The sequence below is a fragment of the Boleophthalmus pectinirostris genome, unplaced genomic scaffold, assembly GCF_026225935.1.
Source record: "Boleophthalmus pectinirostris isolate CB_2022bp ecotype Guang Dong unplaced genomic scaffold, ASM2622593v1 HiC_scaffold_17, whole genome shotgun sequence".
Taxonomy (NCBI): domain Eukaryota; kingdom Metazoa; phylum Chordata; class Actinopteri; order Gobiiformes; family Gobiidae; genus Boleophthalmus; species Boleophthalmus pectinirostris.
In genome coordinates this window covers 28,132,794-28,250,950 of record NW_026571115.1, presented here as the reverse complement: position 1 = coordinate 28,250,950, position 118,157 = coordinate 28,132,794, and the positions used below count along the sequence as shown (strand labels likewise).

The 118,157-nt window shown below is 37.8% G+C and overlaps 9 protein-coding genes and 1 long non-coding RNA gene across 13 annotated transcripts; 5 read left to right on the top strand and 5 right to left on the bottom strand.

The window, feature by feature from the left end:
• The first annotated feature begins 793 nt into the window (after positions 1 to 793).
• On the top strand, positions 794 to 32,389 carry slc17a7a (solute carrier family 17 member 7a). Its single transcript, XM_020922670.1, has 13 exons — positions 794 to 855; positions 23,559 to 23,811; positions 24,579 to 24,697; positions 25,070 to 25,184; positions 26,036 to 26,123; positions 26,229 to 26,315; positions 26,393 to 26,535; positions 26,634 to 26,783; positions 27,944 to 28,076; positions 28,199 to 28,309; positions 30,769 to 30,896; positions 30,979 to 31,048; positions 32,094 to 32,389. The coding sequence occupies exons 1-13, from the start codon at positions 794 to 796 to the stop codon at positions 32,387 to 32,389; spliced, it is 1,755 nt and encodes a 584-aa protein (XP_020778329.1).
• Positions 32,390 to 38,207: 5,818 nt separating this feature from the next.
• zgc:55558 (GTPase KRas) lies at positions 38,208 to 41,172 on the top strand. 2 transcript variants are annotated; one of them, XM_020922642.2, is made up of 5 exons: positions 38,208 to 38,513; positions 38,720 to 38,832; positions 39,437 to 39,615; positions 40,156 to 40,315; positions 40,395 to 41,172. In XM_020922642.2, exons 2-5 carry the CDS (start codon positions 38,722 to 38,724, stop codon positions 40,506 to 40,508), a joined length of 564 nt encoding a protein of 187 aa, XP_020778301.1. In that variant the 5' UTR covers positions 38,208 to 38,513; positions 38,720 to 38,721; the 3' UTR covers positions 40,509 to 41,172. The 2 variants fall into 2 exon arrangements, with proteins under 2 accessions (XP_020778301.1, XP_020778300.1); XM_020922641.2 differs by having other exon boundaries at positions 38,209 to 38,513; positions 38,714 to 38,832.
• A 33-nt stretch (positions 41,173 to 41,205) lies between these two features.
• pold1 (polymerase (DNA directed), delta 1, catalytic subunit) lies at positions 41,206 to 58,183 on the bottom strand. Its single transcript, XM_020922661.2, has 27 exons — positions 58,013 to 58,183; positions 56,697 to 56,882; positions 55,511 to 55,624; positions 55,292 to 55,432; positions 54,347 to 54,472; positions 54,106 to 54,274; positions 53,443 to 53,554; positions 53,226 to 53,355; positions 51,716 to 51,882; positions 51,530 to 51,634; positions 51,306 to 51,446; positions 50,050 to 50,160; positions 49,781 to 49,972; positions 49,609 to 49,697; positions 48,794 to 48,910; positions 48,116 to 48,229; positions 47,880 to 48,027; positions 46,619 to 46,714; positions 46,389 to 46,526; positions 44,976 to 45,151; positions 43,929 to 44,081; positions 43,305 to 43,407; positions 43,085 to 43,217; positions 42,210 to 42,323; positions 42,062 to 42,114; positions 41,539 to 41,636; positions 41,206 to 41,440 (listed from the first exon to the last, which is right to left on the bottom strand). The coding sequence occupies exons 2-27, from the start codon at positions 56,878 to 56,880 to the stop codon at positions 41,353 to 41,355; spliced, it is 3,312 nt and encodes a 1,103-aa protein (XP_020778320.1). The 5' UTR covers positions 56,881 to 56,882; positions 58,013 to 58,183; the 3' UTR covers positions 41,206 to 41,352.
• Positions 58,184 to 58,809: 626 nt separating this feature from the next.
• On the top strand, positions 58,810 to 71,773 carry gys1 (glycogen synthase 1 (muscle)). Of its 3 annotated transcripts, XM_055152651.1 has the most exons (17): positions 58,810 to 58,961; positions 60,271 to 60,389; positions 60,457 to 60,638; positions 62,308 to 62,499; positions 62,581 to 62,766; positions 63,404 to 63,548; positions 63,636 to 63,753; positions 63,843 to 63,963; positions 64,045 to 64,151; positions 64,240 to 64,299; positions 64,442 to 64,634; positions 65,706 to 65,832; positions 65,910 to 66,005; positions 66,863 to 67,026; positions 67,413 to 67,493; positions 67,753 to 67,848; positions 69,323 to 69,457. In XM_055152651.1, the coding sequence occupies exons 2-16, from the start codon at positions 60,272 to 60,274 to the stop codon at positions 67,825 to 67,827; spliced, it is 1,965 nt and encodes a 654-aa protein (XP_055008626.1). In that variant the 5' UTR covers positions 58,810 to 58,961; position 60,271; the 3' UTR covers positions 67,828 to 67,848; positions 69,323 to 69,457. The 3 variants fall into 3 exon arrangements, with proteins under 3 accessions (XP_055008626.1, XP_020778309.1, XP_020778310.1); XM_020922650.2 differs by lacking the exon at positions 67,753 to 67,848 and having other exon boundaries at positions 69,323 to 71,773; XM_020922651.2 differs by lacking the exons at positions 58,810 to 58,961; positions 67,753 to 67,848 and adding an exon at positions 59,045 to 59,199 and having other exon boundaries at positions 69,323 to 71,773.
• Positions 71,774 to 71,786: 13 nt separating this feature from the next.
• aspdh (aspartate dehydrogenase domain containing) lies at positions 71,787 to 79,168 on the bottom strand. The gene is made up of 8 exons (XM_020922665.2): positions 78,785 to 79,168; positions 78,653 to 78,710; positions 76,638 to 76,782; positions 75,254 to 75,338; positions 75,031 to 75,180; positions 73,231 to 73,454; positions 72,774 to 72,913; positions 71,787 to 71,905 (listed from the first exon to the last, which is right to left on the bottom strand). The coding sequence occupies exons 1-8, from the start codon at positions 78,785 to 78,787 to the stop codon at positions 71,868 to 71,870; spliced, it is 843 nt and encodes a 280-aa protein (XP_020778324.2). The 5' UTR covers positions 78,788 to 79,168; the 3' UTR covers positions 71,787 to 71,867.
• Positions 79,169 to 79,837: 669 nt separating this feature from the next.
• tmem86b (transmembrane protein 86B) lies at positions 79,838 to 83,286 on the top strand. The gene is made up of 3 exons (XM_020922699.2): positions 79,838 to 79,922; positions 80,014 to 80,260; positions 82,838 to 83,286. Exons 1-3 carry the CDS (start codon positions 79,872 to 79,874, stop codon positions 83,284 to 83,286), a joined length of 747 nt encoding a protein of 248 aa, XP_020778358.1. The 5' UTR covers positions 79,838 to 79,871.
• A 105-nt stretch (positions 83,287 to 83,391) lies between these two features.
• Positions 83,392 to 88,911, bottom strand: hspbp1 (HSPA (heat shock 70kDa) binding protein, cytoplasmic cochaperone 1). Its single transcript, XM_020922694.2, has 8 exons — positions 88,771 to 88,911; positions 88,506 to 88,633; positions 88,228 to 88,429; positions 86,140 to 86,364; positions 85,221 to 85,376; positions 84,968 to 85,064; positions 84,696 to 84,807; positions 83,392 to 83,777 (listed from the first exon to the last, which is right to left on the bottom strand). The coding sequence occupies exons 2-8, from the start codon at positions 88,629 to 88,631 to the stop codon at positions 83,697 to 83,699; spliced, it is 999 nt and encodes a 332-aa protein (XP_020778353.2). The 5' UTR covers positions 88,632 to 88,633; positions 88,771 to 88,911; the 3' UTR covers positions 83,392 to 83,696.
• LOC129408688 (uncharacterized) lies at positions 86,804 to 88,221 on the bottom strand. The gene is made up of 2 exons (XR_008632078.1): positions 87,979 to 88,221; positions 86,804 to 87,942 (listed from the first exon to the last, which is right to left on the bottom strand). It is a non-coding gene; the product is annotated as an uncharacterized LOC129408688 (long non-coding RNA).
• Positions 88,912 to 89,748: 837 nt separating the features above from the next.
• Positions 89,749 to 97,799, top strand: tufm (Tu translation elongation factor, mitochondrial). Its single transcript, XM_020922677.2, has 10 exons — positions 89,749 to 89,874; positions 90,321 to 90,367; positions 90,460 to 90,598; positions 90,696 to 90,862; positions 91,835 to 92,104; positions 93,019 to 93,151; positions 93,245 to 93,349; positions 94,293 to 94,444; positions 94,952 to 95,071; positions 96,185 to 97,799. Exons 1-10 carry the CDS (start codon positions 89,838 to 89,840, stop codon positions 96,353 to 96,355), a joined length of 1,341 nt encoding a protein of 446 aa, XP_020778336.1. The 5' UTR covers positions 89,749 to 89,837; the 3' UTR covers positions 96,356 to 97,799.
• A 10,293-nt stretch (positions 97,800 to 108,092) lies between these two features.
• Positions 108,093 to 111,790, bottom strand: kcnj12b (potassium inwardly rectifying channel subfamily J member 12b). The gene is made up of 2 exons (XM_020922669.2): positions 111,474 to 111,790; positions 108,093 to 109,475 (listed from the first exon to the last, which is right to left on the bottom strand). The coding sequence occupies exon 2, from the start codon at positions 109,353 to 109,355 to the stop codon at positions 108,093 to 108,095; it is 1,263 nt and encodes a 420-aa protein (XP_020778328.1). The 5' UTR covers positions 109,356 to 109,475; positions 111,474 to 111,790.
• Between the last annotated feature and the right edge of the window lie 6,367 nt (positions 111,791 to 118,157).

Genomic DNA, 118,157 nt, shown 5'->3' with positions numbered 1-118,157 from the left:
AACAGGTTTGTCTCAAGGACAAACAACCCCACTTGACCCCATTGTACACCTAAACCAATTAAAGGTGTACTCTGTAACTTCTCTATTGTCTATTGTCACCATGTAGATTGCTTTTTCTCCAGTGTCCCACAATATGAATCTATCATGCATTTATTTAATTAGGCCTATGATTTTGAATTGTTAACTGCCTTTAAAAACATATATTTTTACTGCTCTTACATGCATTAGCTGGCTTGCCTCTCCACAGATCTGATCTGTAATTCAGTGTTACTTGTTTAAATAAAAATATATACGTTTTAAGCCATATTATGGAAAATTACAGGCAGCAGTATTACTACACCTCCATGGAGCCAAACAAAAGACCCTCCAGCAGAGTTACAGTTATAGCATTGTTATAAAGTAGGTTACCTTTATGCAATGACACTAATATTTATTTTTGAAATTGTGTCATTTATTTAAAATGTTAAACATTTTTACTTTTACTTCACAAGACCTCAACGAACTGAATGAAAGGTTTGGCCGGGAGAAGATGAAAAAGGCGTAAAAAGGCGCTTTTACGCGTCATGGCGTCTCTGGTACTGCACATTTTTCTACATACTACTTTGACGCAGAAAATAAGCCATTCTCATTTAATAATTGATACCTTTAGCGGTGTGAGTAGTCTAGTGGTCCATGTGGTGATGCTGGGCCTGGGAGGGACGAGGGGAGGCGTGAGGAGGGGGCAGCCGGAGGAGAGAGAGGGAGAGCGGGCGGCACAGAGCGGAGCGCAGCGGTCGGGCCAGGAGCTGCAGCGATGGAGATCCGACCGGACAGGTTCAAGGCTTCCGCAGCCAAAACTCTGGGCAAAATTCACAGGTAAGCACTTTTAACACGCACTTTTCATCACAAGACTTACTTTGATGTGAATTTGGACACGTCTGACCCGCCGGCAGTTTTTGTGGCGCTCGTCTTCCCTCCAAAATCCGAATCCAAACCAAGTTCACTTTTAAATTTTACTTTCAATGGCGGGCATGTCTTGTCCAACATTTTGCATGGAAACAATTATAAATCTAGTGGCTTTTGGATGCGCGGAGTGATATGAGTAGTGCATGTGATTAAAAAATGTTTCTGCTGATTAAAAAAAATTGCAAAATCTGCACTAGAATTCACAGTTTTTAAATTGTACAATTTCGTGTGGTTGTTTTTTTTCTTTTTCTGGTCGTTTTTGGCAGTTATTGGAGTGGGTTTTGGAGACGCGTGAGACCATAGTGCCATTACATAATATTGATGTGAGATGTTGGCACTGCTTTCGTACAGGAGCAGCTTGGGCTCGTGTGGGCAGCAGGCTTAGATCTTTTTTCAGGAACGAGTTATCGAGTCAAAGTTGTGGTTTTGTATTTTATAAGACATTTTTCAGCTTCGAGTAAAAAATGATTTAAAATGTACAGAATTAATAGAGAAATAATATTCAGTTTTGACAATCTCTTTTTAATCAACCAACTTCACTCAGTTTCAGCTGTCTTTTTTCCTGTTTAAAAGATGTAATAGTTTTTTATTTAAATTTTTAATAATCTATGGCAATGGTCCTGATTTTTATTTATTTTTATTATTCTAAAGATCGACTACAAAATATGCCATATAGCTTATAATACTTAGTTTCTTGGACACCTTATTTAAATATAATCTACACTAACTACACAACAAAACAGTCTTAAATGCAGATATGATGCACATTTACTAAAATCAACTTTTATTTTATTTATTTCTCAAATCAGAGATAATATTCTTGACAGAGCCTTGTCTGATACCGCCCTCTTTAAGCTTTCTCTCAGGATTTGAGGTAGAAACGAACGTTATAAATCCCGTCCTGAAATAGCCTGTTTTTCAGTCCAGCTGTCAGCCATGCAAATCCCCACTCTGTCTCCGCCCCCTTGGTCCACCCCAGCGCAGGGACTTCCTCCGGTCCCTCCACCCTGCACCCTCCACCCTCCACCCTGCCCATAGGTGCCCGTGCCCGCCTCCTGAGTAAGATTAACAGCACATCAGGAGAATCTAGTCCTAAGTATGGATGGTCCGATATGGATTGTACAGTCAATATTAGGGCTGCAGCTAACGATTATTTTAATAGTCACCAAGGCAGCAATAATTTTTTCCATTTGTCTACAAGTCAAATGATTATTTGTATTTTTAAATAGATTTTAAGTAAATAAAGATTGAAATATGGTGTCTAAAGGCTACAAATGTGTATTATCGATAAAAAATAAAATGATTTTATTGGGCAAAATAGCTCAGTTGATAGAACGTTTTGTGATACTGTTGTTGTGTCTTCGGGCAAGACACTTAACCCACCATTCCCCTTTTCTTTCTGCGTATACTGGTGTATGAATGTGCGTGTGAATGAGTGAGTTCGTGGATGTAAAGTGCTTTGAGTGCCTTGAAAGTGGAAAAGCGTTTTATTAAAATGTCAGTATTTCCCATTATTAATTTTTGATATTTTGATCATTTCTTATTGATGCACCTGTCCATTTGCATGTGTTTTAGAGTTGGTTTAGTGGAGTTAAAAATTGTGATCAAAATATGATTATTCAGATGTAGCCAGAGCCATTACTGATACAATATTTGTTTGGCTGTTGTGGCTGATATCCAATATTTTCCAGTGTTGATACAAATACTTTAAAATCTCTTCAAGAGGAAATCAGTGGCTAGACATTAGAGAAGAAATATATTCCATGGAGTGACTGACTTTTTCTGCGACTCAAAGGATATTTCTTGGACAAAATGGTTGAAATATAAACAAAAAGAGACTTGATTGACCATTCAGCATCCTTATTGCAGTGAAACAGTGCCCCAAGCTTTGTATTGGTTGTATTTTTTTTTGTTTTTTTGTTTGTTCTTTATTACACAAAACTTGAAAAACTGAATAAATAAAAAGCCTTTTTTGTTTAAATCTCTTCAAGCAAGGCTCACAAATTGTAGTCAAATTCATACAAATACATTCTTTTGTCAATTTCAGAAAAAAAAATTGCAAAGTTTATTCATCGCAGTATAATATCAGAAGTTGTGTTTTGTAATGATGATTGTGTTAACATATACAGCCACCTATACTATTTCCATTGTAAGCCTCTGGTCCGATGAAAAAGTCAAATGGAGAACGACACAAGGGCAAAAAGACTAATATCAATTCTTAATATTACGGAATTTAACCGATACGATACATGAAAAATCCCACATGTCAGTTTATATCAATATTGGTACCGATTACGCTTGCCAAGAGTAATGAAAATCAGATACTAATCCATTCTGAAACTAGTATCGAAAGCAGGTATTGATACTAGAACAAAAAAATTGATCAAATCTGACTTACCTTGAGTTTTACCAAAATTAAGGCCGCTTGGTATAACAAACAAATACTATTACTAAGTTATTATTAAAGTTTATAAAAATGAGTTTATTCTTTAGTATTGAAATCGAGTTTGAAATATATACTACATATTTTACACCATATGTCAGGTTATGGTTCGGTCAGATTTCATGGATTTTTTTATATTTCTTCACCTTACTTTCTCCTGTCTTCCAGATGTATCAGATGTACTACAGTCTGGAGTAGAAAGGGCATCCCTGCGTGGTGTGAATGCGTTAGCGTGCGCAGCCTCTCTCGCGCAGACAAACTGTGATCCCCCGCGACGAGAGCAGCCAAGAGCTTATTTATTATTTAGGCATTTCTCCATCAGAATGCATGCCCTCCTGTTTCTAATTTCAACCTCTCAAAGTAAGCACAAACTTCTGCGCCGCAAGGTTCAACTGGCTCCTGCCCCTTTTTGAACTTTTTAACATCGGTACATCTGCAGTGTGGACAATCAATCAGGACAAATCAATCTTTAAACGTAGCTGGGATGAAAATTTTGGTACTTTTAGATACTGCAGTTGAGCCAGTACCTCCTATTTTCTGTTTGAATGTCAAAAGGAATATATAATTTATTTTTATCTTTGACTATTCAGAAATCTGTGCTCTGTTCAAGTTTTCCTTCTATTTACTCCAAAGCCGCCATGTTTGTTTTGACACCAGCAGAGCCTGTGTTTATCTGATTGGTTAATCCACTTGTCAATCATGTCCATCTGAATTTGCAAAGACACCACTTAGACTATCTTCAGTTGGAGTAATGAGCATTTACTGATGGATAGAGACATGCACATCCAACAAAAATTGCGACTGCGTGCTGGTTCCAAAGACAAAAATAGTGCAAAAAAGAGAGAAGGAGATCCGCACTGCAGTTCTTTGAAGCTCCCAAATCTTTATTTCCTTCTTCAGACATGTCAATAATCAAACTGAAGAAGTTCATTATCAAACTGGGAGTGTCATGCTTTAGTTTAGAGTAGTAGTGACAAAAAGAGGTCTTCAATATAAATTTTTTGATAATTGTCTAAAGTATCAATGCTCAGATAAGAACTGATAATAAAACTAATATTGAAAGTCAATACTGGGGGAAAAAATTGAAAAAGAACTAGACCGGACCTTTCCTTAGTAGTTTTAATATGGTCCTAATCTATGTCGAATCACATGGAAATATTAAGGAAACGATTTTTATTTTACACATGTCTGAAGAAGGGTTTGGCCCGAAACTTCATATTGTGGTGTCGATAAATAAAAATTTGGGAGCTTGAAAGAACTGCAGTGCGGATCTCTTTCTTTCCTTTTTTTTTTGTAATGAGCATTTAACAATTTCAAAGCAATATGTGATATCTTATAAATGGTAAAAAGTTCTCAAAATGGCACCTGTAAACAAAAAGGAAGCTGTAATCCATGAATGAGATTGTTAAGTGTGACGTCATCACAGCTACTTGCTTTAGTGTTTTTATTTTAGACTCATATTGTGGAAAAAATAATTAGATCATTTTTGCTAAAGATTCATTATCAATTGTCAAAACATGTCAAAACAGCTTTGATAGACACAGATGTTGATACCACAATAGTAATTACCGACACAAAATAATAGTCGTTTCTTTAATATTTTCATGTGATTCGACATAGATTAGGACCAGTTTAGTCCTTTTTCCATTTTTTTTTTCTCAGTGTCTGTACTTACGATGTTAGTTTTATTATCAATTCGTATCTGAGCATCGATACTTTTGCGAATTATCACAAAATGAATATTGAGACCACTTTTTGTCACTAGTATTTATCTAAACTAAAGCATGACACTCCCAGTTTGAGAGTGAACCATAGAATTAACAAAACACTCAATAAATAGAAGAATGAAACACTATCTGTAGTTAGTTCCTAGTCATGGATGTTAATTATTCACCAAAAAAATAAGAAAAAGATCACACAAAAAAATCTATTGTGACAGCTGATAGTTCCTACTGATCGTGAATGACTTGAATTGATATTGCGTCTGTTGTGTGAAGGTCGCATGTGTGCACGGGACAGGGCCAGAGCGAGCTTCGTGACTGGATGGGGAGGTGGGGGTCTCCCTGGGTGACACCGTCCCACAGAGACCCAATCTGTTCACTTCAGGGAGAGGACAGAGGAGAGGGGAGAGGGGAGGAGAGAGGCTGGAGGAAGGGGAATCACCGCTGCACAGACCATTGTGTTACGATGATAAAAACGCCTGCTTTGCTGTTGTGTACGGTGAATAATTTGGTAAATAGTGAAATTAAAGAAAGAAAAACTGGAGTTGGAATGGATTTATGTAAGAGTTTTGTTTACAGCGCACACTTGAAGCATGTCCAGGAGCTTTCTATTGTGTTATTGAATATTAGATTGAGAGAAGACAAGAATATTGACTGCTAAACCTACTGTATGTAAAGACATTTTTGAGCATGTACGTGTACAGCATGTACAGTTCTAAACTGGAAGCAGGAGATATTATTACCTAAATATTTACAGTTATTAAAATAATGTCCATTAAATTTGCTATTCAGTTTTAAATGTTTCTCAGCAGGAAAATTGTGTAATTGTAGGGCCAAAACATGAATTCATAATGTTTTTTTCAACACCATATTTGACTTTGTGGCTAGAGTCATCTAAAATCAATACCAAGATACTAATTGATAGTAAAATTATGTTATTCTTTTTCAGAATTAGTACTGGCAATGGCAAATATCAAGGTATTTTAAAAGCAAAAAAGTGTCCCATCTACAATTATATTAGTCTCTTCAAAAATTGATGTAAACATTGTACCGTGAGATGCATATCGTGATAATATCCTACCGTGAGATTTGGATATTGTTACATCCCTAAGAGGCTCTATTCACGCTTACATCACAAACCAGGAAGATGTTAGGAAAGATGCAATTACAACTTCCGCCCGGCTCTGTTTGCAGTAGTAAGTCTAGTAAAATCTAGGAAAAATTAGAAAATGGCCCAGTTTTCTTCATCTACATGTCATTGTAGCATTCTGTTATGTTTGGCTAATCAACAATTTCAACCATACTTCAGTTTTCATCATTTCCCCACTGACGCACAACTCCGAGCGCAGTAGGTACATACGATTAGAAGAGACGAGGCGCCAAATTCAATGCCAAACACCACATACGTATGCAGTCTTACCGCTGATCACGTTTACTTCATTGAGCTTTATCACTGTTGGTCAGCGAGCCCAGTGTCGGTAACTACACACAAAGTCGTCATCGCATCTTTCCAAACATCTCCCTGGTTTGTGATGTAAGCGTGAATATAGGCTATTAGGGACGATATCAAACTCTCACAGTACAATATTATGACAATGCATCTCACAGTATGATATTTATTGCAATATTTTGAACAGACTGATATAATTGTAGATGGGACACTTTTTTTGCTTTTAAAATACCTTGATAAGATTTTGGTGTGAATTATTTTCATCATAATCCCAAGAATTCAAGTAAAAAGCATATATCTTTATGTTTTCTGCTCTGAAAGAAATCATGGGAAATGTAGTTCCCGATGTTTATAAGCTGTTGCTGTTATAAAACCATGCATTCGAGCAAAGGAACTTGTAATATGATGAATTGTGACAGCCCACGATATTGTTATGAGACTTTTGACGATACGATATCACAATTTATGTCGGTTATTGTTATATCCCTAGAGCCTTTTGTATAAAAGTATGATTATTTTAATTTGGGGATGATAAAGGATATAAAAGTTCACATATAGGAGTTGCATCTTATGGTCAAACGTGCGCTATTAAACGTTTCTGGTGGAGGGTAAGCCGCCTTCTTGTCTCCATGGAGGTTCTTAGAATGCTCCACAGTATGGCATTACGCTTGACTTTCTTGTACTTAATAAATTACAAGTGTTTTTATTGCTGAAAATTCCCTTTAAAATGCATTCTTACTATGAGCGAGGCTGCTTTTCCACAGATCTGACCTGCAACCTGACCTGGTAATCCCCGCTTGTCTCCATGGGGACAGATAAGTTTAGTGCCATACTGTTCAACATGCCACGCAATGCAGTAACATCCATGGTGTCAAGCCGGTGGCAGACCTTACACGAAAAAAGTTACACCATGCACCTTTGTTATCATGGTTTCAGAATAGATATCCATCATCAGACTTTTTTTCCCCCTTAATATAGTAGAAATAGAAAGTCTTGAAATCTCAGCATCATGACAATGCTTACCACACAAACCTGTTTATTCCATGTAAGACTGTAAACAATGAAATGAATATAAATGTCTTGTACTGACCAGTGCGTCTGTGGTTACGTAATACCTGAGCGACCCCGGCCTCCATACACTGTCTCTCCATCATCCTCTTATGAGCGGATTAGACCAGCGCACGATGAATTGGTAAATTTAATATAGCGTGCGAGCTAACAGTTCCAGGTCAGCATAGACAGGACAGGTGCGAAAAGGGACCGGACACCATTTTAAAATACTGTTAAAAGTGTTGGGATGTAACAATAACTAAAATATCGTGATATTGTATCGTCAAAAGTCTCACAATAATACCTTGGGCTGTCACAATATATCGAATTACAAAATCCTTTGCTTAAATGCATGGTTTTATAGTACCAATAGCTAAAGAACATTGGAAACTACATATCCCATGAATCATTTTAGCACAGACAACAAGAAGAAATATGTTTTTACTAGAACTGTTGGGATTATGATGGTAATATTTCACATCAAAATCTTCTCAGGGTAATTTAAAAGCAAAAAAGTGTCATATCCTCAATTATATTCGTCAAATTCTTCAAAATAAATGTTCACAGTATAGCATTCAATTTATCTCCATGGTGACTAGTTCAATCAGTTCAAGTTACAGGTCAGATCTGTGGAGATTTGTTAATAAAATAAGGATTGAATAAATGCAATATAGACAGTTAAAGAGATGGTAGTGCATTTCTGTCAGGTATTAAGTGCTAACACATATTTAGATACATGTTACTTTGTTTTGAAAATACAATGTTCATACATATTAAATAAGTTTCATTTTGCCCCTTTGCTCCCTGCACTGCTACTCCCCCTTCAGAGCACTATCACGACACAGTCAGCATGCATCCTGCTAATGACACAACTGTATTTCTATAGCACATTTTACAAACAAAGCAGTTTTCAAAGTGTTGCACAGTGATTGATTAAACGAAGACAACAAAAAGATACATTATTAAAATTTGGTCATACCGGTCCTAAAATCAGTAAAAATCAAATAAAAGCAAAACCATAAAAATCATAAAATTGCAGTAAGTAAGTAAAATAAATTAAAATAAATAAAAGACACAGAGGACCACACAACACAGGCGGTGTTAAAAGACAGAGAATAAAAGTAGGTTTTAAGACGAGACTTAAAACACCCCTCTGTGGGGGCTGTTCAAACGTGGGGGGGGCACAGCATTACAGAGTTTGGGGTCAGCCACAGAGAAGGTCCCGTCTTCCCTGGTTTTAAGTCTCGTTGTAGACACCCTGAGCTGGAGCTGGCCCTCCGACCTCAAAGTGCGTGTGGGGGAGTAAATTTGGATGATGTCCGAGACGTACTGTGGGGTCAGTCCATTCAAAGCTTTAAAAAAAACAATAAAATCTTAAAATCAGCTTTAAAACAAACGGGAAGCCGATGTAACAACGCTAAAATCAGGGTAATGTGCTCATGTTTTATGGTTCCAATTAAAAGGCGCGCAGCAGAATTGTGGACCAACTGTAAGTGAGAAAGTGCATTACAGTCATCTAAATGAGAGAAGGTAAAAGCGTGTGTGACCTGTTCAGATGATTTAAAAGATAAAAAAGGTTTAGTTTTAGATAAAACCCACAGATGATAAAAGCACAGATTTTACAACTGCATTCACATCGCATCAGATCTGTGAAGCTGCATTGTATTGTTTTTTATCATGCTTTTGTAAAATTATGGAAAATTGCAGGAGCATGGGTGACTTGGGTAGGCATGAGTAGGCTTGTGGGCTGAGCATTGGACCACATTATACAGCTAATCATATGGATGGTTCGCATAAGGCCCAGGAGAGATCGCTAGATTACTTAAACATGCATGGATGAAGTATTAAACCTTTTCAGGCATGTTTTGATGAGAACAATGTTATATATGTTAAATATAACATAGTAGAAAGCTCCTTTAATAGCCAGGCTGGCCACCACTCAATTTCATTTCTCTCCAGCGACTAGGTCAGGAATTAGAATACACTAGACGGTTTGCAAGAACCCCAGAAGTGTGAGTTCGGGCACCAGCCAATCTGCAAAGAGACATACATTCTGTGTTGGCAACGATTCCCAAGGTCAAGGATTTAAAGCCGGAACAAAGAAAATGTTTGGTGAATTTTATCAAGGGGAAAGACGTTATTGCCCTTCTTCCTACGGGATTTGGGAAAAGCTTAATATACCAGTTAGCCCCATTACATATGTCACGACCAAATAGCAGCGACTGCTTAAATTAAAAAAGTACCCGCCTACTGTCGAGCGAACGAATTCTAATGCTGCGAGGTCAGATGCTTTCCACGAAGTGAAACCAGCTGATGAATCAGGCTAACGCTTTAATGTTGAATATTTCGGGCAAAGCAACACATCACCTTGGAGATAAGCAGGTAGCCTACCTTCCACCAGAAATGTTACACAGTGCACCTTTAAAGTAATCAAAGAAATTAAGCTTATTGAAATGTGGGTAAATAAAATTATATCATTAATACATAGATTTTTATTTAGTAAAGGTACTAATAGAAGCGTAACATTTCACTATCATAAATTATCCAACTTAAAAAGAAAAATAGAATACTGAAATACCAGCTCTTACTGCCCTTCCAAGACAGTTGAATTATCATATTCTACAAACTGACAACAACCATCCAAATAATTCATTGCTTCTAAATTATTCAGTTCAAGTTGTTGTAAGATATTTCGTATTTCAATATCACAATGTCACTGTTGCTACATGAACAGTAAACAACCAGTGATTTGCGTGAACATTTTCTAGTATTCTGCTGTGTGTGTTTTAATAATACATGTTGTGAGTGGGAGGGAGGTGGAGCCATGCATAAATGTACAGATGCCTCATGTGGTGGTCATAGAAGTCTAAGCTGTGAGTCATATGAGTTCTCAGTTTTATGACTTAAGTTATCAGCTATAGCCTGTTACTTTATAGATTCTTGTGTGAAATTTGTACTCTACATTTGACCCATGCTGCTGGAACAAATGGTCAGGAGCGTTGGGAGGAAAGAAATATTGTAAATAAATACTTTGTAGTATAAAGTAAAAATAAAAGGATATAAAATTAGCACTTTCAGAAACTTACAGTGTCTTTTATAATGGGCTAAAGTGATATTTCTGTAGTTAATCAAGTTATTAAAGGAACTGTACAGTCTCCTTTCCATAGAACCGATACAGGACAAAACGGCACGGAGCCGGAGTGTTTCCACTGTGTACCACCCCCTTTTACGGACCTCTGGAAATACTACCTTCCAAAGCGGTCTGGAACGGTTGGGACCTGGGACCGGCTCACGGGGGGCGGGGCTAGTCACCAAGTTTCCTACAGTCATGGAAACCCTGGAAAAGTCATGGAAATTGAAAATGTAATTTTCCAGGGATGAAAAGTCATGAAATTTTGTAAATTCAATGAAAGTTTTGGAAAAGTCATGGAATTTTAGTATCACTTTCATGTAACTACAGTGTTCTGTTAAGCTATCATTAGGCTATTATGATTATTTCCAAACGTATGCACCTTTTGTTTAAAAGAGACGACAGTAAATGCACTGACAGGATTTTGAATGTTAAAAAACTATAATACCAAACCATAAAGTGAGTGGAAAGGATTAACATTTCATATTTAGCCCTAAAAGTATGATGAATTCTACACATGTCGGGTGCTGTGAAGTCATGGAAAATTCACTTTAGGTCATGAAAGAATTTTGAAATGTTGTCTGTGAAAAAGATTGGGAACCCTGACCCCCGTGCAGTCATTGGATGATAGTGCATAGTCCAATAGTGCACATGTGGCAACATAGTAGTAAATAGTGCGAACCATGTAACTTTTAATTAACAATGGCACAGATGCTCACATACCGGTAAAACAAAAGAGTTGAAGTAACAGCGTGCAGTGTGAAACTTATATCCACCCAAAAACACAAAAGTGTTGTGCATAATAATAAATCCACATCAGTATAGAGCCTGTGCTCTTACAGTTTTAAAATGGGTTTTTGCCATCACAACTGAAACTGGGACACATACAAGATTTTCTCATTCTCAGTATATGGGCTGGCCTCGTGAAAACTCAGAACCTCCAAAATTCCCTCACTGAGCTGCAGAGGCTGCACTAGCACTGATTCATGATGGCTGCAGATGCTGGAGTTTAGGTAGTGACTGTTCCGATCAGACAGAGGGATTTCAGGTTTAAAACTGGATTTCAGCACTGAAACTGGCAACCCAAATGTGAGGTCGCCATGGAGACAAGCAAAATCTTGCATACAGTTTCCTTTAAGCTATTTACAGACACATTGTAGTTTAGTTCTGACGGATTACCATAGGTTGCTTTCATTTTCAGATTTGAATTTGTTAAAATGTCAGATTGAGGGTATAGGCCTGTTTAGCTCTATGGGAGAAAATTTGTTTTTGTTTCATGTGGATAGGCTCAGTAATTACATATATTTACCTTAAACCAGTGACCAAATCTACACTCTGATAGTAAATTCCATCATAAAATTCAGATTCGAGAATGTTGTGGTCACGTGAATACGACCTATTTCCTGAATATTATTTTTGAGATTATCCAGAAAACAGAGATGCTGACGAGACTGTCAATGTGGCTAGAATTTCTGGAGGACTTTGCCTTTATTGTGCATGTTTGAGGTTGATTTATGACAAAGCTGGTGTCACCGCGCTCGACATTCTCTCCTCATTATTGACTGCTGCCATCTGAGGCCAATCAGGAGAGATGAGAGCGTTCAGAGCTTCACACAGAGCAGCCGACTGTCCTAGGACCGCACACTGCACAGCCAGACCCCATGGACAAGGGCACATAGTTAGCAATATTTTAAACTTTGTAGGCACAGATGTACTTTTTCAGTTGACTTTGCGGTGATATCATGCTATGGGTGTTCTATATGTTTCTCTATGGGCAGAATATTCGGTAGTTACCATGGTGACACAATGCACATATTTGCAAACACTGTCAAATCAATTTTAAGATAGATAGAGAGATAGAAAATGCGAGGTCGTTCACATTTGCAATTAAATGCGACTTGTATGTGATCTCCAGTGTGATCTTTGAATGCCCCAAAAGTGTCCCGCATCCGCATTGGAGGACACAACGACACACACAACAAGCGTGCTCAGTGTTTACAGAAGTAGCTTAAACACTGGGGTTGTCTCCCAAAGTACGGTCCAGTTCTTCGTGAAATGAGACATTTCAAAAACCACCCAGTTCCGATAAGACCCCTCCAATTTGGTCTGAATACAGCGATCCTCCCAAATATTAATTAACTCACTAACCTCGCTTTCCCTTCCTTGACTAAGACATGTCAAAAATTCGGATATGTATCGGTTTTAGGAGCACATATCCAAGTGGCCTGGGTCGCATTAGAAAAAATCAGATCTGTGTCTTTCAGACTGTCATTAAAAGCTCAGATACAGGTCGCATAGGGGCCAAAAAATCGGATTTGGGTCACTTCAGGCTGCAAGCTGAACATACGAACCTAAGTGAAATCTGTTGAATAATGTTATCTTATGTGTGAGAAACTTGTTTAACAGCACAAATCAGATCACCTGTTGTAGTTCAATGCTTCATGGTCAGATTGCGTTAAAACAAAGCTCAGATTAAAGCCTCAGACAAAACAGTGCCTACAGTTAGCATCATCAGGGAGTGTTGATGATCCCAGCTGCAAAGTATCAATAGACTTGTTTGAAAGTATCATTCTAACACAAATGAAAAAAGTGCATTTCTTTATTAGTCAAATTGTATTAAAATGTACAATGGCAAAAACTGGGTCCATAACAACCCTAGAAATTATCTTAGTATGTACCTTATGTACCGGACTATGTAACCTTATTGGACACTACTTGCTTGTCTCATGTTCTGGTTTTGTCTGCAGTGTCCTACAGTACGGCATTAAACTTGTCTATTTTGCGTTTATTGAATTACACATGTTTCTATAGGTCAAATATGAAATAATTATTACTGTGAACGCGGTCACATCTCTAGAGATCTGACCTTTAACTTAGCCTGCATGTCTCTGTGAAACTAGAGATGTTTAATGCTATATTGTGGAACATACCAGGCAATAACATTTAGACAAGCAGGTGGACGTACCCTCCACCAGAAAAGTAACATGGTGCCTCTTTAAAGGTCCTATATTACACAAAAATTGATTCATGCGAGTTTTAAGACTTGTCGTAATGTTGTTACCTTCTCAAAAACATACCTGGGTGTTTTGTTTTAATCACACATGTTTGAGCAAACCTTTATTACATCTCCAAAGCTCAAAACGCTCTGTTCCAACTTGTGATGTCATGTAGTGGTAGTTTTCAAGTTAACAACAAATTTTTACCTTTTGTTCAGTTGAGGATTGGCATTTGTAGGGCTGAAATTTTATAAAAGATTCTAGTGAAGGTGCACACAGTTCAAAAACACAGTAGACCAGTTCTTGTATTACCATGACATCACAAGGTTGAACAGAGGTTTTTCTTTTAAAGAGAAAAACTAAAGTAAATATGCAGGTTTTGTGTGTTAATTTAACAAAACACAACTCCGAGCATGTTTGTGATTAGGAAACATAGATATAACATAGATCAGAAAATGGCGTAAAACTAGTGTCCCCTGTCTCTGCAGATTTATCCAAAACCATTGATTTGTTCTAGTTGTATGTAAGGAATATCCCAGGTGTTGGGGTGGGGACTTGCAAGTTGTAACTTGGACTTGAGTCACTATTTTTAGGACTTGAGACTTGGCTTGATAAAATGGATTAAGACTTGGGACTCAACTTGGACTTGAAGATCAGTGACTTGGGACTTGACTCAGACTTGAGGCCTGTGACTTGAGAAGACTTGAGAAGCACTTTTAAATCAGAATTCTTTCTATTCTGACTGCAATGATTCACACTAAGATCTTGTCAAGACATTTAAAAAGTATAAATTAACTATATTCATTTCTAAAACTCTTGTATACTTTATAAATACTCATATATAAATATACCATTACTTTTTTTAAAGTACAATTTAGTTTAAAATTCATATAAATTTGGTTTAAAGACTTGATATGACTTGAAACTCAAGGCAGATGACTTGGACTTGACTTGGATTTATGGGCCAGTGACTCGAGACTGGACTTGGACTTGTATTTGACTTGGGACTGGACTCGGATTTGAGGTCAAAGACTTGAAACTTACTTGAGACATGCAAAACAAAGACTTGGTCCCACCTCTGCCCAGGTGACCCTATTTTTGACCAGTTTGATCCCTGCCCTGTATTTTTAGATAAAATACAAAAGAATCTGCTTAAAAATGGCCAAAACGCAAAGAAAATGTGACTGTACTGACTCACATGTTAGTTATGAATGGTATCTGCGTAACAATTTTCCTTAATTACACACTTGTTTCACATTTTTATTACCACCACCCACCAAAAAACTTGAAAAAAATGTCCCAGTTTTTTATTTTGAAATTCTGGTGACTCTAAAGCATTCAGTCGATAGTAGGTTTTGAATAGCCCATTTAAGAGCTTTATGTAAAAATAATTAAATAAACAAAACAAGAAAAGTCTTCAAAACCTTCTTATACTTCTGATATGTTTTTAAAAGAGTGTTAAGAAAGAGATTTCTTCATGACTTGTCCGTTTTGCTTTGGGCTAGCCTCGTTAGCTGCTAGCATATGTGTAGGTGTCAGGCTGCAATCTGTTTCCAGGCCTAATGAGGATCCTGCGGCTTTTTGTGCTCGCGACCACTTGTGCTCGCCCATTTAGCATCACGACTCAGCACGTTCATCACAGAGGAGAAAAAAATTGCGAAATGGAAAAAAAAGACACAAAATCATAGAAATGAAATGATTTGTGGGGCTAAAATGTGTCGTGCCACGCCCTTCCATATTCATTTCCGGAAGTAAATCATTTTTGTAATCCTAATCTGAGTGTTGTGACAGATTAAGAGAGCGAGGGAGAGATGTGCTTCAGCCTCTAATCTCCGGCAAACGTCAGACCATGGCTTTGTAAAGTCCTTCCTCTGCTTGGTTTGACATTATAACTACAGACACTTTTGATGTTACATTTGATTATAAGTGGACAATACGGTCGCACTATATTTACCTTTCACTTAATCAATAAAACTACTGTATTTGGCTATTCTTATGATCCAATTTAGTTCTTTTGTACCTTAAAATGAAATGTATGACTATGTTAAAATGAAAATGCATGTATTACTATAGTGGTTTGGTTAGGGTGACCAGAATTTCAAAATAAAAAACTGGGACATCCCCGTTTTTTTGGTTGGTTATAATAAAATTGTGAAACAAGTTATGCAAAAAGCACTCATGACCAGCATGTTAGTCCATATAGTCACATTTTCTTTGTGTTTTGGTCATTTTTTAAGCAGTTTTATCTGCATTTTACCTAAACAAATTCCAATTTATGCCTCTTTTTACTGTTGGCAGGGGTCAAATTGGTCAAAATTTCAAAAACAGGGACACCAGGGACATTTCTTGTATAAAACGGGGACAAATCAATGGTATTGGATAAATCTGCTGGGCCAGGGGACACAGAGATCAAAACTGGGACTGTCCCGAGTAAATAGGGATGTCTGGTCATCCTAGGTTTGGTCATAATTAGGCATTATAAAAATTATTTCTACTGCTATCCACTACAAATAATTAGGCTATACTATACTACTATTTAGGGATGGGACAAGATCTCGTGCCAAAAGATCTTGCAAGACAAATTTTCCACAAATTCATGCACACATGAGTAAAACTATCTCGTGAGATTGTTTTTCCCCCTGAATTTACCTTTACCGTAGACAAAAAAAGAGTTACGAGCTGGTGAGTTATTCAATACAAAGTAGTACTTCAATGACCGCTAAAGTATTACATAAAATAAGTAACATAGTGAAGACAAAACTGTGATATGTACTGCAACACTTATTTATTACAAATTATGTAAAAATCTCATCTTGTCCTGTTCTCATGGACCTAATCTCGTGATGTGTCTTGTCTTGTGAAAATTGTGTCTCGTTCCACCCCTACTACCATTCTATACTATACTGCTATACTTCTACTTCCACTACTGCTACTACTACTTTAAAGCTCTATTCAGTACCACAAAAGCATTCTTTTGAACACAAAATAAAAGAATTTTTTTGTCCTTAAAGGTCCTATATTACACAAGATTGACTCCTGAGATTTAAGCCATGTTATGTTAAAATTATGTTACCTCCTCAAAAACAGACCTGGAGTTGTTTTGTTTTGTTTCATTCACACATGTTTGAGTAATCCTTTATTATTAGTTTGTCTACATCTCCAAAGCTCAAAAAGTTCTGTTACTCCCTGTGATGTCATGAAGTGGTAGTTTTCAAGTTAATAGCTCCTTTTCCCTTTCGTTCAGAAGAGATTGGCAATTCCAGGACTGAAATTATCTGAATTATTAAATGATTCAAGTGAAGGTGTATGGAGGTTAAAAACATATTGGAGCTCTTCCTGTATTACCACATGACATCACAAGGTGGAACAGAGTGTTTTCTTTTTGAGAGAAGAACCTAAATATGCAGGATTTGTGTGTTAAACATGTGTGAATGAAACAAAACACAACTCCAGGTATGCTTGTGATGAGGAAACAACATTATAACATAGATCAGAAAATAGCAAAATATCAAGTTCTCTGGTTTTAATACCAGTTTTAGTATTTACATTTATTTTTATTATGTGGGTAATTCTGAACTCAGTCTTGAACTGTGCGAAAATGTGTCACAAATGAATTATTATTGTGATATTCAACATAGAGTTCACCTAACAGATACCTTTTTTCATTATGTTTTGCACCATAAAAGTCAACTGAATCATTTTATTCTCTGTGATTCAGCTGTACAGTCCCGGGGTTGGTACAGCACGAATAGCAGCCTTTAAGACCAACGCATATATAGACAGTGACACAATATAGCGCAAAAGCTAGTGTAAATAATTCATTTTCACCCAAAAACGCATCAATAATAGACCAGTGTCAGCCTCTCTCGTGCTAGAATGCATGAGGAAGGTCTTAAGGCCAGAAAGCCGAAGAAAAACAAAATTTGGCAGTTTGCTCGCAGACTTGTGTTGTCCGGAGCTTTGAAAAATCCACCCCGAGTATGCGAGTATGCCTGTAATTCTCCAGCTCACTGAGCAACTGGATCACAACAGAGCGGCCCACTGACACGCACATAGGCTATAGGAACGCTAACACAAGTCACTGGAAAGAAACATACCTGGAAAATCTGTTATTGTCAATAAATACGTAATGATATAGAATAGGGCTGCTCGATTATGGCAAAAATCATTATCACGATTATTTTTGGTCAATATTTAAATCATGATTATTTTTTAGTTACATGATGCATTTATTCAGCATTTCTCTCAGAAAAAAAACCCTGTTATTAATAATTTACGCAAAACTTTTAAATTTAAAATAAATATAGGCTACAAATATGTACCTTAGAGCAGTTTTGTGATGTATAAAAGATAAAATGAATACAATATTTACTTTGAACATGAAATAAGGCATAAAAAAAACATAAACGTATCCAAAATAAACTATATATCTAGCTGTTCTACAATCTTTATATTAAAAAAAAAATTATAAAATAAATATACTTATTTATATTTAAAAAATATCCCAAAACTCCATGTTTGGAAATTGTTTGACACGCAAATCAAAATTGCGGTCAAAATTAAATTAATTGCACAGCCTTCATATAGAATAGGGTTGTTAAAAGTATTGAAAATCAGATACTAATCTTAGACTTAGACTTTTAATTGATCCACAACTGAAATTATTTGGTAGCTCACACATCACGTAACAAACAGCAAGAATATAAATGGTAATAATGCATTCAAAATAAGTAGCAAAAAGAGCAAGAGTCTGGTGTCAAATAAGGCATAGTTATATACAGTCCTTGACAAAAGTCTTGTCGCTTATCCATTTTGTAGAAACAAAAGCTTATAACCTGACTTTAAATTAATCGATTGGTTTTAGAAATGTCTTATATGAAAGCTAAAACCCTCCCAAATTATGCTCAATATATTAAAATAAATTTGCTTCACTGAGAAAGATTGATCATTTAATGAACACAGAAAGGTCAGATTTTGGCAAGACAAAAGTTTTGTCGCCTACAGAAAATTGAACAAATAATTTACTTCAAATACAAAAATATGTTGCATAACGTCAGTGAATTAAGTAGTGGTGCTGTGAGATCCATATTTAATATCTTGTATGACTTCCATGAGCTTGAAGGACTGCATCCATGCGGTTCAACAATGATTCATACAATTTGTTGATGAAGTCATCAGGAATAGCAAAGAAAGTGTCTTACATGCCTCCCAGAGTTCATCAAGATTCTTTGGTTTTGCCTTCCATGCTTCCTCTTTCATTCTACCCCAGACATGATCAATGATGTTCATGTCTGGTGACTGGGCTGGCCAGTCCTGGAGCACCTTGATCTTCTTTGCCTTGAGAAACTTTGATGTAGAGATAGAAGTATGCGATGGAACACTATCCTGCTGCAAAATTTGACCCCTTTTATGGTTGGGAATGTAAGAGGTAGCTAATACTTCTTGATATTTTAGGTTATTGATATTGCCTTCCACCCTGCAAATGTCTCGCACACCCCCATACTGGATGTAACCCCAGACCATGATTTTTCCACCACCAAACTTAACTGTTTTCTGGGTGAATCTTGGATCCATGCGGGCTCCAGTAGGTCTCCTGCAATATTTGCGGTGGCTGTGATGTAATTCAACCGAGGATTCATCTGAGAAATCCACCTTCTGCCACTTTTCCAGTGTCCATCCTTTTAGCAGGCTGTGGGCCTTGGCAAATTCCACACGGTTTTTAATTGCCTTTTGTTTAGTGCTGGTTTCTGTGCACTGATTCGACCATGGAGGCCATTTCGAGACAGAATTCTACAAACTGTTGTGGTTGACACAGGGACTTGAGGTGACCAGGCCTGGTGGAGTCTGCTGCAGTGGAAAAGGGGCTGGCCTTGGATTTTCGAATCAGCAAACGGTCCTCCTGAGCAGTTGTCTTGGGGGGTCTGCCGGACCTGGGCTTGTCAAAAACATCTCCAGTCATTTCAGATCTTTTTCTTATTCTTTGTACTTGACGCTGAGACACATTGAAGGTGTCAGCCACCTCAGCAGTGGATCTGGTCTTCAGCCTCTTGATAATTAACGCTTTGGTCTCAGGGTGGATCTTAGGCATGTTGTCAGAGGTCAAGTTGCAGTTGATGTGAAGGTCTGGTGTGCTGGGGTTCTTTTTATACACACCCACTAATTGATCGATCAGTAACTGATCACAGATGAGGCTGTAATCTAGGATTGGGTGCATCATATGACAAGGCGACAAGACTTTTGTCTTGCCAAAATCTGACCTTTCTGTGTTCATTAAATGATCAATCTTTCTTCAGTGAAGCAAATTTATTTTAGTATATTGAACATAATTTGGGAGGGTTTTAGCTTTCATATGAGACATTTCTAAAACCAATCGATTAATTTAAAGTCAGGTTATAAGATTTTGTTTCTACAAAATGAATAAGCAACAAGACTTTTGTCAGGGACTGTAAATGTACTGTATGTAGGAGGACAAATAAAATATAAAAATATAGTAATGCAAATATATCTCAGCTATATACACGAGGTTGTAAGGACAAACTGTGCAAAGATGGTCTAATGATTGACAGCACATAGGGTTTTTTATTATTAATGCTAAAAAGCAATACTAAAACTAAATACTCGTTTGAGCAGGTATCAGTATTAAAAAGATACGTTCACGGGACAGAAATTAACTTTCCTAAATATATTAGAATGATCTTGAGATGCATCAGACCACATTCCCATGGACCACTGCTGAAGCAACCTAGACGACTGAGGGGATTACACACATAAGATTACATTTAAAAGAATTAAAATATACAGTGTTGAAAATTACGTTCAATTACCTTAATAAAGAGTGTTGTTTTTTTTAGTATCATCGTGGTATCAGAATCAAGTCTATTCCTTAGTATTGCAATTGAGTTTTAAATTTTAGTATCATGACAACACTAATATGTAAATGTCACACAATATGGCAAAATGTATTAAGAATTTCAAATCAGTAGTGAATTCTGACTGCACTGAAAAGGAGCAAAGCATCATGGTCTATGTAGTTTTCTCTGCGTTCATCGTGAAGCTGTAACAGACCATTGCCTTTTTTTTTAAGTCCACATTTTTTCCACATTTATCTCATTGCCTTGTTGCTACATTTACTTAGTGGCCACAATTGACAAAAATTTTTTAGTTTAAACCTTAAAAGTGCACCATGTAACGTTACTGATGGAGGGTCCGTCACCTGCTTGTTACCATGGAGATGCTGTTTGCCTGATATGTTCCACTGTATGGGATTAAACTTTTGCCCTTTTTATAATTATTAAGGATGTTTTTATTGCTCAAAAATAGCTTGTCGCAGATCTGACTTGTATTTTACTTCTCTGACCTCTCACCAGAAAAGTTACATAGCCTACCTTTAAATAAATGTGGTTAATTAATGACTATAGGGGCTGCCATACTTAATTATTGTCAAAGAATAACATATAAGCCTGAACCGCCAGGTCTATGTTTCAAATTCTATTATTATTATTATTTTTTTTTATATGCAGGTATTTCTCATAATAATGTGTAAATCATTGTTGCTTTTATAACATTTTTAACCAATAAGCTTCATTCTTAAAATACTAAAACACCATCCTATTTGTTTCTGATACAAGGGTACTTAATATTTCATAGCTGTACGACTGTATGTAGTATGACTAGTATTTACTGATGCCTGCGTATTGTGCAGTGTGCTGAGGGTGCTATTTTCAGCCATAACACACAGATGGCTGCTCCTCCGACTTCACTGTTGGGCTCCTGTGGAAAAAGTGACTCCAAATCACTCTCTGCCCATTAAACAACATGAATACGCTAATATTTAGGTCAGAAAAGCTATTTTAATACTCTGCTATTTTTAATTGTCTTTTATCTTTTTTGTCTTTGTTCAAATGACGCTTAAAAGTCAATGTTACAAATCTCTAGGGAGCACTGAAAGATCGGGAATATTGGAAATCTACAGCAGGATAAGTGAAAAACATTGCAAGAGTCTATTGTGTGTCTACCATTAGAGACTGACCCATTTTGTATTTTTTTTCATGGCCGAGATATTTGGATTATTTTCCCCAAATTGTATAATTTTTATTTACTACAAACTATTCCACAAACCGGTTTTACTTCAAAGTGGATAAGAAAGCCGTGTAGTCAGATTTTTCTGTGCACTAAATAAAGCTTAATGCATATATTTAGGCAGATGGTCAACCCAATCCAAATGTTGGCCTCTTGCCTATTTTTTTTTTCCTTCAAATTTTGTAAAACTGATTTAAAACACCCATGCTTGACTAATTTCTGATCTATGTTATAATATTGTTTCCTTATCACAAACATACCCGGAGTTGTGTTTTGTTTCGTTCACACATGTTTAACACACAAATCCTGCATATTTAGGGTGAGTTCTTCTGTCAAACAGAAAACACTCTGTTCCACCACCTTGATGTCATGTGGTAATACAGGAAGTGCGCCACTGTTTTTGAACTCCATACACCTTCACTAGATTAATTTGATTTCAACCGTGGAATTTCCATTTTCTACTTAACAAAAGGTAAGAGGTCACTGTTAACTTGAAAACTAACTCCTCACACTTGAGTTTTGGAGATGTAATTAGACTAATAATAAAGGGTTATTCAAACATGAGAATGAAACAAAACACAACTCCAGGTCTGTTTTGCCTAATATAGGACCTTTAACGCAGCAGATGTGACATATATCGGGGTAATTCCATAACTGTTACAATTTGTGTACCTCCAGAAATGTTAACTAGTAGCCAGGCTGGTGCCACCTAGTACCTCCGCTCAATTTCATTTCTCTCCAGCGAATACACCAGACAGTTCGCAAAAACCCCGAAAATGTGAGTTCGGGCACCAGCCAATCAGCAAAGTGCCATATATTCTGTGTTGGCAACGATTCCCGAGATCGAGGATTTAAAGCTGGAATGACGAGAATGTTTGGTGAATTTTAGCGGCACATTTCATACATCACGACCAAATAGCAGCAATTGGTTAAATGAAAAAAGTACCTGCCTACTGTCGAGCAAACAAATCCTAATGCTGCGAGGTCAGACGGTTTCTACTAAGTTAGGCTAGTTAACTAGAGCCAAACTTGTCTAAATTACACAATAGTTAAGACTAGACTAATAAAAATTATAACACCTTTACTCTGTTAAATGAAAGTTTAAACTCTTGTCTTCTTTGTGTGTAAATAGTTCCTGTATATAGGATGGAATTTTTTGCGTTGATGACATATTTAAAGTGATTCTGTTTGTACTTTTTTGTACCATTTTTCTACTTTTCTCTATTTTCTTCCCATAAACTGCCACTTAACTGATGCAAAACTAGGATAAATATTGACCACAGGTGCTATCCCACCAAACCAAGTCATAAATAGAAAAACATCAAAATCGTATGTACTTTAAAGCTGGACTATATAACTTTTTGGTTTAGGGCCATTCACCTGCTTATTTCTATGGATATGTCATTGCTCTGCCTGGAATGTTCCACAGTATGACATTAAACAGCTCTACTTTACATTTATTCAATTATAGGTGGTTTTATAGCTCAAAAATACCTAGAAAAACAAACAATCTGACTGTGAGTGGGGTTACCTGTCCACAGATCTGACCTGTAGCTTGGTCTGGTTTGGTCTCCATGAAGATAGAAAAGCTTAATACCATACTGTGAAACATTCCAGATGAGGCGAAAACATCTCCATGAAGAAAAGCATGTGACAAACCCTGATTAAAAAAAGTGTATAGAAAGCAAAAACTATAGCTCATAATATTTGTATCATGTATTGTAATGTTTTGTTTTACCCTCAGAATAATCGAGAAGAGGCAGCCCAATGGAGAGACGATCGAGCTGTCCGCAGAGGGCCGCCCGGAGCTGGTGGAGGAGAAGGAGATGCCCGTCGTGGACTGTACGTGCTTCGGTCTCCCGCGGCGTTACATCATCGCCATCCTGTCCGGCCTGGGCTTCTGCATCTCCTTTGGGATCCGCTGTAACCTCGGGGTGGCCATCGTCAGCATGGTGAACGATCACACCGTCTACAAAGGCAACAAGGAAGTGCTCGTGGTGAGTTTGTTTGAGCACCAGTTTGCACTAGATGTGAGAAAACAGGCTCTACTTTGTTTTGTTTAGCATTTGTCTTAAAGGGTTTTCATTCTGCGCTCGTCGCTTTTAAAGGCCCCATATTATATCTTTTATGTTGTTGCTTCATCAAAATCTTACTAAGAGTTGTGTTTTGTTTCATTCGCACATGTCAAACACACAAACTCTGCATATTTACTGAGCTCTTCTCTAAAACAAAAAACGCCGTGTTCAACCTGGTGATGTCATGTGATAATATAGGAAGTGCTCCACTGTGTTTTTAAACTCCATACACCTTCACTAGAATTGTTTGGAAATTTCAGTCACGGAATTGTCAGCCTCTGCTAAACAAAATATAAAATGTAGCTGTTGACTTGAAAACTGCAGCTTCATGACATCACAAGGTGCAACAGAGCATTTGAAGCTTTGGTAGATGTAGACAGACTAATAATAAAGAGTTACTCTGACATGTGTGAATGAAGCAAAACACAACTCCAGGTCTGTTTTGATGAGAGAACAACATTAAAACATGGCTTAAAGCAAAGCTCATCAGAATCCATTTTGTGTAATATTTTATCTTAATAACATCTTTAAAAACAAGAACATGAATCTGCAGTGACAGAAGTAAATGTACCTGTTACTATTACTACACTCTTTTGGAACAATATTGCAGTTCACTATGAAAATAATGAAATACTAAAAATCTAACATAGTAGCTTCTCTAATGTCCAATTGTTGTTGCCTTGTTCCAGGCTGCACAGTTCACATGGGACCCGGAGACAGTGGGAATGATTCACGGCTCCTTCTTCTGGGGCTACATCGTCACACAGATCCCAGGAGGTTTTATATGTCAGAAATTTGCAGCCAACAGGTAAACAGTTGTTTTGATATTTTGATACAGTAAAAACCTGGTTAAAATCCAAAATATAAGAAAGACTGAACAGGGACAAAGATCAGGCTAAATCAGGACTAAATCGATAATGACAAAGTATATGTATTTAAAATCATATAAATGTCGAGTTAAGGTTCTTGAGACATTAGCATAATTTTGTGTGGGTGTGTGTTAGCAAATACTGTGGTTTTGAGATATACTGTATTGTGTCTAATGTTGTACTGTAAATCAAATTGTTGTTTCTTAAAATTGAAAATACCAGACTGTACTTGCACATGACAAAGTTGATGGTAACTATTGCGTGATAAAATAATGTTTGCTCTAACTTATTTCCTGCGTCTTGTTCTTCAGAGTGTTTGGGTTTGCAATCGTGGCCACATCAGTGCTCAACATGCTGATCCCCAGTGCTGCTCGCTGCCATTACAGCTGTGTCATCCTGGTCAGGATATGTCAGGGGCTGGTGGAGGTAAGACACATCTTATTCTCACATCAGCGATAGAAGAGCCAAGTCTCTCTGTGGGTATTACTATTATACTGTATTTATTGACATTATGTTCCAGTTTGATGTCATATTAGCAAGGTCTATACTGATACCAAGCCTATAATAGCAGTACCAAGAAATCTACATTCAGTCACAACAACCATTTTATTATCAGTGTGTTGCATTTTACATAATGTAACTTGATAGTTTGTTCACATTGTTTGCAGGGTAGTCACGGGGTCTTAAAAGTCTTAAATTTCATGTTCCTAAAGCCTAAACTTCCTAAGGCCTTAAAAAGTCTTAAATTATGTTGTTCAAGTATTATTTTTTTGACTTAAATTTTATTAGCCTATTTTTTGTATACTCAACCAGTCTGCAGTGCGATGTGAAACAGAGGGAGGAAAAAAAACAACAACATGAAATCATGTGAATGTACGTCTAATGTGGAGTAAGTGCAAACAATACTTTCATTTCTGGCGCCAGCGGCAATGAGTAAACAATCAGTACAGTGGAGGAAGACATTGGATGGATCATGGGGAAGTGCAGGTGGCTCTTAAATTTTAGATATAGTAGTTGGTTGGTCATTATTAAAACTGGATCTGATGTTTTTCACCTGCATAATGGGTACAATGTTGGTCTTAATTTTCATTTAAGTGGTGTTAAAAAGGTCTTAGAAAAGTCTTAAATTTGGGGTAGTCAAACCTGGGGAAACCCTGTGTTTGACCAAGTAGAACTAGAATTAAAAGATTCGTATATACTAGAATTACATGTACTTACATCTAAAGCATCAATTTGCATTTCAATTTATAAATTAAACTCCTTTCTGTTCTGCTTAGGGTGTCTCATACCCAGCCTGCCATGGCATCTGGGCAAAGTGGGCACCTCCACTGGAGAGAAGTCGATTAGCCACAACTGCCTTTTGTGGTAAGTGAAAAGTATTTAGTGATCAAGCACAAATGCTAAGTTATTTTTGAATCAGCACTGTAATAATTATAATTGTGTAACGTGGACATATTTGATGCCTCCTAGGGTCCTATGCAGGAGCGGTAGTCGCCATGCCTTTAGCTGGAATACTGGTCCAATACAGTGGCTGGCCCTCTGTCTTCTATGTTTATGGTCAGTGTGTTTAAAATGTAGCATACAATACAGTTCATCTTTTTACTTTGAATGCCTAGAATTTTTGGATTCTACAGGCAGTTTTGGTATCTTCTGGTACTTGTTTTGGATTCTGGTCTCATATGAGAGTCCTGCAGCCCACCCCACCATCACCCCAGAGGAACGCAAGTACATTGAAGACGCTATTGGAGAATCTGCATCATTTCTCAATCCTCTTCAAGTATGTCTCTACATCAAAATCTTTTGTGTTTGGATATTTAAACAACAAAGAGACATTGGGCCTGTGTTTCTAAAATGCCTCATGTGTTATTATGACAGAAATTCAAAACCCCTTGGAGACATTTTTTCACCTCTATGCCAGTCTATGCCATCATTGTGGCAAACTTCTGCAGGAGCTGGACCTTCTACCTGCTGCTCATCAGCCAGCCGGCCTACTTTGAGGAAGTGTTTGGGTTCGAGATCAGCAAGGTAAACTTTTTTATGTTGCAATTCTCTATTAGAAGTTTAAATTATTATTAAGTAATACACTGTATTTAGGCTCACACACTAAAGTGAAGGATGGTGCTGCTCTTCAAGACACTTCACTCATCTTTACCGTGTGAATGTAGTACAGTAGGCTCTATTCACACTTACGTCACAAACCAGGAAAATATTTGGAAACATGCGATTATGACTTCCGGTGTAGCGGATTTAGCAGCAGCGGTCTTCACAGCGTGCCAAAGCTTTCCATGGAGGGCGTGACTTTTTTATTAGATAAATTATAATACACAGATTAATAGGCAATTTATAAAAGGAAAAAAATAAAGAATACAATGACAAAGAAAGAAAACTGGGCCATTTTCTAAATTTTCCTAGATTTGTCAGACTTACTACCACAAACAGAGCCCACCGGAAGTCATCTTTGCATCTTTCTAAACGCCTTCCTGGTTTGTGATGTAAGCATGAATAGAGCCTATTGTTTCCTGAACATAAACAAAAATATTAATCCGCCAAATAAGACATTTCTGGGGAGCTTTTTTCCGCCATGTTACAACATTGTTCTCTTATCAGAAACACACCTGAAGAGATTTTATATGTCATCCATTCATGTTTGAGTAATCTTGCGATCTCTCCCTAGTCCTATTTGAACCCTCCTTGCTGCCCCGATTCTGTCCAAAGCTCAGCATACAAGCCTAGGCCACCCATGCTCCTGTACAAGAATTTTCCATAAATATACAGGACACAAAAAAATACACTACAACTTTACAAACCTGATGCAATGTGCAGTAGTTTTCAGTAGTTTCAGATGCACACGTGGATATGTTGGAATACTAATCCGAAGGGAGGAGGGATTTTTGGACTTTTGAATACATTGTTTTCGGTAAATATAGCATTTTCAAAACAAAAAGGTGATCTAAATATGTTACGTGTTGACAGTGAATATGCCAGTGTAAGTGTAATACCCAGTCTTTAAATTATTGCCTGTCAATCTTGATTACATGAGTAAATACATAAATTAGCACCTCTATCATTCTGACAGTTGTATCTGAGATCGTCCATGCTGTCTCTTATTGTTGCATTGTACGAGTGACATAACCACCTCCTTTTGTTTGCCAAACTCCGTGCTGGCCTCTTTGCCTTCCCTTTAGGTGGGAATAGTGTCAGCTCTGCCCCATCTGGTCATGACCATCATCGTTCCACTCGGGGGCCAGCTGGCGGACTACCTGAGGACACACAACATCATGACAACCACCAACGTGCGGAAGCTCATGAACTGTGGAGGTCAGTGTCACAGGCAAATGGTACACAGATGAAGGCTTTGTCTCAGAAGTTTGACAAAGTGACTATTGTGCGCTCTTGTCGCTGTGTTTCTCACTCCTCCTTGTTTGATTTGGACGTGTTAGGTTTTGGGATGGAAGCCACACTCCTACTCGTGGTGGGATACTCGCACACCAAAGGCATCGCCATTTCTTTCTTGGTCCTCGCTGTGGGATTTAGTGGCTTTGCTATCTCAGGTAGGTGGTGCGAAGTCATTAAAGAACATATTTATTGTTAGGTACACTACCAGTTTACTACTACCTACTTTTTAAATACATACAGTAGATATCAAATATATGATGCAAGATATATGGAATTATGTAAAAAAGTTAATGAACTAAATATATTTATATTGTAGTTTCAAATTCCTCAATGTAGCCACCGTTTGCTTTGTCGACAGCACTGCAAAATCTTGGCCTTCTCTCAGTAAGCTTTATGATGAAGTCTCCTGAAATGTTTTTTACTTTTACTGTGCGTTGTTGGAGACAAGAAATGTCAAGGGTCCAAACCAGTGATCAAAGCAAAGGATGGCTTTTTTTTTTTTTATCTAAAACTAGTTTTGAATTATTTTGAGTTAATTTTTTTGTTTACTACTTTCCGTATGTTCATTCAAAGTATTGATATGAGAATCTACCATGTAAATAGTCAGGAAAATAAAGAAAAAAACTAAAGAAACAGTAGGGATGTACTGATACCAATACAGGAAAATTTGCTGGATCAGGTATCAGTTCCATGATATCAGTTCAGCCAATAACCTGGTTGGGTCTTTAACTGGATGTAATGAGACTAATGTAGGTCAAGGTTATCTCATAATGTTTAAACATTAATTCATGCAAAGCTGTTCTGTTCTGTTCTTGCAGGATAAATAAGTTACATAACAGAATTGGATCAAATGTATTAACTGTGTTTTGAGAGACAAAAATTCTATTTACAATACCAACAACAGTATCGCTTAAAGGTTGTATGGAGGATTTTTTTTTTGTTTTTTTTGTTTCAAATTGTCAATGATAGCATTATAGAGATGCAGTAGCCTTGTAATTATGATGACCAAAAAAAAGAGAATAAAAATTCATCAACTCTGGACGTGGTGGGGCCAGCTAAACATTTGCCAATAGATAACGACACTGCCTCGTTATCTGTTAGCTGACAGGCTGTCAATCAATCTCCCTACGTTTCTAGCGTAACTGACTTGCCTGCGCGCCGCCGGTACGTGGTTTACGTACGCCTGTCACGCAGTCCACAGACGCAAGCCGCACAGACGCTGTTTACTCCACCAACGCAACAGTTCTTAGCGGCTTTTTTTGACCTATATCTTCCTCGCAGTTAGCACAAAGTTTGTTGCAATGGCAGACAAGAATCCAGGAGCAGTTAGCCGCAAAAGAAAGTCAGTTTTTGAGATTGCTGAAAGAAGAAGACAAGGGGAAAAGCAGCGAAGCCAAACTAAGGTGATTCTTGAAGATTCATTCCAGCGATGGCGCAACTGAAGCAGACGCAGGGTCTAAAGACTGACGCATTGGTCGCCAAATTACTCCTGGACAGGTCACTTCTGCTTATTATGAAAACGTACTTTATTTCCAAGAGCTAGTCAAACGTTTTTCAGGACACGAAAGCGATATCCTATGTCTGAAAACGTAATTTTCAATGCAAAGAAAGAGTCCGCTTGCTGCTGCGTGTTGTAGCTAGTTCATTCGCACTGAATCTCCGCGCAACCTTCTCTGCACCCCTTTCCTGCTCCTCTCCCCGCTGCCCGATCCGCTCTTCCCCCTGCTCCTCACTTCTCCGGGCACGGAATCTCCGTGCACCGCTCCCCTCTCCTCTCTCCTCTCTCCTGCTCCCTGCTCCGCTCTTCTCCCTGCTCCTCACTTCTCGTCCGCGCACGAAATGTCCGCGCACCCCCGCTCCTCACTTCTCCGTCTTGCCTAACCAACACTGTAGTTAGTTGTTTACAAGTCATGTGCAGCGCACCGGCTGTAAACAAACCTGTTTCTGGCGTAAGGAGGAGGCGGGAGGAGGCGTTTCTACGTAGGGAGCTGTAGGGGAGGGGGGGTGGTTTCACACATGCGCAACATTTGAAAAAGGACAAACAGTCGCTGGATTTCTCGTTCCTTGGAAAATCCTCTATACAACCTTTAATATCAGATATCAGCAAATACTTAAAGCCATAATATCAATTTCGTAGTAATACAACACTAACAAAATTGAAAAAGCTGGATCGTTGCCTCCCTATGAAAAAGTGACCAAATATTTGACTGGTGTAGGTGTAGTAGTGTAGGTTAATTTACATACAAAATTAATAACCTAAAAATAAAATCCTGCGAAATGCTTAATTTACAGTGATTCCTAAGATGGGGGTCAGAATCCAAATTTGGGTCTCAAGAGATTCTTAGGGGGTTATTGCTTCGATAATGCTTTTTAAAATCATTATTTTTCAATAAATTTTTATTAGCCACAAAATAATCTATTTTTCCTGTCAGTTAAGTTAATATGACACAGGTTGGTTTGCAGTTGTTAGTTTGTGGCTGTATTGTTTATGATAAAGACATTTAATTATATATATATTATTTTAAGATTTAGTATTTTTTCCCCAGCCCTTCTGATGAGTGAATGTAGCGTGTGAAGAAATTAACATTATTTTTCGGTTTCCCTTTTCAAACAGGTTTTAACGTCAACCACTTGGACATTGCCCCGCGGTATGCAAGTATTCTGATGGGCATTTCCAACGGTGTGGGCACTTTGTCAGGAATGGTGTGTCCTCTCATCGTGGGGGCCATGACCAAACATAAGGTACCCTCGTGTTCTTGGAAGGCTGCAGTCCTAGGCCTTTGAGTACAAGTGTAACTACAGTTTTTTTTTATCTTCTTTTCAGACACGAGAGGAATGGCAAGGAGTGTTTCTGATCGCCTCTCTTGTCCATTATGGAGGAGTGGTTTTCTATGGTATTTGACTTTACACTATTACTTTGATTCTGTTGAGGTTGAGGTGTATCAATGTACATTTGTAGTGTAAATATTAATATTTGTGTAAAAGATACAAAATTTTGCAGACGGTCATAATTTGAAGCAGAAACAGGATTTTATTTGTTTAGGTTCAATTTTTATTAATTAATTTAAAGCCACAATGCGCTAGCCAGGCTGGCGCCACCTAGTGCCTAGTACCTAGGTTAGGAATCGGAATACACTAGATGGTTTGCATGAACCCTGGAAGTTGTAGACCACGCATAGGCCAATTACCGAAGAGCTGTGGAGCCGTGACGTCAAACTAGGTCCCTTTTGTGGCACAGCACAACAGTAAACAAAGCAGTTGAGATGAATGTAGACGAAGACATACATTCTGTGTTGGCAACGATTCCCGAGATCAAAGATTTTCACTCTGTTTTGTTTGCTCTTGTGCTTGCAATTACTTGGACACCACTGAGCGTTCCAGCGCATAACATACGTCACCAAATAGCAGCGATTAAATAAAAAAATAACTCGCCTACTGTTGAGCAAATGAATCCTGTGCGAGGTTTCCACAAAGTGAAACTGGCTGATGAATCAGGCTAACACTGTACAGCTGTTTTTGCCAAGATTTGCCAAAAATAAAGGCATCTTTTTAGGGTTTTATTGCATTGATAGAAAACTTAAACATACATAAAGTTTAGAAACAGAAAAACGTGTCTCCTTACTTTGAGTGGGCTTGCATCTCCACAAACCTGACTCTTATTTAGCCTAGAGAAGGGCCTCGTCCTCCTGCTTATGTCCATGGAAATGTTGTTCCTTTGGTAATAATCCACAATATAGCATAAAACCCATCCATTTAAAATATTCCGAAGTATGGCTTTCTATTTCCGTGGAATCATTCAGATGGCTTTTCACCTTCAGAAAAATACACTGTGTAGCTTTAATATATTTCTTATTTTATTTTATTATGTTGTAGAACTTTTTAATAAACTTTTATGTGGGAGATTATATTGGGACTTACTAATAACTATCTTTTCCATAGGGATCTTTGCCTCGGGAGAGAAGCAGCCGTGGGCGGACATAGAGGACACGAGTGAAGAGAAATGTGGCATTATTGATGAGGATGAACTGGCCAATGAGACAGAAGAGATGTACCGCGGTGGCGGGCAGTACGGGGCCATGAGCCAGGTGGTTGGTTCAAACGGAGGGGGTGGAGCTGGCAGCGGCTGGGTGTCGGACTGGGACAAGTCTGAGGAGTATGTGCAGCCACCTGGGTACAACTCCTACAAGTACGAGGGGAGGGAGGAGGGAAGGGAGGAGGGGAGGGAGACCACCTAGACCAATGACTTTACACAGCAAGAGTAAACAGCAGGAAACAAGACGGATTTCTAACAATGAAGACACTGCGACTTGCTACGTGGAATGGACGGTCCTTTAGATAGTATTTCTATTTGCACATATCAGCGTGTGCATTCACTGTATGGGTGTGCTATGGGTTATGTGTGACTCGACAGATTTAAATATATGTGTATTTTGGATGTCATGAGCTAGTGGCACAGTGCAAGAAATATTACAATACAGTCAGACAATCCATATGATGCTGAAACAATCCAACAATCTGATGGAGCTCTAAATTTGTCCAAAGGAGGGCTATAACTTTACTAATAATGTTTCTTTTATTTGTAGTGTGCTGTACAAGTTCGACAGTAGTCTTTATTCATTCACTCCACCACACCTGCTGATGGTAAAATACTTCTCTATCCCCAGCTGCCCTGGGGCATAATGACAAAAGCCAGGCTGTTATTCTGCACCAACAGCCTCTTGGCTCACTCACTCACTGTACTCAGCTGCTCCATGTTCTTGTCTTGGGCTTTTCCACGTCTCTATAGTCACAAAATCACTCAAATAGGTCTTTATAGTAACCAGAGGTGGGTATAATAATAAAAAAATACAGTTTCTTCAGAAATATATTAATTAAAGGTTCACTAAGTTTCTGGTTGGGGGTCCACCACCTGCTCGTATCACTTGAGATGTTATTGCTTTTCATGGAATGTTCCATAGCATGGCAATAAATCTATCTATTTTGCATTTATTTATCTGCAGGTGTTTTTATTGCTCAAACCTGCTTGTTTCTATGAAAAATAGATACGTGTAATGCCTAATGTTAGATACTGTACCTTTAAGTAGAAGTAAACAGTTGAAGTAAAAAATGATTTAATTTTTGTCAATTTATAGCTTACTGACAAAGAAGACTTTGAACTTTGTACAAAGTTTTTGTTTCATGTGGATAAGTCCAGTAATAGTACAGAAATATTAACCACAAACCAGGTCGATATATCTGCAATCTCACAGTTAAAACAGCAAATTCGACCATTGAATTTTGATCTGTTCTACTGCTTAGTTTTAACCTAGGAATTTAGGATGTTGTGATGTCCCTTGAACGTAGCCTATTGTCTGATCTATTCACATGAAACAAAAACACAAAGTTCAGTTACTCACAGAGGGAAGAGTATCCAAAACTTCAAGTAGTAAAAAGTAAAAGGTAAACATTTTGCTTAAATATAACTACCCACCTCTGGCCATCCATTTCAGTGTCATTTTCTAATGGGATGTTGTGACTTGTTTTGCGTTAATTGGTGGGCTCTCTCAGTCTGGGCAGGTGCTGTAGATCAGAGTGCAGTAGTGGGAGCATGTGAAGCAGATTAGAATGTGCACAGGTCCGTGGTGGAGTGGAGCGCTTGTGCTGGAGAGAGAGGGCTGTCTAGTGCGAGCTCACCTGTGTCTGACCTAACTAAGCCATGTGGGTCACAGTGTGCATATGACAAATCATCCGCCACACTGAACTCTGGTTAAATATACTCTATTGTTTAACCAGAGTACACTTACATTTGTGGTTTTCAGGTTCTATGTGATGATGTCAAACTTCATTTTTGGGTGCAAGAGTCACTTTGTACTGTTGGTGTTCATATGAAAACCAAAAATCTGATCATAATCTGATTTCTGGAGTTATCAGATTATTGACATGTCTTATAAATTAGCTGCAGTTACACACACACCAAAATCTGATTATTGTCTGATTTCTGGACCTTTAAGATGATTTAAATGAATGCTAACTCCAAAATCTGAGGTCAGAAAGAAATTTTATGACCTTGCTGTTTAAATATCATCTTAATAATCTTTGAACACCAGAAATCTGATAAAAAATAATAATAATTTTGAGTTTGCATGTAACTGTAGCCAGGTTTTGCCAAGGAAAGTTATGCAAAAAAGGGCAAACTATTATGGCAAAGACAAAAATGAAAGAGAAAAAGGTAAAAATTAAATTTCATAGTTATTTTTAAATTCTTTGTCTTCCAAAAACAAATACAATGGTTACTCTAAAATTCCACTGATTAATTGACATATATCCCCAGGTGTTTTGATGATCAGATTTCTTTTGTGCAAGTACAGCACAAATGAGATATGAATATTGGGTTATCTGATTATTCTACTTATCTGATTTTCCTGGCCATGTACTGTAATTTGGTTATGAAACATCCAAAGGGTGAATCTATAAATGTTGAATCGTATATTATTGACCAGACACAAGAACTTGCTGTATTACAACATAAATTCCAGCAATAGGCCAGGCTCATGTTACATTGCAATTTTTAAGGCAGAATTTCAAAATTGATCTGTTTCGCCTTTTTTTGCAGAAGAACTATAAGTTTAACTGTCAAAACTGACCTGGTTTGTGGTCAGAATCTCTGTAATTAGTGATTAGGACCGATGCCATAGCAATTAAGAATTCACAACAAAAATTATGTCTTTTGAATTGTCGACTGGTTCCATAAATTCCTGACAATCAAGTCTTCGAGGTTGAATCATGACTCCACTTTCCAAAGCTATTGTTAAAAATGTCTTTCACTTCTGTCAATTTATAGCCTAAAGACTTTGAACTTTGTGCTAGTTTTTCTTTTATGTGGATAAGTCCAGTAATTACAGAAATATTAACTACAAACCAGGTTAACAAATCTGCAATCTCACAGTTAAAATAGCAAAGTCCACCATAGAATTTTGTCCTACTGCTCATTTTTAATCTAGGAATTTAGGATGTTGTGATGTCCCTATTATCCGATCTATTCACATGAAACAAAAACGGTCACAAAGTTCATTGTCTTCCCTGTCAGCAGAAATAAGGAATTTTCATCTAGAACTATGGCTAGAAAATCATGAACACAACCAAGATTTCTAAGCATGTGTGGAGTCTCCTTTTGTGCAGTTTTTTTTTTTTTTTCTCTCTCTCTCTGTACTGATCAAATTCTCAGCAGTATTTTTTTTTTCTTTCATGCCGTTTTTGAGTTGGTGCTGTCTTAATGTTGTGAAATTTTTGAGCTGATGGAACAGATTTTTATTTATTTATTTAATTTTTATGATTTTATTTGTAAATGTAAGTGTGTGTTGTTGGGTGCAGGTGTGGAACCTTGTGCAGTGAGCATGTTTAAATGGGTTTAGCAGTGCTGTTACTGGTTGACACATAGCCTACTACATTTATATATGAACAGATATTTAGCTAAAGATTCATTATGTAACTTTTACGGAAGAGGGTACACCATCAGCTTGTCTCTATGGTGATGTAATTGCTGCACCTGAAATGTTTCACAGGATACATATCTCCATGGAAATGTGTATTAGTAAAAATACATGTTTTTCAGTGCATTTTTCAGTAGTAAAAGCACCTGTAATGAAAGAAATTCTAGATAAATACATGTTAAGCCATATTATGGAACATTCCAGCTGGAGCAAAAACATCTCCATCGTGACAAGCAGGAAAATACTTGGTATATGTTATTGGGTTCTTTTCTCAGACCTAGAATTTATTTTTATACCTAAACAGGTTTTGGCACTGTTCTTACCGGTGGAGGCAAGAGGACAGCGCCATCTGCAGTCCGACTTCCTCAGGACAGTATCCCAGGTGTGTGAGAGTAAAAAAAAAACTACGTATTTCTGTATTTCGATTGCCTCTTTAATCCAGCGATGATGTTTGTTGTTCTCTGTCCCAATGGTGCTTGCTCCGTCCCAGTCCATAATGTGGTTCTCTCACATACCTGGGACATTGTCATGTTCCACCTTGTGATGTCATGTGGTAATATATAAAGTGGAAGTGCTCCGCTGTGTTTTTAAAGTCCACACACCTTCACTACAATCACTTGGATGATTTCAGCCCCGGAAATGCCAATCTCTACAGAATAAAAGGTAAAAGGTAGCTGTTAACTTGGAAACTACCACTTCATGACATCACAGGGTGGAACAGAGCTTTGGAGCTGTTATCAGACCAATAATAAAAGGTTACTCAAACGTGTAAATGAAACAAAACACACCTCCAGGTATGTTTTTTGACGAGGTAAGAACATTATAACATGGCTAAAACCTCACAAAAGTCAATCTTGCATAACATAGAACCTATAAATGCAGAATTTGTAACTTTGAAAATGAAGAGTTTCTTTGCTGACTCACAAAAAGTATTATTTACAATACCAAGCAAATACAAAATAGCCGGAGCACCACCCACACACACCCACATGCAGTACATAAACAGAAATAACCACGTTTTTACACCAACTTTTCTACAAAGATCTTGGACTACGAACGCTAGTGTGAATGTTCAATGCTGTGTTTTGCTCTGTGGATAAAGTATATGAGAGGCATACCGCCGTTAAGTCAGTGTTATGAAAATGCAAATGCAAAAGTGTTTTATTTTAAGTGTTGTTACAGTGTTTGTCTTGCCAATGTTGTCCTCCTTTATAGAATACGTGGTCCTTTTATTTTTATTTATTTTTTTGCTAGGTGACGAAACGAAAAACAATATCTCCATGGAAACAGGTGGTATTCGCTTGTACAATAGATATGTATATGTGACAAATTCTTCCCATGTAAAATAAAAATGTATGGTCAATCGCTTATGTAAGAAGTCTGGGGGTTATTATGGCAAATTAAAGCAGCATTGTTTTGTACACGGTGGTGGTTGCATTGTCACTTGTCTGTCTCTGCCCGCGTAGGACAGATGGATGGAGGATTATCGGTGTGATTTTAGGCAAAGATTAGATGGAAAGAGCAGATGCACTCAGTGGGAGAGGGAGAGAGAGAAACGTGAGAGAGGAAGGGAGAGCGGAGGGAGGCGCAGGACCAAAGGGAGGGACGGGTATTGTGTGGATGCGAGTGTGATCATGGTTAATGCTGTGTTGCTGTGTGTGTGTCCTGTGGAGTTGTGTTGAATCAAACGTGTGTTAAACCTGCTAGAAAATATTACATTTTAATCAAGATATTTAATTTTACAGTTCAAAATAATGTCACTTTTGTAACTACTTCCATGTATGTCTCTGTGGAGATGTTGTATTTTATGCCTGGAATGTTCCGCAGTATGGCTTTTAACACATCTGATCTCCATGGAGACAAAGGTGACATGATCAGGCCAAGTGGTTACGAGGCAGATCTGTGGAGTAAGTAATTTCTGACATGTATTTGAAAAAAATGCAAGATATAGCTGACCAGTTTAATAGTAAAGAGTGGAACATTCATTTTAAAGCAATTTAATGGAGAAAGTGGGAGAACCGCACACAGAAAAGTTACGTAGTGTACCTTTAAATGATCAAATAACAGGACTGACTTCTATTTATTTAATGGACGCTAGAGGTCAGGAATGTATGATAAATCGTCTCCTGGTATGTGCTTTTTTTTTTTTTTTTTTTTCCTAAATAATCTCAATTTAGGCCTAGCTGTGTTTTTGCGAGTTTTTTATTGATTGTTGATTGTTTTATGTTTTGTTTTTGTTTTTTTGTTTTTTTTTAATCCAATTTCATCTTTTGCATTTAACTGGTTTTATTACTTCAAATTAACGTGTCAACCTAAAAATATTATAACACCATCAAAACTTCCAATTTATGGTTGTAGCTAGCTCTTTATTACGAAATATTACTACTTATCGCAGTGATAATCAACGCAGTCGTCTAAAATAAATGTTCCGGTTTTATAAAGTCCTTTAACAAGACGTAAATGGGCTTGGTCGCTGAGAAATAAGGAGTCTACATTTTCTCGATTGTGATTGGACACTTCTCAGGACATGGGCGGGGATCATATTTTTTCTTGCAATATGATTGGACAGGAGCATTGTCAGTCTCCTATTCTCCATTTTGATTGGCTGCGGTAGGGATTATGTCAGCGTTTACCTCAATGAACCACAGCAGAGAGTGAAGTTGCACGATTTTCTATTATATATTTATGACAAACTTTTACATTGAGCATTTTTGTCAATTATAATCCCGACTGAACAAGGAATTGCCCGATTCGGTTTCTGGAAAGATCATTTTAGCCTTTCTTCTAGCGTCAACCAACAAGGAAATCGTTTCATGCTAGCGTAATGTAGCTGGCTATTCTCATTTCTTCACCTTTTTTTTTTCCAAATCTTAACCGAACTTGCGTGAAGGTATGAAAAACGTGCAATTTTAACTAACATTTTGCATTTTGTATTCACCAATGCGTAGATTTTGTGTTAATAGTAATGTTAAGGGATAACGGGGTTGCTGTAAATCTAGGTCACTGTCTGAGCCATTCATTGCATTGATATCTTTGGATCTACTTTTAAACTCAGGCTTAATTACAATATTTCATGACTTAATTGTGCAGTTGCAGGTATGACTGAGTACAAGCTCGTGGTGGTGGGTGCAGGAGGTGTGGGGAAAAGTGCCCTCACGATACAACTTATCCAGAACCACTTTGTGGACGAGTATGATCCAACCATCGAGGTGAGACAGTTCACATAACATTATATATTCTAAACATATCAATTTAAAGATGCACTGTGTAACTTTTATGTAACTGTCATCTTGTGGTTTCCATGGAGATGTTATTTCTTTGCTTAGAGTAAGATATGAGACCCTTCTTTGTACCTAAATAATGAAATTACAGTGTTGAATTGATTTATTTAGAGGAAAAGATATTGTTTTCGAGGGGTGTTGTGACACAAAGTCCAAGAATATCAGGAGGATAAAAAGTTTGCAATGAAAACTTAAGATTAATGGCTAAAAAAATACATCCAATAATATAACTTAAATATTAGAGAAACATTTGAAGGGAGTTAAGATACAAAAATGCGTAAAGACAATAAAATGTTCCGCAGTATGGCATTAAACTTGTCCATCTAGTCTAGAAAAGTAGATTAGATCTGTGGAGAGGCGGGCGCACTCACCATAAGAAAGCATGTTTTAAGGTTTTGAGCAATAAAACCATTGTTATTGACTAGATAAAAGATAAGTTTTACACCAACCATATCTCCATGGAGACAAATATTGACCTTCACCTTGAAACAGCATTTTTTTACTAATCTATACGCTTTAAAATGTAATCCAGGACTCGTATAGAAAGCAGGTTGTGATCGACGGAGAGACATGTCTGCTGGACATTCTGGACACTGCAGGTCAGGAGGAGTACAGCGCCATGAGGGACCAGTACATGAGGACAGGGGAGGGCTTCCTCTGTGTGTTTGCCATCAACAACACCAAGTCATTTGAAGATGTTCACCTCTACAGGTACTACATCTGGGAAAAATAATCTTTCTTCTATGCAAGTCAAATTTTACAATAAAATTACCGCGTTTTAAGTATCACTGCATACACTTGCTCCAATTTCTGTACTTGCATGTTAAACAACATCTACCCTCTCCATATTGGTCAGACATGTTGTATAATAGATCTGTTTTTATTTACCATGTTCACTGCAGTTGCCTAATATCTTGTGATGTGAGTATTGTCTATATTTTCAGACGGAAATTTATCTGTCACCGATCTAGCCATGTTACAACAGAAAACTGACAAGATCTGCTTGGTGTCATGCAGTGGTGCAAAATAAGACAGGCTGCAATAATTTGCACAGTTGAAGCCTTCTGCAAAACAAAATGCAGTCTCCTCCGTCCCTTATTTTTAGTCTACACTACTTTAGGCATTTAGATCTCTACAAAAATCTTGGTTGGACTTTGTGCTGACAGGTGTTTGTATTGCAGAATATACAAATTATTGAACTGTTTTCAAATAAACTAAACATGCTATAAAAAAAATTGTGTTCCTCCTTAGAGAGCAGATCAACAGAGTGAAAGACAGCGACAGTGTGCCCATGGTGCTGGTGGGAAACAAGAGTGACCTGAACTCCCGCACAGTGGAGACCAAGCAGGCCCAGGAGCTCGCCCGGAGCTATGGAGTTCCATTTGTGGAGACCTCTGCCAAAACCAGACAGGTAATCCTAACTACGTCACCCATACTTTAGCCACTTTATATTTATATTATTTTTATGTCATTATCTTGTGTATTTGCAGGGTGTTGAGGAAGCATTCTATTCACTTGTGCGTGAGATAAGAAAATACAAGGAAACCAACCGCAGCAGCAAGAAGAGCAAGAAGAACAGCCAAAGACGTTGCACAATCCTATAGCAGCACTTACACAGATCACAAACCTGTTTTATGCCGGATACACTGCACCTATTTCTCCGATTTTGCACATTCAATTTCAGCTCTGGACCACACATAGCTGACCAAATCCACTTTTAGATTTTTTTTTTTTTTTTGTAATTCCAGCTCGTGCCCGTTGACTGGATAAGCTGTAATTTTTTTTTGTATTTTAACAGTAATTTTACCATGTTGTAGCCATGCCATAAATGTCCTTTTCAGGGTTGTCAAAATCTTTACAAAAGCTGGGAAAACTAAGTATTTCTGACTACAGTCCCCCCCCTAAAGATTGTGTACTAGATTTGTGCTTTAATTTTTATTTGTGTACACTATATTTTACAGGATTTTAAAATTTCATCAGAAAATAAGGGACATAATTGATTTAAGTCAGTGTGGCTGTAATTTGCCATTGTTTTATTTTGATTCTGTTTTCCCCTGGCCAAGTATTACATTGTTTTTCTTTTTTTTTTAGATTATTGCCAGAATAGTTTATTTTTATTACTGTAAATGTACACTTTTGTAGCCCGCAGATCAATAAAGCGCTAGTCTTTGAGTTTTAAACTTGCTGAGTGAAATGCTTTTGATGCACTCTGTACCGTGTTCACGTTTTTGGTGTTTACGTTCTTTGATAAATAAAGGGTTTTTGAAATTTTGTGTAAGTTTATGAAAAGCCATAACCAGGAAAATTTTGTTTCATTTTATTTTACAAAATCTTTACTTTGCCCTAGTGTTAAACAGTACAAATATAATGAAATTGAGATACCATTATTACAAAACATACAACTCAGTAAAAAGAAGATAGGCACATGGGGACAAACAGCTCACAGTCTCACCAGCCAAAACGTGACACCAGTTTGCTCTGATCGTCCAGGTCAAACTGAACCTTTTTACGCATGTAGAAAATCGGACAGTCCCGACTAAAAAAAAAAAGACCAAAGGAAAAAAAAAAACGTTGAGACTGAAAAACAACTGTATGGATATGAATTGAGAACTGAAAAGAATGTATATGACATACCTCGTACACAACACATCCTCGTGAAGAGACCCTTGACATCTCTGGCACTGGGTCCACAGACGGGAAAACCGTTCCTCCAAGGCATTTAGGTGGAAAATCTAAATAAATAAAATAAAATTAACTGATCATGCATTCAAGACATGAGTGCTCTGAAAATCCCTGTTTTCACCTACCCCTTATCCTCAACCACTGCTCTGTACCTACGTGCAATTATTCAAAAAATTTAGACTCTGGGTCAAACATGCCAGGTTCAAAAATGCCACAATCATTTTTCAACTATAAAATAAATGAAAATCTACTGCTTGGTATAGTGAAATCACACTATGAAGCATATCAGTTCTGCAGTTTTGAATGGAAAGTTCTTGGACCCGATTCTATTTTATTACAGTATACAATAAATAAAATGTAAACTAATGATAACCGCATGTTAAAAGTATAAACCTAAAAACCACAAAAAACATGTCTAAACAATAAAGTAGTGTTGGACAGGCAACAAACTGAAAATGATGTGCTTGTGTCTCACCTCCTTCTGGTAAAGTTCAGATTCCTTCTTCTTACAGAAATCACACACAGCCGCTGCAATGATACAGAGATTGTGTTTGTTCACCATAACACCCACATAAGTGTTTGAGAAGTCTATAAACATGAACCCAAAACCGTCCAATACACACCATCTGTTTTGAGCACAGCTTTGCAGCCGATGCAGGTGCTCCTCTTCTGGGCAAACGCCATGAGGCCTCCCACCTTTGAGGTCAGCACGGTTTTACAGCGGGTATGGTCGCCCTCTGCCACACACAATGCATAGTTGTAGTTTTTATCAATAATTTCCTTTGTTTGATAAAAAGAAATCAATAAAATAGATATATGTGCTTTTAACCATGTTATATTGGTGTTCCCTTATAATCTACTCAGAATTCAGTTGATTCATGGATGTTTGAGTAATCCTGTACCGTTTTGCATTCAGTCCTTAAAAATGTCTGTTTTCCACTAAGGGCTGGGTATCGTTAAGATGCCAATACGATACATACCTCGATACTTAGGCCACGATACAATGCCTATCTCGATACAGTGAGCTTTCAGTTCAATACGATATATTTAAAAACAATTCGATATAGTTCAATAAAAAAATAATGGCTAAATCATGTCTGTGATACTAAGTCTTTGTTAAACCACTTCTTGTGCAAAGTTCATATGAAACACAAACATTTTAATCACCACAACAGTGAAAATGTCAAATGTGTTGCATAAACGAGTTTCCTTCCTCTAAACAAGCAACAAAACTGTAGCACTGTAACAAAATAATTTTGTAAAATATATCAAAAAATATTCTTGGTGATATATATTGATACAGCAGCCCACGATATCGATACTGTATCACCACATAAAACGATATGATTTATTGATATTTAGATACTTTTGCACACCCCTATTTCCCCTACCCCTTGTCCCCACCTACTTTTCCTGTATTTTGTTGTAATTATTAAAAAGAAAAAGCACTACTATGAAAAAAGCGCAATATAACTTCTTTAATAGTTTGAATACTCACTAAGCAGGACGCTTTCTGCTTTGGTTTCCCCTAAAATAGGCTCAAATATTCTCAAGAGGGGCTTGGCCAGCTGCTGGTCCAGGTAGTACTGAGTGTCGATGGGAATGTTGTTCTCCAGCACGTAGATAGGATCCTAGAGTGGGTGAACAAAAATACTTTAATGCAGTACTGCATAATACTACAGTAAGCAAAAAGTAATCATATTTAGAGCAGCACACACCTCTGATTTCATATACGCAGCTGCTCCTTTCGCCGCTTTAATGATGACATAGGGAACTCGGTCTCCCAAATTAGGGGCACTACCTGCGTCTCTTTTTCTCATTCTGGAAAAAATATTCAAAAATAGAGTTGTGTAAATAGTCAAAAAGTAATTGTGATGATCAGCTTGTTTTTTTGTTCTACAAGCCAGTAAAGAGGAGTTCAGATTTTGGTGGAAAACATGGATTTATTGTGTGTTAATGGTTTCCTAGACAACTTTTTCCTTTTTCTCTGGTTGTCTCCATGAAAGTGATAAGAAATATTTCACAATATGGCAGTAAATGTGTCTATCTTCAGTCCGCCAGATGCCAGATCTGTGGGGAGGTGACCCTGCCCACAGTAAGAATGTATTTTTTGAGCAATAATTAGACTTTTCAATATATGCAAAATAGATCAGTTTAATTCTGTACTTTGGAACTCTCCAGCAAAGTAACAATATCCATGAAAACAAGCCTCTTAAAACCTTTAAATGACTCTGACAGAAAATGTGTAGCGTCTATGCTCATGAATCTTAACTTGGGAAGGAAAAATTCTAATTAAAACGTAAATTGTAATTGGCATTTCCCCTTAAAGTACATGGCCTCACCTCTCAGCAAGCTCCACGTGGGCCTGTTTGCCAGCGTACTCCTGGGCTGTGCGCGTCAGCTCTTTGGTGATCACCAGCTGGCTGATGTCTATGCGGTTGCACAACAGATCTGAGATGACTTCTTTGGCGTGGTCTACGGCTCCCTGCGGGTCTCTGTTGGAGAAGGTGTAACATTTAACTCTCTGTTAATAAAAACAAACTGTAGTACTTGTTTACATTCATGCAAACACATTTACTCTAGTATTTTTTAATTTATTTTAACAGTACTTATCAGAGTAGTTTTCAAACGCTATACTACTACTACCCTATTTTCCGCACTATTAGGCGCTCTGGATTGTAAGGCGCACTGTCATAGAATGGTCTATTTTTAGACTTTTTTCACAAATAAACCGCACCGGACTTTAAACAGTTAGATGGGTCAGTCAGACTTTGTTTGGCACGTTCACGGTGACTCTCAGCTTTGTTCAGTTGTGGCGTGTAGGGAGGGTGCTGTCTGGGACCGCTGGATTGTTGGCGTGTTCGCAGTGACTCAGTTGTTCAGTTGTGGCTAGAAGTGGCACATTGCACTCGCTTTTTCAGTTCATTCCTCCGTTACATTCCTCGTTCACATGGAGTGATGAGTGTGGCTGTGGGTGTTTTTGCTGCGTGGTCGCTGTCTGCGGCTTTGTAGTTTACTGAAGTCGTGCTGGGACACCTGAGTGGATTTGTGTGTAGGGCGCACTGGATTGTGGGGCGCAGTTGTTTTTTGATGGGGTTGGAGGCTTAAGAGCACACCCTATGGTGTGGAAAATACAATACTATTTCTACATTTCACAATTTTACAGTTCTCAACTTGAGTAAAAGTTCTGGTTACTCTTCTCGCTGTTTTTTATGGTCTATCATTTGAAAATACCAGATTTAGTGGCTCATTTAATTTTTATTCCTTATACAAATTTAGTTTAGTACTTTCTTTGGCCACTATTTTGTACTTTTAGATACTGTACATTGACATTTTCTTTACTCTACCCACCTCTGATCAAAATAACAGGGTGGTAGATTTGTGCTTACCTGTCTATCAAAATTTTCTGGAGACATGTGTTGATGAGATTAGCCACTAGAGGGCAGTTGTCTCTCCGCACGGTCTCAATTCCTTTACAGTCCATCTTGTCGTGAGTGTCAGCACTGGAGGAGAAGTACAGCCCTGCGTATCGCTTCTTGTTGATCAGCAGATATGGAAAGTACACCTTTAGGGGAACACACATACTTAATTAGCTGTAGTGCTAAGACATCGTTCAATCGGCTTGTCTTCATTTTGCTTGTCCTTCCTTTGCCTGGAATGTCCCACAGTATGGCATTAAACTTGTCTGTCTTCGCGGAGACAAGCAGGCGAAGCAACCTGGTCAAGTTATGGGAGTGTCATGTTTTTCAAAGGCATTTTTAAGCTATGAAAACACCCACTGTGAAATCACTGCCAATCCCATACTGTGGTGATATCATCTCCATGGAAACAAGCCAGGAAAGTTACGTAGTGCACCTTTGAAATACTATTAATACTCTTACTATGTTCACAACATTCTAGGATTTGATGTCATAATTTCAGATGGAAAACAGGGACCTCTTAACTTCTATGGACATTTTTATTTTTATTTTTACAGTTTTTTACAGTTTTTGAAAGAAATCTCAGACAGTCAAACACACTGTTGACCATTGTAATTTTTTTTTTACCTAATCCATTAGCTTCATCTTATAGTATTATGGTCCTTTCAAATGACATCAACTGTGCATTTGCAATTGAAAACACAACTTTTAAATACTATACTTAAAAAAAAGTACATTCCTTAATTCATTTGTGCTGGGAAGAAGACTGAAATTAATGCAGTTTTTTGTTTAATATAGATGGGCCCATTCATTTAGACTTAAACCCTACTTGCACGGGATTAATTTACCTATGGACCTTTGGTGATTTGTAATAATTGCGGAGGATGCCTGAGATATTAATCCCGTGCGAATGTGCCATGTCTGTAATTTGTAAAGTAAAAATTCTGACGCAAATTACCTACTACATTTCACTAAACACAGACGTCCAGTGATAAAACTAGTCCCATGCAAAATGTGAATCTGCATCTCAGTGTTTGTTACTATAATTGCACGCCTTTTCCATGTCTTTCTTTTTCTTTCCACGTTCTTTTCTCTAATTACTTTGCGGACTTCACTTATCCCGACCGAATGCGCTCCAAGTAACAGAGGTGAGGTGGTAATTTGCAAATTACCAGACGTCCCCAGGTTGTACTTATCCTGTGCGAATAGGGCTTTAGACTTTATTGATCCACAAGGGAAATTACTTGGAAATTAAACTGATTAGATATTAAGCCATGACAAAATTTTTGGACAACAGCAAAGGCAAATTCATGCAATTTTAACCTGCCCTCAGTCTTAATTTTAAATATTGATATTTTGGAATGCTGTTGTGTGATTTATTACCTTTTCAAATTCCAGTTTGATTGGCTGTGTGAAATGAGATGAAACCCACTCGGCCGCCTCCTTCCCGATATCCATGGCTTCTCTCACCGTGGCAACACCGAGCTTAACCATAACAGAATCTGTATCTCCATAAATGACCTGCACACGAACCAAGAAGAACCAATGCAGAAAAGTGTTTATGTTTTGTTCATATCTGATAGCTGGCACCATCATAGCAACCAAAAGCTTACCTTGGCATCAGCTTCATACCCGTTGGCGATGGTGTACTTGGACTCGACAAGCTGTTTCGTCTGCTCAATCATCTGTCTTCCAAATCCAGTCACACTCTATAAAAAAATACATGATTTTTAAAGTCCTAAATGTATTCCTGTTTTTGTTTTACTAATTCCTGCAACAATCAAAACTACACACAGAATGATAATAGCAGTGCTGCTAAGCAGTAGTAGCAGTAGCAGTCTTATATTGTAGTAGTAGTAGTATTAGATTTTTGTAGTAGTGCACTTTCAATTTGATTTGATACAGTTCAATTAAAAAGTAAAAAGCTAAATCATGGCTGTGTAACTAAAAGTCTTTGTTAAACCACTTCTTGTGCAAAGTTAATATGAAACACACCCATTTTAATCATCAAAAGCAGTGAAAATGTCAAATGTGCTGTATAAACGAGTTTCCTTCCTCTAAACAAGCAACAAAACTATAGCACTGTAACAAAATAATTTAGTAAAATATACCAAAAAATACTCTTGGTGATATGTTGATAAAGCAGCCCATGATATTGATACTGTATCACATTAAACGATTCGATTCATCAATATTTCTATATTTTTGCACACCCCTAGTAGTAGGTAGTAGTACGTAGTAGCTCAGTTGATAGAGCATTCGCCCACTGATCTGATGGTTGGCAGTTCGAACCCAGCTCTCGACATAAACATCGCAGGTTGAGCGGTCAGATCCACTGACTCACAGGTTGGCTGGTGTGATTCCAGCTCCCACAGATGAATGCTGTAGTTGTGTCCTTGGGCAAGATACCTTGCCCATAGTCTCTGCGTACACTGGTGTGTGAATGGGTGAGTGGTTTTTGTTGTAAAGCGCTTTGAGTGCCATAGAAAAATGTGACTATTTACCATTTAATAAAAATAGTAGTAGATTGTAAAGTAGTATTAGGTATTCATTTATAGTAGTAGTAGTAGAAGAATGTAATAGTAGTAGGTAGTAGTGATAATGCCAATACATAGTGGCTCTGGTAATGCCAATATTTAATAGTAGTTGTAGCAATGTCAGTAGTTAGTAGTAGGTAGTAGGTGTTGTGGTAGTAGTTGTAGTAATGTCAGTCATTAGTAGCAGTAGTAGTAATGTCAGTAGTTAGTAGTACGGTAGGTAGTAGTTGTCATGGTAGTAGTGGTGGTGGTAATGTCAGATGGTAGAAGTAATGTAGCAGTACTTGGTAGCAAATATATTACAACTGCAGCAGATCAAATAAAACATTTTTATCACCTGGGAGATTTCAAGACATGGGAGCTTGCCGACTTGAGCCCCGGTGAATCCGTACACAGAGTTGGCACTGATTTTGAGAGCGAGCTGTCGACCGTCCAGCACTTGTTTCTTGAATGGGTCAGTTTCCTTCTTGAGTTCGGCCTTTGCTCTGCGGACGCACAATGTAAACGAGATAGGAGATCGTATTGTTGTATTGTGGTAAATTAGCTTGTGTTTTTCTTGGTGACTTCTGATACCTTTTTCTGGCAGACAGCAGGTTCTCCAAAATTTCAGGAAGTAGACCTTTCCTCACAGAGCTCTTCACAAACATGTCCCCTGTGGGAGTCTTGATAAACTCATCAGATGAAAGCCTGCAAACCATTATTAATTATTAGCAAAGGTGGGTAATAAGTACATTTACATAAGCAACTTTTTTTAAATACCACAGATATTTTACAGTGTTATGTTGACAATATGAAATTATCTGAACATTTGTGTTTCTTGCACTGCTCCTTCAAATACGATTTTGTCTTGCTCAATTTTTGTGGACATACCAGATTTTTTTCCATTGTTTTATTTTATTTTTTGTTTACTCTAATAAGTGTAACTGTCTGCATATAATATCTATAATTTGTAGTAGTAGTAGTATCCCAAATACGTTTTCACTCTTCCTCAAGTTCCTCAAGCTTTGGACCTCTACTAATACTTTGTACTTCTACTTGAGTAATATTATTTTAAAGGAACAATACTCTTACTTGAGTACAGTCTTTGGCTATTCTACCCACCTCTGAGAAATAGGATTATTTTTTTAGTTTTAGATTTTTTTTTTTTTACTTTTATGTGAAGTACTTTGGTCAGCTGAAGTTGTTTTAAATGTGCAATGTAAATAAACTTTAATTTAACTGAATCATTTCTTAGTGGTTATAGTAATTTACCCCAGTTTCTCCACAGCTCCTCTTTGCAGCAGTGTGGTGTAGCATAGGTTGTGAGCCATCATGATAGACGGATACAGAGAGGAAAAATCCAGAGTAGCAATGGGAATGCTGTAATATCTAAAGGATGAAAGAAAGAATTAAAAAATATGCACGTCAAACTGAAGACAAACCTGACCAAACACTAGATGAAAAAAATTATTTAAAGGCCTTATGTTATAATGTCGTTTCTTCATCAAAACATACCTGGAGTTGTGTTATGTTTCATTCACACATTCACACACAAACCCCCAAATTTAGACTGAGTTTTTCTCTCAAATAGAAAGCACTGTTCCACCTTGTGATGTCAAGTGGTGGAGAAAGTGCTCCACTTTGTATTTAAACTCCATACAGCTTCACTAGAATCATGTGGATAATTTCAATCTAGAAATTGCCCATTTTACTGTACAAAAGGTAAAAGGTAGCTTTTAATTTGGAGGAAAAAAGGTGGAATAGAGCATTTTGAGATGTAGACAGACTAATAAAGATTCAAACATGTGTGAATAAAACAAAACACAACTCCGGGTATGTTTTTGACGAGGTAACAACATTCTGACATAACTTAAAGCTCAGAAGGGTCAATTTTGCATAATATAAGACTTTCGATATTGAACAGAAACAGATCACAGATACATGTAACTATTTCAAAATTACTTTACCAATTAACAAATCCTAATGATAATACTGAAAATCTGTACATTTGCTTTGTATTAACGAAAAACAATAAGTATGAGTATAAGCATAATATTTAAAAATTAGACAAAGACAAGAACACAAACCCTTTTTCTGGCTCAATAACAGTGGCTCCTGTATAATCTTCGCCTCCCTCAGTTCTCACCACAGGCATGACCAGGTCCTGTTTCATCGCCTGGGAACACAAAAATTCAAATCATTAAACAAACAAAAAACAAACCATCAGGAGCCAATTTGACTATAATCTCTTAAATGTACCTGTCGCAGTAGCTGAGACACAACTTTGATCTGCTGCCCTCTGGAGAGCAGGTAGGTCAATGGCACCCCGGTCACCCTCGCCATCTCCATATAGTTGATCACGCACATCAGCTTCTGCAGCAGTCGCAGTGGCAGGTAGGCGTCTTTCAGACAGTACACAGCTAAACGGCGACGGGTCTGCTCATTACCGTTCTGGAAAAGATTTCAAAGTATTTAAAAGCATTCTCACAGTACATTTTACAATTGTGCTTGCTTTTTGTTTTAGTTACCTGTAGGTCAGTGATGATAGAATGCTGGACATCCTCTTTTTGTTCTTGTAAAAAGTGGAAGCTGACAGCGTTTAGTGTGTATGAGCGAAGTTTATAGTCTCTGAGAAGAACCTAAGGAGACAATAATATTAGGACAAATAGTTGTAGTAGTTGTTGTAGTTAAATGTATTTCTATAGCAGGTCAAACTGAATGGAAAAGTACTAGTACCGTTTGCAGTTGCAGCAGTGGTTGTAGTAAAAAATAACTACTGATGCACCAAATCATATTCAATGCAGTAGTAGTTAGAGGAGTGCAAAAATATGAAAATATAGTATTGTTTCATGTGATGATACAGCAGCCCATATTGTTGATACTGTATCGATATATCGCCAAGAATATTTTTTGTATATTTTACTAAATTATTTTGTTACAGTGTACAGTTTTGTTGCTTCTTTAGACAAGGAAACTCGTTTAACACATTTGACATTTTCATCACTCTTTCGATGATTAAAAGGGGCGTGTTTCATATTCAGTTTGCACAAGAAGTGGTTTAACAATGTCTTTTAGTATCACAGCCATCATTTAGCTTTTATGTTTTATTGAACTGTACTGAATCAATCTGAAATATATCAAATCGAAAGTGCACTGTATCGAGATGTGTATCGTATTGTGGTCTATGTATGTATCGTATCGGCATCTTCTAAAACTACTACTGCTGGGTATCATTAAGAAGTAGAGCTGGTAATAAATAGTAGGTTAAGAAAATATACAGAACACAGTAATGGTAACGGTAGTGTTGATAGTAATAGCAGCCAAAGTAGTGGTAATAGTAATAAGTAGTAGTAGAGTAATGGCAGAAATTACTAGCAGGGATGTAACGATATCCAAATTTCACGGTATATTTATTGCAATATTTTAAAAAGGCTAATATAATTGTAGATAGGACACTTTGTTGCTTTTAAAAGACCTTGACAATATTTTGGTGTGAACTATTACGTCAAAATTCCAAGAATTCAAGTAAAAACATATCTCTTCATGTTATCTCCACTGAAATGAATCATGGGATATGTAGTTCCTTGTGTTTATTTGCTTAGTAGTAGTAGTAAGTAGTAGTAACAACTGTAGTTAGAGGTAGTGGTAACTGTTGTAGTGAGAAGTAGTAGCAAGCAGTAGATGTATTTTATTGGTAGTAGTTAGTACTTGGTGTTTATAGGGTAATGGTATTTAGTCAGTAAAAGTAGTAACTGTTGGTAGCAAATATAAATAAATACTGTACCTGCAGCAGATCAAACTGAACACGTCCCTCCATGTTTATAGTTTTGTTTTCACGCCTCCCCATCTGTTTACTCTGAAAGTTTAGATCTTTCAACACAGACTTGATCCCTCGCACTCGGCCCAGGTAAGGGAACAGGTTGACCTAAACACATTTTATTACAAATACATTATAGAAAAACAATAAATCTTGAAAAAACACCAATATAGCCAATATATACAGCATACCTTCAAAGCAGCAGCCCTATTCAGCAAATATGGAAAGTCAAAGTTCTGAATATTGTATCCAGTTATGATGTCTGGATCCACTGTCCGCAAAAACTCGGCCCAACTCTACAAAAACAAACCAAGCTGACATGTAAGCAAGGAAATATAGTTAATACAATATAAAAATAAGCAGTGTTCATTAAATACCTGGAGTAGCTGTTTTTCTTGTGTAAAACAGAGGATTTGGGAGCCCACGATGCTGGCACAGGACTGCAGGGTGAACACTGTGCGGATGAATGGCTCTGTCTCGCCCTGTCGCTGGACCATGGAGGCAATCTGAATGACAGGATCCTTGTCTGCCTCTGGGAAGATTCCTACACACAAAAGATGAAAAATGTGGTAGTTACTGTATGTTTTAGATTAATGAAGTAGTAACTGGTGAGCAACTACTATAGATAAAAATGTAGGACTGACTAATACGGTGTAGCTACCAGTGTGTGCCAACAGCTCCTCCATCCATTTATCAGTTCTAAGAAAATCGGGAAAGTGTACTGCCCAAGGACACTTTACCATGCAATATCAACTGTGGGGATAGAGCTGCAAAACTGACTCAGTGCCATTCCAAGTTAAAGGTGGACTATGCAACTTTTCTGGTTCAGGGTACACCTCTTTAGCCTGATTTAGCCTGAGCCAGTTTCACTTCGTGGAAACTGTCTGACCTCACATCATTAGGATTCATTCGTTTGACGGTAGACAGGTACTTCTTTTATTTAACCAATCACTGCTATTTGGTTGTGACTTATGTAATGCGCCAAATCCCATAGGAAGAATGGCAATAACGTCTTTACCCTTGATAAAATTCAACAAACTTTCTCTTTGTTCCAGCTTTAAATCCTCGAACTTGGGAATCGTTGCCAACACAGAATGTATGGCTTCGTCTACATCCATCTCGACCGCTTTGTTTACTGTTGTGCTGAACCACAAAAGGTACCCAGACAGGAGCTTGCGTTTGACGTCATGGTTTCACAGGTCTTTGCTGATTGGCCAGTGTGCAGTCTAAAACTTTCGGGGTTCGTGCAAATCATCTAGTGTATTCTGATTCCTTACCTAGTCGCTGGAAAGAAATGAAATTGAGCAGAGGCACTAGGTGGCACCAACCTGGGTAACACCGCTTGTCTCTCTCCATGGAAATGTTATTGCTTTGCCTAGAATGTTCTACAGTATGGCTTTAATTGATCACAGAGCAGCATTGAGGTTTGTGTAGAAGCCAGAGGTGCAGCACCAGAATGAACCAAAACAAGCAAGGCAACGTTGACAGAGGTACTTCAGCCTATATTAGCATCAGTACAAACTATTTGTGCATTTGTGGACTGGATCTAACAAAAATTTGATTTTTCAGCTTGTTGCATTGTTGCTTCAAACAATCAGATTTAAATAATCGTCAGGATGTTCTGCATTTTCTAGATCGTTTTCAGCAAGAATCGTTCCAGATCGATAAATGTGTGCAACTCAATTCAGAGTGCCAGGTTAGGTAATAGGCCCTCCACAAGAAATGTTACGAAGGACACAGATAGGGGGACTTCATTATTTAGTTCTGGTCTTGTCCAAGTTTATTTATGGGTTTAGTCCTAGTGTAGGCTTAATTTTGATGTGGTGAATGTGGAAGCGCAAACCCTCTCTAAATATGTGAAATTTATAATGTGAAGTTGTGTTGTACCTTTTCTCCCTGCACACTCAATATCAAAGCTCAGAACTCTGAGTGGTGCAATCCGCTGCCAGTCCCCCTCCGCCGGGTGACTTATCATATCATTCCAGCCCACATCCACTTCATATTGACACAAGGAAACCTGAACAATAACACCAAAGTCAGAGAACAAAAAGGTAATATGACTGTGTGTGCAAAATGGTCAGTAAAAATGGATAACCAGACCGACCTTGCCCGGGTACTGAGACGACCCTCCCGCGCTCTTCTCCTCCCGAACTCTGAACTTGTTTTTGGGGAGTTCAATCCAACAGCAGCCCACAACGTCACAATCTACCATGAACCTGTAATAGAACAGGCAGGTAGAATTTATGTTTGCCCTTTATGTGAAACTAAGAAATGAGAAATGTTTTGTTTTTGGTTTTTTTAACAACCGAGAACAGATTGATATTTGGCACCAACAATTTTTGAACATGTTGAGTGAAAATTTAACTAAAAGCGCAACTCAGCTTAACTATGTTTATACAATAATGCAATTGTGACTAAAATGTATAGTTTGTCAATGTTTATTTTATTCTAATACCTAGTTTATAAAGGCCTTATTATATTTTAAAAACTATTACTTTTAGACTCATTATTAGTTTTTTGTTACATCATATAATTGAAACGCATCATTCTTAGTTTGCTTGATATATTTTTTCTTCATTTATTTATTTATTTTATTTTTTTTTTGCAGAAAGTGAATTGTTACTATAACCTGACCAATATTTGCTGATACAGACATTAATCAAGGCCCAAACATGTTTTATGAGACAAAGCAACATAAAAAATATAGAATAGCTGTTCTAAAAATCCTTATTGGACCAGTTTTACTGTATACAATAGGTCACAATACCTGATTTCAAAATCGATGTTGGCCTCATAGGATTGGTAACTCTGAAGGGCAAAAGGCCCAAACTTAAAGCCCTGCTCCAGGAGTCTCTTGGCTGGAGCGATAAGACGAGGCATTGCCATGGTGATCTTTAGGAAATCGAGAATGCGTTTCCCGTGATAACCATACATACCTAAAGGACAATAATAACAGATTATTTCAAAATATTTATCTTTTCTATGAATGTGGGCTCTTGTTTACTCACTCTCTTTGCGGGTGATGTCTACAGCCAGCACAGTGACAGAGATGTTATCCTTATTGGAGCGCATGTCTTTTAGCACCACAGAGTTTAATTCTCTTTGAAATTCTCCCAAGTAATCAGACTTGAAACCTTTAGTAACAGAATGATACACAATTAATACAGTTTAAACTAGAAAAGCACTCAGAGAGCACAGACGTCCGCCAAGGACCACCCCCATTTATTATATAAATTGCGATAAAATCAGTCTTCTGGATCAGATCCGGATCAGCCTTTGGAATATGAAAGAGGATCCCATTGTCCATCCCCGAGTCAAATTTCATGGGGTTTGGTCAATAATTAACCGAGATATTGAGAAACAAAATTTTTGGCCGGCAAAAACATAACCTCCTTGGCGGAGGTAATAATCGTTAGTGCGTTGGTGGCACTGAGGGATGGGTCAAATACAGCTCACATATTTTTCTTCACAGGAATATTATTCTTAAAGGAAATGAATCATCTTTAGTTATTTGTTCCCTTACCATTAGTTTACTCAGAGACATGTTTGAGCAGCACTGTATAGTCCTGCATGTGAAGTTTCAGAAAGCAGAAATTTCCTGTTTTCACCTAGGCCCTAGCCCCACCCAGAACCTGTTTTTAGTTAGCTTTTCTTTCTTTTCTTTTCTTTTTTTTAATTAAGACTGACAGGTTAGGTTTAAAATTATAGGAACAATTCAAAAATAAAAACATATGACGAAAACCTGCTGCTTGCTACAGTGAAATGCCACTATGAAACGGTGTGTTGTGCAGTTATGAACAGCAAGTCAGTGGACCTGTTTCCAAAGGTCAATATTGTAGTTTTCAATCAACAAAATATAAAACAGTTATCTACCCATGTTATATAGCTTAATACAAAAGCACCTGGAGATAAACATAGTATGCCTTCTTTAAAGTTATAAAGGAGATACTCACCTGGTGGAGCAGGCACATAGAAGTAGGGAGCAAATCCATGGATATGACAGCACACACTATTGCCACTGTCTGTCACACCAAACATCCGGATGATGGGCACTTTTCCCTGTGTCTGACCCGGCATGCCTGCAACTGCTGTGCCTGTACGACATGAGTGTAATAGAGAGTTTTAATACAATGCCTGAACACATAAAACAATCACCAATAATCAATAATCACCTAAATAATAGTCCAGGTCTATCTGCTGGAAAACCAAAGTGTCTGTCGCAGGGTTTATAGTGGGAGCTGGAGGTCGTCGCCAGCGAGGATTCAGGTCAGCAGAGAACAAGTCACCTGATGAAAAAGTGAAAAAAAATATGAGATTACTTATAAAACGGACAATTCGGTTTAGGAACAGGAGACCTCAGAATGGAATACACATTACAGGGCTTATGATTCCAATAAAACAATACACAGCGGTGAAAGTACAACTACGCCACTACAATTATATTTAATTACAAGCACAAATATTGCTGACAAATTTGTACAAGTAAAAGTATTCATGAAAAATACTTTTGGTAGCATTTTAGATCAGTCTTTTATGCAATACTTTATTAAGTTGTTTTGAACCTCAATCCATACATTATTTGAGCTATAGCCAAAGTCAGAGAAGGCAATGCAGTGCTGTTATATGTGTTTGCAAACTTAGTAAAGGAGTAGAGACAGTATGACAACCCCTATGAATTCAAATATAAGTAGTAAGTATACTTAATTGCATCTACTAGTACAATTATCCCAAAAAAATGTGTTGTTATTTTACAGTAATATAAGTAATTTTTGTATTTAGTCACTTTCCGACCCTGTAATGATCAGCAAGAGCCATATTGCAAGGCTGAATGATTACGAATGTCTTTATCATTCAGCCTTGCTCCCACTAATCAGTGTAGAAAAGTGACTAATTTGTGTAAAGGCTATACTGTGCATTAGGGATGCAACAATAACCAAAAATCGTGATATCGTATCGTCAGAAGTCTCTCAGTAATATCGTGGGCCATCACAATATATTGAATTACAAGTCTCTTTGCTTAAATTCATTGTTTTGGTGCAGCAACAGCTAAAAAAAATACATAGACCATGATCCTCTGCTCTGTTATAGTCCAATGAAATAACTTATTAAGCACTTTTAGATCTTAACTTTTTGGTTTATGACAGAACCAAAGGCTTGTCAAGAGATTTTTAAAGAAAAAAGTAGTATATTCACAATTCTGTTCTGTTCAGCTTCTTCAAAATATTGCAATAAATATCGTACCGTGACATGCATATCATGAAAATATCGTACTGAAGAATTTGGATATCATTACATTCCTACTATGCATGTATACTTTAAATATTTGTGTGATGGTTTTACAACTTTGCATGAACCTACCCACAGGAATGACATCGTGTCCCGCCTGTCCCTCCATGTCTTCCATGTCCATCTCTGCATCGTCGAACATAGACAGCTCCTCTTCGAACTGAGATGGACTGTCTTCCCATTCCCCGCCTGTCTTACCCTTTTTGGCCTGGGATCCCCCACCAGGAAGACCCCCATTACGTCTTTTAAAATCCATACCTGCAAGTAGATTATATTTGGACATTATTAAGCTATTACAGGAAATGTTTATGTTTATGATTAAGTTGGGACATTCAGTATAAATTGAAGTACACTAGATTAATATAAAAGCAAATCATATTCATGTTAATAGTGGTGAAACTAACAAGACACAACAGGGAGCTTGTTGAGGGCTTTTTATTCTAATCTGAAAATGTGGCGAGGAGAAAATTCAGTTTGTTGACTGGACAAAAGTTAGTTTGGTTGAAGATGTTTCGCAGCTCATCCAAGCTGCTTCTTCAGTTCTGGTCAGATGCTGTTGGACACTACCTTATATCTGCAGGGAGGAGCTCACTAACTGAAACTAACACACCTACTTGTTTACAGTTTCTGCTGGTTTCTGCTGGTTAGTTGGACCTATTGACCTGTACAGCATAACAATTCATAATGGAGCTTCCACACCTCTGGACCTAACGTGACTACACCTATTGTTCTCTTGTTTGCTTTGATTTAGGTTTGAGGATAGGAGTTATAAATAGGAGATAGATGGGGTCTGAGTCCTCCATTTCTGTTTAGAGAAGGATTTTCTTAACAAAAATGGCTTCTTTCACTCCCCTCTCAAAACAATTCTTTTCTCTGGCTAAAATCTCTACCTCACTGTCCTCAAATGAGTGGCCCGTGGCTTTTAAGTGGAGATGTACAGTATACTGAGGACCACTGCTGCTCCTCCCTGCAGATATAAGGTAGTGTCCAACAGCATCTGACCAGAACTGAAGAAGCAGATTGGATGAGCTGCGAAACGAAACGTCTTCAACCAAACTAACTTTTGTCCAGTCGACAAACTGAATTTTCTCCTCGCCGTGGATTCTACCTGAACAACTGAGGGATTCTTCACATATCTGAAAATGTGTTTTAACTTAAGCACAAGCACAGGAAGTAGCACAACCAAATGAGCAGCTAGAGTTGTCGAAAACGTAAACAAAAAACGTGTTGGCTAATAAATGTTAGCAAAACCACAAGTAAACCACACTGTGCATCTGAGATATAGAGACAAAAGTGCTAAAAGTATGAACACTGAGGAGCTACACTGAGCAGCTATAGCAACAAGCTAACATGCACATGAAAACATTGAACAATCAAAGGTTCCTTACTCTTTTATGACAGCACCGATAACTCAACAAAACCTGTCAGATGTGTGCCCTTGAGTCCGCCAGTAAACATACAAATAAAGTCAAAGAGATCACTTCTGACAAAGGACTAGAGCCCAGATGACAAGAGCTCCCGCCACTCTTCAATTTGTGTACTTCCAACCCAAGAGTGGGGAAGACTTCCGGTTTTGTTCCTCAGGCCAATCAGAACAACGAATATATCAGAGAGGCGGGACTTTCAGCCGCAGCAGCCGATATGATTGGTCAAAACACTTTCATCAAGACTAGTTTGTTCCCGGCAAAATTACGAGGGGTCTTGAGGACAGAGCGTGCAGAGCTGCAGTGTACAAGGAAGACTGCAGCGTGTGTGCTCTTTGCAGCTCCGCGCATAGCTGTAAGGATCAGAATGGGCTGTTTGCTTAGGCCGGATTAATAGCGTTTTTTTTTTACTGAAATTCTCAAGGTCACACATTACAAAAGCACAAAATTATGTCACTACCGTCCACAGATTGTATGCTCCAGTCGCATATGCACATGAAGCCATAGTCTACACAGCTGCAACTGAATGCTTTCTGAGTAGACGCTGTGTAGTGGCAACTGCCCTTTTATTATGTCCACTACAAATAGTTTTATGATAAAACAGCGCTGGATTTAATCCAAAAAACCGCCCAGTTTTTACCTCATGGGTAAATAGGTGGGCAGTTGGCTTTGTGGCCAATGGTTGTGTTGAGATCATGAATAAAACTGTCTCTATCATGAATAATGTGGCATGGCGCAACAGTGCTCTTCCTAGTGACGCTGTACGCTGCAGACCAACGTAAGTTGCTGCTGCCATTTAACCAAAGCCGCCGCCCCCTTTCCTCTCTCCGCTGTTTTGCTTTTTTGGACTGACTGCGACAGCCGCTTATCTAATGTGTTTACTGCGCCTGTGAGGTTAAGACTCAAAAGCAGGGTGAGTGAGTGATTATCTGCATTTTAATACATTTTAACATCCCGGAGCGCGCACTAGGACGCGCTGTCGTGCGCGCATTTCCGTGGCTGTGTCTAGAGTCACGTTCACACTGCGCGCTCCGGAGCGGACCGAGGCTCAGGCTCTGACGGGGGAATGCATTTTTAACTAGCGGGCCTGTTAACGGTGCTCTTGTGTAATGCTAGTGTTTGTCCTGGAGTAGCTTCTGTCCAGTCTTCAGGTAATGTCCCTGCTCTGGCCTGCGGACTGTAGCCTGTAGCATCACTTAGCTGCTGTCAGAATGAATGAAGTCAAATTCATTGTAATTGCCGGTTGATAGTTGGGATATTTTGGACTCCAGCTTAAACACTGCGAGCTATGAGTGTGACATTTTGGTACGGATTGTGCAGGGTACCTTAGTTTCTAATGGAGGGCTAGCTCTTCATGCAGGCCTGTGTAACTTGGGCTACTCTTATTTTATTTTTTTCTCTGATTCCCTTCCTCCATTTGCTTCTATTCTGTATCAACAAGTGTGTGTGTATGTGCACAGTGGGGCCTCTGCCTCAGAAGATACTTGTCCTTATCTGCCCTTACTGCTCACCTGGATTTGTTCCCATATATTTATATTCACCAAGACACTATTTCATAATTAACTAAATACTTTGATCAAACAAATTATTACTGAAAGCGCCACTTGGTTAATGTCACTGTTCGGTGAATATATTTCTAAAAAGGTAAAAGTGAATTTTGTCAAAGTGTGTTGAAAGTCCTTAGTGCTTGCATCATAACTTGCAATCTACCAGAGATTATGAAATCAGGTGTGCAATCAGGGTTTCTTCTGACTGTCAAGAATTCCAGTATTGTGGTTCATGACTCCAGTTTGAATGTGCGCTGTCTGAATGTAAGAGCTTTTTTATTAGTTGCTTATGGGACAAGACCAGACATGACACAACAGATTGTCCAGAAGAATGAGAGAAGACAAGACATTAATCTTGTGTTAGTTATTTTGTGCACTTTAGTTCATAATTTTGGATTTATTTTGATTTTATATTTTGGCTGTCACTCTACCACTGCTTTTTGTAACGACAGATACTCAAGAGGGGTAACTCTGAAATGGTGCCCTTCTTTTATTTGTGCCAAACGTAAACACGTGGGGGAAAATCTCACAAGATCATTTTCCACATGTGAGCACAATTTTCCCGCACGAGATCTTGTCCCATCCCTACTTTAAACATTAAACAAATTAAACCTGTCACACCTTTATGAAAAATGTATGATATTAACATTCAAATGATTTTTTTATTTTGCCCAGCATGCCGCTCCCTCGCAGCCTGTCCGTCACGTCCCTCCCGGGGATGGAGGACTGGGACGAAGACTTTGATTTGGAGGATGCAGTGCTTTTTGAAATCGCCTGGGAGGTTGCCAACAAAGGTATAAGAAGTTGCTACCATTCTTGCCATATCTGTTTGGTACATTTTTAACATTGAGTTGTGCAAAGTTGGAGGCATCTACACGGTGATCCAGACCAAAGCGCGCCTGACCGCAGAGGAATGGGGAGAGAACTATTTCCTGGTGGGGCCCTACGTAGAGAGCAATGTACGCACACAGGTGGAGTTGATCGAGCCCACCAACCCGGTACTGAAGAGGACCATTGACCAAATGAACGCCAGTGGATGTAAGGTACTACTGTATACCCCTCTGCCACTCTCAACAACTCTAAGGGTTTTCAAACTCTTGGAAGATATATTTCTACTTGCAATATTTTTAACTGTAATGGTTTAAAGGGAACATGTTACGCTATTTTCTGATCTATGTTATTATGTTGTTTCCTCGTCAAAAACATAAACAGTTGTATTTTGTTTCATTCACACATGTTCAGCACACAAGCCCTGCATATTTAAGCCTTCACTAGAATAATTTGGATGATTTCAGCCTTGAAATTGCGAGACTCTAATGAACTAAAGGTAAAAGGTAGCTGGTAACTTGAAAACTACCGCTTCATGACATGACAAGGTGGAATAGAGTGTTTTGAACTTTGGTAATGATGTAGATGGACAAGTTTTACTCAAATTTGTGTGAATGAAACAAAACACAACCCCAGGTATGTTGTTGATAAGGTAAAAATATTCTAACTTGGCTTCAGAATCATGGCCGCAAGAAGTAAGTCTTTATTTATATAGCGCTTTTTCACAGACATAAGTCACGAAGACGCTTTACAGAGCATTTTTTTATAGATTCATTATTCTTTTTCTCCACACCCGGTGATGGTAAGCTAATATTGTAGCCACAGCTGCCCTGGGGCATACTGACAGAAGCGCAAGAGTCAGTTTTGCGTAATATGGGACCTTTAAAAAGTAGGAGTACACATTGTAGATGAGTGCAGGAACATTAACATTTTGAGAGAAGACTACAAGAGTGCTGTGACTTCAGAACATGTTTGAAAAGGTCTAAATGAGATATTGTCATATATATATTGAGCCAATCTTTGTACTTTTTCACAAATCAGTTATCAACCTTAAATCTGTATGTGGCTTCTGTGACAAAATACATGAAAAACATTTATTCATTCATTAAAATAAGTTTTTCCTTCATGTTTATGTTAACTAAATTGACTTGTGAGCTATTAGCCAGGTTACTTCCTCCTTTTGTTTCATTCACACATTTGAGTAAACCTGCATTATTGGGCTGTCTACATCTCTAAAACTCAGTATGCTCTGTTCCATCTTGTGATGCTATGTAGTGGCATTTTGTTTCATAGAAATCACTAATTCCAGGGCTGAAATTATCCAAATCTTTCTAGTGAAGGTGTATGGAGTTTAAAAACACAGCGGAGCACTTCCTGTATTACCACATGACCTCACATTTTCTGTTTGAGAGAAGAACTCAGCCTAAATATGCAGGATTTGTGTGTTTAAACATGTGTGAATGAAACAAAATGTTTGTGATGAAGAAACAACACCGTGCCATCCCTAATATCTGTGATCTTTATGAAATCACAGTACATTTGTCGGCCTATCTAGTAGTGAGTTAAATATTCTCCTGGACCCTCCCCTCTGGGACACACCTCACTGTCCCTGACCACGGCTTTAGAACCCGTGACATTTTCCAACAAAGTTCAGAGGTCACATCAGTCTCTGTGCGTCTCTCTCCAGAAATAGACGGCATACTGGCTGTGCAATACTCCTCGTGCTTTGTGCCGCGTCATTTCTCTGTCCTCTAGTGTTCTTAAGGTCACATCAGCAAAGCACCCATATTGGTTTCACCTAAAAGATCAAGTTTGTTTCAATGAATGGTGATCATCAGATTCTTTCTAATAATAAATGGCTATAATTAAATTTGCCTTTCACAGCTCTACTTTGGTCGCTGGCTGATAGAGGGCAGTCCTTATGTAATTCTGATTGATGTTGCATACACCGCCTGGTCTCTGGACAGCTGGAAGAGCGAGCTGTGGGAGCTTTGTTCTATCGGGGTCCCGTGGTTTGACCGAGAGGCCAACGATGCCGTGCTTTTTGGCTTCCTTACAGCATGGTTTCTTGGCGAGGTGAGAGATCCGTGGTTACAATGCTGTATAATGATTTCTCATGGGCTGTTATTGCAAATGACATTGTGTCCCATATTGTAGTATGCAGCCCAGTCAGAGGAGCCGCCTCACATCGTGGCCCATTTCCATGAGTGGTTGGCGGGACTGGGGTTAGTGTTAACTCGACAGAGGCAGCTGCCCGTAGCAACCATCTTCACTACTCACGCTACACTGTTGGGAAGATACCTGTGTGCTGGAAATGTGGACTTTTATAACAATCTGGCACAGGTGAGCATTAGCATAATCTATAGATATCACCCTTCTGTGTGCATAGATACAGGGTATAGGGTAGTACTGATAATAATTGTAATGCTGATTTATTCTTTAATTTCTTGGGTTATTTTTCAAAGACAATACAGTAAAGTGTATTTACTTTGTTGACATGTTTCTTCAGAACTGTTCTGAAGAGGCAGAAACATGTCAACACAATAAATACACTTTACTGTATTGTCTTTTTAAAAAAACCTAAGAATTTAAAGTACATAAGAAGACAAAATTAACACACCTTTGGTCTGATTTATTCTTAATTACAAAAACATTGGATATTACGGCCAGGTTATCTATTATATTGGTGTTTTAGTGCTCGAGACAGTTACCCAATCAGAAAGCAGAATGAGTGTCACATGGGTCTTTGGTTGCCAGTTTCAATGCTGAAATTCAGTTGGGTTAAACCTAAAGGAATCTCTGATCTGAATTATGATTTGTAGCCAATGATTAATCTGTGCTAGTGCAACCTCTGCAGCTCAGTGAGTGACAAAGTGCAGGTTAAGGCACTGGCAACCCAGGTTCAGTTGTGTGCAAGCTGCATACAGTTCAGATTCTTTGCTGTAAAAGGGAAATCAAATTCTGGCACGTTCTTCCTCAGTTCAATCTGGACAAAGAGGCTGGTGACAGACAGATTTACCACCGGTACTGCATCGAGAGAGCGGCTGCACATTGCGCTCACGTTTTCACCACTGTGTCCAAGATCACTGCGATAGAGGCAGAGCACTTACTCAAGAGGAAACCAGGTGACAAGCAGAAAACTCCAGCATATCCAATTTCTCTCTTCATTTGTCCATTATTAACAACATTGACCTGCCATTTTTACTCCTCAGATATCGTCACTCCAAATGGGCTCAATGTTAAGAAGTTTTCCGCTGTGCACGAGTTTCAGAACTTGCACGCCATGAACAAGAATCGTATTCAGGAGTTTGTGAGAGGACACTTCTATGGGTACAGCTCCTCCTTATAGATTAACACAATGCTATTTAAACAACACAATCACACAGTCCTAAAAATTACAATACATTTATTTTTTGTAGGCATCTTGATTTTAACCTGGACAAGTGCCTGTTTCTTTTCATCGCTGGAAGGTACGAGTTTTCCAATAAGGGAGCGGACCTGTTTCTGGAGGCATTGGCTCGACTCAACTACCTCCTCAGAGTAAGAATGTCCCTGTGTGCTTAAAAAACATCCCTTTTATTTGTAATTCATTAAACTTAAATGTAACTTTACTTTTCACAGGTTAACAACAGTGATGTGACCGTCATAGCTTTCTTCATTATGCCAGCTCGAACAAATAACTTTAATGTGGAGACACTGAAGGGCCAAGCTGTCAGGAAGCAGCTTTGGTGAGATTTAGATATGATACTAGTCCAAATATAGACAATGATCACACTACTTTTATGGACTTATGATGTGTTCATTTTTATTTTATAGGGACACAGCTCAGACTGTGAAAGAACGCTTTGGGAAGAAACTGTATGAGTCGCTTTTAGTGTAAGTAAATGACATGATATAAAACGCTGATCTAAAATTAAATTCTTTTTCTAAGTGCGTTGTGGATGTTTCAATATGAAAAGTTTTCACTTTTATTGATCGTTACAGACTCATAAAAATTTTCATTATCATTTCTATCTAGTGGGCAGCTTCCAGATGTAGCCAAGATGCTGGACAAAGAGGATTTCACGATCATGAAACGCGCCATCTTTGCCACGCAGCGTCAGTCCCAGCCCCCCATCTGCACCCACAACATGTTAGAGGACAGCAGTGACCCCATCCTCAACTGTGTGCGTCGCATCGGCCTTTTTAACAGCTCCTCTGACCGCGTCAAGGTATGATCTGTCTGACTTTTACAACTTAAATGCTATTCTGCTAAACTGGCTTATTCCAGTTTTTAGGGTTGCACTGATGCACTTATTTCCTGAAAACACATTTAGCCTGTTACACAATAGAACCAGTTGTGTCAAGCAGCTGTTATTTATCATTTATCTTGATCACTGAGCAGCTTTGTAGAAATAAAAGTTCAAACATTTTGAGACATTATAGGCCAAAATCTGCCTGTAAATAATCTTATTACAACCAATTAAAGGCTCAATCACAATATCGCCTTAACTGATATCATGGAACCAATACTTGATTCAGCAAATGTTTCAGAATCGGCACTGATATTCCATACCAGTATCCGTATCAATGCATACATCATGTCAGTTTACCAAAACACTACAAAGAATCTCTTTCTAATCACCAACTTTGAAAGCAGTAGTTTTTAGCCTCCATTTTGGCTGCATTACCCAACGTTTCCTTTCTAAATTAGTGTATGGTGACGAAATCAGACTTCTCAGAATCAGAATTTATTTGTCATTTCAGTATAAAAAATACACAGAAATGAAACACTGCACTCAGGTCCAGGTCAACAGCAGCACAAATAATAGTAAGAATATTCTTTGAGAAATTCAAACTATGCTGTCTGTGTAAAGCATTTTGTCACATACAAACCTGTAAGAAAGAGCTGTGTGCATTCCTATATGATATATAGGGATGAGAGCTGATTGGCTGAGCGTAGGTGGTCCAACCTGCTTCACTTCTCCATATGAAAAAGTTGTTCTAAAGTTGCAAAAAAAGTTCAAAAATTGCATTTATGTGAATAATAGAGAGTTTGGGAGAGAAAGGAACTAGTTGGATAAAATAAATGCCTACTTTCTCCTTTCTTGATTTGAAAATCAGGTATCTGAGCTAAAGTAATTCAACCATTATTTAACAATTTTCCATACATAAAATACTGCTATCATGTCCATGCTATCAGTGTTAGAAATTCTGTGTAAAAGCAGCAACCTTATGAATGATCCTTATTGTTGCCTTGTATGATCTGATATTATGTGTGTTTTCCTGTTGTTTTTTTCTAGATAATCTTCCATCCAGAGTTCCTGTCATCCACTTCCCCTCTACTTCCAATGGATTATGAGGATTTTGTGAGAGGCTGCCACCTAGGGGTCTTTCCTTCTTACTACGAGCCCTGGGGCTACACACCAGGCAAGTGATTTAACATGGACATAAATGGTCAGCTTTCAGTTTGGCTTGTTTATTTTAACACATTCTTCCATCTTCAGCTGAGTGCACAGTCATGGGAATCCCCTCAGTGTCCACAAACCTCTCTGGGTTTGGATGTTTCATGGAGGAACATATAGCAGATCCCTCAGCCTATGGTATGTCGCTCAACCTGCATCATCTACTATTTGAAATGTGATATGTTGCGCTACAATGGCATTTTAAACTTAAGAATACATGCCATTTTATTAGTTTGTGTCTCAAAATAATATCTGGAGTATGAACAATTGTAAACAAATTGAATCTAGAAAGTAGGCAAGTCCATACATCTTCACCTGTCGAGTTGTGTTCATTTGTTTTCTTGCAGCAAGGTGATGACTGCTGCAATCTCAAATGATCTTAAAAAGATAATATCCAGGCACTCTCATTGAAAGTGCTATAAAAGAATTTCTCATACCCAAGCATTATATAAGAGATTTAATTATTTATATAAGATGAGAGGTTTAAAAAGCCAGAGAAGTGTCTTATATCCTCTTTGAAAGGGCATAATAACATTTAAATTTTATTAATTTATTGGATCCATATTTAGCTGAAGCAAGGTTGTCTCTATTCTACCGTGGTCCACATTATACATTTTATATTGTAACTTTTCTGGTAGGATCTCATTGCTTTGACTGAAATGTGACACAGTATGGCATTAAACTTGACCTTGTGGCATCACCTGCCTGTCTCCATGGAGGTTGAGTTGCAGGTCAGATATGCTGGAAGAACACCCTGCTCAGTTATAATTCATGTTTTTTTTTGGGGTAGTTTACAATAAAAACACCTGTAATTGACAATGTATATGTTTAATGCCATACTGTGAAACATTCCAGACATGGTAATAATGTTTCAGACTCTTGGACCACCACCAGAAAAGTTGTAGGAAACCTAACAAACATTTTCAATTAGAACGACATGAAACATAAATGGACTTCTCTTTGAATGTGCTGCTAACTCTGTTTGTGGTGCACAGGTATCTACATCCTGGACCGGCGCTTCAGGGGAGTGGACGAGTCGTGTAACCAGCTCACGTCCTTCCTCTTCCAGTTTTGTAAACAGAGCCGACGCCAGAGGATCATCCAGAGGAACCGCACTGAGCGCCTCAGCGACCTGCTGGACTGGAGATACCTGGGGCGGGTGAGGGGGGCCCACGACCACACTGGTCAAACTTGTCTCAATACTAACTTTTCAAACTCCATTCTCATACTTACTTACATTTACATACTTACTAATTTAGAAAAAAGTTTTTTTAGACAATAGTTATGTCATTATTTTAGTATTGATATTTTATATTAGAATCTAGTTTTCATACTATTTTTAATATCTGATTCTTCTCTTATACAAATACTAGACTTTACCACTCTTGACCAGATGGAGATAAATAAGTTGAAGGTCACACTGTGGAACATTGCAGGCAAACCAATATATTAACATCACTGTGGAGATTATTGGCAGCATTTAAAGTCAACTTTACTACAATCTCAGTGTCTGATTGACACTGTTTTTTTTCCCTCCCTCTCCAGTATTATGTCGCAGCTCGTCACATGGCACTGGCCAAAGCCTTCCCTGACACCTTCATTTATGACACTCAGGAGCCCACGTCGGTGAGTCTGTTTATTTATAGGAGCTAGTCTAGGGATGTAACAATATCCCTGTCTCACTGTACATAATGTGCATGCTGCTCTTCAGTACATAAAAGCTTATTGGCTCAGAGGTTTGTAGGAAAGATACATAATCTCTAATAATAAAGCCCATGAGAACATTTTGTTTCAAAAGATATTTAAAACTATCTTACGGTTTACAGTTCTATACAATTCTACTGTGAGACATTCCATAATATGAGATCACTATTACTATTTTCAGTCATGGCAAATCAAAGTTAGCCTGATTCATCAGCCGGTTTCACTTCGTGGAAACCGTCTGACCTCGCAGCATTAGGATTTGTTCGCTCAACAATAGGTGGGTACTTTTTTTATTTAACCAACTGCTATTTGGTCATGACGTATGTAATGCGTCAAATCCCATAGGAAGAAGGGCAATAATGTCTTTCCCCTTGATAAAATTCACCAAACATTCTCTTTGTTCCGACTTTAAATCATCGATCTCGGGACTTGTTGCCAACACAGAATGTCTGGCTTTGCCTACATCCATCTCGACCGCTTTGTTTACAGTTGTGCTGTACCACAAAAGGGACCCAGACAGGCGCTTGAGTTTGATGTCATGGCTTCACAGCTCTTCACTGATTGGCTGGTGCACGGTCTACAACTTCCGGGGTTCTTGCAAAACGTCTAGTGCAGGGGTGTCAAACTCATTTTGGTCCTGGGGCCATATCCAACCTACTTTGATCCCAAAGGGGCCGGATCAGAAAACTCATGGCATATATACTCCAAAAACAGCAATTCAAATATTTGTGCAGAGAAACGCAAATCTATTACAGAAATCTTTTTTAATTGGTGAAGTCTTTCTTTTACAAAATATTATAATATTATGAACAACCTGAAACTTTAAGAAAAATGTAATTTCAACACAATGTTTTAACATGAACTTGTATGCAAAAAGGAATAAGTCAATTTTTCTTGGAAAATCCTGCACTCGGCGTCCACTTTTCTCATTTTTGACATTTTGCTGATGAGTGTGTCATGGTCAACAGTCAAAACGATCATCCTTTAAGAGCGTGTGGACAGAGACAAGTCTTCATTTGTGCTGCTCTGGTGGGAGAGGCCACGTACAGAGACGCTGGAGACGCTGCTATGCTCAGCGGCACAGAAAATTACCAATATTTTAATAGAAAATATAATTAAAATATTTTAGTAGAAAATCAGCCGAGGGCCAGTTTAAAGGTCTTGGAGGGCCGGATCTGGCCCCCGGGCCTTATGTTTGACACCTGTGGTCTAGTGTATTCTGATTCCTGACCTAGTCACTGAAGAGAAATTAAAATGAGTGGAGTCACTAGGTGGCACCAGCCTGGCTAAATCAAAGCAGTATACACTTCTATTAGATCCACTAGTCAAATGATTATTTATATTCGAAATTGAGATTTTTATTCTGACTGAATGCTTCTTGTTGGAGAATATTTACAAAAAAGTGTAATATTGATTAAAAACCACAAAGTGTATACTGTATTCTTTTTGCCATTTGTTTTAATAGCAAAAGAAAGATTAAATTGATGAAGCTGCCTGGATGAGCAGCGAAAAGTTTTCACTCAAAAATCTGTTGTCCAGTTGATAGAATTGAATCTTTCTTTTGTTATGGATCATACATGGATCACCTGGATAAGGGAATACACAGACATTTGATTTAATAATGCTCCTGTCTTGTGTTGAGTCAATTATTTGCAGCCCTTTTTATTTGATGAACAGAAAATGGACTAAACCCTAACTCTGTTCTTGCATCGTTATTAGAAACTTTTTAAACCTTTCCGTATACTCCACAGACCTCCGGATTCCGGTACCCGCGCCCGGCCTCCGTGCCCCCCTCACCTGCCCTGTCCCGCCACTCTTCCCCCCATCACAGCGAGGCGGAGGACAACGAGGACGACGAACGCTACGACGAAGACCTGGAAGCGGAAAAGGATCGCGTGAACATCCGCCAGCCGTACAACTACCCGTTCAAAAACAAAGTCCCTGTCGCTGCCGCTGCCGCTGCCACACCGGTCACCAACAGCATCGCAGACAGTTACGTGAGCAGTAAGAGTGACAGGAGCAGCGAAGTGAGCAGCGAAGTGAGCAGCGAAATCAGCAGTGAAAGCAGTCATAAAGGTAGTAACAAAAGCAGCGAAAAAGGCAGCGAAAAAGGCAGCGAAAAAGGCAGCGACAAAGGGAGTGACAAAGGGAGTGACAAAGGGAGCGATAAGGAAAGTGATAAGGAAAGTGATAAGGAAAGCGATAAGGAAAGCGATAAGGAAAGCGATAAGGGGAGCGACAAGGAAAGTGACAAGGAAAGTGAGAAGGGGGAAAACTAGCAGCTAAAGAGTCAAAAAAATTGCTAGTATTGGGCTTGTCGCAAAGAAAGCATTGTAGTTAGTCTTCCTAAACTGTGCAAACCTTAAAAACCTTAATGAAACGTTCTCAAAAAGTATAGGATTTCTCAGTTACCTGTACCAGCGATGCAATCATTGGTTTGTTAAAGGCGCACTATGTAACTTTTCTGGTAGAGGGTCAGCCCATCGCCTACTCCTCTCCATTTAGATGTTATTGCTTTGCTTGAAACGTTCCACTGTATGGCATCAAACTTGTCCATGTTGCTTTTATTTCATATTTCATTCTTACTGTGAATGGGGCTGCCTCACCACAGATTTGACTTGTAACTTCACTTGGTGGCATTGCCTGCTTGTCTCCATGGAGATGCCATACAGTGGAACATTCCCTACGGGACAATAGGCTCTATTCACGCTTACGTCACGAACCAGGAAGACGTTTGGAAAGATGCGATTACAATTTCCCAGGCCCAGTTTTCTTCATCTACAGGTCATTGTAGTGTTCTGTTATGTTCAGGTAATCAACAATTACAACCACACCTCACTTTTCATCGTTTCCCCACTGACGCACAACTCTGAGCACACTGGATACATGCCATTAGAAGAGAAGAGGGTGCAAAAATTCAAGATTATTCCAAACAGCATATATGTATGCAGTCTTCTTTTACCGTTGATCACGTTTACTTTTAATAGATCCAACTTAGGTGAGCCCACATCTTTCCAAACAGCTTCCTGGTTTATGACGTAAGCGTGACTAGAGCTTATAATATAACACCGGAGATGGCAGATCCTCCACCAGAAAAGATATGTAGTGTGTCTTTAAGCGGTTATGTTGAGCTGCAAGACGGCTTAACGGGGAACAATCAGTCACAAGTGCATCTAAAATTACAATATTGTGGAACTGATACATAGAAATGTGTGTAATTCGTAGACTGAGAAAATATAGAATTAGATGTTATATTTCAACAGCAGCGGTCTTTACATTTTAAAGGTCCACTATGTAACATTTCTGATGGCGAGTCGACTGTTTACTGGTCTCCAAGAAATGTTATTGCTTCTCCTGGAATGATCCACAGTATGGCATTAAACTTATTTATCTTGTATTTATTAAATGTCAGTTGTTTTAACTGGCAGCCTTGAATAATGTGCGTTCTTACTGTGAGCTGGGTCACCTCTCCATAGATCTAATGACGCCACCAGCTTTGAGATAATTAGAAGATTCCAGGCCAAGCAATAACATCTCCATGGAAATAAACAAGTAATGAACCTCTCCACCAGCATTAAGCGGTGCACCTTTAAATATTTGTATTTTGAGACGGGCTATATCCATTGTATGCATTTCTCTTTTTGAACTACTGACACACCACTGTTGTAATTTCGGATGCGCTTGTTTGGAGCTGTTTCAGAGAACTCTAGTTACTATTAATGTGAAAGTTACTAGAATCAGTCCATAGCTTTATCTTGTTAGTCCTTGCTGTATTTTAGATATTTCAAATCACTCCAAAAAGCACTTCCTACATGTATTTTTACTTTTGCCGTGGTGGAAAGTACATGCTGCTGTAGCACTTGTCTCTTATGTATTGGTTAATGTATGACAAACTTGGCAACACTATACGGTTTTTGCGCCTTACATTTCAAAACTTGAAAAAATTCGCACTTGATCGTCTGTGTGAAAGTTGGATATGCAAAAGCTAGCCTGAATTTGTCAGTTTTGGAAAATTATTTATTTGTAAATGAGGCAATCGCGATCTAAACATTCAAGATCGTTCTGAACAGTGAATGTCTACAACAAAAAACATCTGGCAAGTTTTGGGGGGAACAAAGCAAGATGGGGCAGCCTGAAAAGTTTTAGCATTTGTTATCAACTTGATCCAGATTAAATTCAAATAAATAGTGTTTGATAAATTATTTTTTTGTTTTTGCTTTATTGAAAATTGAAAATATTTGTAACAGTAATACAGGTAAATAAGCAAGTTCAGTTCTTGTTTTAGGGGCATTGACTTCAGCAAAGGTAGACACGACCTCCGTGACCTTTGCAAACTGTTGAGATAAAAAAAAAAAGATGTGTTATGTTAAAAACATTTGTGTCTCTATAAAATAATGAACACTACAAATCAAAAGTTTGGACACACCTTCTCATTCAATTCATTCTTTTTTTTTTTTTATATATATATATATGTTTGATATTTTTTTATACTTAGGCACACTTTATTGATATATGAAACAAGATATGTAGTAAAAGAAATTTCTTAAAGTAGCCACCCTTTGCTTTGTTGACAGCGCTGCAAAACCTTGGCCTTCTCAGTGAACTCGTCTAGGGTCAAAAAACGCCAAGAGTGCAAAGCAGTGATCAAAGCAAAGTGTGACTTTTTTTTTTTTAAATATCTAAAACTGAAATTCACAAAGGGCCAAAATTAAAAACTCGGAGTCATAGGCCAAACTAAATATTGAAATATTGAAAAATTTCAACAAAATCTGTATGTTTTCTCTTCTTTTGAGTTTTGTAATGTTAAACCTTTTCTTATTAAAATAAATAATAATATAATATATATAATAATCATAATAATATAGTGAATCCAGAACAAGCATAATGTAAAATAATAAAAAAAATTTAAATAATGTCTCTATAGCTTATCTGTAGCCGGCGGGCAGCTCTAATACATATTTGATATGATCTTGCGGGCCAAATTTGGACCCCGGACCTGAGTCTGACATGTCTGATCTAAAACAATTTAAAAAATAAAATAAAATAACCTAAATAACTAAAAACTTAATACATACATTCATACATAGTTTTGCTTTCATTGAGAATCTACAATCTAAATAGTCATGAAAATTAAGAAAAAACAATAATGAAAAGTGTGCCAAAACTTTTGACTGTAAGTGTACATGAATATTTGGTTGGTACCGAGTAAACTGTTCCAAAAAGACTTGTATGTAGCACTCCCAGTCACAGCTCCCAGTTTGGCAGGATTCCTTCTCACTGTGTGCACGGAGAAGCCATCAGGCCCCGTGACTTCTACCTCCACCACGTGATAGTCACTCAACCTTATGGGAAAAAACATTGCTTTTATTTATATTCCCTTAGAAGCAATTATAAGCACCTTTTTACTGAGCAATTTTGATTTTAAAATGTATTGCATCTTAGTGTTAGTAAGATATTATCAGTGTTCTCTAAGTCATGAGTACAGAAATTTGATTGGTTATTTATCTTGAAATTGACAAATAAAAATAAAGTTCTATTCTGTAAACAGTATATAGAAACAAAAATAATGGGTTGACCAATTCAAAAAAAAAAAGTAATTAATAGTATGTAGTAAATAAGGTGTTACTTGACCAAAACTTGACCTGACAGTAAAACTCACTGTGTATCTGACACGATTTCGCCCTGTACTCCGCTGAAGCCCAGAGCTCCTGCTGCCACCGCTGCAGCTGCCATTGTGTTCACGTTGTTCGGGGCAACAGGACATAACTCTGCCACTGAGCCTCTGAACAGGACCCGCCTCCCCTCGCCCTCCGACCAATCAGTGAGCACATCTTTGGTCAGCCGGAAACAGGACGGGTGCTTGGACATTCGGATGAACAAGGCCTATAAATGACAAGAACAAGTATTTCATCATACTGGGTTTTAATAAAATAAACAACAATATAGTACTCCAAAAATTAAACAAATTCACATTTATGCCATCCTCCAAAAGGTTTAAAATGATGGTCATCTATACTGCCCTACAAAGGCAAAAGACCTGAACTCACCAGAGTGTGAAACTGAGAAAAATGACCTAAAATTTCTGTTTTGTCCAGAAAAAAGTATAATAAGTAGGGCTCCCAGAATCTGACAACTAGTTGCTATAGTGAAGAAATAAGGAGTCATGCCAAGGCGAAAGACATTAACGAACATTATCATTGTTTGCTTGATTTTCATCATACTTACATCCATTATAAGAACGCCTCACCAAAGTCGAGTCATCATGGTGTTTGTTTGAAATGATATAGAAGAGCTTTGGATTTCCTGTTTAATGCTGATCAGGATTGTGCGGTGACACTTACACAGTTAAACAGTTTGACAAACAAGTGACTTATACTTATGCAGTATAGTATGTACAGTATGAATAAATACACAAAATCGTTTCACATTAGAGATAATTTAAGTATAATTTATAGATGTATTTATTCAATGTGTACAGACCCTGTGCCAAGGCCACAACAAAAAGACTGAGGTGAGAGGTTGGATTGGAAAATAAATTATAATTCTAATATATTTATGACCTAAACCACAAACAAAACATACACTGTTATTGCCTTTTCACTACTCCTTATTTTTAGCTTATGACACAAAGACAGAGTACAGGAACTGCCAAATAAGGATCAACGGTAGATTTTGAGCTCAACATTTTTTACGATATTTATTCACATTATAAAGTAGCTCTCAAATACAAACAAAATTACATTAACTTATTTTTGACCAAACATGATGTTGCGGTGTTCTGCCTTTGTGGGGCAGTATAGTTCAAAATAAAAACACAGACACTGGAGGCAATTGGAGGTGATTGTGTTGTGCCCAAAGCCTCAACAACGGTATGCACAGGTGGGAGTGGGGAGTGAACCATCAACCTTTAGGTAAGTGGGCATCTGCTTCACCATATGACATTTTTGATTATCTGTTTTTGTTGGTTGTTGACAATGAATTGAATGAATGAATTTTATATTAACAATGTGATGTTATTTTTTGTTGTAAGTTAATATAACACATTTTAATCATAGACTGTAAATATAAATGGACAGAGCTAACCTGCTTGCCCCCACGTTCCAAACAGGAAGTGAGCATGGGCACACTTACGGCTCCAATTCGCTTTGTATTGAAAAAATGTCACTCCTTTTCTCTGTAACTGCTGCTGTCAGGCCAGTAATTTTGGTCTTAAATTTTCATATTAACTCACTCTACATGATCTTGGTGTTTTTATTTAGTTATTTTGTCCGAAAACTATAACTTCCGGCCTCATTGAGCTTCATTTGACTGGAGCAGAACACTATGGGCGATGTCACACTCCCTTAGTCCACTTCTTTATACAGTCTGTGTTTTTTATAAAGATCGTTTTATTCTCTATTTAGAATATTTGACTTCCTATAGTTCAATTACTTATCACTGACTCTTTTTGTTGTGTTACCTTCAGGGCCCCACTGTCGCTGAGTCTCTGGATGTCCTGGCCCCCCCACAGAGCACCACTGGGCACATACAGAGTCCTGCTGTACTGCCGAGCTGCCTGCCGGAGGTCCTGGTTCAACGCCGAGTCTGAGAGAGCAGAGGGAGAGCCCACCTGGAGATGAACATGATTACAGCTACATTTTCATCTAAATATAAATCACATCACATAAAAAATGAACGCTGACCATAAAATGAGACCTGGACAAAAAGCGTACTCCAAACTCCTTGACAATGTGAGGATGGCAAACTTCCACTATTACATCGCACCGCCTGTAACAAAAATACAAATCATGCGCTGGATTTTATCGTTACACTGACAGAAATGTGGTCTCGGCCTCTCCATCCACCACAGGTCACACCATCTACTACAGGGGTCTCCAACTTTTTTCTTCCGCTACTTTAACAAAACAAAAAAGCCAGAGAGCTACTAGTTTTAGCAGTCACAAGAAATTGCCTTAGCCTAAGATGAGGTACCGTTAGATGCCTATAAAACATAAACCATTTTCCATTTATTCATGTTCAAAGTTATGCATCAAAATTATACACATACAATGGTAAAAGGCACTTCCTTGATCAAATTTTACTTATTCAGCACAATGCATGTAATTCAGAAATCCCTTGGAGAGAGGAAGGGGGGTGGAGGGCTACTGGTAGCTCCCGAGCTACAGGTAGGAGACCTCTGATCTACTGACTCTGTCTAAAGGCAAGTACGGAGAAATGTCTTGCCCGAGGACACTGCAGCATTGCAAGATCAGTAAAAGGGATTGAATTTGCAACCTTGAGGCAAGTCTGGACCAACTGTCTCCAAAAGTTAAGTCTCCCAGTACAGCAAAACTTTATGGTTAAAAATAATAATAATAATTTGTGTTGTATACTGCCTTTATTATGCTATTTTCTGATCTGTTATAATGATGTCTGCTCATCAAAAACAGAGCTGGTGTTGGTGTTTTGTTTCATTCACACATGTTTAACACACAAAATCTCCATATTTAGGCTGTGGCTGTGGAAAACACTGTTCCACCTTCCACCAAATCTAAAATCTAAAAATCTAAGCTACATTTCGTATTTTGGTTTGAAGACTTGAAATGACTTGAAGCTCAAAGCAGACGACTTGGATTTGACTTGGACTTATGGGATTTGAACTCGAGACTCGACTTGGACTTGCCTGTCTTTGACTTGGGATTTGACTCGGACTTGAGGTCAGAGACTTGAGACTTACTTGAGACTTGCAAAACAACGACTTGGTCTCACCTCTGCAACTACATGACATCACAAGGTGGAACAGCACATTTTAAGCTTTGGAGATGTAGACCGACTAACAATAAGGGTTACTCGAAACATTTGTGAAACAAAACACAACTCCAGGTGTGTTTTTGACAACATTGTAACAGTTTAAACCTCATAAGAGTCAATTTTGCATAATATAGAACCTTTGAGAATGTTTTTATCGAACGATTTGGATTCTAATATCACAAATACTAGAAAATGTCAAATAAATTTTAGGCAAATTTAGATGGTACTCGAGTCAAAAAAGGATGTAAACCTTGACTTGCTACATTATATTTGTACCTCTCAGCAAAGGATGACAGGTCCTGTAGTATAAACTCCTCTGCCACCGTGCCTTTGAGTTTGTCTGGATTTCTGTTCCAAACAAAAGCCAGCTCCAATCCAACCCCTGGCCCCTCAGACAGGATCTTCTCCACCAAGAACTGCCCTGTGTCACCAAATGTTTAGTCACAAAACAAGCAGAGGTGCTTTATTATATCTGCTTTATTATATTTATTTATTATATCCAAAAAACTTGTACTCTAGTAAGATCAAATAATATAAAGTATTTGGTAACGTGAAAAATAAAGCTAAAAGTAAAAAGGGTTGATAAAAATGTTGCTCATTTAGGTAACGTGACATATTTTTTAAACTGACAAACTCAGGCAGTAAAATTCTTATATTTCCAACTTGAAACAGCTGCACCATAGCCTAAATAATCCAAATGAAAAATTCAAAAGTACTTTATTAATTTTGTTAAAGGTGCACTGTGAAATTTTCCTTGTGAAGGGACTGTCACTCGCTTGTTTCCCTGGAGATGTTGTTGCTTTACCTATAATGTATCTCAGTATGTCATTAAACTCCACTATCTCCATGGAAACAGCTATTACAGGTCAGATCTGTGGATATTTTTTGAATTAACATTCATGAAATTTAATAAATGCAAGATGGATTGGTTGATGTACTATGGAACATTCAAGGCAAAGAGGTAATATCTCCATGGCGATAAGCAGATGCAAGCAGTGCACCGGTCACAATATTATTAACACAGTTTTTTTGTTTATCATACGTTTACAAAAATGTCGCAATATCTACGGCTGGGTGCCATTAAGAAGCTCCCGATACGATACATATCTCGATACAGTGCACTTTCGGTTCGATAAGATATATTTCTAAATGATTTGATACGGTTCAATAAAAAATAAAGGCTAAATCATGGCTTTGATACTAAAAGTCTTGTGCAAAATGAATATGAAACACGCACATTTTAATTATCAGGACAGTGAAAATGTTTACTTCCTCTAAACAAGCGACAAAACTGTAGCGCTGTGACAAAATATACCAAAATACAACAAAAACTACTTTCAAAATACCCTCTCCTCTCTTTCTCTCTTTCGTTCTTTCTTACTGTCTCTCTCTCTTCTCTTTCTCTCCTCTCTCTGTCTCTTTCTCTCTTCTCTCATCTCTCTTTCTCTTTTCCCTTTCTCTCTCCCTCTTTCTCTTTCTGATCTTTTTCTCTCTTTCCCCTCTCATTCCCTCTCTCCCCTCTCTTTTTCTCTCTCACCCTCCCCTCTCTTTCTCTGCCTCTATCTTTTTCTCTTCTTTCTCTTTGCCCTTTTCTCACTCTCTCTCCCCCTCTTTACCTCTTTCTCTCTCTTTCTTTCTTTCTCTCTCCTCTCTCTCCTCTCTTCCTGTCATCCTTGCACCTCAGACTTGATCATTCTTTCCTCACTAACAAGGAAACTGCAGAGAGATCGAGGGTGCCCCAATCGAAATATTGAAATATCGCATCGTTTAATGTGATGATACAGTATCAATATATGACCAAGAGTATTTTTTAGCATATTTTATAAATTTTTTTTGTTACAGCGCTACAGTTTTGTTGCTTTTTTAGTGGAAGGAAACATGTTTTGCGACACATTTGACATTTTCACTCTTTAAAACTGTTTAAAATTAGTGTTTCATATGAACTTTGCATAAGAAGTGATTTAACAAAGACTTTTAGTATCGTAGTCATTATTTTTTATTGAACCATATCAAATTAATTTGAAATATATTGTATCGAACCAAAAGTGCACTGTATCAAGATATGTATTGTATCGTGGCCTATTTATCGAGGTGTGTGTCGTATCGGCAGCTTCTTAATGATACCCAGTCCTACTCGCAATGGGACGGATCAACAAATACAACATGCATATTACTTCAAAATAATAGTAAGTAAATAAGTAAAAGTACAATTCACTCGCATAAATGTAAGTATGAATACCTAACTCTGTGTACTAGTTTGGCAAATACTGTATGTCTGCTTACTTACATACCTAGGTGTCCATATCCCACCACTCCAATCCGCAGTAGAGGAGTGCTGCTGGGCGTATTCTGAATACAAAAATAATTTGTCGTATCATTACAATAAAATTTTAATTGTTTTTTTGATGGTACTGATAACTTACCATGTTATTGGACAACCCTGGCGTGTCCCCCCTACACAAACGGAAGCTGTGTACAGTTCAAAGTTTGGCTCAGAGTAATCCAAGTCAATCATTGTTAAGGATACTTCAGTGTCACTCAGTAAATTACAGTTATTTTCATTTGTGCACTATTTTCTAATCGTGTAATTTGTTTAACAGCTTGGAATAGGAATTAAAACACTACATACTACTTGTCATAACATTATTGCAATATAGGGTAGGTCTAATTTGGTAAAATATGACTTTATCTGGACAAATTTGTTGTGAAAAATGTATTTTTGAATTTATTTAGGAAACTATGCAGCTTTTCTGATTAAGGCTTAATGCAAAAATAACTGGATAAATGCAACATAGATGGGCTTAGTGTTTATAAGGCAAGGAACATTTCTAGTTTTCTAATGTAGCATTAAAAAGAACAGCAATATTTTATTTATTTATTTATTTGTTTGTCTATTTATTTATTTATATTTTATTTTTATTTTTTTAATGGTGTTGATTGGTGACCTTGACAACCATAACTTGCTTTACCTGGAATGTTTCATACAGAAATATCAAAGAGCAATTAAAAAAAAAAAAAAAAACGCATTGAATTAAATAAAAAATACAAGGTAAATATGTTTAATGCCATACTGTGGAACATTCCAGGCACAGCAATCTCTACAGAGTCAAGTAGGTAACCTTGGTAACCTTGACAACCATCATTTAAACCAAAATCAAAACAAAAGAAATGAGAAAAAAGCTGATATTATTTACATTAACAGTTTGATTTTGAGCAATTACATCACCTCAAACTACCTTTCCCTTATATTTTTTGATATCACCTACTTAATTCAAACCAGGCCGGGGTCAAAGGTGAGGAACAAACAGCTGAAATCTCCAAAGCGGCAGAACGTTGATCAGTATTATCAGAATGAGTGGTCCAAAGTGCACTGAGCATGTCTGACACTGCAGGCAAGCATTTCTGATGAGTGACGAGGCTTGCCAACAGAGCAAATTATTACATTTCATAAGCAAATAAAAGAAACTAAATAGATAGTTTTATTGAAATTATTCTAGTTCTATTAAAAAGATGGATATCCTGGAGACTGACGCTTACGACCGCAGGCAGAGGAGAAACATGGTATGACAAAGTGAATTTTTTTGTAATTTTTTGTGAATTTGTTGTAATTTTTTTGGCATTTTTTGTAATAATTGTCTTTTTTTTTTTTCAGTCTTGTGTATTGTTCTTGTACCTCGTCCCGTTTTTCCTGGCCACTGCTGTGTACTTCTACCTGTGGACCCCGGAGTCGGTCGGGTCTAGCGTCTCAGCGGGGGCCAAAACGGCTCCTGCGCTCCTATTGGCTGCGGTGGTCCTGAGCTGGAACGGGCTCCACAGCGTTCTGGGTGTGGCCGGGGGACTGGTCTTCTCCGCTGTGGGGGACTTCTGCCTCATCTGGCCCGATCAGATGTTCCTACATGGTGAGAAGATTCATTTGACAGTAGAGGTTAAAGTTGCACTGCGTAACTTTTTTTGTTACGTGACATCTACTTGTTTTTATTCAGTTACAACAAGCGTTTTATTGGGAAAAAACATACTTACTGTGAGTGGGGTCACCTTTCCACAGAGTGTAACTTGGTCTGATGGTGTCACTTGCCTATCTCCATGGAGACATTTTATACTACACTCTATACCAGGGGTGTCAAACTCATTTTGGTCCTGGGGCCGTATCCAACCTACTTTGATCCCAAAGGGGCCGGATCAGAAAACTCATGGCATATATACTCCAAAAACAGCAATAAGTTCAAATATTTGTGCAGAGAAACGCAAATCTATTACAGAAATCTTTTTTAATTGATGAAGTCTTTCTTTTACAAAATATTATAATATTATGAACAACCTGAAACTTTAAGAAAAATGTAATTTCAACACAATGTTTTAACATGAACTTGGATGCAAAAAGGAATAAGTCAATTTTTCTTGGAAAATCCTGCACTCGGTGTCCACTTTTCTCATTTTTGACATTTTGCTGATGAGTGTGTCATGGTCAACAGTCAAAACGATTGTCCTTTAAGAGCATTTGGACAGAGACAAGTCTTCATTTGTGCTGCTCTGTTGGGAGAGGCCACGTACAGAGACGCTGGAGACGCTGCTATGCTCAGCGGCACAGAAAATTACCAATATTTTAATAGAAAATATAATTAAAATATTTTAGTAGAAAATCAGCCGAGGGCCAGATTAAAGGTCTTGGAGGGCCGGATCTGGCCCCCGGGTCTTATGTTTGACACCTGTGCTCTATACTAATACTATACTGTGGAACATTCAAGACAAAGCTATAACTTGAAACAATCATGTAACATTAATTAACACTAACACTAATTAATAAAATAAAGTTTGGATAATCCCTGCAGGTAGTGGAGGTGGGAACGATGGATTTGTTATGGAGAAATTGTTGCCATGGGTTTCAGAAGAATAAACAATGAGAGCCATTGCCATAGCCATTAAGAATTTCAATCTAAAAAAGAAGGATAAAACCCATGAATACGTAGAAAGAAAAAAGGAAAGAAGATGGAGAGTCTGAGGAGGAGAATGATTCTGCTGCAATGGGGATGTGGTTTCAAAGTGCTTTGTAACTTTTCAGGTGGGTCTGCCGCTTGTTAGTCCAGGGGTGGGCTTTTTTTTTTTTCCATGGGGCCACATGAAAAACAGAAAAATTTGTGGAGGATCGAGCCAAAATGCTTAACTCAATTCTGCGCAATATTAATTGTATTTCTTTATTTTAAAAAAGCAGCAAATATTGTTTTGATGAGCTGGTAAGACTGTTAAGGGTTTATGTTATGACTTAACAATGAAAAAGTAAGATCGCCTTACAAAAAATGTCATTTAAAAAAACCACCTCTAAAATAAAAGCAATGCAGCTTTAGTCCACACATGAGATAAAATTATAAAATATCTTTATTTTGTAATTCCAAATTAGCTTAAACAGGCCAGTCAGAGTCAACTGAAGGACTGTATGTGGCCCAGAGCTGTACAGTGTGCAGGTCTGTAGGTCTCATGTTCATGGAGATATTATGGCATTGATTGGAATGTTCCACACTATGACATTAAATTTGTCTATCTTGCATTTATTTGTTTTTAATCATGATAATAACAATGCACTAGTCTTATATAAAGTGTTTTCAGATGATCGAAGTGGCAGAGTTTTGTTTTGCATTATTCATTCACTCTGCATTGATTGACTGACAAAAGCAGGGCTGTCAATCTGTACTCTCCCCCTCCAGCCACCAGCTTCTCATAAGATTAGGCTTTGACAAGGTGTGGGCATGATTTTTATTGCTAAAGGTTTCATAGGAATGGAGAGGTCTTCATAGGAATGGAGAAGTCTTATGCCATACTGTGGAACATTTAGCTCAAAAAAAATAAATAAATAAAATAGTGCAGCTTTAAGATCATAAATCTCCGACTATAATTTGTTATGTTGAAATATCTGATCTTTTCATTTGGGACATTTCAAATAGTTTTGAATTTGTTTTATCTGATTCTTGTACCAGACCTTATTCCAGTTACTTTTAAGGCTTGAGTTAGGATCACCAGAGAATGTAGCCGAGTTACCTCAAACAGATCAGTACTTTCAGATTATGTGTGTTCTTAATTTGTCTCAGGGTGCCCACTTTTTTACTGACAAAATTTCTAAACTTTTTCATGACTTAAAGTGAATTTTCCATGATGGCACCCAAATGTGTAGAATTGATGATACTTTTAGGGCTAAATATGAAATGTTAACCCTTTCCATTCACCTTATGGTTTGGTATTATAGTTTTTAACATTCAAAATGCTGTCGGTGCATTTATTGTCGTCTCTTTTAAACAAAAGGTGCAGACGTTCAGAAATAATCATAATAGTCTAATGATAATTTAACATGACGCTGTAGTTACATGACAAAGATACTAAAATTCCATGACTTTTCCAAAACTCTCATTGAATTTACAAAATTTCATGACTTTTCCATGACCGTGGGAACCCTGTTGTCTTAATGGGTGTAATTCTCTTTGTGTCAGGTATGGCTGCCTTCGCTGTGGCCCACCTCTTCTACTCCCTCACCTTCCTCTCCTCGCGCTACAGCTCTGAATCTTCCTCCAAATGGCCCCGCCTCTTTTACCCCATCTTGTTCCTGATTGGAGGAGCCGTGTACATCCACCTGTACCCGTACCTCCAGAAGGCCCCCAACCCAGACCTGCTCGTACCGGGAGTGGGCGTCTACATCCTGATGATCACTCTGATGGGGTGCATGGCCATCCGGACACGCAGGTTTATCACAGTGCTGGGTAGTCTTGTCTTCATGGTGTCCGACCTGACTCTGGCCGTGCAGGTTTTTAAGGTGGCTCCGATAGAACATGGGAACATTATCGTGATGGTGACGTATTATTTAGCTCAGCTGCTGATCGCTGTAGGAGATGTGAAGGCGGTGGAAAGCACGGATGACTTTTCAAAATGGAAGAGAGCCTAGAAATAGCTTAAATATATTTTTTTTAATACCATGTACGTGTTTGTAAAATATACAGAGATGTCTGTAAGATAATCAATAAAAAAAACACTCTTTTTTCATTCAAGATTTGTCAAAACATTTTAATCTTTGAAAACACTGAAGAGGATTCTGTCTTTGTAATTACATATCTACTTCTTTTTAAACTGACATAATATAATTTTCAATAAATAAATATGTACAACATGAAAAATGCTGCAATATTTCATCAAATGGTCAGAAAAAATGTAAGCACAACAAAAAGTTTACTAAAAATAACCAAATAAATTGAATGTCTCCACTTAAAAATATGTGAAAAACATTTGAAAAAGTATTGTTTTTACACCTGAGGTATTTACAAGTTTGAATGAATGTACTGTATGTTTAGTTTGTGGTTAGCGGTCCATCCCGTTGTCTTCAGACTGTTGTCCAATAAAACACAAGGTCCGCAAACGCTCACAGAAGTCCAGCTCCTCCTGTCAAAACAATACACACAATTTTAGATTTTCTATCACTAACTTTGGTGTGTTAAAGTAAACATGTTTGGTAATAAACATACTACACACTGCAAGATTATTTTACTTATTTTGTATGTAATATTGATCTAAAATCATCATAGCAACAAACAGGCTCATTGACTTATTGACCTGTTCAAATCTGCCCCACCATAGTTGCCCCACCATCTATTAAAAAATGGCTAGCTGACATTTTTGTGCATTTCTATATTACTGGTTCATATAATCAATAGAAAGAAAGTACAGTGCTGTAGACGGAGACAGGGGCTTGGTGAAAACTGAATTTTCCTTAGTACTCAAGCCTCAAATTAAATTAACACATGCTTTTCTTTAACAATTTTGTGCCTTCTTTGTCATTATTATTAGTGTGTACGACTATAAACGAAAACAAAAAAATCCTTAAATTTTTTAAATTCTCATCGTGGTTTATTTTGTATGATCATAAATGATAAACGTCAGTGCCTTTTTTATCATTATTATTAGTTTGTATGACCAAAAGAGAATAAAATTGGGTTAAAATTATATTAAGTATGAATAGTATGTAATTTATTTTGCTATATGTAAATATTTGTAAAGTTTCGTCATCAATGTACAAAGGCAACCACATCATTTTTTTTATTTTTTTAAGTTTCTTTCTTCTTCCCACTCCTTTTTGAGAAATTTGCTTTTCTGTTGTTTATAATGTACTATATATGTAGTATGTATATAATTATTGTTTCCATCTTGGCACAAACTCGAAATAAAAATGAATCAATCAATCAAATGTAGGACAATACAGGATTACGCAAACATTGATGAATCAAAAAACAGCTCGGTATACTAATGATGATGAGAACCTGGGTTGAAAAGTAAATATCTTTCAATAGAAGTTTGCATTACCTCCCACTCCTCTTTCCCCTGCAGCTCTGTGGATCTCTGCTTCAGTAACTCGTCCAGACCTAGAGCAGGGTCCCGGCAGTCTCTGAGCCCCTGTGGACAGTCCTCTACCAGACTGGACACACAAGAAATAACAATGCATTAGATTAACCATATGTTCAAATAGTTAATGACATAGATTAGTTAGACTTAGACAAACTTTATCGATCTACAAGGTAAATTATTTGGACACAGTATCTACTACTGCTATCTACTTGTCTTAATGAACGACTTACCAACAAAGAGCACCAAGCACATGTTCATGGAAAGGTGAATGTGGTGTTCGCAAAACAGACACCAGCTGTTGAACCATTCCCATAGAGACGACTGTCGCTATAGAGGAAAAAAAATGCACAATTAGACTTTATGATACCAAATCCAAATACTGTTTCATCGCTACTCCAACAATCACATCTCTATGGGAACAAGCAAGTGAAGAAAAGTTATGTAATGCACCTTTAAAGAGAGAAAGTGGTATAATTCTTGTACCTCTGTGCTCTGGGTGCGACGTGAGCAGGTTAAGTAGGAGGAATGCAGATTTGATGCGAAGTTTCTCATTTTCCGACTGCATGCCCCTCATCAGCACCGAGAAGCCGTCCAGGGACAAAAACGCCTTCAGTCCTGCTTCCTGCTCTCGAACTAAACCTACATAAGTTTCAAAATGGTAAATGTCAGTAAAGAATAGAAAGAAACATGGATGCAAGTTGTTGTGGTGTGAGCTTTCAAGAGTAGATCATAATTTAATGCATCCACACTTGGGACTAACACTGGACTAGACCATGACTAGAACAAATACTAGAACAGGACCGAGCCAAGTCTACATCAGGACTAAGCCAGGGGCAAAGTAACATCCGATATTTATATGAAGGACAAGTAAGAATACAATGATTGTATTAAAGATTTCAAATGCAAATGTTTGGTTAATATTTTTGTAATTATTGCCTGTTCTCATAAATTAAAAAAAATACCAGTTTAACGATTCCTCTGTCCGCATAAATTTAACTAAAGAATTTTATTAACGACTGCAGACCAAGAATTAAGCAATTATCTCGTTAAATATTTGATAGTTGTAGTTGAGAGTTAGTAAAAAAAATACTCCTTTGAACTTCTACCAGATGGTAAAATGAAATAAATTACATGTTGGAAAATACAAAATTATAATTTTACTTTTGAATTGGTAATAAAGCCAGAATTTCTTTGTATAGGAAGAGTACATCAGTATCTTCTGTTTATAAAAAAGCATGTACGGTATTTATTTTCATTGTAGCGTCCAAATGACCATTGTTATTGTTGAGCTTTTATCTTACTATCAAAATTGAGTTCAAAATTTTGGTATCATGGTGACAAACCTAACAGGATTCATAGATCTCTTTTACATTTCTCAAGTTTCCAGTTCACATCTACTCACATGAGACGGCGTAGAGGGCTTTGACGCGAACAGTGGGGTTGGAGTCACAGTCGGTCATCTGCAACAGTCTGGGCAGTGTCCCGATGTCCAGGAGGTAGAGCTGCACCTGGGGCATGTTCTGTGAGCAGGACGCCACCAGTTCAGCTGCTCTCCACCTCAGTCCGCTCTGCTCGTGGCTCAGGTACCGGGAGACGCACAATTCTAGCCCGCCCAAGGTCATCAAGTCTGTGGTAAAAGGAAAGACAGTCAGTAAGCTTCACAACAAATGGTGAACTGTCAGATTTAATTATGAACTCCATGTATGGCTTAAGTTTAAGTTTTGAGCTTCAGAAATTATTTAAGAGGCAAAAACGCAAAATGACATTTACCGATAATATGGCTTTTAGTGAAATCTGATCAGTTGGCTGGCAGTGGTGTGCAAAAACATCAAAATGTCAGTATATTGTACTGTTTATTGTGATGGGACAGTATCGATGTTGTGGGCTATTGTATCGATATATCGCCAAGAGTATTTTTTTGGTATGTTTTACTAAATTATTTTGTTACAGTGCTATATTTTTGTTGCTTGTTCAGAGGAAGTTTATGCAACACATTTCACATTTTCTCTGTTCTGAGGATTAAAATAGGTGTATTTCATATTAACTTTGCACAAGAAGTGGCTGAACAAAGACTTTTAGTATCACACCCATGATTTAGTCCTTATTTTTTATTGAACTGTATCGAATCGATTTGAAATATATCGTATCAAATCGAAAGTGCACTGTATCGAGATCTGTATCATATCGTGGTCTATGTATTTAGGTATGTATCGTATCGTCAACTTCTTACTGATACCCAGCCCTAATGTTAATCTAACTTTGTTGTTATCTCTCCCTATTAAATAAACAATAAATAATTTGGGATACCGTCATCACGTCTTAAAAAATACCCAGTTAACTGAATATCAAAAACTAATAAAAGGAAAGAGTCTAACTGGATAATTATAGTGTAATAACAGAGGTTGGGAAAAAACACGCTGGCTCTTGCCTCCATTCAAAAAGAGACACATCATTCTAGAATCTGAAAACAACCCGTTAAGCACTCAACGCACTCAACACGACCGCAGTAAACAGTACATTATCAGTTGTGGTGGGGTTCACTCCACCAACTGTCGGTTCAATAAAAAATAAAGGCTAAATCATGGATGTGATACTAAAAGTCTTTGTTCAACCATTTCTTGTGCAAAGTTAATATGAAACACAAACATTTTAATCATCAAAAACAGTGAAAATGTGAAATGTGTTGCATAAACGAGCTTCCTTCCTCGAAATGAGCAACAAAACTGTAGTGCTGTAACAAAATAATTTTGTAAAATATACCAAAAAATACTCTTGGCGATGTATCAATACAGCAGGCCACGATATCAATACTGATCACATTAAATGATACGATATATAGATATTTTGATATTTTTGCACACTCCTATCAGCAACATTTTTAGTAGGCTACCAAGAACCAGTGTTGGGAAGGTTACTTTTAAAAGGTATTCCCCTACAGATTACAGATTACCTATCCCAAAATGTAGTTTGTAACAGAATCCATTAAATTACTTAAGGTGAGTAATGTAACCTGAATACTTTGGATTACTTGTTTTGCTGTAGAGAAGCAAAGACGAGAAAATGTTCACATAAGATGTTTTGTCTGCTAAAAGACAATAAAAAGCCCAGACTTTACTTAACCAAATTAAAAATATTATTGATAGAAGAGGAGGAGGAAACACGGTCCATGCAGCATGATTTAGTCCTGTTAAATCCTGTTTTAGACCTGGTTTTAGTCCTGGTTTTAGACCTGGTTTTAGACCTGGTTTTAGACCTGGTTTAGTGTCCGGCAATGAGTGAAATTACTGGTTAAAAAAAGGGATATCGCCCAAAATGTGAAAACAGGAAAATACCGCCGTGTAATCCATTTATTTCAACAAAGTAACTGTAATCCAATTAGCACTCATTCAAACAGTAACTGTAACTGAATACAGTTACTCATAATTTGTACTCTGATTACATAACTCCGGTACATGTAATCTGTTACTCCCCAACACTGCCAAGAACCTACCTCTAGCGTTGTCAAGATTATCACACAGCTCTGTCAGCGTTTCAAAGGCTGTTTCTCGGTCATCTTCCTCCTCCTCATCCTCCCTCTCCTGGTCGTTTGGCTCTTCGGCGCGTAAATGTTCCAAGCATCGTTTCATCTGCTCCACCTCGTCCATTTGGCCTTTGCAGATGTCAGACAGCGCTTCCCTCAGCCATGCCTTCCTCTGAAACACAATAATACGGTTTTGATCACTTCACAGCTCCGTGTTTGTGTGTGATAAACCAGTTATTACAACTTACCTCCTCAGACATGGGCTCCAGGGCGGTCGGCTCTTGTCCCTCCGCCGCAGAACCAGCTTCCACGGCAAGTTGGAGCACTCCCTGAAGGTTTTGTGGATATCTCCTGCCTTGTCTTTCGCCAGCCATGTCTATAACAACAAAAAGAGCATATAAACATAGGGAACTATCAGATAAGCATAGATAATTTCAAAACATAGAGTGCCCAAAAGTGTCCGTGTAGCAATAAATAGCAATCTAACACCAAATATCAAAACCGTAAACTTACCTTAAGATGGTAGTGTAGAAATCTGTAGAAGTCTTAAGTTGTCACTGGGTCTAATTTGGCTTTATAAGAGTATAACCCGCCCCGTAAAGAGCACACTTGAATGCGCTGGAACAGTCTAGAAAAGCGCATGAGTAGCTGCTATGGAAGCTGCCATACTTTACCGTAAAGCACAGAATAATACCATAACAACCTCTCAAAATTAGACACTATGTACCTTTTTATTGATGATTATGAGTTAGATATTCTCAAAAGAATACATTAAATTGAATGAATGTTTTGTTTGTTGAGTGCAGGAAACTAGTCATTATTCAGTAAATTATCTAGGCGAGATGTTACCCGCACATACGGTAAAGGAAATGACAACTCGCTCTGGACTCCAAAGAGTGCCAGTAAAAACAAGATGGTAAATTGCAAGTTTAAAAAAGATCCTGAGTTTATCCAAATATAAAATGAAAAAAATACATAAAGCACAATTATAGAAAACTCACATGCATTGTTCTACAATACCATTGTTTGCATACTTGTTTTAAACAAATTATTTCTTATAATAACGGATGTACGTTTTGAATAAGTCATATTTAACATTTTCGTGTATTTGCCATAATTATGTCATGAGATAGGCAAGGCAAGGCAAGTTCATTTGTACAGCACAATTCGTACACAAAGTAATTCAAAGTGCTTTACAGAATAAGAAATACATTAAAATCATAATAAAAACAAATCAAAACATAAATAATCATGAAGATTAAAAAAAAAAAAAAAAAGAGAGACATAAATTGTAGAGAAGAGTGCGGAATAAAAACCTTTCAGTTATATGCACAGTTAAACAGAAATGTTTTGAGTCTTGATTTAAACAGCGTCACAGACGAGGCCTGTCTCACATGTTCAGGAAGACTGTTCCACATTTGTAATTACTAAGGCATTACAGTACGTTTATTCCATAGACTGTATATATTTTATTCAGTCTATTGTTTAAACATTGCATAAAACAACAGCATTTTGCTCGGACAGTTGAAACAGAACTATCTTGTTTCTTTGGTCGTCTTTAGCTTTTCTAATCAACCAAGATGGCGGCGTTGGTGGGACTGCGTGCATGTTTCTCTGGTAAAATTATAATATCTTATTATCTATAAAATATTATGTGTATTTCTGACAGTTTTCCATTTAATCATGTTGTAATGTATCACGAGAAGTGTTCCTTTTATGTCCTTATAAACTCATAAGTGAAATAGATGATGCTTCCTTCTAGGAGCAAGGTCACGTTACCTCTGTATTAGCTTGAATAGATGCGGATGAGACTGTGCTCTGAATGAAAAACTATTCTTTACTGGAAAAGTGAGACAAAACCAGTCGTACTGCGTAACACAAACACAATGCTACGATTGGTAAAACTATCAATAGTATATATTGCGTCGTAATATTTATTTTAGTATTTGCTAACCTGACATGACCCCTTGAATGCAACATGATGTACTAAACTCTCGTGCATGTAACTGGTGTTAATGTTGTTTACCAACCACCTGAAAGCTCTTTTAATCATCTCTGTACAGCACTTCAGCTTACTTCGCCAAGCCTTCTGCACAGCACTTACAGATTGGTGGGTATATCTGTCTGAACTACTAAATTCCTTAAATGCTCTTATTTTATTTAGTGTCAAAATTAATAGAACGCACTCTGTTTTGCTTCCAGTGTGCGGTGCCTTTGAGCCGGCGGTCTTTTGCAGCTGAAGCCAAGAAAGTGTACACTCGAGACAAGCCGCATGTCAACATTGGAACCATTGGACACGTTGATCACGGCAAAACCACTCTGACAGCTGCAATTACAAAAGGTACCTAACGCGGGGATGAGGTTCACAATTTTCCATGTATTGAAATGTTCCTATATAACTACATGGTTGTTTCTAATTCTCCTGTGTTCTTTTTCAGTTCTTGCAGATGCTGGTGGTGCTAACTATAAAAAGTATGAGGATATTGATAATGCCCCAGAGGAGAAAGCCAGAGGAATCACCATCAATGCATCTCACGTAGAATACACCACGGCCAACAGACACTATGCCCACACAGACTGTCCTGGGCATGCGGATTATGTCAAGGTACTGTTTAGTTTTTTTTATTTCTCCGCAGGGAGACTAATAAAAGCATGATTTTAATTTAGATGTGTGTTTGTTTTTTTGTTTTTTGCATTGAAAAACATTTTGAAAAACCATGACACTACTGTAAGTGGGCTTGCACCTTCTTTGGCTCTATTAAGTTTTATGCCATTGTGTTAATTATCTATTAGAGATGCACCAGGGCAGATATTGAAAATTTTAATCAATCAGTTCAGTCCGTATTAATTCAGTTTTGGTCAATAAATTTATCTAAAAAGATGACTTACTGGACAATGTTGGCCCAAATACCTCGTGATATATTTCAAAATTGTTCTGTTTTTACTTAAAATGTTAAATAAGAGTTAAAACATATCCAAACGTGTTTTGTATCTTATGCTGTATGTTTAAAGGAAATAAATTTTAGTTTTACTTAATTTTAGTCTATGCCCCAGTATCGATTGATATCACAGGCAGATACTAATAGCCAAAGTATTCCTATTGTGTATCTCACTGGAAAATATTCCCGAGTATGCTTTTAACTCAACAATTTCCATAGAATGATCATGAAGGTGACATGGCAGCTCGAGAAAGATCTTGTGTTGCTTCTTATATAAATTATAGTGTGTCCTTAATTCTGTAGTTTCTCCAAGACCACTGTTTATGTTATCACCTATGCATGTTAACAAAGAGTTGGAAGTACGTATGTGTTTAATTTTAATTGTTTGCATTTAAAAAAAACAATGCATTAATTAATCTAATGCTATTTTGGTTTGTGTATGATTAACGACTGATTTGTTAACAAGCACTAAATTATTATTGGCTGGAAGCTTTATCCAGAGCTGTCCCAGCGCAGTCCAGTGACACTTTTTGCTCCACCACTGCTTCAAAATGTTGTGTTGTCACTTCTTCTGACATACAGCAAATATCTTAATACCATTTTATTATTAACCACTCATCCTTCTATCCTTCTCCCAGAACATGATCACAGGCACAGCTCAGATGGACGGCTGTATTCTGGTGGTGGCGGCGACAGACGGACAGATGCCGCAGACTCGTGAGCACCTCCTGTTGGCCCGGCAGATCGGTGTGGAACATGTGGTGGTGTTCATAAACAAAGCGGACGCTGTGGAGGACAAGGAAATGCTGGAGCTGGTGGAGATCGAGATCCGAGAGCTGCTCACAGAGTTCGGATACGACGGAGAGAACACGCCTGTTGTGATTGGATCTGCCCTCTGTGCCCTGGAGGTAAATTCCCTATCGAGTTGGTAGTTAGGATGTTAATGCTTTTACCACGGTCATCTTTTGCTCCACATAAACATATATCTGGTATGTTTAATTATAAGCTATAACATGGGCAAAACCTGTCACTGTGGACAAATAACCAGGCACAAAACTACTGAGCAGTGAATGTCTCTAAAGGGCTATACCGAACACTTTTACATTTATGTTCCATGGCTAGAAAAGAATTAGACTACAATAATCACATGATAAAAATAACAGATATGATTTTTAATGCGTGTTACATGCAAGAAAAATCTGTGGTATTTTAGAATAACTTGTATTTGAACAACAAAGTACAATTAATTTGAAAATTTTTCTTTCAATCATGAACACTTTCTTTTTGTTTTTTGTCTTTACCACAATAATTTGCCATTTATTGCGTAGTTTTCCTTGTCAAAATGTATTGTGTAAAATAAAAAATCAGACTACTCTCATCAGATGCAGCTGTTTTACATGGCTTTTTAATAATCTGATAACTCCAGAATAGATATCAGATGATGTTTTTTTTTTTTTGGTGTGCATTTGAAAATAGCAGGGTAATTTTAGAAGTTGTATCCAATCTATTACCATTCTGTTTAAAATAGCGACACTGCTCATTTATGATTCAAAAACTGCAGTTCCCATTGTTGCCATCAGAAGGCGCCAGACATCTAATTCAAATATTCTTGGTTGTAAGAAAAAGAACAGGCTCTGGGACTTTTCATAAATGCACAATAAATAATTTCAAGATGTACAAATCCAACAAAAATTTTAAAAGCATAATATTTTCCCTTTTGAATGTTTTTTTTTTTTTTAATGCGCTTTTATTTCGCTCAAATAATTTTCTTTATGTCAAATGCAGTTATATATAATTTATTTTTTTTTTTTTTTTTTCTCAGAACAAGCAACCTGAGCTGGGAGTAAATGCAATCATGAAACTCTTGGAGATAGTGGACTCCTACGTGCCTCTGCCTAAAAGAAAGCTGGACGAGCCTTTCCTTCTGCCAGTTGAAGGGGTTTACTCTATTCCAGGTATATTTATTTTTCTTGCACATTCAGTTCTAAATTGTGCATTGCATATATTTTTATGTTGCTGAATTTGCTGTAAATGTTGTTGTCTTTCAGGAAGGGGGACAGTAGTGTCGGGCACGATGGAGAAAGGAGTTATAAAGAAGGGAGATGAGTGCGAGTTCGTAGGACACAACAAAGTCTTCAAGTCTGTGGTAACAGGTAATACAACCACAAAGCCACCTTTTAAACACCTAAAAGGAATTGTCACTTATTTCCATCCCTGGGTTTAAATAATAGAGATGGGGACAGGTAGGATCCTTGCCTCGAATGATTCACAGTATGGGAATTATTTAATCTTCTTATTTCATGGAGACAAGCAGAGACAATGACATCACTAGGTAATGTTACTACAGATCAGCCCACAGTAAGAATTCACAGGAATTGCAATAACATCACCCTGGAGACAAGCAGGTGCCGATCCCCACAGAAAAGTTTCATGGTGTATCTTTAATGTTATATACTAGGGGTGGGAGTAGATAAAAAAAAAATCAAATTAATTACAGGCTTTGTAATTAATTAATGTCAGTTACTTACATATCAATATTTGCCTTAATCATTTACTAATTTTCTTCCTGAAGCCCGTCATTTGTTCAAGTTTGGGCTGCTGACTCCTCTTGTTTGTACTCGGACCAGAACTGCTCCCACAGTTTCTGTGCTCACTGTTACATGTTTTGCATTTAAATATTCTCGTAGGGTTGAGGTGCGTCTGTGATATGCAAACTCTTCTCTGCACAGTTTGCAATAAATGACGCCTTTGTCATTTCTTCCTTTGGGTAGTTTTCTAAATAGAAATTTACTATCCAGCAGATCCAGAGTGTTTTCATGCTCCAATGTTATTGCAGTTAGAACTGTGTGTGTACCATGACATGGTGCACTGGCAAACGATCATATTAATGCAATAGAATGCATTAATATTTTTATTGCATTATTTTCTTTGTAATTAATGAATCGTAATTAACTCTTTAATGTCCCACCCCTATTATAAACCTAAAGATCACCCAGCAGCATAGATTCATTTAAGACTTTTCATAAATGTATCCTTGAATCTGGAAAAAATACTGGTAAACATTCTGACACTGGTGCTCTGCTGTACTGTGCTTAGGTATCGAAATGTTCCACAAGTCTCTGGAGAGGGCCGAGGCTGGCGATAACCTGGGCGCCCTGGTGCGAGGCCTGAAGAGGGAGGACGTGAGGAGGGGGATGGTCATGTGTAAACCAGGTTCCATACTACCACACCGGAAAGTGAAGGCTCAGGTCAATAAGCTCACCCTTTAAAATGTACAATCACATGCATTCTAAAACTGAAGTGGAATATAATGCAATTTCAGTGGAGAAACTTGGCTATGAAAAATCAAGATGGTTAAATAAAGTAATGTTTTAGTAAAGACATTTAGCATTTTAGCTGAAAGCACCATCCAGAAATGTTGACCAAATGGTAGTTTAATATCTATAGTTTCACATATTTACCACAGATGCTAGTTTGTTACACTAAAATACAATATAGGGGCTATAAAAGTGAATTTGTATGTTTTTCAAAGGTGAAAGCAAATTTTAAAGGGCAGTTTATTTATGTTTTATCATCATTAGCAATGATATATGGTTAATTTTTGTTAGTGTCTGATGATCTACTTCATTTTGCCTCTGTTTGTCCCATTTCACAATTTTGAAATTATTTTGAATATTTGGATGACACTGAATTCCTTAATAGTCTCGAACAATACAGGGACCACTGATTAACTATGTGACTGTGTTGTTTTACAGGTCTATGTACTGAGTAAAGAAGAGGGTGGAAGACATAAGCCATTTGTAACCAACTTTATGCCTGTTATGTTCTCTCTGACCTGGGACATGGCCTGCCGGGTCACTCTGCCTACAGAGAAGGTGAGCGGGCTGCTGCTGTTTTACTGTTTTATATTCTACGACTTGTGGACGAGTGTGGGCCTCGTGAGCGTCACATAATCTGAGACAAAGCTGGTTTAACAAGTCCGTTCTTGGTACTTGTGATCAGATGGCTTTGGTATTAAAACACTGCCAACTCAAAATGTGGTAACTCTTCAACTGGTAATAAAAGGCACATTCAGTGGTTAATGGGATCTTTGTTGGTTTTAGTATGGCTCCTTAAACTCAAAGCTGCTCTATGTATTTTATTCTGGTAGAGGATGCAACTTGTCTCTATGTAGATGTTATTCCTACACCTAGACTCTTCCATAGACCTAATCTCTGACCTTATGTCATCTCTGAGCCCGATCTGTTTGTTTGGTGATAGATTAGCTGTGGATCAGTCTGTGCAAGGAAACTTCTCTATGGAGACAAAGTGACAGACCATTTGCCAGAAAAGTTGTATAGCTCACTCAAATATAAATTTTATTGTATTAACAATGTGCAGCCATAAAATAAAACCACATTTATGCTCAATTAACCAGCTCTTACCAATTAGCCATATCCTAACCTTTGGCATAGTCATGGTGTTAGTATTTTTATTTATTATTTAGTTGTTTAGTTCAGTTTAGTTCAAGTATAAACTAAATTTATACATGTACAGTATTGTAAGAATGCACCAATAATGATACTGGCATTGAATATCTGTTTCAATCCAGGAAAATTAGCTGGATTGGGTATTGATTCCATTATATTGGTTAGTGGCCAATTGTTTGAACTTTAATTTATACAAACTTTTTCAATACATACTGGATAAATAACACAGTTGGAGACATTTTGTAGTAAGTCAACAGTGTTTTGCTTTTGCTTTTTCAGTCTCCTCAGTGGTATCGCTTAATATTGGGTATTGGCAGATACAAAAAGGATCAATTTCCATATCTGAACTGAAAAACAGGAGTGTGAGAGGCAAATGAAAGAATGAAATGTTGTGATGTTGGGAGGCAGAGTCATGATCTGGTAGACATGATAGTGTTATAAATACGAGTTGTAATAGTAAAAGCACTGCACTCTTTCAATACCTCTTAATAAAAAGCATTTGCCGTGTTGTGTTTGTAGGAGATGGTGATGCCCGGGGAGGACACACAGCTGACCCTCACTCTGCGACAGCCCATGGTCCTGGAGAAAGGCCAGAGGTTCACCCTGAGGGACGGTAACAAGACCATCGGCACAGGCCTGGTCACGGACATCCTCCAGGCGAGCGAAGAGGACGACGCCAACTGGGGTTGAGACTAGAGACTTGAGGGGGAGGTGAGGGGCTCGGATGGATGGATGGGTGGGAACTGCCCGTGTTTGGTCAAATGATGTAATGCTGCTTTCAAGTGCAGATGGTAATTTTTATGTATGAATTATCAACACGCAGAAGCTCATGACAAGCCTGTGAAGCCAGTTTTTGTTATACTTCTTTGATGAAAGTAAGGAGTGCCGTTGTTGTTAAAGCTACCTGTAAATACCACATTATAATCTCATTTACCACCACTAAATGCTCTCTATGTTAGTGTGATTACATGTGTTTACAACTTCCAGGCACTGTTCGCGGTAGTAAGTCTCACAAAATCTAGGAAAAATGAGAAAATGCGTTCTGTTATGTTCGGCTAATCAACAATTACAAACATACTTCAGTTTTCATCATTTCCCCACTGACGCACAACTCTGAGCGCACTGGGTACATGTAATTAGAAGAGATGCGGCGCCAAATTCAAGATGATTCCAAACAGCACATACGTCACTCTGCAGTCTTCATTTTACCGCTGATTACATTTACTTCAGTGGGTTTTATCACAGTCGGTTGGTAACTACACCGGAAGTTGTCGTCCCATGTTTCCAAATGTCTTTCTCGTTTGTGAGGTAAGCATGAATAGAGCCTATTGTTTATTGCTATTGTGCTTTGGAGAGGGGAGCTGCAGGGATGTAACAATAACCGAAATATTGTGATGTGATATATTGTCAGAATTCTCACAATAACATCATAGGCTGTCACAGTATATCGACTTATAAGTTCCTTTGCTTTGTTTTATAGTAGCAACAGCTTATAAACATCGGGAACTACATATCCCATTATTCATTTCAGTGTAAACAACATGAAGAAATATGTTTTTTACTTGAATTCTTGGGATTATGATGGAAATAATTCACACCAAAATCTTATCAAGGTACTTTAAAAGCAAAAAAAGTGTCCCATCTACAATTATATCAGCCTCTTCAAAATATCGCAATAAATATCGTACCGTGAGATTTGGATATCCTTACATCCATAGGGAGCAGGGTTTTTCATCGCCGTCTACTGGTGAAAGAAAATCAAATAAAATTGCAGATGGTAGCTTTAATGGAAGACGTTAGGTTACAAATTAATTAAAAATATGAAATACTTTACTATGTGAGATCAGACAATATATACCCTACATTGAATGACTTTTAAACATCACACTCTTGAACGCAGCATCATGTAATGAAGCTCCACCATTGAAGTAAACTAAACTACCACAGAAATGATCCGAAATGCACTTGAAAGCAGCATAATAGTGATATACTGTATAAATGCGTATACTGCAAGAATTCAAAGCACTTGGTCTTCATGAAACAAATCTATAATGACATTTACAGCTCTGGCTTTCTGTCAAAATACCACATCAACTTAGTCATTTGTGTAATAAAATGTATTTAATAATAACAATGAGTTGGTTTCTATTATTAGTCAGACTCATGTGAACTAGAGCAGGCTCCATTCAGCATTCTCAGTCTTTTCTTGACCACTAGAGGGCGTAAGAAGCGCTGCTGTTGAGCTAATTCAGATTAACTGTGAGGTCCAGATTGCCTGACAAATGGAGATAAATGAACTTCTTTTCTTGAGGGAAGCGGAAATTACAGTGGAGAAGTTGTCACTCTGTGGTCGGCATTAGTTTTCTGCGATAAAATCAGATGGTATCTACAAACTGGCATCTTGAGCCAACTCCGTGACCTGTTCAGCCTTGTAAATAAGATTATTATATTTTTGAGACACACTCGAGATTAACTGATAACGTCAAATAGTGTAAATTTTGTCGAAATGTATATATATTTCTAGAATGTTGGAGTCGCAGAGCAAGAAATCCTGTTCTGATGTATTTGTTTTACTATCCATAAGGTCCATATTCATTGCAGTTGGAGCTTGGCAGAGACGACTAAAGGAAAAAATGTCTTGAATGCAGAAGACACATTTCTGGAGGAGGATCTGCCACCTGTTTGTCTCCATGACGATAGTGTCGCTCTGCCTGGAATGCCCCACAGTAGGGCATTAAATGTGAACAAATCTGTCCCCATGGTGACAGATTTGCAGGTGGTGCTGCTAGGCAGATCTGTGGACAGGCGACCCCGCTTACAGTAAGAAAGGATGTTTAATGTAGATATGTTTATGTCCTAGTGTGGAAAATTCTCAACAAAGCCATAACGTGCGGTACCAGAAGTTTTCGGAACCTATATGGAAATGTAGTATACCTTTTAATTTTTTTATTTATTTATTTATTTTTTTACACTGGATGCCCTTTTTGTTGCAATCAGCTACACTAAAGTGGGCCATGAGGCTGATGTGCATATGACAGGTTCTCATGTTTTCCTAATTATTGGGCCTAATTGGTTTAGTGAGGTACTACCTGTGGCTAATATTTTTCTATTTTTTTCTAGTATTACCCCTGAATGTCTCAAAATATAAATCAATCATTGTAGTAGCAGTGTGTGGAAAAAAGTTGAAATAATATCAATAATATCGTGGGCTGTCACAATATATTGAATTACAAGTTTCTTTGTTTAAATGCATGGTTTTATAGAAGCATTATCTTATAAACATCGGGAACTACATATCCCATGATTCATTTCAGCTCAAATGACATGAAGAACTATGTTTTTAATTTGAATTCTTGGGATTATGATGGAAAATTCACACCAAAATCTTGTCAAGATATTTTAAAAGCAGAAACGTGTCCTATCTACAATTATATAAGCCTAAAATAAAAAATAAATACCGTACCATGAGATGCATATAGTGATAATATCGTACAGAGATTTGGATATTGTTGCATCCCTAATAATTATTGTATTTTTCTGTGAGTTTAAATATTAATTTAACAAATTAAAGGAATGGTTTTCATTTATTGTTATAAATTTAATCATAATTATAGTGGAATTTAGACAAGATTTGGCTCTTTTATTCTGGTTGCTAGGTAAATTATGAAATTACCTCTGCATACAGTATGTCATCTCTGCTGCCCATGTTCAACCAGGAAGTGAAATTATAACCACCTAAATTAAAAAGCAATAAAACCTAGTCAAGAGAATTAGTAATGTCTTAAATGTATAAATAAGAGTATAAAGCTTACATTTTAAATATAATAGTATAATATTAGTGAAACAGTAGTAGAAAATGTCACTTTGCACTTTAATCTTACTTATTTATGTTCTCTTGTAGACCTAATTTCAGTCTGGCTGAGCTCTAGGTGGTCCCTCACAGGAGCTGCCCGGTTGCTTGTTGCTGTAGGTATTTGTGAGCGAGGCGTCCGGGGGAAATCCAATCAGCCTGTTGGTGTAATCAAATCCTGTCCGTCTGCCTGATCTGAGAGCGGAGCAGCACCCAGAAGCCCTGAGTGATGTGATCAGCTGGACCGCGGTGCCCCCACAAGTACGCGAACATGTAGTAAACACTAGTATCCCACTCTCCATAGCTCTCTGCAGGAACATGTGATAGTAGTGTTCGTATAGAGCAGTGGAAACTTAAACAGGTGAGGCGTGTTATGAATGGACAGTGCAAAGTAGTTTTCTTTTTTGTCCAAATGGTTACCTGTTGATGTATTTCACGTGAATGGCAGAGGGATTGTACAGTAGTGAATAAAAGTACTCTCAGAAAAACACCTTCTCTCAGTCAGAACTGCAGTAAATACTCTGTTGGAGGCACTGAGTTGTCATTCACATTTCATATCGTCTTACAGTAACCACATACGCCTAGAAGACCCCAGCAGCATCCAGGACTTTCCAAGAGTCTCTGTTCTTCAAATCAGCTGATCCTATCCTTTTTGCTTAAGTAAAATTAAGCCTTACCCAAAGGTACTAAGAATTTTGACGTAAAAACCACAGTATTTAACTTTGTGGAGGTGGCATGTCGTCTGCATGGCTCCCTGGAAACAGAAAGTTAGATTATACTTGGGAAAATTCTTGGATATTGATACCTTTTATGCAACACTGTGGAAGATTAAAGCCAAGGACACATTTCCATGAACAAAGGCACAAGGAATAATCCAGGTCAAATAAGAGTCAGGTGAAAATGCAACCCTGCTTATAGTAAGGACACGTGTTTTTCTAAGTTTTTCAGAGCAACCAACGTAACCAAAATGGCTAAATAGTGACAATATTGTGGCTTTAAAAGAATGGAAGCTTCCTCACATGCTGATAGTGTTTCTCAGAAGAGCAGTCTGACATGATGTAGCAGTTGGTCAGTGAGCTGCACGCGGCTGTAATCAAAGTAAAGTCCACAGCCCACTTGTCCCTCCTCCTCCAGTGCACAGCAGGTGGGAGGCATCCCTGTTTACACAGTTCATCTGAGAGCGCTCAATAAGTGGAGCAGCACAACTTTCCTCAACTTAAACTATCACCAAGGAGAAATGAAATGATCCTCACACTGTATGCTCATTTAATATATGCAGTGATATTCTGGACCATGACAGTAAGCCCGAGGAGACATAGCTCTCCCTGTGGCACCTGTTCACCATAAATAAGCCTGTCATGATAAATACTATGTTGAGATATGATTAAAAACATATTAGATGGAACAATCGTTTTGGGGGGTGATATTTATCGTGAGTACTAGTGAGGAGCTTAGTGTTTTTTTTCCATTCTGTGACAAGATTTGAGCTGTAGAAGGTTGAATAAGTAACTTAACTATGACTCATTTCAGATGCAAGATTAATTTTGCTACAGTATATAGTGTTGCAGCTCATGATTCTGTAACAATATTGTACATTTTAGAATAGTTTTGTGGGTGAAATCTGCTCTTGCATTGTTGTGTCAGTTACATAAATTACCGTAGTTTCAATATTATCATTTATCACCTATATTCATCAGTATTTCAGAGTTTAAAATTTATCGTGACAGGGCCATAGTTAGACCACTTTTCTAGACAGTGGATGTTTAAGTGAGTATACAAAAAAAAAAATACTGGACATTTTCTGAGGCTATTTTTTTCTTTTTCTTTTTTTTTTTCTGTGAAGTTTCTAATTTTACTTCCTGATTGCACATATGTCTACCAGATATGGCATACGTAGAGGTAAATCCATAACTTTCACCTAGAAACCATAATGTAAACATGGGCTAAATTGCACATTGTTTTGTTTGGACTAATAAAGATAAATGAAATGAAAACACTTTTATTTTTGTAAATGAGCATCCAAATTGTTATAAAAAAAATGCCTTCCTTGCATGTTAATTGTCTTGTTAATTGTTTTATATTTTTTATCTCTACTTTTTTCAACAAAATGCCACTTAAAGGACCTATATTACACTATTTTATGATGTATATGATAATGTTGTGTCCTCATTACAGACATTATGAGAGACTTATGTTTAGGCTATGTTTAGGCTCAAACTGAAAACACTTTCTTCCACCTTGTGATGTCATGTTGTAATACAAGTGCAATATAAGTGCTCCACTGTGTTTTAATCCTAGGAATTATTCATTTTAATTGGTCAAAACAATTATTATTTATCTATCTATTAATGCAAGGAACGTCTGTCTGTGTGTCCTTCTGTTGTTTGGTTTGTTTGTTTGTCTGTTCCATACATAACTCTCATGTTGTTAGGGCAATAAATGCCAAAATTCTGATTTATTTAATACAAGGACAGTGCACAGAGAACATTAATCTCAGAGAGAAAAGATGCTCGGTGCCAAATTTAGCTACCAGATACTTTCCATCTGCAGTCCTTGGGCAGGTACAAAATACATTCAAGAAACTATTTACTTTAGACCAACTCTAACAACAACAAATTGCCTATTTCTACTAAACAATTGGTAAAAGATGACATCACAAGGTGGAACAGAGCATTTTGAACATTGGAGTTGTAGACAGACTAATAATAAAGGGTTACTCAAACATGTGTGAATGAAAGGAAATGCAACTCCAGGTATGTTTTTGTGAGGCAGCAAGATTATAACATGACTTAAAGCTCACAAGAGTCAATTTTGCGTAGTATAGGACCTTTAACTGACCTACTGTACTATCACACCAAATTAAGCAATTAGAAAAGCAGTGTCAAGTTCCTAAAATACATGTGCAAAGTGAATGAACAGACTTGCAGCGTTAGATAGCAAGTCATGACTTGGATTCGAGTAAGACTTGATTTGATAAAATAGACCAAGACTTGGGGCTCGACTTAGACTTGAAGGTCAGTGACTTGGGACTTCACTTGGATTTGAGCCCTGTGATTTGTGAAGACTTTCTATTCTGACTGGAATGATTCACACTAAGAATTTGACAAGACATTTAAAAAGGAAAAATTAGCATTTCTACAACTCTTATATAAATACACATGTACAAATATACTATGACTTTTTAAAGTACAATTTAGCTTAAAATTCATATAAACTGCAAAAATCTAAGCTGCAGTTGGTACTTTAGTTTAAAGACTTGAAATGACTTGAGGCTCAAAGCAGATGATTTGGACTTGACTTGGACTTATGAGCCAGTGATTCGAGACTCGACTTGGACTTGCCTGTCTTTAACTTGGGACTTGACTCGGACTTGAGGTCAAAGACTTGAGACTTAGTTGAGATTTGCAAAACAACGACTTGGTCCCATCTCTGGTTCTATGAAAAAAGTTACAGAAATAAGGCATCATTCCAGCCTGCCCAGTGACCTTATTGTTATCTTACACAGTATTACCCCACTGACTTTGTTTATTGAGTTGCAAGAGATGCATTCAATACCATTACCAAAATACTTATTGTTGACAGACTGGCTTTAGCCTGTTTTGTGCGACGTGTGTCCCCTCCAGTGTTCAAGGTGACCGAGCCCTCACATCCAGTGGTCCTGCCAGGCGTGCTCTTTGGTGTTACAAATTCCCCCTGCGTTACATAAGAGTGAAAGGAGAAACCTCTGACCCCTCGCAGAACCCCGCCTACCAAATCTCTGCCATATATTATCAACCAGAGAAGGTCTACACTGCAAAAAAATGAGTGGTGAGTGACAGATTCCTAAGCGAAGCAGTTTGATGAATGTCTCCCCACCCTTCATCCCATTTCCATGCTACACTAAAGCCCAGGAGTCAAACATGTTAGTGTGAAATAAAAGTAATCAGATACATGTTGACAAAAGTTACCTTAGTCAAGTTAACATATATTTTTTACTGTACTCCAATAGTTTTTAGTTTCTCTTAAAGGGCTCATATTACGCTAGTTTCTGATCTATGTTATGTTGTTTCCTCATCACAAACAAACCTGGAGTTGTGTTTTGTTCCATTCACACATGTTTAATAAATAAATGTTTGAGTTTTTCTCTCAAACTGAAAACACTCTGGTCCAGTTTGTGATGTCATGTGATAATACAGGAAGTGCTCCATACACCATACATTTTCACTAGGATCATTTGGATAATTTCTGCTCTGGAATTGCCAATCTCTAGTGACCTAAAAGTAAAAGGAGCTGTTAACTTGGAAACTACTGCTTCATGACATCACAAGGTGGAACGGAGAATTTTGAGCTTTGTAGATGTAGACAGACTCATAATAAATGATAACTCAAACACAGCTCCACGTATGTTTTTGAGGAGGTAACAACATTCTAACTAGAGCTGGATATCATTCAGAAGTTGCCGATACAATACATATCTCAATTCAGTGAGCTTTCGATTTGATATGATTCAATATGATATATTTCAAATCGATTTGATACGGTTCAATAAAAACTAATGGCTAAATCATGGCTGTGATACTAAAACTCTTTGCTAAACCACTTCTTGTGAAAAGTGAATATGAAACATAAATGAGTTTCCTTTCTCTAAACAAGCAACAAAACTGTAGCGCTGTAACAAAATAATTTTGTAAAATATACCAAAAAATACTCTTGGTGATATATTGATACAGCAGCCCACTATATCGATACTGTATCATCACATTAAAAGATACGGTATATCGATATTTTAATATTTTTGCATACCCCTAGTTCTAACATGGCTAAAAGTTCATAAGAATCATTTTTGTGTAATATGGGACATTTAAAGGTGCATTGAGCAACTTTTCTGGCTGAGGGGCCCTCACCTGCTTGTCTTCATGGAAATGTTATTGCTTGGTCTAGAATGATCCAAGATAGAGATTCAACCTTTGTATCTTGAGGGAAACAACTATAAGCTACATTATAGGTCAGATCTACGGAGTGAAGAGTCGTCTCTATTCACAGGGATAATAATTGTATTTTTGAGCAACAGAAACACCCATAATGAATAAATGCTAGATAGTAGGGATGTAACAATATCTAAATCTCTAGGTACGATATTATCATGATATGCATCTCACGGTACGATATTTATTGCGATATTTTGTAGAGGCTAATATTCTGCTTTTAAAATACCTTGACAAGATTTTGGTGTAAATTATTTCCGTCATAATCCCAAGAATTCAAGTAAAAAACATATTACGTCATGTTGTTTGCACTGAAATGAATCATGGGATATGTAGTTCCCGATGTTTATAAGCTGTACAACTATACATTTAAGCAAAGGAACTTGTAATTAGATATATTGTGACAGCCCACGATATTATTGTGAGACTTTTGACGATACGATATCACGTTATTTCAGTTTAATGTCAAACAATACCATGAAACATTTCCAGGTAGAGTAATAACATCTCAACGGATTAACAAGTAGGTGACGGATCCTCCACCAGAACCACTGCACCTTTAAGTCAAGATTCTGTTTTTGTTGGGCACATGAAATACTTGGAGGCTTAAACACCAATCCAAAAAATTCATTAACAAACATAACCAGGTTCCCTCACCTCTTTCTCTTCCCACTTGTACTGTTATTATTTCCACAGTTGTCATTATTCTCAACACTGATCTTATCCCTTTAATACACTGTTAAGAATCTCTACATGACATAACACATATACACAATTAGTCATCTGTATTTACTGACTCTTACTCATACACACAACACACACACACTTTACACCGTGTCTGCTGTGGCGGTGTATGCATTTGTCTTCTATTGTTCCATATCTGTTTTTGTTTTTGTTTTGTTTTTTTGTTTTTTGCAGTGTGTACCTCCTGCCAATGTTCGTGATCACTCCAATAGTTGTTAGTTTATCTTAAGACACGTATCATATAAGCACCAAACAATCCCACTGCTTAACACCTTCATGTATATGCACCACAAAAGAACTGCGGATTACATTTTGGTCTGATATATTTTTATTGTGGTCGTCAACTCCGCCTGTCACTTTGTAAATCATTTTCTCACAATGTGCACGATCGAGAACTTAAAGAGAGTAGAGATTGCTTCAAATGCGCTCGGTGGAAGACGAGAGGTCAAAGTTTGAGTGCAGATGCTATTAAGAGTCCATCTAGTCCAACATGGCTTATGATTACATTGTTGGTGAAGTGCCTAGCTGCTAGTCGGTCTGAAAAGGTCGCTGGACCAGAATAAATAAATAAACCCGACCTCATTCGTATGTACAAGACAAGAATGGTTATCTGACTAATACAGGAGCTATTGTGGAAGCACTATCTGTTTCTTCCCCGCACTCCTAGGTCCATTTATTCAGCGCGTGTCAGCAGGATATAAAAATACAAAAATGTGTCCGTGCTTTTGCTGAGAAGGCAGTCAGGTGTAGGAGGTAACCCAAATGGAGGCTGGAGTTTGATGAAATGTAGTGCCGAAGCTAATTTGTCTCACCGGTAACAACTGAAAGTGTACATGTTCTGACCCAATAGTTTTTATCAGTGCACCTGTACAAGCTCAGGGCCGGTTCTAGCTTCTTAAGGGCCCTATGTTAAATGCTGTAGGTGGAGGTGATATATACCGAACCACCAAGGACAATTGTGGAATAAAAAAAATAAACAGACAGATGTATAATTTAGTTCTACTTTGTACTCTATAGGATCAGGATTGTGTTAAAGGTCCTACATTACGCATAATTGACTCTTGTGAGCTTTAAGCCATGTTGTAGTGTTGTTGCTTCATCAAAAACATACCCGAGATTGTGTTTTGTTTCATTCTCACCTGAGTAATGTAGTCTGTCTACAACTCCAAAGCTCAAAATGCTGTGCTCCACCTTGTAGTTTTCAAGTTAACAACTCTTTTTACCTTTTGTTTAATAGAAATCGACAATTCAAGGGCTGAAATTATCCAAATGATTGTAGTGAAGGTGAATGGAGTTTAAAAACACAGTAGAGCACTTCCTGTATTACCACGTGACATCACAAGGTGGAACAGAGTGTTTTCCATTTAAGAGAAGAAGCCTAAATATGTAGGATTTGTGTGTTAAACATGTGTGAACAAAACAAAACACATAGGCAGGTATGTTTTTGCAGAGGAAACAATATCATAACATAGACCAGACAATAGCGTAATATAGGCTCTTTAAAGTAACACTGTGTAACTTTCACCTGCTTTATTCCATGCAAATAGAAACCATACTTCGGAATATTTTCCATGGGCATGTGTATACGTTTTATGCCATACTGTGGAATATTATAGCCAAAGCCTCCTCCAGGCCAACTAAGAGTCAGGTTTGCCGAGATGCAAGCCTGCTTACAGTAAGGACACAAAAACATCCAAAATTTAAAAAAAAAGAAAAGCTTTTATTTTAGTATATTTTTTTTGCCAAAAGTTACACAGTGAGGCTTTAAATCAATGGAGATTTTAAGATGCTGATTATGAAACTTAGCATTCATTCAAAAGTATTCTGACACTACAGCATGATAAATAGTAGTAGTACTTCCATAGCTTTTTAAAAAAATATTGCTTTTGCCAATTGATCTGACGGTGATGTAAAGTTTTTCACATTCGACCCTTAACTCTATAACTAATCCTTCTGTAAGTGTAGATTATCCCAGCAGACATTTGCAAAACTCAGCTGCTGGTCAGATGAGGTAAACATTGCTTGTGCCCTCCTTGAGGATGTGGGCCCCACATGTGCTTAGTTTTGTCCATAGTCACGGCTCTGCTTAATAAAATTGTTGACTGTTCAGTATTATTTATAAGTAGATAACAAGAATATAAGTCCCTTAAGTTAATTTATTATTCCCAAATATTTCTAAATATGGTGAACTCTTGAGTTGTTTTCGCAGAGGATCCATTAACTTGCCTCTGTGTTAATCTTTCTGAAATATGCCATTTTAAGAGAAAAAGTAAGAATTTCTACAATACCGTAAGATGCTTTTTCATTTATGTGAACTCTAAGAAAATAATTGCTGACATTTCAAATGGCCATAGACGCAAAGTTCTGTTTTTGGTGTGTAAACTGTGGATGATGGATTAGGAACAGATTTAGCAGCAGAATACAGACTATGCTCAGACAATGAAATAATACTGACAGGCTAATCTTAAACTTATGTAAAGTTCACATCATAGTACATCTTAGTTGTCATTTGTTGCAAGAAAGTAGAACTTCTGACTTCACAAAATGTGTTTTTGATTTAAGTGCCATCCATTCATGATAATCCTCCTTGATCCACTTTTTTCTTTGTAAAATATTATCAGCCAAAAACATCTTAGGTATTTGCAAAAAATACTATGTATTTTGATTTTGTTGATTTTTCAAATGACCAAACAATAGTTACCCTGTATCTTTTCATATACTTGAGGAAAGCAAAAGGTTTCATATCAAAATCCAAAGAGTATTTCAAAAATACCCTCAGCTGGTCATGATCAGGCTCCTCGTGCCACTGCACTGACAGTCACTGGGCCTGTTTGTCGTCTCCAAACATGGAGCAGAGAAAAAGACAGTCTCAGATCTCAGACTCTCTGCGAGAGGAAGCCTGGTCACTGCCCAGAGCAGACAGTCCAGACAGACGCTTCTGTTGCCCTCTGTGCTCCTCTGCCTCCTCTTCCTCCTCATCACGGCTGATGAAGGCCAGCTCGTTCTCATAGCAGAAGGAGTTAGCCCCAGATGTGGGCAACTTCCTCTCCTCTATGTCCTTGGCACTGCATCTGGGTGTGGATGGTACTTCAAATGTTTTGTGAAAATAAGAGTAGTCTATCCTGTACTGGTTCTTCTCCTCAAAGACCACTGGTTCAAAGCGGTGCCCCCACAGGATCTCCGAGGGTAGGTATGAGCTCCGTGCCTGGGTGGTCATGGCTGTGGCCTCCACCAGCCCCTCCAGGATGATGACGATCTCAAAGTCTGCTGTCTCCAGGTCTTGCTTGCTGATTCCAAACAGAGGGCTTTCATCATCTATCTCATGGATGACTGTGAGGGGAGCGACCAGGAACAGGCGGTCCGTGCCTTTGTCGTAGCCCACATTCATATCCAGCTGGTCCAAAGGGATGTACTCTCCCTCCTCCGTGTACCGAGGCTTCACCAGCTGGGCCCGCACATGAGCCTCTACTATGTGGCTCTTCCTCAGGTTGGCCACTCGGAACATGAGGCACAACTTTCCATCACGCATGGCAATAACTGCGTTCTGACTAAACAGGAGCGTTTCAGCACGTTTCTTAGGCCGCGCCATCTTGGCCATGATGGCCCCGATCATGAAGGCGTCGATGATGCAGCCCATAATGGACTGAAAGACCACCATGAACACAGCAGCAGGGCACTCCTCTGTCACACAGCGTGCTCCGTAACCTATAGTTGTCTGCGTCTCGATGGAAAACAGAAACGCTGCCACAAAGGACCTCACTAGTGTCACACAGGGAACAAAGTTCTCATCATTGTTTTCCATGTCCCCATGCAATGTGCCAATGACCCAGTACCCCAAACCAAACAACAGCCAGGACACCACGAAGGCCAGGCTGAAGAGAAGGAACATGAACCTCCATCGTATGTCAACACAGGTGGTGAAAATGTCTGACAGGTACCTCGTGGACAGCTCATCCATGTTGGAGAACTGGATGTTACACTGTCCGCTCTTACTGACGAAGCGGGTGTGGTATCTCCGTCGTGTGTGGATTTTGCCATTGCCAAAAGTGCCAACAGCAGGCATGGTACTGAGTCTGAAGCTCTCGTCTTCACAAGACACAAAGCTGTGGTGGTTGGACCTCTCCACGCTCATCCCTCTGTGGGCTGTGATCCACCTGCTTCATGCAACTGTGTCCAGACTCATGGGTCACAGGACCTCAGAGTGCAGAGCAGGTGACGGGGGCAGGTGACAGGGTGCACATGGAGGATGTATCTGTGAATTAGAAATATAGTAAATATTAGTGCTGTAGACATCAGTATAAAAGCAAGAATTCGATGACAAAAAGCCTAAACAAATATCTTTACCATATGTAATAAAACATTATCCAATAATTAAGGATGAGTACTGGAAACTGACGCTTTGGGAGGGATGTCAAACTACACAAAGCCCAGACTAAAATAAGTGTTTGAATGGAAAACTATAATCAGATTTTTTCCAGCTCCTTTTGTTACATCTAAATTTGGTGGGAGCTTGAATAAATGTTGGAGGGGCTGTGGTCTAGCGGGGATCATTCCCATATATTCTGGGACTGCCCTAAACTGGCAATGTTTTGGAAAGATGTGCAATGTGAAATTGAAAACTGTTTAGTTATCCAAATTGTATTAGAGCCGACCTTTGTGCTGTTGGAAATTTTTCCAAAAAGCATTAGATCAAATAGTAATTTTTATTTGTTGAAAATTTCATTCTTAATTGACAAAAAAATTATAATGGCCTCTTGGCTCAGACCGCTCCTCCCCAAAATCATTCAGTGGAAAAGTAAATATATAAACATTTTTGTGTGATTATGTGTATGACTTTATCTACACTGTAATTTTATTTTATGTCATTTTATTTATATTGTATTTTTACTGTTGTGTGTGGCTTGCACCAAAGTTTCTTAATAAAAACAAGTAAAAAACAAACAACATCTCATTTCCATGTGTCCCATGTTGAGCCCTATAACCTCATAACCCTAAATAACCCAGGGACACAGCTAGTTATGAAGATAATTCTGACACAGACAGACGGTTTCCTCAAACATTAATTGTGTTTTCAGACACTCATGGTGCATACAATACATGTTTGTGTGGTAAACACAGCACAGAAATAGCCAGCTAATCCAATGCCCTGCCATTTTATGTGACGTATGTTCTGTTTCTCTACTGGCAGATGATTACAGCCCCTGGAGTACTGCTGATTCCCCTAAGGCTGTCATCCAAAATATATGTCCCATAAACAGGACATCGTAAAAACAGAGACGCAGTCACTTTACCAACATGGACCAATGGGCTTTAATCTGAACATTACGTTCAAATATGCTGTACAGATATATTCACTCACAGTTTACCATAATGATTAGAGAGTGACAGAGAGAGAAAGAGAAAGCGAGAGATATGATACTTTATTGAGGGAAATTCAAGAAATTGCATATTATTTTTTATTTCTATAGATTATATTGAGAATATTTTTTTTTCTTTTTTACCTTTTAGCCTCTGTGATAAATAGCCAATATATATATTATTTTTGCTATACATATGTATCCAACTAACACATTTCAAGGATTTAATATATTTTCATATTTTTTCTTATGTCACTAAACTAAAAACAATGAAAGTTTGAACCATAGATTATTCCTCTACCTACTTCAGCGCCTAAAACAGAGCTTCAATTATAGAGTAATGGACGTTACTGAATGCAGAGGACTGTGACAGCATAATTATGGCCCTATCATTATAACACATCATACATTTGCCATATACACAGTGAGTGACATGTATTTAAAAAACCTGTGCTGTACTTCCACAGTTACACCAAGTGGGATATAAGCGCTAAAGCCCGTAAACGAGCCCTCTCTGTGGGCAGAGCAGACGCAGATGTCCTTACACTGGGCATGTGCTCCCCTCAAAAGAACAGGTGCAGCGCGTTCTGTAGATTTATTTAAACCTGAAGCGTGAACTTTAAAGATTTCAGAATGTAAAACTGCCATTGATAAAACAGGACCCATAATCTCCCCGACCAAAAGGGCTTGTGCGTGTGTCTTTTTAAAACTAGCAGTTCCTCAATGCTCAGTTGCTAGGAGCCAGGATGTTGAGGATATTAATATCTAGTAGTCTGGAGTGCCACGCTTTGCCTGCTGGGCTGTGAGCTTAACACTTATTGTTAGCAGCCAGGCTTGTAACACCAATGATTATCTAAAATTACAGTATAATAAAAATATATAAATTGGCTAACCTTGTGCGCAGATGGTTTTGTCAGTGATGGTCCCACTTGTTGTCGTCTTCCAGAAGTCTCTTGCTGCGTTCTTGCATGGTTCTTGAGGTTCTATTATACACAGAGCAGCTGCAAACACCTCCAACAAAAAAGTACTGTCATATCGTAGCTTAAAAACATCAGACACAGACAGAACTCATCTCAATCATTCAAGACTGACTCTCCAGATTGGAATTTGTACTTGGCAAAAGTTACAATGTCCAAAAATGTAGCATAGAGTCCACGAAAAAGGTCCAAAAAAAATGATGCATGCCGTTTTCTTGACTTGTCAGTCTTGTCCTGTCTGACACATTGAGAATATGTGCCATCTGATCTATCTGCGGTGCTGATCCCACTCAGTATCCCACATCCAGTGCACCCGCGCTCACAGCTCTCCCCCTCTCCCTCCCTCGCGCTGTGTCACTGTAGATAGCTGGCATTTGCAAACTACGAAACATGTCCTCAAACAAGTGTTGCACCACGAGGGTCAGCAGTTGTGCCCTGTACTGAAGTGAGGAGTGCATGTACAGTAAGCTCTGGAGGGGCAGGGCTGTGGACAAAATTGTATATGGACAATCCTCCTGATAAATATTGTAATGTGGCTGTGAAATTCATCAAATCTATCACATGATTTAGCTCACACTGCACAACACTTCCAGAAACAATAGAAAGAACAACAAAACTGTTCTCAAGGTCATTTGGATAAAATACAGCTGTAACAAATTCTGTAAGATACAATGTTTTGAGATCTGTTTGGTTATTGTTAGATTTTCTGGGCAAAAGACCTTAAATAGTTCACTTCTCCAAACAAATAAACAAACTAAACAGGTAAATGTCCTCTAACTTAACTTAATAAAATGCATGTATGGCTTAATAAAAGAGTGTACAGGCTGGAATGAAGAAGATTAAAACTATATATAGTTTGTAGAAGCAATCTGAAATGATAACATGTCCACTGAAGGTGTTTGGATTAAACACACAGTCGCTTCCAGAGAAAACCTCCTGACATCAGTGGGTGGATCCAAGTGTTAAACCAAGAGAGCTGGAGAATAAAAGAAACAAAAAAATGCCACGCTAACATAATTGGGTCTTAATTCAGGTAACAGATTATAGACAGGCATGTTCGTTAGACAGTTTTGTTTGTCTCAGGTGGATATGATCTTTTCTAAGAATCTGAGTCTCTAGAGCTGCAGCATCTAATCATTGCTGTTCGCAGAAACTCTTGCATGTTACAGATCTAATTGGGATCTGTAACATGCAAGAGTTTGTCACTAAGTCTGAAGCAACAGGTGAGCTTCTGCCCTAAGATGAGGATTTTAAGTATGTCGGCGTGTTGTTCACAAGTGAAGGATGGAGCGTGAGAGTCAAATGCAGGCTGGCACAGCTTCTGAAGTAATGCTGCTTCTGTATTAGATTACACTCTGGAAGATGCTACATCTTAAGGGACCGTACATCCTGAAATTCTAAACACAGCAAGAGATCGGACATGAAATCATTTTGTAGTCTTCAATTAAATTTTAACCATTCAACAAGCAAAAGTAAGAATGGACTATGCTTTCCCATAATAAAGCTTGTTAAACAGAGTATAGAATATGCATATACATTACGTATTATGTCATTGTAATAATAAAAGTCAATGCAAAATGCTCTCACCCAGCTTTCTCAAATGCAACATGCGCACGTGTCATTTCATCAAATGTCACGTTCAGAGTGTTTGTGTGTGCCTCCTGGCTCTGTGTTTTGTAGAATTGGGTGTAGATCATGGATTGTTCCTCTACTGTGGGGACTCTAAATAGGTCATGGGTTGACTTTTGGAGATGGCAGGCCAGATGTGGAGCGTGCTATGGGGACAGAGATAGCACAGTCGATAGCTGATCCCAGGCAGTTATTTAAAGGATTTTCAGTGTGGATGGAGCCTCAAATTGGGCCAGCAGGACCACATTTGGGACAGAGACTGCATTAGGGGCCATGAGCACAAAGTTTGAATTATAACTATAAAGTGTTTTAAATACACTTGGGTACAGGTGACATACTGTATTATACTACGTCAGAATTATTAATCTGGTAGCTTCGTCTAACTTGTTTCAGTCCTATTACAGTATGGTATCACACGGTCCCCAACGATAGGTGAATAATCTTCAGTGGATTGCATGATTTCGTTTTTGTTAGTTTTTTTTTGTCCTTGGTGGTCGGTCTGAGCCACGTGAGGAGCACACATGATGACGCTGATTCCTATATATGAAGCAGCATCCTTTCTCCTTACTTTGTGTTTGCCGTGAGCATAATTGATCTTTGCATGTTTAAATAGGGCACTTCTTTTTACAGCCTGAGCAGGTGCACGAGTATTCTGGTGTTTCTAGCAGAGATCCGTCATCAGAGGTGCAAACGTTTGTGGGCCGACTTGGCTCGCAGGTGCACACTGCAAATACGTTTTTACTGGATTGTGTACTTAGCTTTGGTCTTGGTGTGTGGTCAAATTTAAAGGGGGAGAGATGTCATGCCAAGCCTATGGTTTTGAACTTTTGACCATGAGATCATGTTGATTGTGAATAGAATATATGCATGGAATATTTCTTTTGATTTCACCTCTTTACAAAACCAAATGAAACCAGAAGTTCTCATGTAAAGTCAAATATTAAGGCTAAAACTTGCAAGCTTGGGCCCCATATTAGACTATTTTCTGCTCTCTCATAATGTTGTTTACACACCACAAACAGACCTGGTGTCATGTTTTGTTGTCAAGTTTAACACGCAACCCCTGCATATTTAGGCTGACTTCTTCTCTTCGGTTTCATATGTTTTTACTCATGTGTAAACAGATATAGATATGACATTCAAACAACACATGTACACACATTTTTTTTTTTAATTTATGCAGATAAAACATACTTTATAAAGTTAACTAACAAAAACAAATCACTCAAGAAATACGAGTAGCGTCATACAATATAATAATAATATAATAGAGATAGCAAGATAATATGTTTACTACTACTATTATTAATAACAAAAAATAATCAAATCAAATCAAATCAAATAATAATCAAATAAAATTAATAGTAATTATAATAAAAAGATTAGGATTGGTTTACACTGTTTCAAAAGAGTCAATAAATGGTTGACACTTTCTAAAAAAAATGGTTTATGTTACCTTTCTTGGAGTACCTAATCTTCTCTACTTTCAAAAAGGACATAACTTCATTAATCCATTGAGAGCTGGATGGGGCATAGGCTGAATTCTTCTCTTAAACACAAAGCACTCTGTTCCACCTTGTGATGTCACACACAGACCTTCACTAGAATCATTTGGATCATTTCAGTCCAAGAATTAGTGATTTCTATTTAACAAAAGGTAAAAGTTAGCTATTAACTTGAAAACTACAACTACATGCCATCAAAAGGTGGAGTATTTTGAGTTTTGGAACTAATAATAATAATTAAAAAAAACCTCTGGGTGTGTTTTTTGAGGAGGTAACAATGTTTTTTATGTTGTTTCGTTTGCTTTAATGGCAAATGAATGAAATTTTTATGGAAATTGCGGTTTTAAGACTGAAATCACTTACAAATGCACTGCAAACAAAATATCAAGACAAGTAGCTTTATATGTTGAAATTGAAAGAGGCATATTATTTCATATATTAGAATACGTCAAGTTACAGCAGGCCTACATACGAAAAAAAACAAACAAACAAAAAAAACGCATAATTAGAAAGCAAGAATAATCTGGCCCACTTTAAATCAATAAAAGAAATAAATAAATGGCTTACCCGGAAGGCAGTTCATCTTTTGATTGATTGACGAATCCTTGCGCCAAACCCACGCACATGGCAGAATGCTTAGTCTGTCTGTTGTTAAAAAAGTAACCTGCCCAGGCTGTCCTATGCTAGAAAAAACATTTACTATAACCGCTGATAACTGTATATAATCTGTGTATCATTCATTCATTTGTTTTCAAAATAAAACCAAAAATAAGAAAACAAAAAACAACATTCTTCATTATTTGTCTCCAAAACCAAAATGAAAAAAACAGACTTAAACTGACTTAAACTGACTTAAACTGACTTAAACTGCGATGCTGGACTGAACCAGGACTGAAACAGGACTGAACCAGGACTAAACCAGTCTCAGTCCCCGTCTCAGTCTTGGTCTGGTCCTGGTCTCGGTTCCAGTCTGGTCTAGGTCCCGGTCTCAGTCCTGGTCCTGGTCCTGGTCTGGTCCTGGTCTCAGTCCTGGTCTTAGACCCAGTCTGGTCCTGGTCTCAGTCCTGGTCTCAGTCCTGGTCTCAATCCTGGTCTCAGTCCTGGTCTCAGTCCCGGTCTCAGTCCTGGTCTCAGTCCCAGTCTGGTCCAGGTCTCAGTCCTGATCACCAGACACTCTACGCAGGCGCACCTCTGGGCCCTTATCGACACTCAGTCCTGGTTTAATTCTGGTTTAGACCTGGTTTAAATCTGTTTTAGTCCTGGTTCAGTCTGGCATCGCAGTTTAAGTCATAGAAACAGGAAAATCCGTGTATCATTCATACATTTTTCAATATAAAACCAAAAATCTGAAAACAAAACAACAACAGTTTTCTTCATTATTTGTCTCCAAAACCAAAATAAAAAAACGGATAATGATTCGTTTTTTCAGTTTTTGATTTTGTGTTTAAATGAAGAATGAAAAAGCGGATAATGGCCATTTAAACTGCAATGCCGGACTAAACCAGGACTGAACCAGAACTGAACCAGACCTAAAGCAGGACTAAACCAGATCCAGGACCAGACCGGAAGCAGACCGGGACTGAAACCAGGACTTAGACCAGGACCAGACCAGGACTGAATTTGGGACCGGGACCAGGACTGAGACCGGGACTGAGACCAGAAGTGAGACCAGAACCAGACCAGGACCAGACCATGATTGAGACTGGAACTGAGACCGGGACTGAGACCGGGACCAGACCGAGACCAGAGCGGGACCAGACTGGGACTGAGACTTGGACCAGACCAGGACTGAAAATGGATTAGTTCTGGTTTAGTTCCGGTTCAGTCCGTATGATGTGGCGCAAAAGTCCGGCATCGTAGTTTAAGTCACGGAAACGGGAAATGTCTGTTAAAAGTTTTTTTAATTATTCATTTAAACACAAAATCGAAAACTGAAAAAAATTATCCTTATCCGTTTTTTCATTTTGGTTTTTGAGATAAATTATGAAGAAATTTGTTGTTTTTTCATTTTCTTATTTTTGGTTTTATATTGAAAAACGAATGAATGAATGATACACAGATTGTAAATAACTGTAACACACCATTAATTAAATGTTAATAAGACTTTCTCCAACTGTCCAACTCGTAAGAAAGTTTTACAACAAGAGGTAAATTATCAGTAAAAATCCTAGATCATTCCATTTGTTTGTGTACTCTAAATCTAAATTTGAATATAATTTGCTTAGGTGCACGGACTTGGCAGACGTGAACAGACCCGAATCACAGTGAGGTAATAATAGTCTTAATTTGGCGCAATGTTTCCTTTCTGGTAATCTGAACCCACATGAACAACATAACAACGTGATTCACAAAATAACTATGACGAAGAAGACCCCTTTTTCCATGACGATGATAGCATTATGATCAAACCAGCCAGGACTGAGCTTGTGGGGTTGTGTGAGGTAAAAATCCAGTAGGAATAATCAGTAATCAGTAAATTTCATAAGGCCTAACACATGACTTGTTTTTGTTTGGGCTATTTTAGTTTTAGCAGGTTCAAACTTCAATAAAATAAAATAAAAGTCAGAAACAACCAGCTATCCAGTGAAAAGTTTTATAGTTTAATCACACTTTGAGTAAAGGGTGGGACTGTCATGATAATCACTATATTGACGCATCTTTCAATATATGAAAGCTGGAACTATATTTTGGGGTCAGTATTTATTGTGTATACATTTTCTTTGCACTATTTTGATGTTTTGGTAATTTATTTGGCTATATGATGAGATTTAAGCTGTAAAAGGTTGAATTAATAACTTCTATGACTCATTACAGATGGAAACTAAATACTAATGTGTTTAATTCTGCTGTTTATTTATTGCAGCTCATTTTTTTAACAATATTGTACATTTAGAATAGTCTTTGTGGTTTAAATCTACTCTTGGGTTATCGTATAAATTACATAAATTAGTTTCAATATTATTGTATATCATCTATTAACTTCAGCAAGATGTTATACTTCAAAATTTTTTGAAAAATCGTGACAGGCCTATCAAAGGCGCAATACGGACAAGAAGAGATCCCTGTCTGCACTGCCTCTACTCTAAAAAGAGAGAGACATAGAGACACTTGAAGGTGTTGAAAAAAAAAAAAAAAGAAGCTGATTGTTAAAAGCTGAATCTTGCTATTTTGTTTAGTTTAGTGACCTTGGTTCACTTGGAGTCTTAGCTCATCTTATCTATACGACATCTTGAAACAAAAGTTAACATATTGTATTACTGACTAGGATTTCAGTACATTTCCATTATGTCAAAGTACATGAATAAAACAAAGGAATATTTTTTTAAAAATAGCAGTTTTAGGCCTGTTCCTTGTTTGAAGGTCCCATATTGCTAAAAATTTACTCCTGTGAGCTTTAAGCCGTGTCAGAATGTTGTTTCCTCGATAAAAAACATACCTGGATTGTGTTTGTGTTTTGTTTTATCCA

Coding starts and splice junctions, on each gene's coding strand:
- slc17a7a (XM_020922670.1), top strand. CDS start 794: ATGGAGATCCGACCGGACAGGTTCAAGGCTTCCGCAGCCAAAACTCTG. Junction 856..23,558: donor ACTCTGGGCAAAATTCACAG/GTAAGCACTTTT, acceptor TTTTACCCTCAG/AATAATCGAGAAGAGGCAGC. Junction 23,812..24,578: donor GCAACAAGGAAGTGCTCGTG/GTGAGTTTGTTT, acceptor GCCTTGTTCCAG/GCTGCACAGTTCACATGGGA.
- tufm (XM_020922677.2), top strand. CDS start 89,838: ATGGCGGCGTTGGTGGGACTGCGTGCATGTTTCTCTG. Junction 90,599..90,695: donor GACAGCTGCAATTACAAAAG/GTACCTAACGCG, acceptor GTTCTTTTTCAG/TTCTTGCAGATGCTGGTGGT. Junction 94,445..94,951: donor ACCGGAAAGTGAAGGCTCAG/GTCAATAAGCTC, acceptor GTTGTTTTACAG/GTCTATGTACTGAGTAAAGA.
- aspdh (XM_020922665.2), bottom strand. Junction 76,783..78,652: donor GGTGGGATATGGACACCTAG/GTATGTAAGTAA, acceptor TTGGTGACACAG/GGCAGTTCTTGGTGGAGAAG. Junction 71,906..72,773: donor TTTTTGGAACAGTTTACTCG/GTACCAACCAAA, acceptor TTATCTCAACAG/TTTGCAAAGGTCACGGAGGT.
- zgc:55558 (XM_020922642.2), top strand. CDS start 38,722: ATGACTGAGTACAAGCTCGTGGTGGTGGGTGCAGGAGGTGTGGGGAAA. Junction 38,833..39,436: donor AGTATGATCCAACCATCGAG/GTGAGACAGTTC, acceptor AATGTAATCCAG/GACTCGTATAGAAAGCAGGT. Junction 40,316..40,394: donor CCTCTGCCAAAACCAGACAG/GTAATCCTAACT, acceptor GTGTATTTGCAG/GGTGTTGAGGAAGCATTCTA.
- gys1 (XM_020922650.2), top strand. CDS start 60,272: ATGCCGCTCCCTCGCAGCCTGTCCGTCACGTCCCTCCCGGGGATGGAG. Junction 60,390..60,456: donor CTGGGAGGTTGCCAACAAAG/GTATAAGAAGTT, acceptor AGTTGTGCAAAG/TTGGAGGCATCTACACGGTG. Junction 67,494..69,322: donor ACACTCAGGAGCCCACGTCG/GTGAGTCTGTTT, acceptor TATACTCCACAG/ACCTCCGGATTCCGGTACCC.
- kcnj12b (XM_020922669.2), bottom strand. CDS start 109,355: ATGAGCGTGGAGAGGTCCAACCACCACAGCTTTGTGTCTTGTGAAGAC.
- pold1 (XM_020922661.2), bottom strand. CDS start 56,880: ATGGATTTTAAAAGACGTAATGGGGGTCTTCCTGGTGGGGGATCCCAG. Junction 55,625..56,696: donor ACACGATGTCATTCCTGTGG/GTAGGTTCATGC, acceptor CTTTTTCATCAG/GTGACTTGTTCTCTGCTGAC. Junction 42,115..42,209: donor AGCTGTGCTCAAAACAGATG/GTGTGTATTGGA, acceptor GTATCATTGCAG/CGGCTGTGTGTGATTTCTGT.
- tmem86b (XM_020922699.2), top strand. CDS start 79,872: ATGGATATCCTGGAGACTGACGCTTACGACCGCAGGCAGAGGAGAAAC. Junction 79,923..80,013: donor GCAGGCAGAGGAGAAACATG/GTATGACAAAGT, acceptor TTTTTTTTTCAG/TCTTGTGTATTGTTCTTGTA. Junction 80,261..82,837: donor CGATCAGATGTTCCTACATG/GTGAGAAGATTC, acceptor TCTTTGTGTCAG/GTATGGCTGCCTTCGCTGTG.
- hspbp1 (XM_020922694.2), bottom strand. CDS start 88,631: ATGGCTGGCGAAAGACAAGGCAGGAGATATCCACAAAACCTTCAGGGA. Junction 86,365..88,227: donor TAATCTTGACAACGCTAGAG/GTAGGTTCTTGG, acceptor CTTTTACCACAG/ACTTGATGACCTTGGGCGGG. Junction 85,377..86,139: donor AGCCCTCTACGCCGTCTCAT/GTGAGTAGATGT, acceptor AAACTTATGTAG/GTTTAGTTCGAGAGCAGGAA.